General features: G+C 56.7%; 9 protein-coding genes, 3 long non-coding RNA genes and 1 other non-coding gene across 25 annotated transcripts; 7 read left to right on the top strand and 6 right to left on the bottom strand.

The window, feature by feature from the left end:
- The first annotated feature begins 1842 nt into the window (after positions 1-1842).
- On the top strand, positions 1843-17802 carry KDM6B (lysine demethylase 6B). Its single transcript, XM_053892812.1, is given in 26 exon segments — positions 1843-2819; positions 7715-7834; positions 8097-8239; positions 8330-8471; positions 8655-8753; positions 8856-9075; positions 9159-9251; positions 9338-9499; positions 9599-9805; positions 9893-9952; positions 9955-10236; positions 10328-11695; positions 11697-12493; positions 12610-12736; positions 12877-12982; positions 14003-14208; positions 14306-14370; positions 14458-14529; positions 14615-14745; positions 14748-14762; positions 14898-15012; positions 15110-15297; positions 15455-15596; positions 15900-16026; positions 16113-16283; positions 16417-17802. Coding segments are annotated over 23 exon segments (4914 nt in total). The 5' UTR covers positions 1843-2819; positions 7715-7834; positions 8097-8239; positions 8330-8334; the 3' UTR covers positions 16441-17802.
- A 247-nt stretch (positions 17803-18049) lies between these two features.
- TMEM88 (transmembrane protein 88) lies at positions 18050-19082 on the top strand. Its single transcript, XM_019413562.2, has 2 exons — positions 18050-18299; positions 18416-19082. The coding sequence occupies exons 1-2, from the start codon at positions 18087-18089 to the stop codon at positions 18683-18685; spliced, it is 483 nt and encodes a 160-aa protein (XP_019269107.1). The 5' UTR covers positions 18050-18086; the 3' UTR covers positions 18686-19082.
- A 128-nt stretch (positions 19083-19210) lies between these two features.
- Positions 19211-24838, top strand: LOC109245927 (cytochrome b5 domain-containing protein 1). 2 transcript variants are annotated; one of them, XM_053892813.1, is made up of 5 exons: positions 19211-19645; positions 20740-21187; positions 21289-21365; positions 21508-21726; positions 22293-24838. In XM_053892813.1, exons 2-5 carry the CDS (start codon positions 21004-21006, stop codon positions 22521-22523), a joined length of 711 nt encoding a protein of 236 aa, XP_053748788.1. In that variant the 5' UTR covers positions 19211-19645; positions 20740-21003; the 3' UTR covers positions 22524-24838. The 2 variants fall into 2 exon arrangements, with proteins under 2 accessions (XP_053748788.1, XP_053748789.1); XM_053892814.1 differs by lacking the exon at positions 19211-19645 and having other exon boundaries at positions 20750-20836; positions 20934-21187.
- On the bottom strand, positions 19635-20404 carry NAA38 (N-alpha-acetyltransferase 38, NatC auxiliary subunit). The gene is made up of 3 exons (XM_019413563.2): positions 20296-20404; positions 19933-20116; positions 19635-19791 (listed from the first exon to the last, which is right to left on the bottom strand). Exons 1-3 carry the CDS (start codon positions 20374-20376, stop codon positions 19679-19681), a joined length of 378 nt encoding a protein of 125 aa, XP_019269108.1. The 5' UTR covers positions 20377-20404; the 3' UTR covers positions 19635-19678.
- On the bottom strand, positions 22535-26039 carry LOC128774228 (uncharacterized). Its single transcript, XR_008418737.1, has 2 exons — positions 23309-26039; positions 22535-22992 (listed from the first exon to the last, which is right to left on the bottom strand). It is a non-coding gene; the product is annotated as an uncharacterized LOC128774228 (long non-coding RNA).
- Positions 26040-26050: 11 nt separating this feature from the next.
- On the bottom strand, positions 26051-47214 carry LOC109245928 (uncharacterized). 4 transcript variants are annotated; one of them, XR_008418735.1, is made up of 3 exons: positions 47105-47214; positions 45077-45173; positions 26051-27457 (listed from the first exon to the last, which is right to left on the bottom strand). It is a non-coding gene; the product is annotated as an uncharacterized LOC109245928 (long non-coding RNA). The 4 variants fall into 4 exon arrangements; XR_008418736.1 differs by lacking the exon at positions 26051-27457 and adding an exon at positions 31107-31837; XR_008418733.1 differs by lacking the exon at positions 26051-27457 and adding an exon at positions 32868-33122.
- On the top strand, positions 46713-71527 carry CHD3 (chromodomain helicase DNA binding protein 3). The gene is given in 41 exon segments (XM_053892811.1): positions 46713-46970; positions 46972-47008; positions 51656-51768; positions 52289-52459; positions 52654-52778; positions 54785-55068; positions 55286-55416; positions 55585-55735; positions 55900-56093; positions 56407-56640; positions 56840-57043; positions 57544-57755; positions 58657-58788; positions 59156-59255; positions 59668-59859; positions 59999-60199; positions 60548-60685; positions 60916-61037; positions 61194-61367; positions 61495-61636; positions 61832-61963; positions 62581-62698; positions 62905-63029; positions 63226-63457; positions 63760-63926; positions 64412-64589; positions 64994-65059; positions 65487-65572; positions 65721-65854; positions 66414-66558; positions 66738-66900; positions 67000-67112; positions 67201-67336; positions 67450-67551; positions 67735-67863; positions 68026-68134; positions 68579-68711; positions 68972-69167; positions 70278-70441; positions 70704-70830; positions 71282-71527. Coding segments are annotated over 41 exon segments (6177 nt in total). The 5' UTR covers positions 46713-46727; the 3' UTR covers positions 71404-71527.
- Positions 65988-66127, top strand: LOC128774380 (small Cajal body-specific RNA 21). Its single transcript, XR_008418958.1, has one exon. It is a non-coding gene; the product is annotated as a small Cajal body-specific RNA 21 (non-coding RNA).
- A 1651-nt stretch (positions 71528-73178) lies between the features above and the next one.
- RNF227 (ring finger protein 227) lies at positions 73179-75785 on the bottom strand. Its single transcript, XM_019413552.2, has 2 exons — positions 75296-75785; positions 73179-75165 (listed from the first exon to the last, which is right to left on the bottom strand). The coding sequence occupies exons 1-2, from the start codon at positions 75783-75785 to the stop codon at positions 75110-75112; spliced, it is 546 nt and encodes a 181-aa protein (XP_019269097.2). The 3' UTR covers positions 73179-75109.
- Positions 75786-75913: 128 nt separating this feature from the next.
- Positions 75914-78906, top strand: LOC109245920 (uncharacterized). The gene is made up of 3 exons (XR_002071152.2): positions 75914-76026; positions 76431-76610; positions 78132-78906. It is a non-coding gene; the product is annotated as an uncharacterized LOC109245920 (long non-coding RNA).
- A 1264-nt stretch (positions 78907-80170) lies between these two features.
- Positions 80171-87153, bottom strand: KCNAB3 (potassium voltage-gated channel subfamily A regulatory beta subunit 3). Of its 3 annotated transcripts, none has more exons than XM_019413549.2 (14): positions 86477-87153; positions 85140-85183; positions 85029-85066; positions 84719-84798; positions 83343-83387; positions 83215-83259; positions 82972-83015; positions 82687-82773; positions 82326-82411; positions 82083-82166; positions 81870-81961; positions 81654-81774; positions 81396-81484; positions 80171-81131 (listed from the first exon to the last, which is right to left on the bottom strand). In XM_019413549.2, exons 1-13 carry the CDS (start codon positions 86716-86718, stop codon positions 81419-81421), a joined length of 1074 nt encoding a protein of 357 aa, XP_019269094.2. In that variant the 5' UTR covers positions 86719-87153; the 3' UTR covers positions 80171-81131; positions 81396-81418. The 3 variants fall into 3 exon arrangements, with proteins under 3 accessions (XP_019269094.2, XP_019269093.2, XP_019269095.2); XM_019413548.2 differs by having other exon boundaries at positions 82046-82166; positions 86477-87152; XM_019413550.2 differs by having other exon boundaries at positions 82046-82166; positions 85140-85493; positions 86477-86586.
- A 1163-nt stretch (positions 87154-88316) lies between these two features.
- TRAPPC1 (trafficking protein particle complex subunit 1) lies at positions 88317-89939 on the bottom strand. The gene is made up of 4 exons (XM_019413553.2): positions 89741-89939; positions 89515-89585; positions 89020-89158; positions 88317-88719 (listed from the first exon to the last, which is right to left on the bottom strand). The coding sequence occupies exons 1-4, from the start codon at positions 89837-89839 to the stop codon at positions 88591-88593; spliced, it is 438 nt and encodes a 145-aa protein (XP_019269098.1). The 5' UTR covers positions 89840-89939; the 3' UTR covers positions 88317-88590.
- Positions 89940-90128: 189 nt separating this feature from the next.
- On the top strand, positions 90129-114771 carry CNTROB (centrobin, centriole duplication and spindle assembly protein). Of its 7 annotated transcripts, none has more exons than XM_053892183.1 (19): positions 90129-91350; positions 92093-92177; positions 92401-92482; positions 92955-93111; positions 94002-94118; positions 94327-94443; positions 95006-95104; positions 96293-96529; positions 96862-97002; positions 109368-109501; positions 110014-110139; positions 110282-110444; positions 111555-111813; positions 113039-113193; positions 113446-113509; positions 113625-113810; positions 113894-114026; positions 114306-114378; positions 114595-114771. In XM_053892183.1, the coding sequence occupies exons 1-19, from the start codon at positions 91069-91071 to the stop codon at positions 114721-114723; spliced, it is 2739 nt and encodes a 912-aa protein (XP_053748158.1). In that variant the 5' UTR covers positions 90129-91068; the 3' UTR covers positions 114724-114771. The 7 variants fall into 7 exon arrangements, 5 of the variants coding, with proteins under 5 accessions (XP_053748158.1, XP_053748161.1, XP_053748160.1 ...); XM_053892185.1 differs by having other exon boundaries at positions 90132-91350; positions 96862-97008; positions 114306-114358; XM_053892182.1 differs by having other exon boundaries at positions 90132-91350; positions 96862-97008.
- The last annotated feature ends 7125 nt before the right edge of the window (positions 114772-121896 follow it).

Raw genomic sequence — 121896 nt, 5'->3', positions numbered from 1 at the left:
TCCCCCCCTCCCTACCCGGACTCCGGGGGCACCGCCGGGGGACAGACACCCAGCAGGTAACCCCGGCCTGGCTCGCCCTCCCTCCTCGGATTTTCCTCCACACCCTCCCGGATGACCCCTTTCCCCGATTCTGTCTCCCCGTTTTCCTCCGGCCTTGCCTCTTTTCCCTGGCCCTCCCTGTTCCATCTCCCCCACTTGGGCTTGTCGCCCGCTGGCCGCGCCGCCGTCTCGTGCAGCCCGACTCCCTTCCACTCGCCCGACAGCCTGTGCGCCCCAGGTCTGCCCGCGGCACCTTTCGGGGCTCTGTCTCGCCGCTTCTCCTGGCTTTGCTTTCCTTCCGACCTGTCCCCTGGGGCTCTGAGTAAGGAGGCAGCCCCTGTCTTTTCCTCGCTCCCCCAGCTCCCCGCCCCCCCCCCCCCAACTCTGGCCCCCTTTCTCCTTCTACCAGTCTCTAGGGGTGGGGAGAGAACCGGAATTTGGGGGGCCCTCCGGAGGGGCAAGGGGCTGTGTGTCGCTGGGGAAAGGGGCTGTGAGTGTGTGTGTGGGGTGGGGGTGGGGGCGGCTAGAGACCTGGCTGTCTCTCCGTTGTCCCTTTAAATGGCCCTCACATTTCTGGGGACTCATGGGGGGGAGGTGGCAAGCCGCCTGCCTGGGGGGCAGGGCCCTCGGTTTGTCCACACAATCAGGGGTGGTAATGATTTAAAGGGACAGCCTCGGTGTGGCCGCTGCCACCCTGCGCCGGCGGGAGGGGGAGCCGGCAGGCCGTGTCTGGGGAGGCTTGGCTGGTGAGCAGGGCATTTGAGGCTGAATCTGTCGAGGGGCCTGCCAGGTCTGGGACGGTGCTGCGGCTGGGACCTACAAGGAGGGGTGACAGCTCGCCGGGGCAGGGTTGGGGGCACTCAGCCTGGGCCTTCTCCCAGGCCCCACCTTTGGGTTCTCGGACTCCTCGGCCAAGAGTACTTGAGGCCATACTACGGAGTCTGTTGGCCATCAGGTGGAGACCACCGGCCGGTGTGCAGGTCAGCTGCCCGGCTTGGGCACATTGGAGCTGGCCCTTCGGCTTCCCTTTTGTTGTTTGGCTCTGTGCACAAGAAAGCCCCAGCCCCTCCCCCAGCTCCCCCTTCCCGTCCACATGCCCCCCCCCCCCCAACACACACACACCCACCCCAGCTGTTGGACAGATGAATTACAGCCTCCGGCTTGGGGCCAGGGCTGGTGAGGGATTAAAGCTCTGGGGCTGGCCCTTTAAATGGCTGTGGGCCCCTCCCCCACTCTGGTGTCCAGACACCCCATACACACCCTGGTGACCCCCTTGGCTGCCCCTCACTCCTTCTTTGGTCTGTCGTGAGGCCTGCCACTCCCCTCTCTCTAGGCTAGACCCTTCCCAGCACATCCCCTTCCCCTACAACACAGCTACATACACAAACACTACAGACTGCACTCGTGTGCCCGCACGCGCGCGAGCGCGCACACACACACACACACACACACACACACACACACACACAGAGGCAAGCACACGCACACCCTCTGGTCCCACGTTCTCAACATCCCTGTCCTGGAAGGTTCCAGCCTCAAGCTTCCTTTCTGTAGCACAAGAACTTTGCCTGCCCGGCCTCCCTGGCCTGCAGCTGGCCACTACCTGGCCTATGGGGGGCGGTGGGGGGGGCCCTGCCTGGGTCAGGAGTGGCTCCTCCCTGGGGGCAGTGTCATCAGCAGCCCAGGCAGCTTGCAGCACATTGCGTCATGGAGGCTGGGGGCTGGAGGCCTGAGTCTCTGGGGCAGGGGGAAGGATGCGGGCCGGCCGGCCGGGGAATGGGGGGACTAGACTGGGAACCCCAATGTCTGGGACCTCAAGGGCAGACAGCTGTGACTAAGGAAGCAGAAACCATAGGTCTCTGAGGAGCGAGTCTGAGATAAGGGCCAGACTTAGGTCTGACCCTAGATGGACACCTGATTCTTGACCCTGGACTTAGAAGGCCTAGCTTTTTGTTTCGGAGGGGAGGGAAGGGACTGGGCCTCTGTCACCTTCTTGGGCCACAGAGAGGAAGGAGGTGATGGGGAAACAGGATATGGCCTTGAGGGGTGGGATGCAAGGGAGGCTTGCAGCAGAGGCCACTTTCAGACCCAGGCCCAGAGTCAGTCGTTGTGGAGGAAGGCTCCTCCCTGCTGGGCCCGTTCATCTAGTCTGGCCACCTGTGCTGCTCGCCAAGACCTGCCCGCACCCGCCTGGGGGAAGAGGAGGGGGCAGAGTCCAGAGGGTGGGGTTGACTGGTGTCTTGATAAGGTTAGGGGTAGGGAGGAGGCTGAGCTGAAGGCAGAAGATTGCAGGCCTGGGGCCAGGATTGAGGCCGACTTGGGTGCCGACTTGGGTGCCGACGTCAGGGGCTATCGGGGCTAGTCTGGGCCCAGGGACTGTCAGCAGGAGAGTTCGGGCCGAAGGGGACTCATGGGTTGGGTGTCCACTGTGGACGTTCCCAGATGCCGTAGCACGCTCCCCTTACCCTCTGGTCCAAGGCTGCTTCCTAAAGGGGAAGGCTGGAGGACCACCTTGGGGATGGCTTTTTCTGGTTGCCATGGAAACGGGTTCTCTCATCCCATCTGACCACCAGCACCAGGCTTCTCCTCAGTAAGAAGACAGGGAGCACAGGGAAATTCTCCAGCCTGGGAGACCCCACTTCTAACTGGCTTTTTTCTTTCAGGTTCCCCCAGGCACCATGCCAGCCCCGTAGTACCACCCACCCCACCCACCGTGGTCTGCTGCACCCCACCACTGGGGCACTGGTTCCAATGAGACAGGGCACATCAAATTCCATCTGGTAAGTTCTGCTCCTGAGCAACAACCCCCACTCCCACCCCCACCAGTCCAGCTCTGGACCACATGCTTGAAGAAGAGCGGTATGATCTGGACCGTGCCCACTCCTCAGAATGGTCCAGTCCAGCTCTGAGCATCCCCCCACCATGTGGTGCTGGAGTGGTTCAGCCTTCCTGGTTTATGGAGCGCCCCTCTGTTGCCCCTGAATGGTTCAGCCCTGTATTTCACCAGCCTCTCCACTACCACCAAAAAGTCTCCCCCCAGTGCTACAACTCAGTTACTTCTGGAGTTGAATTAAACTAGAGTTTGCAAGGCTGGAAGGTAGAGGTGAGATAACCTGGGGGGACTTTTCTTGGGGTGAGGGTGCCCTATTAAGAGTTGGTGAACAGTGTGGTTCATGCATGGTGATTGGAAATTGATTTGGAGATACCGGAGGCCATTGCCACAACAGCCTGCTGCTGTTGCCATGGCAATCATGGCGTCTCACCTTTCCTTCCAGCTCCCTTTCTGTTCCATTCTGTCCCCACTGTGCTACAGCATTTGCCTCCTCCCCGCCACCCCCCCCCCCCCCAAGTCTACTTCTCTTCTGCTGCCCTCTCTCTTTGGGCCAGTTCTCTGCCTGAGGCTCTGTAGGAGAGGAGAGGATACTTAAGCCAGGGACTTAAGTTCTCTGAGTGTGTGTCGCACTGAATTTTTGAGTGGGACTGTTTTCTTCTGTGTATCTGGATTTGGCAAGATGGTTTGCACATTGGGGTGCCTCAGTGGAATTGTGTTGAATGAATGTGTTAACTGAAGGAGCTTCACTGCCAAGAAAGCAATGGCTTCTGAGATCTGCTACAAATGTCCTGCCCACACCTGCTGTAGAGGACAGGAGACGTTTGCGATGCTAGAGATGCTGGGGGTAGGACGGGGTGGGGGCGCAGGCAGGCTGGGCCAGGAGATGGCCTGTGACGAGAAAACCAAGGGAGGGAGAACAGGACAGAGGCAGATAGAAGAGTGGAAAGAATGAGGCCCTGGGAAGAAGCCCAGTTCTTCCACTCTCTTGCAGAGTGAACTTGACCAAGTTACCTAACCTCCGTGAGCCTCAATTTCCTCATCTGTAAAATGGGTTTAAAAAAAAAAAAAGTACTTCCTAACTCAGATTTGCGGTGGGGGGAGTTTTAAAAAGGTACTTAAAGTGCTTAGGACGGTGCCTGGTGCCTACTAGTAAGTATTCACTAAATGCTAGCAATTATCATCATAATGGGAGCTGCAGGGAGCCTTGAGGATCAGCAAGGACGTTGAGGAATAGGACGGAACTTGATTGAAGGCAGACAGACGCCCAAATATCTGACTCAAACAGAAGGATCACTGATCCGGCAACAAGACGTCAGGATTCGGGAGGGGGTGGGGGGTGAGGCGAGGAGTCTGCAGGGTCAGCCCGCTCCAGTGTTTCCCAGACCCTGTTCGGGAACATGAAGGCAAACACAGAAGGGCATGTGCAGAGACACACGTGATCACGCAAGTGATGCAGAGGCAGACCCAGACAAAAGACCGAGACAGGAGCCAGGCAGACACACAGACAGAGACAGCCCCTCAGAGTCATGTAGACAGGCATAATGACAGGAACGCGTCAGACGCAGGCACTGAAGGAGACGAGATGAGCAGATATGCAGGTGCACACAGAGACAGACACCGGGACGACCCACACACAGCCGACCTTGTCAGACACACTGGTGAACACAGCGGTCCAGTCAGAGGCAGACACAAGGCTCGCAGTGACACATAGCGGGCCGGGGCCGGCACTGTCACTCCTCGGTGGGGGGCGGGGAGGGGCCGGCAGCGGGGGAAGGCTGGGGAAGGGAATCCCGAGCGGGCGGCCTGCCCGGGTGGCTGAGTCACAGCGGCGCCCCAGCCGGCGGCCCTCCCCTCCGCCTCCCCCCTCCCCCAGGTAAGAAGCGAGCCTGTAACCCCTCGCTTCCACCGGGCGGAACGAGGCCTGGCGGGGAGCGGGACGCGGCGGGTGCCGGCCCCGGCCCCGCCTCGGCGCGTCCGCGGACCGCGTGCGGGGTGTGTGTGTGTGGGGGGAAGACCGTGTGTGCGGGGTCTGGTCTTTGGCCGGCATGTGAGTCTGCGTGCGCACGTCTGGCCCCTTCCCCCGCGTCCCGCGCGGCCGCAGCGGTGCGCGCCGGGGGCTCCTCAGGCCTCGAGCCGGGAGAGGGTTAAGTGGGTGTGATTGATGGAGTGGGTCTCTCTCGGGGCTCCGGGGGAGGGGGTCGGTTAAAGTCCCCGAGTCCAGAGCCCGGATGGAAGGGGCGGAGCTGGGCCTAACCGGGAGTGCCCGGATGGAGAGGGCGTGGCCTCGGCGGGAGAAGAATTAACCCTTTCTGGGCGGCCGGCCCCGGGGACCGTGGGTCGGGCGGGAGAGGCTGGGAAGGAATGTCTGCCCCAGAAGTATACCGTCCTCCCCGCCTGGCTGAGGCCGCGTGCGTCTTCCTCTCACCTGCCCGCGGGGAGTCTGTGGGTGTCTGTCTTTGTGACTGCTGCCCGTGGCCGTCCCCTCCCCTTGGTTAGTACGGACACCGGGAGTCGGGGAGGGCTATTCCTGCCCCCAAGCGAGAGTGGAGGTGAGAGTGGACCGCGAGCCGGCGCCGGGGAACAGGTGTGAGCGCGGCGTCGAGGCTGGCGGGCGCGGGGAGGGGCCGTCGTGGGGGAAGACGAGAGGGGAAATTCCGCGGGACCGGTGGTGAGCGGTGTGTGGGCTGAGTTGTGTCTGCCTCTGACTGTGTGTCTGTGTGTGTTCAGGGAGGCGAGGGCTGAGTCAGTGGGAATAGGGGAAGGTTTTGTGGGTGACTCACGCTCTCCCACCCCGAGCCTGAATCAGACCCCGAGGGAGGGCTTTGTACGGGGGGCGGATGAGGAGTCAGGCGCCCGGGTCCCGGTGAATCCGAGGTGGTTGGCGAGAGTGAATGTGTATTTAGTGCACAGGAAGTTTTTGTTCTCCAGTGAGGGCTGCTGTACTCTGAGTACCGGCGTGGGGGGTTGTGGACGAAGGTGGAAAGGGGCTGGAGGGACGGGACTCAGTGCTTTAGGGAAAGCTGAGTCAGTTCCCCGTGGGAAAGGGGAAGTGGTGGAGGGGAAGTGTCATCATCGCAGAAGGGGAAGCTGCATTTCCTGGTAGCTGGCAGCGCCCTCGGCACCGCTTCGCAAACGGGGATCTGATCCTGCGGTGCCTGAACCCCCGCCCCCCCTCCGCCGTTAGCCCATGCGTGGTCCCGGACTTGGGTGGGGGAATGTGGCCCGGGCTACCCTTAGACCGCAGTCAAGCGCTCTGCTCGTCCCAGGGCTTTGGCAACTGACCGAAAGTCAGTGTGGTGAGCAGAGAGAGTTCGGGCAGAAACTCCGCTAGAGTCGCGGACGCCGGCCGCAGAGCCCAAGCGTTCGCAGGGCTCGGCGGGGAGTGGCGCGCCGCGACCTGTAGGGTCCGGAGCTTAGCACGTAAACAGACCACCTTGTCCTGCGGAGAGAGGACTGTTTTCACCAGAAACCCGCCTGCCCTTGCGGGCTGGGTGGAAATTTCCCCACCGCGCAGACTTCTCTCGGCGAAGGCGAACTTTCCAGCCGCCCCCAGCCCCTCGTCGCGCGCGCTCCCCCGGCTTCCTGCCCGGCGCTCGCTCCAGCTGGAGCGCTGGCCCCGCCCCCGCCGCTTTGTACTCTACGCTCGCCTCTCGCAGCTCTTTGTACTCTAGACTCTCAATGGACCGATCCCGGGAGCGGAGCCGGCTCCCTACCTGCGGGGACGCCGGGTAGGCGAGGAAGAGGCGCGGGGATGGGGATCCTGGGCTCGGGCGACAAGGAAGAACTGGGGCCGAAGGGGAGGTGCCCAGAAGGGGGGCGCTGCGCCCGTCGTGGGTCGAGGCGGCACCGACGGGAAAGGGCGGGGGGGGGGGGGGCGGCGCGAAGGAGGAAGTGAAACGGGTTCTGGGTTCTTTAAGGGAGTGGGCGGTGAGAGTGGGACAAGGGTGATGTCACCGCCTGTTGGGCCCCGCCCTCCTCCCTCCCGAAGGACCCCCCCCCCCTTACACTTACACACGCCGCTTCCGCTGCGCAAGTAGCCACGTCACGGGCAACCCCCGAAATCCCCCCTCCCTTGGGGGGCGGGGGCCACGTGGGCCGTGGGGAACCGCGTGGCCCCGACGGGGAAGGGCATAGAGGATACGGGAGCCACGCGAGAGGGGCCACTCGGGACCGCTGTGCGCGTCTTCTCAGAAGTTGGGGGATTAAAGGGAGATTTTGGTTTTGGGGGTCGGTTGGAACTGAAGACCTAGAGAGCCAGGGGAAGTGGAGGAGCTCCGGGAACTAGGTAGGCTGGGGGCCCCGACCGTAGTTTGGGATCGGGTCAGGCGTGGGGGGGGGGGGGGTGGTGGTGGTGGTGGAGCGCTCGGGTCTCGGCGCGGGCGGGTTTGGGTACCGAAGTCGCCGTGACCGGCCAGCTCTCAGCAGTCACAGGGGGCACCCGGGGTGGGAGGTGAGGCACGGGGCGAGGTGAAGTGAGGAAAGGCAGCGACGCCTTTGTCTGCGTTGTGCCTCCGTTTGCCGTCGGCCGGTCTTAGGGCGCCGGGGCCGGGGGCGTTTCGGGCGGTCCTGCCGGGAATACCGGCGACTCTATGGGTGCGTGGGACTCGCGGGTGGCGCCGTCCCCCAGGCCGGCCCGAGCGTGCGACGTGCCGCCTTCACCCGCGGGGGTCCCGGGCCCTGCCTGCGCCGCCGGCCCGGGTGTCAGGTCCGGGATGGAGACCCTAGGTGGGAGCCGCGGGGTCACCCCGGGGTCACCCCGGGCCGAGCCCGTCTGACCGGCTCCGCCGCCCCTCCTCCCCCGGCCGCGGCCGGGCTAACCTCGCTCTCATTGGTCCCGGCCAGGCTGTTACTGAGGCGGAGACACGGGTGATGATTGGCTTGCTGGCGAGGGAGGAAGTCCTGTGATTGGCCGGATCTCAGGAGCTCGCCGACGCCGTGCGAGGACGCTCCCACGGAGGCCGGGTAAGCCGCCGCGGCGCTGCCCGTCCGCCCCAGTGGCTCCCGGCAGCAGCGAGCCGCCGCTGACCGGCCGTCCCGCTCCCTGCCGCTCGTCCCGGCGCCTCGCCGCTCTCCCGGGCCTCCGGGGGCTCCTTGGGCGGCGTGGGCCTCCCCTCGGGGAAAGCCGAGGCCCGACTCCCGGTGCAGATGACTGCCCGGCAGGCCCCTGGGCCTCAGCTGTGCGCTGGCCGGCTCACGGCACTCCTCCTCCTCCTCCCCTCCGCAGAATTGGCTGTGAAGGGCCCTGGGTGGCCGTCTGGGGGCAGTGGGCACTCCTGTCAGAGCGGCTGGAGCGGGACCGTCGCCCCAGAGAGCTGGGGCAGGGGGCCGTGCCCGATCTCCAGGGCTCCTGGGGCCACTGCTGACCTGGTAAGGGAAAGACCAGGGCTGGGTCGGCCGTGTGCGTGCTGCTGGCTCAGCCTGTGCCCCCATGAAGGTCTTGATCTCTCCTTGACTCAGGCTGGATGCATCGGGCAGTGGACCCTCCAGGGGCCCGCGCTGCACGGGAAGCCTTTGCCCTCGGGGGCTTGAGCTGTGCTGGGGCCTGGAGCTCCTGCCCGCCCCATCCCCCTCCTCGAAGCGCATGGCTGCCTGGAGGCAGGTGAGAACACGGGGCACCCCTCTCCCCATCTCCTCTCTCTGGTCACTCTCTGGGTTTCTGCTGATCTGTGGACCCCAGTGGGGTCCTCAGCTGCTTTCCCTTAGTCTCTCAGTCCCCTCATTTCTAAGTAGGGACGGGACCACTTCACCTTGCTGCACGTTCACAGACCCCTTCCGTCTCTAGGTGCTCTGCCAGCATCGGGCAGCCCCCACTCTCTGCTCCCCCACCCCCTTCACATGGCAGTAGCTCTGGACACCCCAACAAACCGTATTATGCTCCAGGGTGAGTACGGAATCAAAGGTGCTATAGACGGGACGTAAGCCTGGGGCCTCAGAAGAGGCCCCCCGGGCCTGACCAGCCCCCACAACCCCTTCTGCCCGGTAGGACCCCCGCCCCGAGACCCCTCCACGGGAAGCTGGAATCCCTGCACGGCTGTGTGCAGGCACTGCTCCGAGAGCCAGCCCAGCCGGGGCTGTGGGAGCAGCTGGGGCAGCTATACGAGTCCGAGCACGACAGCGAGGAGGCCGTTCGCTGCTATCACAGCGCCCTTCGATACGGAGGAAGCTTGGCTGAGTTGGGGCCCCGCATCGGCCGACTGCAGCAGGTGGGATGAGGCAGAGCCCCGGGGGGCTGGGCTTGTGCCTTCTGGCTAGGCGCCCTCGTCCTAACGTGTGCTTCTGTCCCCAGGCCCAGTTCTGGAACTTTCACGCCGGCTCCTGCCAGCACCGAGCCAAGGTCCTGCCCCCCCTGGAGCAAGTGTGGAACTTGCTGCACCTTGAGGTGAGACGGGGGCCGGTGGGCTGGGGAGGAGGCCCCTGGCTGGATCTGCACGTGGGTCATTCTCTCTCCTTCCTTTTTGTCTTCAGCACAAGCGGAACTATGGGGCCAAGCGGGGCGGTCCCCCCGTGAAGCGAGCCGCTGAGCCCCCAGTGGTGCAGCCCGTGCCTCCTGCGGCGCTCTCAGGCCCCTCCGGGGACGAGGGCCTCAGCCCCGGGGGCAAGCGCAGGAGAGGCTGCGGCTCTGAGCAGGTATGGTCGCATGTAGGCCACGGGCCGCCGTGGGCAGGACTGGGCCGCCGTGGGCAGGACTGGGCCGCGGTGCCGTTCTCACGCTCTCTCTTCTTCCAGACTGGCCTTCCCCCGGGGCTGCCGCTGCCCCCCGCCGCCACTGCCCCCCGCCGCCCCCGCCGCCCCCCGCCGCCGCCGCCGCCCCCACCCCTGCCTGGCCTCGCCACTAGCCCTCCATTTCAGCTGAGCAAGCCGGGGCTGTGGAGCGCCCTGCATGGAGATGTCTGGGGCCCCGAGCGCAAGGGTTCGGCACCCCCGGAGCGCCAGGTGAGCCCCAATCGATTGCCCCTCGTCTCTTAACCGCAAGTCCCCCGTCCCCCACGTGTCACTCGTGGCCCTTTGCCTCTCCCGCAGGAGCAGCGGCACTCGCTGCCTCACCCGTATCCGTACCCGGCTCCGGCCTACGCCGCGCACCACCCCCTGGCCACCGGCTGGTCCCGGCCGCACCCCCAGGCCCAGGCCCCCGCCCCCCAGGAGCAGAGAGCCATGGCTGCCCGCCTGCCACCCGTCCCCCCGGAAGTGACCTTAGAGAGAGCAGAGTTCAGAGGTCGCGGATGGACTCCAGCGTTTCACCAGCAGCAACCACCGCCTGCGTGCCTTACGCCCCTTCCCGGCCCCCTGGCCTCCCCGGCCCCACCAGCAGCAGCAGTAGCAGCAGCAACACCGGTCTCCGGGCCGCGGAGCCGAGCCCAGGCATTGTGAGTTCCGGACTGCGGGTGGACTGCGGGTGGAGCGGGCGGTGCCACCCCCACCCCCGGCAGCCGCCGACCGCCTGTCCCCTGCTTGCAGCCCGGCGCTGATCATTACCAAACTCCCGCGCTGGACGTCTCCTCTCCCCAAGGCCGCCTGGGGCCCTCGGCACACAGCAGTCGGAAACCGTTCCTGGCGGCTCCCGCTGCCACGCCTCACCTGTCCCTGCCGCCCGGCCCCCCCTCGCCGCCCCCGCCGCCCTGTCCCCGCCTCTTACGCCCTCCGCCCCCCCCTGCCTGGCTGAAGGGCCCGGCCTGCCGGGCAGCCCGCGAGGATGGGGAGATCTTCGAGGAGCTCTTCTTTGGGTCTGAGGGACGCCCCCGCCCTCCCCCACCACCCCTCCCCCACCGCGAGGGCTTCTTGGGGCCTCCGGCTCCCCGCTTTTCTGTGGGCACTCAGGATTCGCACACCCCTCCGACTCCCCCAGCCACCAGCAGCAGCAACCATGGCAGCCACGGCAGCAGCCCCACGGGGCCCGTGTCCTTCCCCCCGCCTCCCTACCTGGCCAGAAGTTTGGACCCCCTTCCCCGGCCCCCCAGCCCCAATCTGAGCCCCCAGGACCCACCCCTTGCGCCCTTGACTCTCGCCCTGCCTCCAGCTCCTCCCTCCTCCTGCCACCAAAATACCTCAGGAAGCTTCAGGCGCCCGGAGAGCCCTCGGCCCAGGGTCTCCTTCCCAAAGACCCCCGAGGTGGGGCCGGGCCCCCCCCCAGGCCCCTTGAATAAAGCCCCCCAGCCCGTGCCGCCCAGGGTTGGGGAGCTGCCTGCCCGAGGCCCGCGGCTCTTCGATTTTCCCCCTACCCCGCTGGAGGACCAGTTTGAGGAGCCGGCTGAGTTCAAGATCCTCCCCGATGGGCTGGCCAACATCATGAAGATGCTGGACGAATCCATTCGCAAGGAGGAGGAACAGCAACAGGAGGCGGGCGCAGCCCCCCCGCCCCCGCTGAAGGAGCCCTTTTCGTCTCTGCAGCCTCCGTTCCCTAGTGACACAACCCCGGCCGCCACTGCCACCGCCGCCCAGGAAGAGGAGAAGAAGCCACCACCAGCCCTGCCGCCACCGCCGCCTCTAGCCAAGTTTCCTCCGCCGCCCCCGCTCCCCCCACCGGCCGGCCCGGCCAGCCTGCTCAAGTCCTTGGCCTCCGTGCTGGAGGGACAGAAGTACTGTTACCGGGGGGCTGGAGCCGCCCTCGCCACCCGGCCCGGGCCCTTGCCCGCCACTCAGTATTCGCCAGGCCCCCCATCAGGTGCTACCGCCCCGCCGCCCGCCTCGGCGGCCCCTAGCGCCCAGGGCTCCCCGCAGCCCTCCGCTCCCTCGGCATCTCACTTCTCTACCTCAGGCGGGCCCTGGGCCCGGGAGCGCGGGGCGGGCGAAGAGCCGGCCCCGGGCCCCATGACCCCCGCCCCGCCGCCCCCCACCCCTGCCTCTGCCCCCTGCTCGGTCTGAGTCTGAGGTGCTAGAAGAGATCAGTCGGGCTTGTGAGACCCTTGTGGAGCGGGTGGGCCGGAGCGCCACGGACCCGGCAGGCCCGGTGGACACGGCGGGCCCGGTGGACACGGCGGGCCCGGTGGACAGCGGGACCGAGCGGCTGCTGCCTCCCGCCCAGGCCCGCGAGGAGAGTGGCGGGGTGGCGGCGGCGGCGGCGGCAGGACCAGGCGGCAGCAGCAGCAGCAAGCGGCGGCAGAAAGAGCACCAGAAGGAGCACCAGAAGGAACACCGGCGGCACAGGCGGGCCTGTAAGGACAGCGTGGGTCGGCGGCCCCGAGAGGGCAGGGCAAAGACCAAGGCCAAGGCCCCCAAAGAAAAGAGCCGCCGGGTGCTGGGCAACCTGGACCTGCAGAGCGAGGAGATCCAGGGTCGCGAGAAGGCCCGGCCCGATCTCGGCGGGGCCTCCAAGGCCAAGCCACCCACGGCTCCCGCCCCTCCGCCGGCCCCCGCGCCCCCTGCCCAGCCCACAGCGCCCTCGGCTCCCGTTCCCGGGAAGAAGGCTCGCGAGGAAGCACCAGGGCCACCAGGTGTCAGCCGGGCTGACATGTTAAAGCTGCGCTCACTCAGCGAAGGGCCCCCCAAGGAGCTGAAGATCCGCCTCATCAAGGTGGAGAGTGGGGACAAGGAGACCTTCATCGCCTCCGAGGTGGAGGAGCGGAGGCTGCGCATGGCGGACCTCACCATCAGCCACTGCGCTGCTGACGTCGTGCGTGCCAGCAAGTAAGTGCCGGGAGGTGGCCCCCCCCCCCCCCCCCGGCCGCTGGCCCGGCCCAGTGGGGGGCTCCCTTCCCCATCACCCTGATATTCCTGCCCTCATGTCCCTATCTTCCCCACAGGAATGCCAAGGTGAAAGGGAAGTTTCGAGAGTCCTACCTTTCCCCTGCCCAGTCTGTGAAACCGAAGATCAACACTGAGGAGAAGCTGCCCCGGGAAAAACTCAACCCGCCCACACCCAGCATCTATGTACGTATGACCCCCCCCCCCCCCCCCCCCCCCGCCATGGGTTCTGAGACCGCGTCTGGGCCGTCGGGGGCAGTGGGGGACGGGGCTCAGAGCCCGGGGCAGGGCTCTCACCCTGGCCCTGTCTCCTTGTCATCTCTCAGCTGGAGAGCAAACGGGACGCCTTCTCACCTGTGCTGCTGCAGTTCTGCACAGACCCTCGGAATCCCATCACCGTGATCCGGGGCCTGGCGGGCTCCCTGCGGCTCAGTGAGTATGGAGGGGCAGGAGGGTGAGGGGAGGCCTCGGAGGGCCCCCATGCTTGCAGGCCCCGGACCGCAGCTCTCACGCGCTATTCTCAGTCCTCCGCAGGCCCTACTTGAGGCCTTGGGCTTTCTTCCCATCACTGTGTCCCCAGCACTGGATAGAGGGGCAGGGGATGGAACCCAGGACCTGGTTAGGGTCACTTTTGGCTTTCTTGATCGATGAGGATGAGAATACAGAGCATACAAAACCCCTGCCGGCCCATGGTTTGGGGATTTTTTTTTTAAAGTTTATTTATTTTGAGAGAGAGAGAGCGGGAAGGAGCAGAGAGAGGAGGGAGAAGAGAGTGAGAGTGGGGAAAGGCAGAGAGGGAGAGAGAGAATCCCAAGCAGGCTCCACAGTCAGCACACAGCCTAATGAGGGGCTCGATCCTACGACTGTGAGATCATGACTCAAGCTGAAATCACGAGTCCCAAAGTTGGTTACTTAGCCCATCGAGCCACCCAGGTGTCCAGGGCTCTCTTTTTCAGCGCTTTATCGTGCAAAAAATTTTTTATCGGGCAAAATTCCAAACAAAGGTACCTACGTACAAACGGAAACCACACAGAAACATAAAACGCAATCGTCTCTCCTCTATGTCCGTAGTGTTCTCTATACCCGTATATCCTTCCTTCCCACCACTGTTAGCGTGAGGCGCGTTCTAGGCTTGTACTTAAGTAAATCTCTGGTTGGATCCAACGGTAACTTAAGGAAACTGCCATTCATTGAGCACCTATTAAGTGCCAGGTGCAGTGCACCTGTGGCCTCACGCACACCTGAGGACTCTCCTGGAGGTGCCCCGGCTCAGAGCAGCAGCAGGAGAAAAGGGGGTCGCCCTGGGAGGGCCAACCTTCCCAGCTGCCTGTGGGGCTGGGCTGGGCTGAGCTTCGTGAAGCTGGGGGGCGGGGAGAGGCTTGGGGAGGAAGAAGGCCCTCGCTCCCTGCCCTCCGCCCTTGCCCCGACGCCCTGCTCGGTCCTGCCTTGCAGACTTGGGCCTCTTCTCCACCAAGACGCTGGTGGAGGCGAGCGGCGAGCACACGGTGGAGGTGCGCACCCAGGTACAGCAGCCTTCGGACGAGAACTGGGACCTGACGGGCACGCGGCAGATCTGGCCTTGTGAGAGCTCCCGTTCGCACACCACCATCGCCAAGTACGCGCAGTACCAGGCCTCGTCCTTCCAGGAGTCCCTGCAGGTGCGAGGGGCTGCCTGGGCCGGGGGTGGGGATGGGGGGTTGGGTTCCCCGGGGGGTGGCACTGACCCCAGCCCGCCTCCCCGCTGTGGCCCAGCAGGAGGAGAAGGAAAGCGAGGATGAGGAGTCAGAGGAGCCCGACAGCACCACGGGGACCCCTCCTAGGTAGGTCCCGGTCGCCCGCCGCCTTCGTGTCCTTCCCCTTCCCTTGGCCGGCGGGTCTCCGTCAACCCGTGCTCTTTGCCCCGGCAGCAGCGCGCCAGACCCGAAGAACCATCACATCATTAAGTTCGGCACCAACATCGACCTGTCTGATGCCAAGCGGTTAGTGCGGCTGGGGGCAGGGGCGCTGCCGGACCGGCAGGGGTCGGGGCGGCCTCTCACTTCTGTGGCACCTTCGCCACCGCAGGTGGAAACCCCAGCTACAGGAGCTGCTGAAGCTGCCCGCCTTCATGCGGGTCACCTCCACGGGCAACATGCTGAGCCACGTGGGCCACACCATCCTGGGCATGAACACCGTGCAGCTGTACATGAAGGTTCCCGCAGCCGAACGCCAGGTGCGCTCCTCACCCGGGCGCGCGCGAGGGGGCGGGGCTGCCGCTCCGCCAGCCAACGGGCGCCCGGGGGCGGACCGGGCGCGGAGCGCAGGCCGGGCTGCCGCCTGCCATGCCGTTCTCTGTCGCCCCCTGCAGGCCACCAGGAGAACAACAACTTCTGCTCCGTCAACATCAACATCGGCCCTGGCGACTGCGAGTGGTTTGCGGTGCACGAGCACTACTGGGAGACTATCAGCGCCTTCTGCGACCGGTGCGCGCCACCCTGGCCCCGCCAGATACACCTCCTCCCACCCCCCAGTCCCGCCCCGTCCCTGTGGCTTCCGTCTGACCCTGTGGCCACCGCGCAGGCACGGCGTCGACTACCTGACCGGTTCCTGGTGGCCAATCCTGGATGACCTCTATGCTTCCAATATCCCCGTGTACCGCTTCGTGCAGCGCCCCGGAGACCTGGTGTGGATTAACGCGGGCACCGTGCACTGGGTGCAGGCCACCGGCTGGTGCAACAACATTGCCTGGAACGTGGGGCCCCTCACCGGTGAGAGGGCGGGGCCCGTGGGGGGTGAGCCCCGTGGAGGGTGAGCCCTGTGGGTGGCCGGGCTGGACGGCAGCCAGCTGCCAGGGAAGGGAGGGCCTGGGGGCCGGCGTGGCCGCGGCTGCTTGAGATGCCTCCGTTTCCCCCTCTGGCCCCGCAGCCTATCAGTACCAGCTGGCCCTGGAACGATACGAGTGGAACGAGGTGAAGAACGTCAAGTCCATCGTGCCCATGATTCACGTGTCCTGGAACGTGGCTCGCACGGTCAAAATCAGCGACCCGGACCTGTTCAAGATGATCAAGTGAGCGCCCCACTCGGGAAGGAGCCCATCTCCACCCAACTTGGCCCCGCTCTTGTCCTTTCTGTCGGATTCCACCCCGTCTTCCTTCTTCTCTGCCCCAGACCACGTGCCCTGCACTGTACCCGCTCCCGCTCCGCTGAGCTTTATTTTCCTGCGGCCCAAATAGACCAGAGCCACATGTCCACTGTGAGCCATGCCCAGGTCAGGGGCCGTGACCCCAGCCTGGAGCCGGGAGGCCCCGCCCCGCCCCGCCCCGTCGGCCTCACGGCCCCCCTCGCCTCCCCTCCCTCTGCTCGCGCGCAGGTTCTGCCTCCTGCAGTCCATGAAGCACTGCCAGGTGCAGCGCGAGAGCCTGGTGCGGGCCGGGAAGAAGATCGCCTACCAGGGCCGGGTCAAGGACGAGCCCGCCTACTACTGCAACGAGTGCGACGTGAGTGGGCCCGCCGCGCCCTGGAGGGAGGCGCCCCGCCGCCCCCGCTCCCCGTGACCGCCCCCCTCCCCTGCGCCCCGTCCCAGGTGGAGGTGTTCAACATCCTGTTCGTGACCAGCGAGAACGGCAGCCGCAACACGTACCTGGTGCACTGCGAGGCGTGCGCGCGGCGGCGCAGCGCGGGCCTGCAGGGCGTGGTGGTGCTGGAGCAATACCGCACCGAGGAGCTGGCGCAGGCCTACGACGCCTTCACGCTGGTGAGGGCCCGGCGGGCGCGCCCCGGGGCCGGGGGCGGGGCCGCGGGGGGGGGGGGGCAGGGGGCGGGGCGCGGGCGGAGCGCGGCGCCCGCCCCCGCGCCTGAGCCCGCCGCCGCCGGTTTTCTCCCCGCAGGCCCCCGCCGGCGCGTCGCGATGAGGCCGGACGCCCCGCCCGCCCGCCTGCAGGGCGCCGCGGGGCCACCAGCACACGCCTGGGCTGGACCTAGGTCCCGCCTCTGGCCGGGAAGGGGGTGTCGGGCCCGGCCCTTCCGCCCCATTGGCAGCTCCCCCTCACTTAATTTATTAAGAAAAAGTTTTTTTTTTTAACAAATAAGAGGAAAAAAGGAAAAAAAATGGGAGACGGGGGAGGGGGCTGGCAGCCCCTCGCCCGCCAGCGCCTCCCCTCACCGACTTTGGCCTTTCTAGCAACAGACACAAGGACCAGGCTCCGGCGGCGGCGGGGGTCACATACGGGTTCCCTCACGCCTGCCGCCCCCGCCCGCCCGCCCGGCGCAGACGCTCGCGGCTCGTGTTTGTACATAGACGTTACGGCAGCCGAGGTTTTTAATGAGATTCTTTCTATGGGCTTTACCCCTCCCCCAGAACCTCCTTTTTTACTTCCAATGCTAGCTGTGACCCCCCTGTACATGTCTCTGTTTATTCACTTGGTTATGATTTTTGTATTTTCTGGGTTTTTTTTCTTTTTTTGTTTGTTCGTTCTTGGTTGTTTTTGGTTTTTCTTTTTTTGTTCGTTTTGTTTTTTAATTTATAACAGTCCCACTCACCTCTATTTATTCATTTTTGGGAAAACCCGACCTCCCGCACCCCCCAAGCCATCCCGCCTGCCCCTCCAGGGACTGCCCGCCGCCGGGCTCTCCCCGCGCCCCAGTGTGTGTCCGGGCCCGGCCCGTCCGTCTCCGCCCGTCCGCCCGCGGCTCCAGCCGGGTTCTCATGGTGCTCAAACCCGCTCCCCTCCCCGACGTCCTGCACTTTCTCGGACCAGGCCCCCACTCCCGACCCGACCCCGACCCCGCCTGAGGGTGAGCGACTCCTGTACTGTAGGGGAAGAAGTGGGAACTGAAATGGTATTTTGTAAAAAAATAATAATAATAAATAAATAAAAAAATTTAAAGTTTTAAAGAAAGAACTATGAGGAAAAGGAACCCCGTCCTTCCCAGCCCCGGCCAACTTTAAAAACGTGGACCTTCCCCTCACACCCCTCCCCCCCCCCCCCCCCCCCACCCCACTTTTCTTTTTAAGCGTGAACCAGCCCAGGGCCAGGGCCTCACTGGGGCAGGGACACCCCGGGATGAGTTTCTCTGGGGCTTTATTTTCCTTCCGTCGGTGGTTTTTTTCTCCCACGCTGGGGCTGCGGAGGGGTGGGGGGTTTACAGTCCCGCCCCCTCGCACTGCACTGTCTCTCTGCCCCAGGGGCAGAGGGGTCTTCCCAACCCTCCCCCTATTTTCGGTGATTTTTGTGTGAGAATATTAATATTAAAAATAAAATCCGAGAAAAACATCCGGTTTGGATACGGTGCTGGGGCTAGCGGGGCGCGCACTTGGGGGGAGGGCTGCCCGGCGGGGCCTCCCGCGCAGACCCCGGCGGGGCGAGCCCCTCCCCGAGGCGCCTGTGGAATGTCCAGCGCGCCGGTCCGCTCCTCGGTCTGGGGGGGGGGGGGGGGGTGCCCGATCCCGGAGCCGCATTCCAGGATAAGGGGGGGGTGGGGAGAGGCCGGGCCGGGGGAGGGGCAGGAAAGAGGGCTATAAGGGCCGCGGCCCAGGCGGGCGGGAGCCAGGCCGACCATGGCGGATGTCCCCGGGGCGCAGCGAGCGGCTCCGGGCGGCGGCGGCCCGGAGCCCCGGGACCCCCTGGACTGCTGGGCCTGCGCCGTGCTGGTCACGGCCCAGAATCTGCTGGTAGCGGCCTTCAACCTCCTCCTGCTGGCGCTCGTGCTGGGGACCATCCTGCTGCCCGCTGTCACCATGCTGGGCTTCGGCTTCCTCTGCCACTCCCAGGTGAGCGTGCGCCCCGAGGTGCGCGGGTGACCGCGGACCCCGGTGCTGGAGGCGGCGGTGGGGTCCGTGGGCCCGGGCCGCTCGGCTCGGGCCCGACGCCGGTTCTGCTCCCACAGTTCCTGCGCTCCCAGGCGCCGCCTTGCACGGCGCACCTGCGGGACCCGGGCTTCACGGCCCTGCTGGTCACCGGATTCCTGCTCCTCGTGCCGCTGCTCGTGCTCGCCCTGGCCAGCTACCGCCGCCTTTGCCTGCGCCTCCGCCTGGCCGACTGCCTCGTGCCCTACAGCCGAGCCCTTTACCGGCGCCGGCGCGCCCCGCAGCCGCGGCCAACCCGGGCCTCACCAGGGTCCCAGGCCGGCTCCACATCAGGGAAGGTCTGGGTCTGAGGACCCTCGAGTCGGGAAGTACCTTCACGACCGCGCCCGCTTCCAGTCGCCCCAAGGACTTGAAGCCCGCGGGTCTCCCGACCTTCCCCGTCCCCGCCCCTGCCCCAGCCGGGTCCCAGCATCCCCTTGGGCGAACCGGAGCATCTGTGGACCCAAAGCTGGCGGAAATCCGCCACGCCCCGGAAAACCCACTTTCTTACTACCTACATCTGAATCCTGGACATCTGGGCTGGGCCCTGTGCACATCACCACTCCACCCCCAGCCCTCCCCGCCTCCCACCATTCGGACGAACCTCGCGTCCTTTCCCGGTGCAGCTCCTCTAGTACTTACGGGCTGGGGGGCGAGGTTCGAGGGGTAAGGAGTGACCCCACATCAATAAAGAATTGATGAACTGAATGCGTTGCTTGGGATCCTGGGAACAGTGAGACGGCACAGATTCTATCACCCCCGCGCGATGCCCAGGAGCAGGAAACATGGGGCGGGGGGAGGGGGAGGGGGGGGGGCTCAACAGCGCATCCTTCAGCCTCCTGGCCTTCCCTTATCGCATTAGCCCGTTCTTCCTGGCCAGACCCCAGAGCTCTCTCTGTCCCTGACCCTGAAGTCACCTCTCCATCAATAGAGAGGAGAGGGCCCAGCCTCTGTCGCCTGCCCTGCTCCCCTTGGGGACCCGAGCCCGTTCTCTGACCCCAGCTTGGAGGAACTCGGTGTTGCCAGGCCGGGGAGGGAAACAATGGGCCTTCCGGAGCAGGATGACACCCCCTCCAGTCACAATTCTGGAGCAGCAGCGTGGGAGGGAAGATGGAGGGGCCCACCCTGGGGCCTGTTAGTCCTTAGCTCATCCCCACCCCCCGAACCCCGGGGAACCTTTGGCACCCCCGGACGCCCAGGCTGGGTGAAGGAGGGCTGAGAGCGCTCCCGACGTCCCAGCTACACTCGGACACGAGCCACTTCGTTTACAGGTTTAATGGTCTGAAAAGCCTGCGCGATCGCGGTCAGAGATAGGGAGGCCCTGCCAGGCTCTCTCTTTGCACCTCAATAGAAACGATGTGGTGGCCGGGTACCATGGCCAGGCCCAGCACACGGGGTTCTCCCGCAGAGAAGGAATCTGGAAAGAAGGGTCAGAGCATCAGGGAGGCAGGCCAGCGTCGGTCCCGCCCCTTCTAGTCCCAGAAAACTGGGGTGCAGCGGGGGGGGGGGGGGGGGGTGCCTCGCGGTGAGGGCTCCGCCGCATTCCCCGGGCACTGACCCGACGGTTTGAGGAACTCCTGCGCCGAGCCCAGGATGACATTGCAGTCGCGGTCGGTGCACAAGAAGCAGCCGACCAGGGTCCGTCCATCTGTCATGCGAATGCGCATAGTCTTGTTGAGCAGCGCCTCCAGCTGCTGCCGGGCCCGCGCAGCCGGCGAGTCCTCGCGCTCCCCGTCTGAGTCCTGCGCGGGGCGGGACACGCGCTGAGACTGCGCCGCCCACCCACGGAACCACAGCTCCCGACAGCCCGCGGGGCGCTCACACCAAGCCCAGAGGCTGCCGGGAGCTGCAGTTCCCCCTTCCGTCCCCCCATCTTGCTCCCCGGCTGCCCCTCAATCCCGGCACTCGAGCCCGCGCTAACCCCGGCGCTGGAGCTGCTTTGACGCCGGCTGCAACAACCGTTCTCCTCGCGTAGCAGCATGGTTGGTCCGGCTCCGGCCATTTGCCCCCGGGCCTCCTGAGGGCCCTTCAACTTCTTAAGAACCTTTCGGGTCCGGTGGTCTGAGATCTCGCGAGTGCTCCCGGCCTCTCTTCTTTCGCGAGATCACCTCTCCTCCTCTTAGTCTCCTGGGCAACTGCAGAGATCTCGCGAGCTTCTCTTCTCCGACGCTGAGGCTCGCCGAGGTCTATGGCGCCGGATGTCTTAACATATCGCGAGAAGTTTTGCCTCTTTAGTTTTAGACCTAGCCGTTAGGGACCCTGGAATTAGCGAGAATACCTTTTTTCGTAATCGCACTCCACCCCACCCTCCCTTGCTTTTGCCGCCTCGCGAGACAGTCAGTCAGTCCTAAATATCCCTTTGTAGCCCAGACCACTCTGAAAACGGAAGGTGTTCGCTTTCGCCCGGAACCCTTGAGCACGCAGCCCGATCCCTTGAAAGCCAGATTCGGACTACGTTTCCCGTGAGCACGCGCAGCCCACGCTCCGCCTCCTTACCCGCGCAGTGTTTGATCTCGGTGGCCGGTGGCCGGAGAGGGACAATGGTTTCCATGTCAGCAGATAAACGCGCTCGCGAGGGGGAAGAGATGCAGTGAGTGAGAGCGTGCCGAGAGCGACGAAGCAACGGGAGATGGTGGCCGATAGTGCAAGAGCCATGCCGCGCCGAGGCCTAGTGGCCGGGCCAGACTTTGAGTTTTTCCTGCGTCGGTATTTCACGCCGGCCGAGGTGGCCCAACACAACCGGCCGGAAGACCTTTGGGTATCTTACCTGGGATCCGTGTACGACCTGACACCGTTGGCTCAGGAGTATAAGGGTAGGGGCCGTGCTCTGGGTCAAGGCCAGGGCGTACGTTGGGGGGGGGGGCGGTGCCCCGTTCTTGGGTGGCTAGCATTGACTGCGGCTGCTCCTTCCCAGGAGACCTGCTGCTAAAACCCATCATAGAAGTCGCAGGCCAGGACATCAGCCACTGGTTCGATCCGAAGACCAGAGACGTGAGTTCTGCTGGAACCCGGGGTTGGGGGCGGGGGGGGGGGGGTAGGGACACCGGAGAGCGGGGTGGGGAGGAGAAGCCGGGGCGGGCCGGGGCGGAGATGGTGACTGCTCCGAGGCCCCTCCCCGAACTCCGCTTTAAAGATCCGCAAGCACATAGACCCGCTGACCGGCACCCTGAGATACCGCACCCCCTGGGGCCGCTTTCTGCACGTCCCGCCGCAGCTGCCCCGTTCCGACTGGGCCAATGATTTCGGGAAGCCCTGGTGGCAGGGGTCGCGTTATGAGGTGGGGAGGCTGTCCGCCAAGACCCGGAACATCCGCATCATTAACACGCTCACATCACAGGAGCACATGCTGGAGGTGAGAACCGGTGCCTGAGGGCAGGTCGCAGGGGACCGGGGAAGCCCAGCAAATCGCCAAGGAGATCTTCGGGCCCTTAGATCTCCATGGCCAGTGGGAGCAGCGTTTTCTCCCCCTCCAGGGGCAGACGGGGGAGAGCAGACCACCTAGGTCTCCAGGGTGGGGAATCGGAGGCGTGGCCGGATCACGGGGTACATAAGCCCTGGGCACAGTTCAGGCACCTCAGTGACGACGGTCCCGAGAAGCTCTTACGGTGCTGTGTTTGGGATAGTGACTGTAAGCAGACTCTCTTATTAGTGTCCTCGATTGTAGGGGTGAGGGGAGGCAGCAGTGACTGTGACCCTTTAAGGCTGTTTGTTAGAAGTGGCTGCCATAAGGACCGTAACGCTTGGCGGCCGTTCACCGCATGCTTCCTCTCGGGGACCGTGAAGTGCCTAAAAATACGGTCTACCAAGGGAGGCTCTCTGATCCCGGCTCCGTCATCTTTTGGGCTCCTGGCCTTTGTTTGGGGGCGTGTGCGTTCATTCCAGAATTCCGGGGGTGGGGGGTGCTTTCATGTTCTGCAGGTGGGGGCCCTGGAGTCGATGTGGGAAATCCTACACCGCTATCTCCCCTATAACGCACATGCTGCCAGCTATACGTGGAAATATGAGGGGAAGAACCTGAACATGGATCATACCCTGGAACAGAACGGGATCCGGGATGAGGACGACGAATTTGACTATCTCAGTATGGACGGTGCACCTTATACACCCGCGATACTGCTGTACTTCAACGACGACCTCACAGAACTCTAGGAGGGGAGATATATGCTCATGTAGACTTAAGATATATTCTGAGTTTGGCTGCTTCTGTGTCCTGTAGGAAAAGAGGTGGGTGTGGCGGTGCTGGAGCCAGACCCCCTTTCTGTTCCGGCCGCTGGCCTGTGGTTCCCCATGTGTCTCTGAGGTGTACGAGTCCCGTTTCCCAGGCCCACTACACTTTGCTCTGAGAGAGTCGGAGAGCACGCGAGAAGCGCATGAATTGATTCCCAGGAACGACCCAGAAGGTGCGGGATCTCGGATTAGGGAGACGTAGAAGGGGTCAGTCAGAGCTCAGGCAGAACTGTCCGACGGTCAGAGAGAGAGAGGTCCCCCACGGGGATGAGCGACGGAAGAACCTCGTGGCAGCGATGGAGACGGGCCGGGCCGCAGGGAGACAGGACCTTCCCCAGGCGGGAGCAGGAAGTGTCGGTCACTGGCCAAACCAAACTGCCTTATTTCCCTTCTGAAGAGCAGTTGGCAGTCGCAACCCAAAGGGAAGAAAGGAAGCGAGCGGTTAGCAGGTAATTCAGGCTAGATCTTACGCTACGGGCTTCGTTTGCCCTGCTTAATACGACGACCCTGTAAGAGGGACACCATCACCGTAAGGCTTTGGAAGCTTAGAAAGACTTTTTGTCCCCGTTCGGCTTTGTTAAGCGATTGATGAACCTGGCGGCATCCCAGCTAGCGAGTGGAGGGGAGCTCCCTAGGCTCGGCAAGGTTTAGTGGCACGAAGGCACACTACTTCGTGGCTGGGGGACAAACTCGAGAGAGCATCTCACCGTCGAGGCTTGCTGGAGGGGCAGGACGCCGGAGCCCTATTGTGTGGTTTGGTTGGTTTCTGCGGTTACGGTCTTTGGAAGGGAGTCAGCAGAGTTCTGCAGGGGCCGAGCGGAGGCAGGGGGGAGGCAGGGAGGGCTGCCAGCTGAGCAGGAGCTATTGAGGCTGCTTCCTGGTTGATCCCACAGCAAAATTTTCTTCTTTTTTAGAGGAGAAGAGGTAGATGCGGACCGGCCGCAGGGAAAACGAGTGGAGGAAGGGCCTGTAGATGGGGGACAAAAAGCAGGCAATCATGACGGGCCTGGGCCCCTCAGGGAAGGAAAGAATGTCTGCCTTGCAAGATGGCAAGCCTTACAACAGTAATCTAGAGAGGAGCTAATGAGGTCAGGAAACTCATGTGACCAAGGGACAGCCAGCGTGGCGGGGGAGCAGTGGCCAGATGTGTCCCCTTCAACCTCAGCAGGGGCGGGGAACGAGAATGACAGACCGGTGGGCTTCCTGATGGTCACAGGCCCAAAAGAACTGGGGAGAGGTGCGTGCACCTGCTGGCCAGGGGTGCCGGGGCCCGAGCAGGGGACCGTGAGGCGCTGGGCGGGCCGCCGAGGTGCTTTCTGAGGGGCTGGCTGGGAAAGGCACGGACGCAGGCAGAGACAGGTGCTGGCCTCGGCCCTTTCTGAGCTCCCCGTGAGACCGAGGGCCTCCGCTCAGTCCCACGTAACGCGAGAGGGGCCGTGAAGTATCCGATCCGGGTCTTTCTGATGTTTGGTCCACTCTGGGGTTGTTTCACATGCGTCCAGTTAAACCGACGCCTCGAGAACCCGAGCCAAGCGGCTGCCCAGGGGCCTGTGCCTCCGGGAGGGGCCCACACCTGCCCCCCTTCCAGAGTCCCCTACCTCAGTGTCTCCTGCCAGAAGCACACGCCTCTCCTCGCACCCTGGTCACTCTGCAAGTCATTCCCAGCTCCTAAATGTCCCTGGAATCCATCCTCTTTCCGCTTCTGCCCCCACACACCACAGTCTGAGTGAGCTCTGGAAACCAGACCGAGGCCTCTGGCTTTCCCCCTTCAGATTCTTCAGCGGCTTCCGGTTGCTTTGGGAATAAAGCCCTCTAAGTGCAAAGATGCTGTGTAAGCCGGCTTCTGGCCACCTGGCAAGTCTCACCTTTGTTCCGTGTTCCAGCTGCACGGCTGTCTCGCGGTCCGTGAAACGTGCGCCTGCCCCAGAACCTTCACGCATGCCGTTCCCTCTGCCTGCACACCCTTCCATCTCCCACCTAGCTGAATCCTCAGTGGTTCTTCCTCAGGAGAGCTTCTGGGGTTTCTTGGTGTTGAAAGCAAGACTCTGCCCGATCATTTCTTAACGCCACACACATTTCAGAGTACTTCCTACAGTTTAAACATTGAAATTATGGATGCAGTTGGCTGGCTGGCAGCTAGAGAGTAGGGACCATGTATGTCCACCCTGTTCACCGCTGTGTTCCCGGTGCTGGGCACACAGTTGCTGCTCAATAAATTTTGATGGTATGACCTCAAATGTTGAGTGAATTCATCCGTCTGGAATAACTAGTGGATGGGATGTTGTGTCCTGGGAGGCAAGTGAGGCCACCTCCAGCCACAGGCTTCTGTCCTGGTTCCCTTGGAACCAAGCCCAAGCCCTAGGGGCCGCCTTCTCACCAGATTTGGGGGGAAACCTGTCATTCCCGCGGACGGCCACCAGGTGGCCGTACTCGCCTACGGAGTCGGCGGCGGGGGCGGGCGGCTAAGGGAGGGAAAACCCTCGCAAGTTCTAAAAAGGTTACAATGAAAGGCGGCCCCGCCGGAATTTATAGGTGGGAGGGAGGGATCAGAAAAGAAGTTAAAACCACATGGCTACTATTTTATTAGCTTTGGGTTTACTCCTGTTCTAGATTTTTTCCACAAGCTCATGCCAGGAAAGGAGGGACAGCCCAAGGTGGGGGTCTGATTACAGGGGTGGGTGTGCTCGGTAGATCGCAGAGCTGCGGAAGGGATCGACACCCCACGTTTCAGAGAGAATACGGCACACGGGTTTATTAACACGTATGGGCTTTAGCGCGGACGCGAGTAAAGTTTTTCACGAGGCACCACTTGGTTCTCTAAATACCCAAGGCTGGGTATTTGCGGGAGGAGGACGTAAATAACGCCTGGGCCTAAAATCTAGAAAGTAAATAGCACTGAGTGTAGGGTCCAAGTCCTCTCCTGGCGACCTCTTTGGTTGTGGAGGGAGGCGGGGGGGGGGGGGAAGGGGGGTGAAGGCAGAATACCAAAAGGAAAGCTGCCTGTCCTCAGGAAACCACAACAGACTCAAAGGACTCAATGGGCAAGTTTCCCCTGAGCCCTGCTCCCTAAGCGCATAGCACCAAGGATAATAAAGACCCGGGTGTCCCCGCAGGGAGCCTGCCCGCTCAGTGGGAAAAAAGACACACACGTGCACACACACACACACACACACACACACGGAAAGATAAATGAAAACAGTATATGATAAAGGACCAAATTATGGCATAGAAAAAGTTTCCACCCTCCTGGCAAATCGCACGTGGATTCTTAACCTGGATCTCCAGAAGGGCAGAGGTAGTTTCTAAATATGGTGGGGTGGGTGTGTGTGCGTGCGTGTGTTTGCACGTGCGTGCAAGCTCAGATACGTATTATTTTGGAGAAGGGTGGGTGCTATAACTTCCATCGGTCTCAAAACGGCCCGACCCCCGCCCCTGAAATAGTACCCCCCCCCCCCCCAATTGAAAGACCTCCTGAAGCGAAATAGCAGAGGCGGCGATAACCACGTGGTCCCGGGATTCCGGCCACCTGTCTCCACGCTCATCTGTTACACCTGTGTTGCCACGGCCGCCAAGCCCAACGCCGTAACCCCTCGGGGGCTAAGTTTATGGCCAGTCCGAAACATCTTCCTACCGTCCCGAATTCTGATCTGGACGGACCTCGGGGCTGAGTGGGGGGGATCTACCCTTCAGGCTTGAGCCTAACGCCCAGTCATGACGTCAGAACGAGTTCAATGCTCCCAGCCCGCCCAGCGAGTTTAGGTCAACCACACGGAGGTGTTGATACTGGGAGAACGGCCGCTTGCCGACAGAGCAGCGAGCGCGCGTGGAGGGGTTGGTGGTAGAGAAGCAGAGTTTGAAGCCTGGACCATCCTGAAAGTCGAAGGCTAGGCATTCCAAATACGAACAGGTACGCCGCCCGAGCACCGGGTCCTCTAGGCATAAGGGAAACACTCAAAACGACAACAACCGTAAAGCTGTGCGTGAGTATGTGAAGGGAGGTCGCCTAAGAGGGGTCAGGGGGAAAGAAGGCCGAGATGAGGAGCAAGGCGGTGGAGAGAGTGCTGGAATGAAGGCCCCCTCCCCCTGGGAATGGCTCAGTGGCCGCCTTTTGGAAGCTTGCGGCTTGGTGGGAACTCGGGTGTCCAGCGTCCGTCTGACCGAGTCACCCCTGTCTGTATCCGCCACGGCCACGTCGTGCCTGGCACAGAGGGGTAATGCCTACCTGCTCCAGGAATTAACCGTACACGTGATCCCTGCTATCTGACATGTGTGAACCCAGGACCCGAACAGACCCACATGATGTGATGTCCCCTGCCACTTGCCGGCTCCGTGTGGGGGGAGCCTGCGAGCCGTGGACAGTAACACCTGTGCTCGTCAATGGCGCCCGCCCTCCTGTAGAGCAGTAAGGAGGCTGACATATCCCCCTTGTCCTTTATCTATGTCTTTTTAGGTTTTATTTTGTATTTGAGAGAGAGAGAGAGAGCAAGCAAGCAGGGGAGGGACAGAGAGACGGAGACAGAATCCCAAGCAGGCTCCAGGCTCTGAGCTGTCAGCACAGAGCCCCACGTGAGGTTAGAACCCGTGAGCAGTGAGGTCATGACCCGAGCCGAAGTCAGTAGCTTAACCATCTGAGCCACCCAGGCGCCCCATCCCCTTGACCTTAGAGGACAGCCTGGAGAGAACGTATTTGGCTGCGTATCACAGGAGGTCGACAGCCGGGGCCTAACTACAAAGAGTGAGTTTCTCTCAAACGCTGAGTCTGTGGTGTCGTAATTCTGCGGGCCGGGTCATCGGGGTCTCCGGGAGCTCTTCTGTCGTTCTCGGGGTCCTCACCTTTCTGCCGCTCTACCGCTAGCCTGCGCGGTGGGCAGGAAGGAGGAAAAGGGAAGGAAGATCGCGTCTCTATCGAAGCAAACATCTGACCTTTGGCCGCAGCTCACGGGTAGGAAGCGCACTCCACAGGGGACCCTTGGCTGCAAGGGAGCCGGGACGCCGTGTTTTCTACTGACGTCCACGACACGGGCGGGGAGCACCACCCTGGACAGAGGGCACGGATACCGGGTAGGAACCAGTGATCCTCCCGCAGTCACGCTCAGGCGCTGTATTCATCCATTCGTTAGCCAAAAACCAATGTCGTTGTGCCAGGTACTGTCTGGGGTCTTGGGGACACAGAAGGGAACGAGGCAGGCGAGGCTCCTGCTTCACTGGGACTTAACGATCTGGCGGGATAAACGGTGAACAAAGGACAAGATCGTCTCAGATGGTACTAAGAGCTATATGCTAGGTACGCCTGTGCTCACACACGCACAAACATATATAAATACACACACGCACACGTGTGCTAAAAGTACTATAAGAACAGAGACGCCAGGGGCAGCTGGGTGGCTCAGTCGGTTCAGCGTCCGACTTGGGCTCAGGTCACGATCTCAGGGATCGTGGGTTCGGGCCCCGCGTCGGGCTCTGCGCTGACAGCTCGGAGCCTGGAGCCTTTCTCAGATTCTGTCTCCCTCTCCCTCTGCCCCTCCCCTGCTGATGCTCTGTCTCTCTCGAAAAAATAAACATTAAAAAAAAAAATTGAAAGCCCTCGCCTCAAATCCAAGGGCAGGGCACCGGCCTCACTCCTCAGAGGGAAGAGGGGCAAAGTTACATGGTAGTAAAAGCATGTTGGGTGTGGGACATTACAGTGGCCATTTTGGGGGTAACCCTTACCCTTGTCCGGGAGGCCCTGCAGGCCCAGGCTCTTGTGTCCCGAGTTGGCCTTTCACTTTCGGGCCCCCCCCCCAACCCCCACGCAAGCTCTCTCCTGTCAGGGCCTCCATGTTTGTTGTCCTCAGCATGGAACATTCCACCCACCGCTCAATGTCTGGCCAGCTCCCGCCCCTCAGAGTCTCTGCCTAAGTGTCACTTTCTCAGGGAAGTCTTTCCCGATCCCTTCAAATACGGCAAATATTTCATCGCACCGTCTCGGGTTGCCTCGCAATGAAAGTACTCAGTGTTTCATTCACTGTTTAACGTCCGTTCCCCCTCCCTTCTTAGACTCTAAGCTCCGGGAGGGCAGGCATCCCGTCTCTTATCTGCCGCTAAACACGCAGCTCCTCGCTCAGTGCTCAGCCCAGGGCAGTTACTCAAAGTTCAGAAAATGAACAAATGGGTGAAAAATGCTACACGCGGGCTATGAAATGCCTCGGGGGACGTCGCAGCCCAGTCTGGGGAGGTCAGTGGAGGCTTTCTGGAGACGCGTCTCCTCCGGCCGAGACCTGAAGGACCAGGACGAGGGAGCCGAGGGAGGAGGCAGGGGAGGGTAAGGAGAGTGGGGAGGACAGGCTCCCCGTGAGGAATAAATAGCAGAAACACCGCAGAGGTGGGGGTGGGGGGTGCAGAGAGCTCAGGAACAGAAGGCAAAGCTAAGAGACAGGAGGCGGGGGAGGGTGGGCGACGAGGGGTGTCGAGGCCAGACCAGGTCGAGGGAGGCTTTGTGCACCTGGCTGTTTGTGTGCTGCGATATAGTTCACACACGATACAGTTGCACGCCTTTCCGAGCGTGCAAGTCAGGGTTCAGGGTTTTCCAGGGAGAACGGCACGATCAGACTTGCATTTTAAAGACGTGACTTGCCTACAACGTCCAGAGAATGGACTGGAGGGGAAAGAGGGAGGGGAGAAGAGGGGAGACGGGAGCCCACGCCACTGCCGCGGTCCAGGAGGGACATGGGGGTGGCTGGGACGGAGTGGCGCTGGAGGTCGGAGAAGACAGACTGAAGACAGAATTGTGCGGCTCAATAATTTCCCGGGAGCACGTCTGGGGCAGAGGGAGGAGACAGGGGAGGATGATGAGTGTGCGGGTGGACAAGGGGCTCCGACTGGGGAAGAAGGGGGTGTGTGGTGAGCCGGTGTCGGGGGGTAGCTCTGGGGCGCAGATGCAGATGTCCCGATCTCCCTGGCTGCGTGGCTCTGGGCTAGACTCATCGGTGTGGGGACTGTCAGCTGAGTCACTGTTGCCAGATTCAGGGGTGAAGCCACCTTGAGGAATGACGGCGAGGGGCCGGGGGCGGGGGAGGAAGAGACTCAGAAGGAAGAGCCAGAGCGGCGAGAGTGACCGGGGAAAATGGCGCCATGGAAGCCAAAGAGAGTATCTGATGGGGGGTTGGGGTAAACAGTGTGAAACGTTCCACGGAGATCAAGGCGAGGACTTGATTGTCCGTGGAGGGAACAAGCAGCAAAATAGGAGTCCGGCTACGGTTGGATGAGGCGTGAACGGCCCAGGGGCAGAAGGAAGCCGACCACGGAAGGCTCTGTGACCATGCACAAAATGCGTTCCTGTCTTGAGATTACGTTTCTTTAACTGTAAACTATGAACAGTAGAAATAAGGTTTCGCCAAGGATAACAGGCATGCGCCAGGGCGCGGTCCCTCCGAGCGGGAGATCAGAGAAGGTAAGGTATGGAAATGTGCCCAGCAGCACGAAAGGCCCTTTGAACAGGCACCCCAAAATGTGAGTCGTCTCTTCCTTTCCTTGTGCCAGCCGCTATATATTTAGTAACACACGCTTCCTGTGGGATTTCCTGAGACTCGGCATTATTCAGCATCCAGGTGACCTCTGTCAAGTTCAGGGCATGGGTCGACCGTATCTGCGACTCACATTTGGCTGCCAGCCCAACAAAAGTGCGCCTCCATTAGGAGAACTGGGTCCAATGACCCGTGGATTGTCTCCTATGGTTCCCGAGCGGGGCTTATGTCTGGGAAGCGGGACAGAGCCCGGATGGGGGCCAGCTGTCGGGCGCAAGAGAACTAGAACCAGCCCTTTGCTCCCTCAGTTTAAGGGAGGTGCCGTTCATACCTCAGGTCGCCCACGCTGTCACCTTCAGTCACCTCCAGTGAACCTCTTAGAAGTGAGAAAGGGCCAACAATGTGACTGTTTAGAATACTAGCTCCCAACTATCGAGTGTCTTTGAGTCAGCACTTTCTTAAGTGAGCTCACGGAATCCTCACCACGACCAGGTGAGGGAGGCAGGGGTACCCTGCCTCACAGATGCGGGGCTGAGACCTGAGGGCTAAGGAGTTTGCCCGAGGTCACGTAGTGAATGGAAGAACTCGGGACACCAGGTGCTACCTGACCCCAAAGCTCAAATTCTCACGGGGTTAGGGGTGGACAACTTCATTCCTTGGCTCTGGAGTACATTTTTGGAGTTACACAGTTTGGGGATGTAGAATCTTTAAAAAAAACAAAAAACAAGTGATTTTAAGTTGCCAATCGTATCTAATTTAGTCTAAAATTAAAATGACCCTCATTCAGAGAGCTAGATGGCGAGAAGGCCCACGAACGGGCCGAGGGGCGGGAAAAAGCCGGCTTGGGGTCAGCATATACCATGGCAAATCTAGAATCTGAGAGACAGTCAGCCAGGAAAGGTGTCAGGGCAATTCTGCTCCAACAGCCAGGGCTTGACATGACATGGCATTCGCAGCCGGCCAGCCAAGGCACAAGCGTTAAGAAATTGTTAAAAGGGAAGCGTCAAAAGGGAAGAAAGGTTTGGTTTTTGTCGTTTCATACAGGACCATTCCGTTTCCACCACGGTGGTCAACCAAAGCAGGTCTAAAGGAAGCAGAGAAGAGAAAGACAATGATTTGTGGGAAAGACAAAGAGCAAGGGAGAGGATTTAGCTAAAAAGCCAGCAATTGGGGCGCCTGGGTGTCTCAGTCGGTTGGGCGTCCGACTTCGGCTCAGGTCATGATATCTCACAGCCCGTGAGTTCGAGCCCCGCGTCGGGCTCTGTGCTGACACCTCGGAGCCTGGAGGCTGCTTCGGATTCTGTGTCTTCCTCTCTCTCTGATGCTCCCCTACTCACACACTCTCTCTCTCTCAAAAATAAACACTAAAGAAAAATTGTTTTTAAAAAAGCCAGCAATCGAAGTAGAGGCAGATGTGAGAACACAGAAGGCAAGCAAAGATCATTTCCAGAAGGGCATACGTAGCAAGTTAAGAACTCAGAAACAGCCTCTCTGTCGGCAACCAGGAGGCTGTGGATAGTCTGGTGGCAGTGGCTTCAGAGGACCTGGAAAGCGAGAGTGGTCAAGTAGGACAAAGAGGATGCAGCGAAATACACAGGCTTTGTGCCCGTGTCTCCGGGGAGCCCTCTCTGATGTTCTGTCTCCGGGAGAGAGCTGATAAGTTCTCCTGCCAGAGCGGAAGGTGGAGGAGATGTGGCAAATGTGAGGAGGCTTTGGAAAAGTGGCCACGGAGACCTGAAAGAAAGCGGACTAGGGAAAAGGATTTCTGAGCCGGGACGCCGGTGGGCACGGTCGTGGTGTTCTCTTCAGCAGCACTCTGCACGCTGGGTGTGAGGGTCACAGTTGGAGGTGCGCGGGCAGAGGCTCAGGAGAGGACACGACACTGGCTGAGATGACAGACCACAGACTCTACGTTGGACAGGGAAGGAGGTGAGGACCCGGTAGAGCCCGATGAGGGAGGGACTAGAGTGTCTTATGGGTCCAAGAACAACAGAGAAATGAGCTAGAGGGACAGAAAGTTGTGGGCAATGCGGGGGCTTGAACCCCGTTATTTCAGAAGATGTAAGTCCTGAGCCACCTCCACCGGTGTGGAATGGACAGAAAGGCCTCTGGTCAGGGAGTCAGGGGCAGGACTGAGCCCGTGTGAGTCTGTAGTGAGTGAGGGGAAGGATGAGGGCAAGCAGATGCAGCCTGAGAGTGAAGTTCAGGGCTATACAGCCCATAGGAGCCTTGGACGGGGGCCTGTCACCTGACATGGGGGAAGCTGGGATCAACCGCTGGTGAAAAGAAATAGATTCCTTTACGTATGTGGTTTCCAGACTTATCTGCCACGTCACCAAACTTTGTGACCAAATATTTGATCCATTCTCCTATCTTCTCTCTTTCCATATACTTTTAATTTTTTTTAAGCTTAGTTTTCTTTTTCATTGCAGAACATGTGTTCTTTACAGAAAATTCCAGGTAGGCAAGCATAAAGATGTCAAAACAAAAGCACTCTTATTCCTATCACTCAGCAGAAACCAGTGTGAACATCTCAACCACTTCCTCCTAGTACTTTCCTATCTGGCTGCGATTATACTACACGTATGACTTTATATTGCTTTATGCAACTAACATTAGATCTTAAGTTGTTAAAAAGGAATCAGGATAGAAGAACGGTGGTTTTCTCTAGAAGGGGCACAGACTGGGAAGACGCTGGAAACTTCTACGGTGGTAGACATATATATTAAACAAATTTTTTTAATGTTTGTTTCTGAGAGAGAGAGAGAGGGAGAGAGAGACAGAGCACGAGTGGGGGAGGGGCCGAGAGAGAGGGAGACACAGAATCGGAAGCAGGCTCCAGGCTCCGAGCTGTCAGCACAGAGTCTGATGCGGGGCTCGAACTCACAAACCATGAGATCATGACCTGAGCTGAAGTTGGACACTTAACCGACTGGTGCTGGCGCTTGACGTATTTTACATCTTTACCTGGCTGGTGTTCATACAAGAGTACGCGTATGTAAAAACTCAAAATGTACACCTCAAAAAAAACCCAACCAAACAAAAAACAAAAAGAAATTAGATCATAAGCATTTGCTCGTGCCATTTCGTCAATGTGGAAAAAGGTTAACAATCACCAAATCTAGAAGAGTATACAGGTATCAACAACACAAGAAATGACGGGTATTGGCGAGGGTCTGGAAAAAGGGGAACCCTCATGTACTGTTGGTGGGTGTGCACACTGATTCAGCCACTCTGGAAAACAGTATGAAGGTTCCTCAGAAAGTTAAAAATAGAACTACCCTACCATCCAGCAATTGCACTGCTAGGTATTTACCCGAAGAATACAAAAATGCTAATTCAAAGGAATCCAATAAATCCAATACCCCGAAGTTTAGAGCAGCATTATCTACAATAGCCAAACTATGGAAGCAACCCAAGTGTCCATCGACTGATGAATGGGTAAAGAAGATGTGGTACAGGGGCGCCTGGGTGGCTCAGTCGGTTAAGCGTCCGACTTCAGCTCAGGTCACGATCTCGCGGTCCGTGAGTTCGAGCCCCGGGTCAGGCTCTGTGCTGACAGCTCAGAGCCTGGAGCCCATTTCAGATTCTGTGTCTCCCTCTCTCTGACCCTTCCCCGTTCATGCTCTGTCTCTCTCTGTCTCAAAAATAAATAAACGTTAAAAAAAAATTTAAAAAGAAGATGTGGTACGTTGTAGATACAATGGAATATTACTCAGCCATAAAAAAGAAGGAAATCTTCCCACTGGCAATGAAATGGATGGGGCTAGAGAGTATTATGCTAAGCAAAATAAGTCAGTCAGAGAAAGACAAATACCGTATGATTTCACTCCTATGTGGAATTAAAAAACAAAAACAAATGAGCAAAGGGGAAAAAGAGAGGCAAACCGGGAACCACACGCTCAACTGTGGAGAACACACTGGTGGTTCCCACAGGGGAGGGGGATGGGGGTGTGTGTGAAAGGGGTGATGGGGGTTAAGGAACGCAATTGTGACGAGCACAGGGTGATGTACGGAAGTGTTGAACGACTATACCGCACACCTGAAGTTAATATCACACTATCCTGGAATTTAAATTAAAACTTAAAAAACAAAAAAGAGTACACGGGGGTCCACAGCACTCCTTCGATTTTTCTGTTGGTTTCCTTCCCACCTCGACTCACCCGGTATCCTGAATTTTATGTCATTATTTCCTTGCTTTTTCTTTGCGATTAGTTCCCTTCCACCTAATTGGAAAAATTGGAAAATTTTCAAACCTACAGAAAAGTTGAAGGAGGGCTGTGGACACCTGCATACTCTCTTTGTTCGTTTCATAAGTTCAAAAGGTTGATGTAACATAACATCAACCACGAAGAATATTACAATGAACACGTGTGTCCATCATCTGGTTTAGTAAATATAACAATAGTCATATTTTTTAAAGCCTTGTCTGATCTTCTTTTGAACTTATGAAATAGTTCTCAATAATAGGTAAAAATTTCAAAAACCTCCATAACATTTTAATGGTTTCTAAAAATTCACCCATAAAATTCATGATTTCTTTTGAAAAACACTTTTTAATGTTTTTGAGAGAGACAGAATCCGAAGCAGGCTCCAGGCTCCGAGCTGTCAGCACAGAGCTCGATGTGGGGCTCGAACTCACGAACTGTGACGTCGTGACCTGAGCTGAAGTTGGACACTTAACCAACTGAGCCACCCAGGCTCCCCTAAAATTCATGATTTCAAAGTGTAAAGGTCAGAAGCTCTCAGTATAAGGTTTACAAGATTGCAGGGTTGTCACCACTACCTAATTCCAGAACATTTTCATCATATGCAAAAAGAAATCTCATACCCACTGGCAGTCATTTCCCCATTTCTTCTCCCCTCAAATTCTGGTCAATCACTAATCTGTTTCCTGTCTCTGTGAATTGATCTAATTCTGGGCATTTCATATAAGTAGAATCATACAGTAAGTGGCCTTTCGTATCTAGTTTCTTGCACTCAGCATGATGTCGGCTAAGTTCTTCCATGTTGTCGTGTTTATCCCTACCTCACTCCTTTTTATGGCTGAATAATATTCTACCGTATGGATATACTGCCCTTTGCTTATCCATTCATCGGCTGATGGGCATCTGGGTTGTTTCCACTTTGGGGTTATGATGAATAATGCTCCCACAAAGATTCACATGCAAGTTGTGGTGGGGACACACATTTCAATTCTCCTGGGTGTACACCTAAGATTGAAATTGCTGGGTCGTACGGTAACTCTGTAGTTCGTGTTTTGAGGATCGGTCGGCGATCTTCTTGCCCTCCAGGAAGCACCTGGTGATACTGGTCATGCTTCCTTCCAGAAACTGTCTCCTTTTTCCACGATAACACTATCTGGTGCACCTACCACTCTAACAACTTCTGTTTCTTCCTTTGGCTTCTCTTCTCCCCTGCTCATTCTTCAAAGTACCCCCAAGTTCTGGCCTCTACTCTTCACTTGATGTGCTAACCATTCTTACTGTTTAAAGAGGTACCAACACCTCCTAGAACTTTCTACCATGAACTTACCCCCCCCCCAGCCTGATGGGGTCAACATACTACTCGCTAAGTACTTTCTCAATCAACATAGACCGCCCTTCTTCCCTCTATCTGCTCCAAATTTTAGTGATCTTTTGGGGCCTTCTTCAAATACAACTACACACGAAAGTTCTTCAGTGATCCCCCTCTCCCTACCAAGATCTTTCTTCTCTGAATTCTCAGATTTTATAGCCCATAGCAATTATCACGACTGCATATTGTTGATTAGTGTTTCTGATCTCAAAGGTCTCTCTTCCCTCCACCCCGCTGATCCTTTGGTCACTAAAAAATTTCCAGGCTGCTTTAAAAGATGTACAGTGAAAAAATAAGCTTTCCAGTGTAACTACTACAGTTTCTCATATATTCTCCCAGGAATATTCCCCAGATATTTACATATTTTTTTCTTTCATCAATGCTATCATTATAAATATGTTCTTCTATACCTTTCCTTTCTTCTCTTTGTACCCCAATTAGTTTTTTTCTTAATTTTTTAATGTTTGTTTAGTTTTGAGAGAGAGAGAGAGAGAGAGAGCATGAAGAGGGGAGGGGCAGGGAGAGAGGGAAACATAGAATCTAAAGCAGGCTCCAGGCTCAGCTGTCAGCACACAGCCCGATGCGGGGCTCGAATTCACGGACCATGAGACCATGACCTGAGCCGAAGTCGGACGCTTAACTGACTGAGTCCCCCAGGCGCCTCTACCTCAGTTAGTTTTTAAACTAGAACTGCACTAATGTTTTCAAAAGTTTAATTTCCATTACATCCGCTGATTATACTTTGCTTATGTATTTTTCTCCTCAAAAAACTAGATTAGTGAAGAATAATTTCTTTACAGAAATCATACTACTTTTTAAGCCATTTGGTTTCATTTGCTAAGGTGATCACGAGGCTACTTAAATTTGTTTACACAAACAATAAATATTTTCTCATTGTAAAAGTTCAGAATTCTTTTTAAAAAATTTTTTTTCTTAAACATTTATTTATTATTGAGAGACAGAGAGACACAGAGCATGAGCAGGGGAGGGTCAGAGAGAGGGGGAGACACAGAATCTGAAGTAGGCTCCAGGCTCTGAGCTGTCAGCACAGAGCCCAAAGCAGGGCTCGAACTCATGAACTGTGAGATCATGACCTGAGCCGAAGTCAGTCACTTAACCCACTAAGCCACCCAGGCACCCCTAAAAATTCAGAATTCTAAATAGAGGTAAATATTCCCCTTGACTACTCTTTCCCAAAAGTGGCCACTATTCCCTATTTGATATGTCCAGAATTAAAAAAAATTTTTTTTTAACATTTATTTTTGAGAGACAGAGTGCAAGCAGGGGAGGGGCAGAGAGAGAGGGAGACACAGAATCTGAAGCAGGCTCCAGACTCTGAGCTGTCAGCACAGAGCCCGACGCGGAGCTCGAACCCACAAACAGTGAGATCATGACCTGAGCCGAAGTCAGATGCTCAACTGAATGAGCCACCCAGGTGTCCCTGTCCAGAATTTTTAAAGGCATTTATAGATAGGTTAGATAGATAGATGACAGATAGATAGAAACGTATCTGTAGAAACATACAGCATTTTGTTTCTTTGAACATAAACTAAATGATATGATAATGTATATATAGTTCTGCAGCTTGCTTTTTGCCATTCAGTAGTAAAGAATCTTACCACATAGATGTAAATCGTTTCCTTAATTTCTTTTTTTTAAATTTTTTTACATTTATTTATTTTTGATAGAGACAGAGCACAAGTGGGGGAGGGGCAGAGAGAGAAGGAGACAGAATCCGAAGCAGGCTGTCAGCACAGAGTCCGACGTGGGGCTTGAACTCACAAACTGCGAGATCATGATCTGAGCCGAAGTCGGACGCTTAACCGACTGAGCCACCCGGACACCCCGTTTTCTTAATTTCTTAATTGCTGTTTTCTCATATTTCTTAATTGACTTAGCTGGTCCTCACTGTTGGAGATCTGGGGCATCTCCAATGTTTTGCTATTCTAAGCGACGCTGTAATGAATATGTCTGCATGTTTGACCTTATATACACCCAAGTGCGAGGACTGTTTCTCAGGGTAGATGGTAGGAGGTGGAATTCTGTGTCAGAAAACATGTAACTTTGCAAGTGTCCTAGAGGGGCAGCTGGCTGGCTCAGTCAGGAGTCAGCGTCATGAGTTTGAGCCCCGCGTTGGGCAGACACATTATGAAGGAGGAGGAGGAGGAGGAGGAAAATGAGGAGGAGGAGGAGGGGGGGAGGGGGAGGGGGAGGGGGGGAGGAGGTGGGGGAAAGTAGCGGCGGCAGCAGCACAAAAGTGTACTAGATACAACTGAATGGACTATTGCCAGTTCTGGTACAGTTGTAACAGGTAGTAAGTCATATACGTGGCCATCACTTTCACGTATTAGCTCCTTTAAAACCCAAGGGCATCTCATTGGCCTTGACGTCGTCTCGTCTCGTATATAGTAGAAAGAACACCAGACTAGAAATTGGAAGATAGGCTCAAGTCCTGGTTCCGTCCCTACCAACCAACTTGATCCTAGGCACTCCTTTCAACATCTGGGCCCCCGTTTCTGCACCTACAAAATTAGATGGAAGCGATGTTTCCTAAAATATGGTACCTACACCATCGGTAGCGGGCAAGATGCTGTTATTTTCACTGATTTTTGTTTCAATAATGACTTGTATTTTAAACTAAGTTAGGAAGTGATTACCCCATCGAATCAAGGATCTTATAGATATTATTTCTCAGTAATATGAAATTTACTTTATTTTTTTTAACGTTTATTTATTTTTGAGACAGAGAGACAGATCATGAACAGGGAGGGGCAGAGAGAGAGGGAGACACAGAATCTGAAACAGGCTCCAGGCTCTGAGCTGTCAGCACAGAGCCCGACGCGGGGCTCGAACTCACGGACCGTGAGATCGTGACCTGAGCTGAAGTCGGACGCTTAACCGACCGAACCACCCAGGCGCCCCTGAAATTTACTTTTTAAAGGGTATTTGTTTGGGGCGCCTGGCTGGCTCGGTTGGAAAAGCACATGACTTGTGATCTTGGGGTTGCGAGTTGGGAGCCCCACGTTGGGTACAGAGATTACTAAAAAAAATAATAATAATAAATAATAGAAAAAATTTAAAGGACATCTGTTTAACTTAAAAGTGAACTGGCTTGAAGGAAAATAGCCTGCATCTAACAGTGTAGGCGGTCGGCAAGTAGGGCACATCATGAATAGGATACATTAAGAACTGAAGTTTCTTTCTTTGCCAAATCAAGAGGTTAGATTAAAGCTGTAGGTCCCAGGGGCGGCTGAGTGGCTCAGTCGGCTGAGCATCAGCTTCGGCTCAGGTCACCATCTCGTGGTTCGTGGGTTTGAGCCCCACATCGGGCTCTGCACTGACAGCTCGGGACCTGGAGCCTGCTTTGGATTCTGTGTCTCCTTCTCTCTCCGCCCCTCCCCAACTTGCGCGTGCCCTCTCTCTCCAAAAATAAATAAATGTTAAAAAAAAATTTTTAAAGCTATAGATCCCAGACTTTTGGATTTCAATAACCAGAAAAAATGTAAAAAGAAAAAGAAAAAGTTAGTGATCAACATGGAGTTGCTGACTTTTTATTGTCCTAAACACATCAATGACAACAACAAATATATGCCCATCACCATTATTTAAGACAGATATTTAAAATGTTTTGGATTATAAAACAAGTGCATGTTGAAAAATTCTCCAGTTGCACAGAAGTATGAAAAGTCATTCCCTTTCTCTGCCTTCATAACATCTATTGTGGACCTCCTTCCATTAGAAAGGACATTTTTAACAAATTTATAATTAAATACATAAGCATGCATATATGTAACATATTAATACATATGTTAGTATATGTATTAATAGTATATATATATGAAATGTATTATCTCAGGGCACCTGGATGGTTCAGTCAATTGAGTGTCCGACTCTTAGTTTCAGCTCAGGTCGTGATCTCACAGTTTGTGGGATCCAGCCCCATATTGGGCTCCCTGCTGATGGTGTGGAGCCTACTTGGGATTCTCTCCCCGCCTCCCTCTCTGTCCTTCCCCCAGTCGTGCTCTGTCGCTCTCAAAATAAATAAATAAACTTAAAAAAAATGTATAATCTCAAAACAAAGGACAGATCTTCTCAGCAAAGGGCAGGTGGCAACCTTACTTAGCCATTTGGAAGCCACTGGTTTAGATGATCTTCTCTCTAAAATTCCATGATTAAGTCTAGGATATCCTCAGTACTTCCATGACTTCCGTTATTATCACCAATCTATATATTTCAAAAGACAATTAGGACCCTCTTTAACATTTCCTTGACTGGGAAATCACAGATGGCAAAGCGCTTTTTCAGTCCTTTGACCTGCCTGTTCCACGAGCGCACGTCTGTGCTCTACCAATCACTGTCACTGGTTCCCTACGTCAGAGTTGTAACCTGGGGTCCACAGATCTCAGGGTGTTCGTAACACTGTGAAAACATATGTGGTGCTTTGCATACACCAGCTGATCCTGGAGCATGAAGGTCAGGGGCGCTGACCCTTCGTGCTGTAGGAAATCTGCGTACAATTTTTGCCTCCCCGTAACATAACTACCAATAGCCTACGGTTGACCAGAAGCCTTGCTGCTACCATTAACAGCTGATTAGCCATGTTTTGTCTGTGGGTTATATACCGTGTTCTTACTATAAGGTGGTGAGAAAATAAAATGGTATTAAGAAAACCATAAGGAAAATACGTTTACAGCCGCGTACTGCCTTGATAGGTACGGTAAGTTTACGTCGCCTGTTTACAAGATGAATCATCTGTCGGTCCCTGCGTCAATACCGTCCGACAGGGCACCGCACGCCGTCAATGCGCAGGACTAACACGGGGCATCAAAAATGAAAAGGTGACATATGGTCTCTCAGTGTTTTTGTGCATAAGTTTGAACTTTCAAAAATAGATTTGTGTAATATTTTAAGGTAGAAGATAAAATACACTAGTAGCTACGTGTATTTTGTGCATTCATCTAATGCCCTTTTCTTAATTTCGTCGACGTTTCTAGGCCATGCAGTGCATCCCCAAGTTTCCTCAAATGATCCCACATCTCCAAAATATCTTCGATATACTTATTGAAAAAATCCAGGGGCGCCTGGGTGGCTCAGTCAGTTAAGCGTCCGACTTCCGCTCAGGTCACGATCTCACAGTTCGTGGGTTTAAGCCCGCATCAGCTCTGTGCTCACAGCACAGACCCTGGAGCCTGCTTCGGAGTCTCTGTCTCCCTCTTTCTGACCTTCCCCCACTCGCCCTCTGTCTGTCTGTCTGTCTCTCTCTCTCTCAAAAATAAATATTAAAAAAAATAATAAAAAAATGTACATATAAGTGGACCCGCACAGTTCAAACCCACGTTGCCCAAGGGTCAGCTGTATACTGTTTTTCTGGGGGAAGGGCTGATAACTTTCTATGAACCAAAAAAAGAAAAACAGAAAACAAAAAACAAAACTGGAAACACTTGCATTGGGTAAGTTTCTTGCTTTGGCTTTAAAGAAATAATCTTCTTATGGCTTAGGAGTCCCTTACAATTTTCTTCTAGTTCTTTCTCGGGGAGGGGGCCCTCCAATTCCGGTTTGCATTGGACAGGCTGTGTGCCTAAGGTCCTTTTTCTCACCTCAGTGGTCTTCTCATTAAAAACAGGGACCCTTCTCCTCTGCCAATTAGTTAGTCATGTGGCACCTTAACTTTGTATTTGGTTTTTATTTTTTGAAGCACAGGAAGATAGGAAAAGGCAGGGAAGTGGTGTCCACTTTGAAAGCGACTAGCAGCCCAGAGACAGTGAGACCTACAGGCACAGAAAAGAGGCCTACAGACAGACAGAACAGACAGGTACAGACAGACAGAACAGACGGGTACGGACGGACAGAACAGACAGATAAGAGAAAGAGAGGAACCTGAAAATGCAGGAGAGACACGAGAGTGGTGTAGACAGACGATGGCAGACAGACAGGCTGGCAAGGACAGAAAGGAGAATGAGTGACAGACAGGCGGGAGAGAGCACCAGGCAGGCCGGCAGGCGTAGAAAGAGAGGGAGAAGGCCAAGCAAGAAAGGAAGAAAACAATAAGGAAAGCGGGAGAACGACGTGGGAAACGGCGTTCCGTGCCACACCGGGCTCTGTGGCTGAGAAAGTGCGGTCACATACATTACTGCAGGCAGACAGGGAGAACCCAGCAGACAGATGGGGTGATGGAGGGACGCAGGCCAATCAGACAGAAGAGAGGGAAGGTGGCCAATCAGAAGGAGGCTAGAAGGCAGCCCAAGACAGACACTTAGGAGGAAAGACAGAACCGAGAAAAGAGAGGTGAGACATGGAGGGAGGGGAAGAGGGGAGAGACGTGGACACGGAGGCCGAAAGAGTTAAAATCAGGAGTCCAGGCAGTGAAAAAGCAGACAGGGAAGAATAGTGCATTCTCAGTAAAAGTTTCACCACGGTCTTTCCGAAGCGGCCTGGACGGAGCCTGTGCCTTTGTTTCCACCCCCCACCCCCTTCCCAGGAGTTAGCGTCACCATCTCGGAGGTGGCGGGGGAGAGGAGCCCAAGGAAGGAAGAAGAGGGAGAAAAGTTTTCGTGAGAAGCAGTTTCTTAGACTAGAGGAAGACAGACTCCTTGGACGGGCCGAGGTCAACAGCCTGAGGGTGCTGCTGGGCCTAGAAGGATCTAGAGTCACATGCCTGTAAAGACTTGGCGGGAAGGCAGAGCAGGCCCCCATGCACAGGAGCCTGTGCTGACTAACCGGACCTGTGCTTGCACCTGTGGGCACTTCCCCGTTCTTTTCTCGCTTAATCCACAGTCGGTGATGAAGGGCCGGGGAGCCGTGCCCTCTCCCAGATAGCCTGGCGCGAAGACGAGGGCCCTTGGGGGGAGCGGGCCCTTCCAGAGCGTGCCGCACCGGCAGGAAAAGCGTGCTTCTAGCGACCGATCAAAAAGACAGGTGCCCGAGAGCAGACTCAAAAAGATAAGGAACAAGAGGTGGCAAGCCAGGTGAGGCAGGAAGGCCTATGGACAGACTGACAGAGAAGGAAACATCCAGCAGAACTGGGAGAGGAGGAGGAAGGAGTGCGGCCCAAAGCGAGGAGACTTGTAGACGTGTAGCCCCTTCTCTGGAACAACGTCCAAGAAATGAAGAGTAGTGAAGCCGGCCTCAGGGAGAGGAGCAGGGCCCCGGGGGAGAGGGCCCTCGAAAAATTCTGTACGTGTGTGTGCGTGCACGTGTGTATCACCTACTCAAAAGTGGGGGCGCCCGGGTGGCTCAGGTGGTTAAGTCTCCGACTCCTGATTTCAGCTCTGGTCATGATCTCCCCGTTCGTGGGTTCGAGCCCCGCGTCGGGCTCTGCGCTGACAGCGCGAAGCCTGCTTGGGATTCTCTCTCTCCCTCTGTCTCTGCTCCTCCCCCGCTCACTTAACTCTCTCAAAAGAAATAAATACACCTTAAAACTCGATAAAAATTTAAAAAGTTGAGTGACGAGAGAAGACGAGAAAAGAGAAAGTGAGCGGAGATGTGGACAGCAAGAGGCAGGCAGGCAGACAGCCGGGCCAAAAGGCAGGCAGGCTCTCTGAGGGACCAGAAATACACGAAGGGAAAGGGATGGCCGGCACGAGGGCGAGAAGTGAGAAAAGGTAGGGTTGGAGGGGGTGGGGTATGGCAAGAAGGCAGGTAAGGCTTTGGGGCCTGGGGGTCACTGACAGGTGCAGGCAAGAGCGACCTCCGCCATTGACAGGATGCTGATACTGCTGGTGTTGAGGAAGCCAAGGGGGAGGAAGCCGACGTGCAGTCAGACTGAAAAGATACAAGCATTAACCAGTGGGATGGCAGCAGGCGAGCGGGGTAGACAGGCAAGCAGACAGACATAAAGGGCGGCAAGGAAAAATCATGAACTTAACAGGCATAAATAAGACGGGAACAAGTAGGAGATAAGAGGCAAACCGAGATAGGGAGCCACGGCAGGGCCTGGAAGGTAGACAAACCAAGAGACGAGGGCTAAAAAAGTGACAGAGACAGGCAGGCGGGGAGACAGATGGCTAGAGAGAGAGAGAGAGAGAGAGAGAGAGAGAGAGGGGTGGGCAAACAGCCAGAGAAGCAGACAGACAACCAGAGAGAGGAAGAGGCTGCCAGCCAGTCGGGGAGGAGCAGACAGGCGGGCAGGCAGACACCAGAACAGGAGCAAGCAGGTAGAGGGGCAGGCGGAAGCAAGGAGAGCAGAGGGGAAATGGAGAGGTCGGCAGGAGAGGAAAGAGAACAGGGGAGGCGGGCAGGCAGAGGGGACACGGACAAGAGGGAGAACGGAGTGAATGAACAGATCTGTCTGCAAAGCACATGAGAGGGTGACGGACGTGTGGCCAGGGATCCACACCTGCAGCTCATGGGCACATGAGGGCAGGCAGAGGCGCTCGGCGCAAGGGGAGAGGGCACCGAGGCTGGGGGACTGTGGCGCACATGATGTGCAGGGCTGTCCACATACACGTGGGGACACTCTTCACACACACACATGCGCGCGCGCGCGCACACACACACACACACACACACACACACACACGGACCAGAAAGAGGAGGGAGGCAGGCACACGCGGGGAAGAGAGAAGTAAACAGAAACAAGACAGGGCTGGAAAGTCACTTCGAGGTAGAACAGCCTGAGCGGCCAAAGGGACGAGAGAATCAGTCTTGGAGAGAAAACACAGACACACACAGAGAGGCCCACACACAGAAAGAGGGGGACACCCACATGGGCTCGCACAAAGACACCGAGGGAAGGGAGGGAACAAAATGGAACAGAAGAGGGACAGTAGTCAGACCCGGGCGCGGGGATGATACAACAGCGGAGACGAGAGAATTCCAAAGGCCGGGTTCAGAGAAGGCTGGAAATCAATGCTCAGTCTAGTGCATTAGTGTGTGTGCGTCCGGGGAGGGGGGTGTACGTCAATAAAGAATGTGTCAGCCTCCCGAGCAAAAACTGGCAGGGTATTCCCTGTCCTGAATCCTGTCCCCCTTGCTGCCCACCTACCCCTCCCTCGTAAGGTGCTCCTGAACACTGGGGGGGGGGGGGGGGGGGGTGGCGCTGCTGGGTGGCTCCAGGAGGAGAGAAATAACCCAGGAGAGAGACTATCCCTCCGTGCCAGGGGCCTGGGGTGGGCCTCAAGGAAGGGGCAGAGTGTGACAGAAAGAACGGGAGGGAGGTGGAGTTCGGAAAGGTGACCAGAACAAACAAAAAAAGGGTAGAACGGAACCACTGTGCCTCCTTCCGCGAGCACTGCTCAACGGGCAAGTCCCAGGACTTCTCTGATCCAGTCTCTGGATGAGGCAGCTACTTTGGGGGACTCCTTTTCAGGCTCCCACCTGATCCCCCGAAGCCACGGGGGTACAGCGGGAAATCCTGGGCCAACCGAGTCAGAGGGAGACGTTGAGGGTAACCCCTACCTCTTTCTCTTGCTCAGTCCCAGTACTTTTCTGTGGCAGGGTACCTGAGTTCCTTCCACTCTACCAGTGTCGGAGATCACGGAGGAAGGGAGGTACACTGCAACGCGAGAAAAAGAGAAAACAATTTCACAATTCTCAGACTTGACTCTTTGCCCCCTTATTCTAAAAATCTGTTCTACCAACCCCTAAATTAATTTCCCAAGTCAGATGAATTTTAAGAGTCAAGCAGTTGGGGGAGGGGGAGGGGGAGGTAAAGCAGCAAAGAGTGAAGATAAAATTTACAACAATTATAAATCACCGAAAAGGCTGGGCAAAGGGGAGAATCAAACATGGACTCCTTTGAAAAAAAAACAAAAAACTCAATCATCGGATCTATTCATATCTCTCCCCCCCGCCCCCCAAAGTCACTGGGATTTCTATCACTTTTTTTAAAAGAAAGGGGGAAAAAATCCAGTACCGCTCCTCACTTGAAAGATACGTACACAATTAAATGCGTTTTGACTTCAGTGAGGTATGTAGAAACACAGTTATATATAAACATATATTTCATCTTTTCCTTTTCAATGCCTGAAGGGGAAAAAAAAAAAAAAAAAACCCTTCACATCAAACCACTCCCTTCTGAAGTATTCAGAAAAAAAAAAAAAAAAAAAAAAAGCTTTTCTTTAAGAGAAGGGAGGTGGGGAGGAAGAGACTAGTAAAGAAAAGAAAAATATTTAAATCTAGTTGGACTAGTATCTAACTAGTTAACCTTTAACAATTTATGCTGATGTCAGACTGAGCATGAGTACTGATTAATGCCCCCCCTCAAATATTTTTTATAGGGGGGGGAGTTAGAAAGAGCAGCCATTTTTGTTTTATGCAGAAATCCTTCATGCCCCCCCCAACGCGCGCGCGCGCGCGCACACACACACACACACACACACACACACACACGCGCGCGCGCGCACACACACACACACTCTCACACACACAGTACACAAGGAAAATATCTCTATTAATCTGTGCACTAATCAGTTATGAAAAAAGGGAGAAATTTGTGGGTTTCTGGGTAAGGGCTTGGAGATGGGGGTGTAACAGGGAGGAGAATGGGGGGGCGAAAAATGAAATATTAAGCCAGCCATTTTGTTTTAAAAGGGGATTTTTCCCCCCTCTCCCTTTCTTCATGGAGGGGGTGGCGGTGCTGGGGGGGGGGTTGTTTTAAAAATAATTTCAAGGCGGCCATCTTAGTGCCTCAGCTCTGAGAAATATTTCTGAGCGCCCCCCTCAGAATTTAAATATATTTAAAGCAACGGAGAGGGGGGCCGAGAGAAGTCGAAAACTTTTATATATATATATATATTTTTTTAATCCCCCTTTCTTGTTCTCTTGGGAGGAAGGGGAGGGGGGGGAAAGTCTCTCAATTTTTTCCAAGACAATTTTTGGGGGTGGTTCGGCCCCCCTCGTGAGCCGGCGGCCCCGAGGGGGGGTCTGGAGGGGGGTGGCCCGGGGGTTTGGGGGGCTGGGGGAGGCGGTGGGGAGGAGGAGGAGGACGCCGCCGCCGAGGAGGAGGAGGAGGAGGAGGAGGAGGAGGAGGAGGAGGTGGTGGTGGTAGCGGTGGGGGAGGCGGGCGGGCGGTGGGTGGGGGGGGTGGTGGGGGGGCCAGAGCCACAGGATGGCTTCCCCTCTGAGGGACGAGGAGGAGGAGGAGGAGGAGATGGTGGTGTCGGAGGAGGAAGAAGAGGAGGAAGAAGAGGGCGACGAGGAGGAGGAGGAGGTGGAGGCGGCCGACGAGGACTACGAGGAGGACGACGACGAGGGAGTGCTCGGGCGCGGGCCGGGCCACGACCGGGGCCGCGACCGCCACAGCCCCCCCGGCTGCCACCTCTTCCCGCCGCCGCCGCCGCCGCCGCCGCTGCCCCCCGCCGCCGCCGCCGCCGCCGCCCCCGCCGCCAGGTAAGCGGCCGCCCCGACTCCCGCCTCCCCCCACCCGCCCCCCAGCCCGAGCGGGAGCCGCGGGCGCGCGAGGCCGGGCGGGGGCGAGGCACCCACCGCGCGGCCGAGCCGAGGCGAATCCGGGGCGCCGTGTCGGGCCCGTGGCCCCGCGGCGGGCCGGGCGGGCCGGGGCGGCGGCGGCGGCGGCGGCGGCGGCGGCGGGCGGCGGCGGGCGGCCGCGGGGCCAGGCCTCTTCCCCTCCCCCGCCGCACCCCTCCCCCGCCGCCGCCGCCGCCGCCGGCGCCGCCGCCGCCCGCCGCCGCCGCCGTCTCCGCCGCCGCCCCGGCTGGAGAGCGCTGGGCGCGAGCTGCGCGCGCGGACCGGGCCACTCGGTCGCGGCTTTCGGGGGAGGAGGAGGAGGAGATTTTTTTTTTTTTTACCCTCGGCGGGGAGGGGGTAGGCAGGAAACGGCCGCGGCGAAGCCAGGGCCCCCTCCCTGGCCGAGCGAGGGACCGCGGAGACCCTGGCGGCCGGACGGCGGCGTGGAGGAGGGGCGCGTGGGGGAGGGGCGGCCGCGCGGGCGCCCCCCGAGCTCCGGCCGGAGTGGGGTGGCACTGAGGTAACCGGGGCTCTCCGCGTGTGGAGCGGACCGTGGTGCCAACCTCCCCCCCCCCGCCAGGAGTTGGGGAGACGGGGATTGGGGGGGGGGGTCGGTGTCCGTCGGACCCCCACCTGCGGGGACCTCAGCGCCCGCCAACTCCGGGGCGTGCGGTGGCACGTGGGGGAGGGGTCGTGTGAATGTTTGTGGGCGGCTGGCGACCAGGGGCAGGTGGTGGCCACACTCCAGGCGGACCACTTCCTGGAGTCAGACCTGAGCCTACCGCCTCTCCCGCTCCCCCCCCCTCCCCCCCCAGCTCGCCGTAGGGAGAGCACTCCTTTAAGATTGGGGAGTGAGGGGAGAGTGCCTGAGAAACCAGATGCCCCCAACTCCACCCCCTCTATCTCCAGTCTGCTCCGGGCTCTTTTGTGTCAAGTGCGGGGGGTGGGGGGGGGGTGCCCAGCGTGACCCCGGCAGTCTGGGGTGGCCGAGCTGCCCAGCTGTGACTCTCACGTGGCTGCCATTCACTGTCACTCACTCTCTCGCGGAAGCCACCCGCACCTTGATCACGCTGGGGGGCGTGAACTGCCCACCCAGCTGTGCTGCAGCTTGACCGTCGCTCAGCACCCCTCCCCCGGGATAAGTCCCCCGGCTCGCTCTGGGCATTTCCACCGGTGGTGGAAGGGACAGACCGCCGCGTCGCATGGAGGGGGGGCGGGGGGGGAAGACAGCAGTGGCCCCACTCAGACCACCCTCCTAGTGGACTGATTTTTAATCTTCTTGTGGATAGGGGAGCATCCTCAGGGTGTTCACATTTTCTGCTTGGGGATGAAAGGGGACATCCACACCCCCAGGCCCCTGGGTGACATGAAGCACAAATGCACCAAACTTCAAGACGTCTCACATCACGCTCTTTGTAAAACTGTCATATTGATCTGTGTGGTTTATGCAGCAAATGCTCCCCTTGGGTTGAGACAAGCTTTGAGGGAGGGTGGGGTGCCTTCTTGGCGGGGGGGGGGGGGCAGGAGAATGCGTGTCTGATGGAAACAGGACCCTCCCCCACCCCAGGCTTGTCTGAAAAAGGGAAAAGTTTTTAGAAAGTTATCCCAGAGAACCCAGGGATCTGCAAGAGGGGAAAGGAATAAAGGATCGTGGGGAGGGGGGCGCCTGGGACACAGCAGACGAGCTAAGAAGAGGGAAAGGAAGGATGTCAGGTTGTGTTAGGGCACTGGCGGCTCTCACCTATTTGTACTGCGAACTTAGAATGTGGCATTTGGGTGTCTTTGATCCCGGATTTGGGTACGGGAGGGAGAGAGGAGCATGAAAGAATCTGAGGTCGAGGTGGGTCTTTGTGTCAGTTCTCCCTCCCCCTTTCCCCCCTGCTCTCCGAATAGCCGGGGAGAAACGTCAAAAAAAATTTTTTTTTAAATTTGTATTTGCAGTGAAAACCCACCTCCCCGCTCTCCCAGGGCTGTGTTACCCTCCCCGCCCCAGCCCTCCGAGTCAAAGGAGTGACCCAGATGCACCCCCCAGATGACTTTCTGAGGCAAAACTTTGGGGAAAATATTTTTAGTTCGCTCGTTATTTCTGTCTGCCTGAAGTGTGGGCAAAATAAGCCTCCTCGAAGGAAATTTGTGCGGGCCGCCCCCCCTTAGCCTTCTCCAGAATATGACTTTGGACGTATCCGAGGTCTATTGTTTTTCATTCTGCTTTGATTCTCACCATTTTGTTTTACATTCTTACCCAAGACCAGTTTGATCCCTTCCCCCCTCTCAGCTCCTTACATTGTTAAACGTCTAAAATAATAGCGCTCGTGTTGGTGGGGGAAGGGAGCAGGAAGCCCAAAAACTCATTTCTTCTCCCTCCCCCTTCTGGCAAGTCTCGAGAAATAATATAACATAATATATAGATGTGATTCCGTGGGGGTGGGGGTGGGGAATGATTGTGGGTGGTGCGGAAAATTCTGGTAGTTTCTTTGCAAAAGGTCTGAAAATACAAACCCACCCCCTGCGTGCAGTACGCATGTGCAACAGACCTATTATGGTGGTGCGTTGTGGGGGAGGGAGGGGAATTTGAGAAAAAATAAATATATGTGTGAGAGATTGATGGCGAGATTAGGAGGGGAGCGGGGCGGGCGGGAGGCGCGGCCCGGGGCCTGGCTCCTCCCGCCTCCCCCCTCCCGCCTCCCTGGCGCGCCTGGCCCCGCCCCCGCCGCGCGCCGCCCTCCGCCCCCGCCCGCTCCGGGCTCGGAGCCGGGGTGTGGGAGAGTCTGGGCGCCCGGCCAGCATTGAGTGGCTGCTGAGACCGAGGTTGGGACTTGGATTTGCTTTATTGCCCTCCCTTTCCTTTCCTCGCCGTTGCTCCCCGCCTCTCCCCGCCGCCGCCGTCCTCCCCCCCCCCCCCCCACCCCGAGTCCGGGAGCCTCCTGCCGGGGCGGGAGTGCGGTGAACTGGCGGCGAGGTCCCGGGGCAGGTGCCCCCATCCCCGGCGGGGCGGGTGGCGGCCCGGGGCTTCTTCCCTGATGCGGAGCCAGTTGGCCTGCCCTCGCCACCGCCCCGGCGGCCTCCCGTTTCCATGTTCACATTAACCCACGTCTGGGGGGGTTAGGGCGAGCTGGCCACGGGGCAGGGCGGCTCGGTGACTTCCTACTCCAGCCCGCAAGCCGACTTCACGGCCCCGGGGCCCTTTGCCGGCTCCCCCCGCCCCCAGCCCCGTCCTAGAATGCCTCCTTGCACCAGGGGGACGCGGGATGTCTTGAGGACGAGTGACATTGAGGAAGGAGGTGCTGGGATCCTGAGGCAGTGGAAGCCCTGTTAATTGTGGCTAATTTCCCCTTGGCCCTTGTGCCACGAAGGATTGTGTGTCCTAGAGCAAGGGGCTGGGCCAGGCCCAGGCCCAGGCCCAGGCTTTCCTCCTGCATGGCTGCCTGGGCCCAGCTGGGACAGGTCTGGCTGGTTAGGCTGGTGCTTGCTGGAGGGGGGAGGGAGGCCATCAGTGTCTTCCCCAGACTGGCAGGGGTCATGGAGAAACGGGGGTGGGGGGGGCATCAGGGAAGCACCCCCCCCCCCCCCGCCCCTGCCTGGGGAGAAAGCCAGGGACCTAGCCCTTTGCAGGTACAGGCTGACCTCTGGATTTGCGCTCACCAGTATGTTCAAGTGCTGGTGCCTTGGAGGACGCACGTGCAGGGTGTGTCTTTGTCTCGTATCTTTGTTTGGGTCTCCCTCGCGGCTTCTGTGTGAATGGGACTAAATTTGGAGACGAAGGGTGAGAGCAGGGGACAAAGGGTGGGGCCCCTGAGCTCTCTAAGAGAGCAGGGGTATGGAAATAGATCTGAGGGAGGGTTCCAGGCTACTTGGGAAGAGGAGGAATGTTCAGGGAGTTGTGGAGACTTTCGTAGGGTCAGGGTGTGACGAAGGAGCCAGACACTGCGGTCCTGTGGGCAAGACGTGAAAATGACTGGCGAGGACTGCTTTTCCTCCAAGGCCGTGTTGGGGTGACAGGAGGCTTGGCGATCGTCTGCGGAAACATAAATAGAGGCCTCCCTCGTGGCAAAAAGGATGTGAGGGCCCCGGGGTGTTAGTGTGAGAACCCAGGTGTCCACCTTTGGCTCTCCCCTCTCAGCATCTGGCTTAGGGAGCTGCCAGCTTGTGTCTCCCCACTCCAAGTGCTGGGGTCAGGCCAGGCCAGCAGCTGGGCATGGCTTCCCCGGTTCCTGGGCAGGATGCCAGCTGGCTGAGCGAGGGGGAACGCAGGAGGGGCCCTGGCGGCGTCTGAAAGGACCTGCCACAGTCAGAGCCCATGGCCTAGAGCCTGCTCCCTTGTTAGTAGGAGGGGAGAGGAGGGAGTGGTTTGGCTGCTCTTCCCTCCTGACCCCTGACCTCCCATTCAGAACCCAAGCGCCCCAGAGTACTCGAAGCACTCTCTGTGCGCATGCAGCGAAGGGAGGCAAGGTTTGGAGGAGTTCGTGGCCGAGTTCCTGGAGAGTTGGGAACAGAAGAGGTGAGGGAGGGTGAGGTCTAGGGGCCGCCGAGACCGGAGGCTCAGGGTTTCTGGTGCTCTCCGCTCCAAAGATAAGGACGACCTTCGGCTGCTGCCTTCGGCCTTGGGCGTGAAGAAGAGAAAACGAGGACCCAAGAAGCAGAAGGAGAACAAGCCAGGGAAGCCCCGAAAACGCAAGAAGCTCGTGAGTGTCGAGGACTCCCGTCTCCACAGCGAGGCTCGGCAGACCTGTTCTCGGAGACCCGCGTTACCTCTGGTCCCCATTACCGAGGGTGGGGGGATCCTGAACTCAGGGAGGTCTGACGTCCCTCCCTGCTCTTGCTGGCCTGGAGCTCGTGGATGGTGGGGGCAGGGGGCGGCGGCGGGGGGGGGGGTGCTGACTAGCCTCACTCCCCACAACCCAGTAAGAGCCCAGCTGCCCCCGGGACTTGCCTTAGCAGCAGGGAGTAGCAGTTGAGAGCAGAGGCTGCGGAGGCCAACGGGAGCCTGGTAGTTCTGTGCCTTCTTGGCGGCTTGTTTAGTTGTCCGTGCCTCAGTTTCCTCATCTGCCAAAAAAAAAAAAAAGTGGATAAAAATAGACGAGTTACTATCTCCAGGGATCTGTCGGGAAGACGAAAAGAGAGACGGTGCACGTTGTGTGCTAAGAACAGTTCCTGGCACGTGGTGGGACTGGAGAAATGTTATTTTTACTTCCCCTCCCTTAGGACAGTGAGGAGGAATTTGGCTCTGAGCGAGATGAGTACCGGGAGAAGTCAGAGAGCGGAGGCAGTGAATATGGAACCGGACCAGGTCGGAAACGGAGACGGAAGCACAGAGAAAAAAAGGAGAAGAAGACAAAGCGGCGGAAAAAGGGGGAGGGCGACGGGGCGCAAAAGGTAAGTGGGATTCGGGAACCAGGGGGACAGGCCCCGGGGAGCGAGGGAGGGCCGCAAGGAGGGGTGCGCCGTGGAGGGGCTGTACGGGGATGGGCTGGAGAGCCGGTGGGTCAGTGGGATGGTGGGGGCGGGGGAGGGGGGCCAGCGTGGGGGCTGCAGAAGCACCTGCCTCCCTGAAGCTTCGTGTCTCCCAGCAGGTAGAACAGAAGTCGTCAGCGACTCTGCTGCTGACCTGGGGCCTGGAGGATGTGGAGCACGTGTTCTCCGAGGAGGATTACCACACGCTCACCAACTACAAAGCCTTCAGCCAGTTCATGAGGTGCGGGAGGGCTGGCGCGTCCTGGTGACCAGACGCGTTCACTTAGGGAGGCCCTGAACCCCTCTAGAGTCGAGATAAAGGCTAAGAGACTGCTCCCCAGAGAAATGCACAGCGCAGACACACAAAACCGCGCACAGAACTCCAGAGATGTCCCAGACTCCTACAGACCCAGGGACCCCAGGCAGGACCCCTGCACGGGGTGGGGCGGCGGAGGGGGGGGGTTGGGTGTCATTCCTGTGCTAGGTGAGAAAACTCTCTAGCGACAGAGCACAGCAAGGGCCGACAGACCCAGTTTTCCCGAGTCACTTCTCTCTAGACTGAGGCTCAGAGAGAATATCAGTGTGGCCCGATTGCCTGGTTATCCAGGCCTCCGGCCCTTCCTCAGGACCCCGCGAGCATGGAGAACGCATCGCTGGCTGGGGAAACTGAGCTTCAGTGACTCCCCAAGTAGAACAGGCCAGAGTGGACAGGCCTTCCGGGGAGCAGGCGCTTTAAATAGTGCAGTCCTCTGCGGGTACAGGTCCTGGCTCCGTCTGGGGCCCAGTTTCTTCTTTAATGTTCAGTTTCTGAGTCTGTAAAATCAGCCCCGTCACACCATGTCCCTCATAGGGGGTCTTGCGGGGAGTTGCTGGGGTAAAGAAAGCCCAGGGCACTCTCAGGGTCTTCCCAGGCCCCGCCGGCCCCGGCCCCTCCGGGGAGTGTGCCATACTGGGTAGCTGTCCTCGGTACTGTGTCTCCCCTGCCTCACTGCTTAGGACAGTGCTTTTGTGATCACCGAGGTCACCTGTGTCGTCATGAGACTTTTAACACCCCACCACAGAGCTCCACCTGCCACCCTTTGGGCTCCACCTGCTGGCACCCATTCATCAGGGCCCCTGGAGCTTACTAGAAAAATGCAGAGGATGTTGGCAACATGCAGTATTAATTAAAAAATAGTTTTTCCTTAATGTTTATTTGCTTTTGAGAGAGAGTGTGAGCTGGGGAAGGGCTGAGAGAGAGGGAGACCCAGAATCAAGCTCCAGGCTCTGAGCTGTCAGCACAGAGCCTAAGGCAGGGCTCGAACTCACAAGTTGTGAGATCATGACCTGAGCCGAGGTCAGACACTTAACCGACTGAGCCACCCAGGTGCCCCTACATGCAATGCAGTATTATCTTGAGTATGAAAGGCATGATGCATGAGAAAGTGTTCTATGAACTGTCAGATAGTCTAAGTATCTTTACTGATACCTTTTTTTGTTTGTTTCATCCTTTGTTATTTTCTGAGAATTTGTTTTCTTTTTCCCTTTTTTTATATTTTTTGTTTATTTTTTTTTTCTTTTAAGCTTCTTATTTACTTAAAAAAAATTTTTTTTAACGTTTATTTATTTTTGAGACAGAGAGAGAGAGACAGAGCATGAACGGGGGAGGGGCAGAGAGAGAGGGAGACACAGAATCCAAAGCAGGCTCCAGGCTCTGAGCCATCAGCCCAGAGCCCGACGCGGGGCTCGAACTCACGGACCGCAAGATCGTGACCTGAGCTGAAGTCGGACGCTTAACCGACTGAGCCACCCAGGCGCCCCTTCTTTTTTTTTTTTTTTTTTTTTAATTTTTTTTTTAACGGCTTCTTCTTTACTTTTAAAGTGACCTCATTCCTGGGGCACCTGGGTGGCTCAGTCGGGTGGTTAAGTGTCAGACTTCGGCTCAGGTCATGATCTCACGGTTCGTGGGTTCGAGTCCCGCATCAGGCTCTGTACCGAACACTTGCTCAGAGCCTGGAGCCTGCTTCGGATTCTGTGTCTCCTTCTCTCTCTGCTCCTCCTCCGCTTGTGCTCCGTTTCACTCTGTCTCTCAAAAATAAGTAAATGTAAAAAGAAAAACAAAAAACTTAAAGTGACCTCATTCCTAACAGGCCGTATTTTCGCCACCCAGGAACTCTAGCTCGTTCACAGACTTGGTTGCTGAGGGGAAATGGCAGTGTTCCCGGACCATCTGGGAAGGTTCCGAGTCTTCTGCTTCTATGTTTCCAGGCCCCTGATTGCGAAGAAGAATCCTAAGATCCCGATGTCTAAGATGATGACCATCCTTGGGGCCAAGTGGAGAGAGTTCAGTGCCAACAACCCCTTCAAGGGGTCGGCAGCTGCCGTGGCGGCGGCCGCGGCGGCGGCGGCCGCAGCTGTGGCTGAGCAGGTGTCAGCTGCCGTCTCATCGACCACCCCCGTAGCACCTTCCGGACCCCCCACCCTTCCAGCACCTCCTTCTGCTGATACCCAGCCCCCACCCATCCGAAGAGCCAAAACCAAAGAGGGCAAAGGTGAGGAACTCTTCCCTCAGAACAACGGCCACCCCGCTGTCCCGACTGCGCAGCCTCAGATTAGAGCATACGACTGTCTTGTCTCCTTGGCCCTGACTGTCACCGCAGAGACGCTTTCCAGGAAGAGGCTGCAGGGAGACCAGAGGCCCCCGTGACCTCCGTCATTCCAGGGTGTCGTGACCTCTGCTCTTTCTCCCTCACCCCACTCCTCGTTCAGGTCCAGGCCATAAAAGGCGGAGTAAGAGCCCCCGAGTGCCCGACGGACGCAAGAAGCTTCGGGGAAAGAAGATGGCGCCACTCAAAATCAAACTAGGGCTGCTGGGTGGCAAGCGGAAGAAGGGAGGCTCGGTGAGCGGCCCCTGAAGTCTGCTGAGCACTGGGGAGGAGGGGGGGGTGTGTCCAGGGCTGGGGGTCCGGACGCAGGGGTCCACGAGGGAAGCCGGAACAGGAGCCAGAGGCCTGGGGCGGGCAGCGGCGTGAAGCCGGCCTCCCTGACCACCACGGGGCTATGGGCAGTATGTCTTTCAGAGCGACGAGGGCCCTGAACCCGAGGCTGAGGAGTCAGACCTGGACAGCGGCAGCGTCCACAGCGCCTCGGGCCGGCCTGATGGCCCTGTCCGCACCAAGAAGCTAAAGAGAGGCCGGCCAGGGAGGAAGAAGAAGAAGGGTGAGGGGTGCTCGCTGTGTGTGGTTTTGACAGCCTGCCTTCCTGCCGTTCGTCCGTGATCTTCGTTTTTCCACGCTGTCTCCTTTATTCAACCCTTCTCTCTCCCCGTCCTCCCTCTCTCCTTCTCTCTCCGTGCCCCGTGCCTCCCCTGGTGCGCGCAGCAGTCCTGGGCTGTCCCGCAGTGGCCGGGGAGGACGAGGTTGACGGCTACGAGACGGACCACCAGGATTACTGTGAGGTGTGCCAGCAGGGCGGGGAAATCATTCTGTGCGACACCTGCCCTCGTGCCTACCACCTCGTCTGCCTTGATCCTGAGCTTGACCGGGCTCCTGAGGGCAAATGGAGCTGCCCCCACTGCGTGAGTACGCGGTGCCCTCGGGGACCCCAGCCCCACCCCCCATCTTCTTCCTGCCCGCCACCCGCCCCTCCCCCCCATGCTTGGGTTGTTCGGTGCCAGACGTGTGAGGTCCCGGCATCCTGGTTCCTCGCCCCCTCCGCCTCCACCACCCGAATCCACGGCCTCGGAAACTGAGGTGTCCCGCCCCTTCGTTCGCACCCACCTCCTCCGCGCCTCTAGGGTTTAGGTGGCCCGTCTTGGCCTCTGGCTTCCGGTCTCGCCGCTCACGTCCTTCCTTCCTTCCACCTGTCTCTGTCTGTCCCTGGCCTCCCAGGAGAAGGAGGGGGTCCAGTGGGAGGCCAAGGAGGAGGAGGAGGAGTACGAGGAGGAGGGAGAGGAGGAAGGGGAGAAGGAGGAGGAGGACGACCACATGGAGTACTGTCGCGTGTGCAAGGATGGCGGCGAGCTCCTGTGCTGTGACGCTTGCATTTCTTCCTACCACATCCACTGTCTGAACCCGCCCCTGCCTGACATCCCCAACGGTGAATGGCTGTGTCCCCGATGCACAGTGAGTGCGCCCGCCCCACAGCGTCTACTGGCGGCCTGACTCCTCTCCCCTCTCTGGGATCCAGACACCCAGCGCTCTCCTCTCCCCTCCCCTCCCCTCCCTTGCCCTTTGACTCCCCCGTGGGGCCCCTGTTCTCCTGCTCTAACGCTGGGCCGTGTTTGCCTCTGTGTCTCCTCCTCGCGCGTGTCTCCCCCCCAAGTGCCCCGTGCTGAAAGGCCGCGTGCAGAAGATCCTGCATTGGCGGTGGGGGGAGCCACCCGTGTCGGTGCCGGCGCCCCAACAGGCGGATGGGAACCCGGATGCCCCGCCCCCCCGCCCCCTTCAAGGCCGATCCGAGCGAGAGTTCTTTGTCAAGTGGGTGGGACTGTCCTACTGGCACTGCTCCTGGGCCAAGGAGCTTCAGGTACGAGGCCCCTCCTCTCCCCCTCCTGTCACCCCCTTGGCCGCTGCTGTCACTCGCTCGCCCCTCGGGCGCCGCGGTCCCACACCCCTCGCTCGCCCTCACGCTAGGCCTCTGGCCCTCCTCCTGCCGTTGTCTCCACGTGTGGTTCTCTGGCTCTCCAATCCTGTCCACGTCGGCCTCCCTTAGCTTTCCTCCTTCGAGAAAACCTAGCCTTCCTTAGCTCACTGTCCTTCTGTGTCTGTAAGCATGTGTTACCAGCACGCTCAATCTTGCTGATCTCTTCCCTGCGTCCTTTTGCTCGTTAGGCCCTCGCCAGGCCCTGCCTGTTCTGCCTCGCGCACTGTCCGTTCTCCCGCTTTGGCTTTCCGCGTGTCTCGCCCCCTTTCACAGCCCCTTCCCCGGGGCCGCTCCCCCCCCGGGGCCCTTCCCTGACCCCCCACCCCACTGTGTCCTCTTCGGATGCCGGGACCATCTCTCCCCCGTCCTCTGCGTCCCATCAGTTGGAAATCTTCCACTTGGTGATGTACCGGAACTACCAGCGGAAGAACGACATGGACGAGCCCCCGCCGCTGGACTATGGCTCTGGCGAGGACGACGGGAAGAGCGACAAGCGCAAGGTGAAGGACCCACACTACGCGGAGATGGAGGAAAAGTACTATCGCTTTGGTATCAAGCCGGAGTGGATGACCGTCCACCGCATCATCAACCACAGGTGAGCCTGTGGCCCGTGGGCAGGCCTGCCGGGCTGGGCCGCTCGTGGTGGCGGCCATGGCCCCGCGTTCATATTTGTCCAGAACCAAACGCCTGCTCCCGCTGGATGACTCCCTTTGGGCCTGTGTCCTCAATGGGACAGACCAGGAGGAGAGTCCGGGCGGGCGCGACTCTTCTGTCGTCGCCTCTAATCTAATGACACGCGAGTCTGGGTGTCGGGGCACGAAAGCAAACGTGGAAAGCGTGGTTTAGCCAGGCCACTGTTTGTGGTAGCAGTCCTTCCTTCGCGGGACTTGTTACCGCCCGGCGTTATTCTAGGTGTTCACCCATTTCGTTGCTGCCTTCCACGGCAGAATGTGAGCTTCGTGAGAACAGGGTCACTTGTCTGTTTTGTTCACTGCTGGATCACCCCTGCCCGGGACGGTGCCTCACCCCTCATAGGTGTTCAGTCGATACTGATGAGACGAACAAACGATATAGGAGCCCAGGGATGTTTTCTGATAGTTGATTTTTAAATTTTTTTGAAGTCTTTATTTTGAGAGCGAGCACAAATGGGAAGGGGCAGAGTGGGGGGGTGGGAGGACAGAGAGAATCCCAAGCAGACCCCAGCGTGGGGTCTGAACTCACGAACCACGAGATCATGACCCGAGCCGCGACCAAGTGTCAGGCATTTAACCGACCGAGCCACCCAGACGGCCCTGATAGTTGATCGTTAAGAAGCCATCCGGAAAAAGTTAGGGCGGTCTTCGGCCATCCTGCGTTCCCCTGCAGTGTCCCGCCGTTGAGGATGAAGTGACAGATGCTACGTGTTTGCTGCTGACCGCGTTTGTTAACGATTTCCGTCTATTTGGTCCGTGTTCTTTTTCTCCTCCTGCTCCCCCTCTTGGCCTTCCGCCCCACAGTGTGGATAAGAAGGGGAATTACCACTATCTGGTGAAATGGAGAGACCTGCCGTACGACCAGTCCACGTGGGAGGAAGATGAAATGAACATCCCTGAATACGAGGAGCACAAGCAAAGCTACTGGCGACACCGGTGAGGGAGGCAGGTCGTGGGCCAGAGGGGGTCTGGGGCCGGGGCGTGAACGCTGACCCTCAGGCTGAGCGGAGGTACAGTAGGGACAGGCGCCCCACCTGGCGCGAGGGCGGGGTCGTCCGCGGTGGGGCCGGTAAAGAGGCGGCGTGAGGAACAGAGGGAAGATCCTGAGTGACGGGGAAGAGGGTGCTGGGGCCGGGGGAGGGTCAGCTCCGGAGGTGAAATCGAAGGGGCAATGGCGAGGAGCCTGGGGGAAAGGAAGCGGGAGGAAGTCAGGTTGAGGGGAAGCGGGATGTAGGTCTGGAGGGGTTCAGAAGAGGGCGAACACTCGAGGAGCAGGCCCCGCTCAGACCCGCTCTGTCCCCAGAGAACTAATTATGGGGGAGGACCCGGCCCAGCCCCGCAAGTACAAGAAGAAGAAGAAGGAGCTGCAGGGCGACGGGCCTCCCAGCTCTCCTACGAACGACGTGAGTCCTCCCACTTGGCCCGTCTCCCGTCTCTAGAACCACGCTGATGGACAGTTTCTCAGGGGCTGTGGACAGGACTGCCCAGTTTCTGCGAGCTCTCTGAGCGGTAGCCCCTCCCTGCTGTGTCCAGCCTTGTCCCGGGAGTGGCTGGGAATTCTGGCAGTTTGCGAGGAAGCCGCTGGAAGCAGCAGCACGCAGGGCTCTCCCGCCGCCAGCCACCTCTGTCGTGCTGCCGGGGCTGGCTTTCAGGAACGAGGGGGAGGTCCTGGAGACTAGAACGTTCACAGGCTCAGGCCTAGTGGAGGCAGTCGTCGTCCACCTCCGCATCGGTGCCAGGGCGAGGGCGGAGGAGACCAAGGACCCGAGGGGCCCCGACCGTCCCCTTGAGCGTCCGGACTCCTTGCCTCCACAGCCCACGGTGAAATACGAGACTCAGCCACGGTTTATCACGGCCACGGGAGGCACGCTGCACATGTATCAGCTGGAGGGCTTGAACTGGCTGCGCTTCTCGTGGGCTCAGGGCACCGACACCATCCTGGCCGATGAGATGGGGCTGGGCAAGACCATACAGACCATTGTCTTCCTCTACTCGCTCTATAAGGAGGTGCTGGATGCTGGGGCCCCCGAGGGGAAGAGCGGGGAGTGGAGGGCCCTCGAGGGCAGAGGATGGCAGGGAGGAGCGTGGCAGCCAGAGGACTGGGGTCACATCCGAACTGATGGTCCCCCCTACCCTCGACCCCCAGGGCCACACGAAGGGTCCCTTCTTGGTGAGCGCCCCACTCTCCACCATCATTAACTGGGAGCGGGAGTTCCAGATGTGGGCACCCAAGTTCTACGTGGTGACCTACACGGGGGACAAGGACAGCCGGGCCATCATTCGGGAGAACGAGTTTTCCTTCGAAGACAACGCCATCAAAGGTGGCAAGAAAGCTTTTAAGATGAAGGTAGGCCCCTCGACCTCGTCTTCTCTAAGACCCTCAGCTCTGTTATTTCTCTGCCCCAACCCCGATTTTAGTTTCTCGGCGCTCTCCCTCCTTTCCTCCACCTACTCTCACGCTTCTGCTCTCCGGTCCTGGAGACGTAGGGCGTCCGTTCTGTCCTCACTGGCCGTGTGTTGGTGGTTCGGGGGCCACGTTCAGGAATCCCGGCGTGGAGTCAAAGTTGGAGGACAGGCCGTCTGGCTCCTCTTTGGCAATCACGGCCAGGATGGGGTGTCTGGTAAAGAACAGGGGTGGAGGTCTAGGCGCCTGGGTGCCGGGTGGCAGCCGAACGGACAATGGCTGTGTTGGCAGAGGGAGGCCCAGGTGAAGTTCCATGTGCTCCTGACATCGTACGAGCTGATCACCATTGATCAGGCAGCACTCGGTTCCATCCGCTGGGCCTGCCTTGTGGTGGACGAAGCCCATCGGCTCAAGAATAACCAGTCCAAGGTGAGCGAGATACCCAGAGCTCAGAGTTCTGCTCTACTTCTAAAAAGGAAAGTTCTGGACTTCCTGTGGTCCGGAAGGCAAGATGCCTGGGGACCTCCGGTGGGGAGAGAGGGACAGACTAGGGATTCGGGGCCTCTCATCCTAAAGGGAACCGGAAAAGTGGATACCGTGGTCCACCCACTTGCCAGTAACGGGCCCGTTCTCCCGCCTTTCCTTGCCCCCCTTTCTAGTTTTTCAGGGTCCTCAATGGCTACAAGATAGATCATAAGTTGCTGCTGACAGGGACTCCATTGCAGAATAATCTGGAGGAGCTTTTCCATCTGCTTAACTTCCTCACCCCCGAGAGGTTTAAGTAAGTGACTCAGCAGGGTGGTCTGCAGAGATGAGAAGTGGAGGGACGGGGAACCTGAGTGGGCAGAGGATTCATCTAAGTGAAGAATGGAGCCTGAGGTCAGGGGCAAAGAACCTGATGGGCTTTTTCAGTTCCTTATCTTCTTCTGGCTGCTAGCAATCTGGAAGGCTTCTTGGAGGAGTTTGCTGACATATCCAAAGAAGACCAGATTAAGAAACTGCATGATTTGCTCGGGCCGCACATGCTGCGGAGGCTCAAGGCTGACGTCTTTAAGAACATGCCAGCCAAGACGGAGCTCATCGTTCGGGTGGAGCTGAGCCCCATGCAGAAGTGAGTTGAGAGCCGGGTGACCTGGACCCGGGGCTGGGGTTTGGTGGCAGCTTTCCAGGACGTGGCGACCCAGGGCGCCCTCATCACTGCCTCCTTTATTGTGTGTCTTCCGCGCCCTGGTCTTTAGGAAATACTACAAGTACATCCTGACTCGGAACTTTGAGGCCTTGAATTCACGAGGTGGTGGGAACCAGGTGTCGCTGCTCAACATCATGATGGACCTTAAGAAGTGCTGCAACCATCCCTACCTCTTTCCTGTGGCTGCTATGGTGACGCACGCACTGGGGGCTGATGGCGCGCTAGCTCTCTGAAAACGGGGCGGCGGGGGGCGTGGCACGGAGTTTCTGGGAGGAGTGGGAATGTGCAAGGCGTGGACGCTGAATTTGGGCTTTGGGCATTCTGGGCACAGTCAGAACATGGGAACGGGTTTCCTGATCTTCCCCTCCCTTCTCCTCCCTTTGCAGGAGTCCCCCAAACTGCCCAGTGGGGCTTATGAGGGTGGGGCACTTATTAAGGCATCTGGGAAGCTTATGCTGCTGCAGAAGATGCTGCGAAAGCTGAAGGAGCAAGGACACCGAGTGCTCATCTTCTCGCAGGTGAGCCGGTCTGTGGCTGTGTTGACCTCGGGCCGGTCCCTTACCTCGGTCCTGTGGCCACCACGGTATGAGAGGCTAGGAGATCACACCCTGGAGGGCGTCTGGTCTGGCTGCATTCATCTTGGCCTCTGATCCCTGTTCTTAACTAAGGTTGTGGAAAGTCGTCGGCCGGCTTCTTTTAAGCCAAATGGGGAAAGGGGGAGGGTGGGTCATCTGTCTGCTCAGGGTCGTCCCTGGGACTGGAACTGTTTCTTAACCAGGAGCGGGACAGGAGAGCCCAGAGCTCTTACAAATCCGATGAAAGCGATAGGTCCGCTCTCTGGAAATCTGCACGGACAGACAGTTATGTACAGATTTTCTGGGCATTCGTAGGTTTCCCCGAAACCTTTTGGTGGGTCTCAGAGGAGAATCTCTGCCTCAGGAGACACAATCCTGAGCCCAGCAAGTCTGACCAGCACGTGGGGCTTGAAGAACACGGAGAGGGAGCGGGCGGGGAGGCAGCACCAGTGGAGCACGGGACGGGGCTGGCGGAAAGTGGAGGGATCGTGGTTGGGGTAAAGACGGGGCCCATCCTGCTGCTCCGTCATTCCAGACTCCATCCTCTTCTCTTGGCATAGATGACCAAGATGTTGGACCTGCTAGAGGACTTCTTAGACTACGAAGGCTACAAGTATGAGCGCATCGACGGCGGCATCACTGGGGCCCTGAGGCAGGAGGCCATCGATCGGTTCAATGGTGAGTGGGAGAGGCCTAGGCCCCACTGTGCGGGCAAGGCCCATGCCTCCTGTGCCTAGGTTCCCAGCATGGCGGGCACTTATTTGCCACCCCGCTTCCGAGCTGGGGGTGCGGTTGTCTGCAGTCAAGGAGTGTCTAGTTAGCAGGGGCACAGAACTCTAGCAGGTGCTAGTTAGCAGGTGCCTAGCCTCTTTCTCTGCCCCCAGCTCCTGGCGCCCAGCAGTTCTGCTTCCTACTGTCCACCCGGGCCGGGGGCCTGGGCATCAATCTGGCCACTGCCGACACTGTCATCATCTTCGATTCCGACTGGAACCCTCATAACGACATCCAGGTGGGAACTCGCCTCCTGGAGCCTCTGCCCCAGTTAGCAAGGAAATGTGGGCTCTGGGCGGAGAGTGTTGTGTCCTGGGGTCAGAAAGGAAGCTCTCGGGAATAGATGAGCCTCCGTTCCCAGGCACGTGAGCTGCGTCGCAGGCCCTGCCACCCCCCCACCCCAGTTCATCCCCACTGTCTCCTTGCCCCTGCAGGCCTTCAGCCGTGCTCACCGGATCGGCCAGGCCAACAAAGTGATGATTTACCGGTTTGTGACTCGAGCGTCCGTGGAGGAGCGCATCACACAGGTGGCCAAGAGGAAGATGATGCTCACCCACCTGGTGGTGCGGCCTGGGCTGGGCTCCAAGGCGGGCTCCATGTCCAAGCAGGAGCTGGACGACATCCTCAAGTTCGGCACCGAGGAGCTGTTCAAGGATGAGAACGAGGGTGAGAACCTTTCCCTGTGGCTTCTGGAAAGCAGCCCCCTGCCCTCACGGGAGCACTTCTCTTCTGAAACCCTTCCAGAAACGCTCCCCTGTGCAGCCTGGGGAGGAAGGTCGGCCTCTCTTCTTACACGGAGGGTTGAAAACAACCACAAATCTCTAGACTCCCGGGGAAAGGGTCTTCTCCCCTTTGACCTCCTGGGAAAAGGAAGCAGATTGGAGGGCTTTTCACTGACCCTTTGCTAAAGTTCTGCCCGAGGTTCTGGTTGGAACTCAGGGTCCCCCCTCGTTCCCGGTCTCCACCAGGGGAGAACAAGGAGGAGGACAGCAGCGTGATTCACTACGACAATGAGGCCATCGCGCGGCTGTTGGACCGGAACCAGGATGCGACAGAGGACACCGACGTGCAGAACATGAACGAGTATCTGAGCTCCTTCAAGGTGGCGCAGTACGTGGTGCGGGAGGAGGACAAGGTGAGAGGCTTGGGGTCACAACGCTGTGTAGCCCGGGGCCACCTCTGAAGGGTAGAGTCCCTTATTGGACCTCGAAGTAGGAGGCTCCCCTTCCGCTCTTGTCTTTTATGTGCTCTCTTCCCGTTGCACCACCCGGCAAAGGGCGGTAGTGGACCTCAGACAGGTTGTCTCCCTAACGGGCGAGAGCAGACTTTGCGGAAGACTTAGGCGAAGAAAGTACCGATAGACACAGAAGGCGGTGCCGCGGTGGCTCTGGGTGAGAGCGAGAGGGACGCAGAGGGCGCTGGAGGAGAGGTTTAGGAGACAGGCAGGTGGGAGCAGAGGAGAAGCACGTCGCGGGTAAGAAGGAAGGAAGGTGTGCGATGCCCGGGAAATTCACGCAGAGTCCAGGAAACCGGGCGGCAGGGGAGCAGGGGCTTTGTCGCGGCGCAAGCCCCGGGCGGGCGAAGAGGGAGGCTGCCAGCGTGCGTTCTGCTGCCCTTCAGATTGAGGAGATCGAACGAGAGATCATCAAGCAGGAGGAGAACGTGGACCCCGACTACTGGGAGAAGCTGCTGAGGCATCACTACGAGCAACAGCAGGAAGACCTGGCCCGGAATCTCGGCAAGGGCAAGCGGGTTCGCAAGCAGGTCAACTACAACGACGCCGCTCAGGAGGACCAAGGTGAGGACCGCCCCCGAGGGAGGAGCTGGAGAGGGCCGAGGAGGAGTCTGGAGGCCGGGGTGCATTTAGAGGGCCGTGGAGGGGCAAGAGGCTGGGAGGGGTCCGCGGGACCTGCCAGGAGGCCAGGCGGCTTCGTGCGCGGCCTCAGCCAGCTGGTGGCTGCAGAGGCCCCCCGTGTGGGCACCCGGGGTCCTCGCCTGGTGCAGGACCCGCGGGAGTCAGAGGTGAGCAGGGACGAGGCGAGCGGCGATCGGACACCACGCTGTTCGGGACGTGGCCCCCGAGTCAGACTGCGGCAGTCACCTGGCGTCACCAGGGGGCCCGGGGCCGGAGAAGGGGAGGCCTCCAGGCAGAAAGGGCTTATCGCGGGAGCCGTCGCCAACCACTGTGCTGCCTCCCCACAGACAACCAGTCCGAATACTCCGTGGGATCGGAGGAGGAAGATGAAGACTTTGATGAGCGTCCGGAAGGTGGCACCTGTTTTCCTGATTTTCCACCTTAACCCTTCCTGTTTCCCTCCCGGAGCCCTTAAGTCCCCTGCTTTTGTGCAAACAAGTGCTTTTCTGGAGACGCACTAAAAGGACGAGATAGCCACGATCTCTCCACTGTTAAAACTGGGAGTATGTGATCACACGGGCTTAGGTGGCTCGATGAAAAATCGAGAAAGCTTTACATTCCCACGGGTAACCTGGCTCGCATCGAGTGTCTGTTGCCAGGGTGTTAACGTGACTGGCTTCTTCCGGGCCCGCTGGGTTGGTAGGGCTGAAAGTGCCACGTGACCCAGGCCTTGCCTGGGTTCTGCGTCTTGTGGGCCTGGGGTGCTGAGAAGGACCGAGGGGTGGAGGAGGTGGGGGCCCCACTAACCAGGTCACCCTCCCCCTCCACACACACGCCCAGGGCGTCGACAGTCAAAGAGGCAGCTCCGGAACGAAAAGGACAAGCCGCTGCCTCCCCTGCTGGCTCGAGTTGGGGGCAACATTGAGGTGAGAGCCGGGCCCAGGCCCCCGCGTGTTCCTTAAGGAGAGGATGAAGCCGGGAGCGGGGGACCGAGGCCGAGTCGCTGAGGGGAAGGACCAAGAAGCGAGATGCCGGGACGCTCACGGCCCGCTGCCCGCTCGCCCCGACCCTCAGGTGCTGGGATTCAACACCCGGCAGCGGAAGGCCTTCCTCAACGCCGTGATGCGCTGGGGGATGCCACCACAGGACGCCTTCACCACGCAGTGGCTGGTGCGGGACCTCAGGGGCAAGACCGAGAAGGAGTTCAAGTGAGTGCGGGCACCCGGGGTGGAGCTGCACGCGAGGGTACGAGCCGTGCGTGTCCACTCCTTCCTCTTGGCCGCCACGTGATGTGACCTTACTCAACTGATTCGTCACGCTCCCCTGCCACGCGGCGTTTTCTGGCTCGGTTTCCTGGGGCGTGGACTCAGCCTGCCCACCTCCCCTCAGCCGAGCCTAGAGCAGAGAGGCCTGGCTTCCTCCCCCACAGGGCAGGTGGTTAAGACAGGAACCTTGCCCCGGGCTGGCCTCGCCTCACATTTACTTGGTAGGGGAGCTGGTGGACGGGACGAAGAGCTGACTGATGGGGCCTAGGAAGGACGCACCAAGGCCACGGAGACCGTGGAGACACAAGGGGAGGGGCGGAGGCGGGAGATGGGGTTTGGAGGGCTGGTTGCGGTGCGATTGAGCGGCCCTGGGAGGACCCCTGGGGGCACCCTGGAGGCACCGTGGGAGTTCAGGGTTCAGGGGATGAGGGTGACATCCTCGCTGGCTGCTCGGGCCCCTCCTGAAGCTCTCCTAACCTGCGTCCCTCCCCACGCTCCCCAGGGCCTATGTGTCTCTGTTCATGCGCCATCTGTGTGAGCCCGGGGCAGACGGTTCTGAAACCTTTGCTGACGGGGTCCCTCGGGAGGGCCTGAGTCGCCAGCAAGTGTTGACCCGAATTGGAGTCATGTCTCTCGTCAAGAAGAAGGTACTCGTCTCCTTGGCCAGAGTCAAGCTGGCCACCTAGGCTCCATGACCCCTCTGCCTGGCGACCCCGAGTTCTGGATTCAGGCTGGCGGGAGAGGAGACCCGGACGGGGCTGAGCTTCCTGTGTGTCCAGCGCCCGCGGCTGACCCCTGTCCCCCACGCTCCCGGTGCCCCTCTCAGGTGCAGGAGTTTGAGCACATCAATGGGCGCTGGTCGATGCCCGAGCTGATGCCCGACCCCAGTGCCGACTCTAAGCGCTCCTCCAGGGCCTCCTCTCCTACCAAAACGTCTCCCACCACCCCGGAGGCTTCTGCCACAAACAGCCCTTGCACTTCTAAACCTGGTAATGGGGGTCGGGACGCAGGAGGGGTGGGCAGGGAGCCAGCGCCCCGCGGGCAGAGGAGTGGGAAGACAGCGTGGGGTCTCTGCCTCCCCCCTGCAGCTACTCCGGCTCCAAGTGAGAAGGGAGATGGCGTCAGGACACCTCTTGAAAAGGATGAAGCGGAAAACCAGGAGGAGAAGCCCGAGAGGAAGATCGAGAAGATGGAAACAGAGGTGTGTGGCTGCCTGGCTCCCCTAGAGAAGGAGACAGTCAAGGTCTCCGGAATCCCTGCTTCATCCTGACCCCATGGTCGTCTTCTAGGCCGACGCCCCTAGCCCAGCCCCGTCGCTTGGGGAGCGGCTGGAGCCAAGGAAGATTCCTCTAGAGGAAGAGGTGTCTGGAATACCAGGAGAAATGGAGCCTGAACCTGGGTACCGGGGGGACAGAGAGAAGTCAGGTGGGTTCATGGGCTTAGGGCTGATGAGGGGCCTCGAATGTGGGAGTTCCCTCTTCCGGGGTCAGGGGATGAGGGTGACATCCTCCCTTCGTGTCCCCTTCCCCCTCCCACAGCCACAGAGTCAACGCCAGGAGAGAGGGGGGAGGAGAAGCCATTGGATGGACAGGAACACAGGGAGAGGCCGGAGGGGGAGACAGGGGATTTGGGCAAGAGAGGTAATGGGTGGAAGGACTGGACACCTGCGTCCCTGGGGAATCGGGCGGTGGAGTCTGGGGGCCAAATGCCTGGGTCCTGGGGGCGGGGGTACCGTTCCAGGGCCTGTCTGGTGCAGAGCGGGGTCTTCGGGGCTGGGAGGAGCCCCTGCCGAGGTGCGAGCTCTGCCCCGTCTGCCCCAGCAGAGGATGTGAAAGGGGACCGGGAGCTGCGACCGGGGCCTCCTCGGGACGAGCCACGGTCCAACGGGCGGCGCGAGGAGAAGGCGGAGAAGCCTCGGTTCATGTTCAACATCGCAGACGGCGGCTTCACAGGTGGGGGGCTGTCCCTGCCGCCTGCTCCTCACTGGGATGCGCTCATCCTCATGGGCACTGTCCCCTCCCGCCGTCCACACCCCTCACCTCCGCCCGGCTGCCGAGCTGGCTGTGGTTCCCCGAGTCCTGACGCCCCGTCTCTGTCTTCTGCCCGCTTCTCAGAGCTTCACACGCTGTGGCAGAATGAGGAACGGGCAGCTATTTCCTCGGGGAGACTCAACGAGATCTGGCACCGAAGACACGACTACTGGCTTCTGGCTGGGATTGTCCTGTATCCTTTGATAAGAACGCAAGAAAAAAAATAGTTCTCCCAGCCCGGAGAGGGGAGTTACAGAGAAAGAAGAGTTCGCACCCAGGGAAGGGGGGCCGTGCCACACTTTGGGGGAGATCAGGTCAAAGGGAAGGAGTGATTTTTGGTCTTTAAAAAATTTTCTTAATGTTTGTTTAAATTTTTGAGAGGGAGAGAGACAGAGCACGAGTGGGGGAGGGGCAGAGAGAGAGAGGGAGACACAGAATCGGAAGCAGGCTCCGGGCTCTGAGCTGTCAGCACAGAGCCCAATGCGGGGCTCGAACTCCCAGACCGCGAGATCATGACCTGAGCTGAAGTCAGACGCTTAACCGCTTAACCGACTGAGCCACCCAGGCATCTCGAAAGAAGCGTTCGTAGCGCAGCCCATCCCTGTTAAATTCCTTGACGGCCCCTCCCTCGTCGCAGCCACGGCTATGCACGGTGGCAGGACATCCAGAATGATGCTCAGTTTGCCATTATCAATGAGCCGTTTAAAACCGAAGCCAATAAGGGGAACTTCCTGGAGATGAAAAATAAGTTCCTGGCCCGGAGGTTCAAGGTGGGGATCAGAGAGAGAAGGAACAGCGTTGAGGAGGGGGTTGGGTCAGAGGTGGGACCAGGTCTGTGGGGAAGGTTGACACCGTGAGGGTGGCAGCGACGCCGGGGGCCCAGAGCGGAGCGTGACCTCGTGGCCGTGCTGGGTTGTCACGGTCCATCCCGGTGTGAGGCTGGGGTGCTCTGGGCCGGCAGCGAGGGCAGCGTGGGGCCGCAGCGCTGCCCCCCCACCGGCCCACGTTCACCCTCCCGCCGGGTCCCCAGCTCCTGGAGCAGGCGCTGGTGATCGAGGAGCAGCTTCGGCGGGCGGCCTACCTGAACCTATCGCAGGAGCCGGCGCACCCCGCCATGGCCCTCCACGCCCGCTTCGCCGAGGCCGAGTGCCTGGCCGAGAGCCACCAGCACCTCTCCAAGGAGTCGCTGGCGGGGAACAAGCCGGCCAACGCCGTCCTGCACAAGGGTAAGGGCCGCGGCGGCCCCGCGCGGGGGAGGGCCCACAACGCTGCGTAAGTCTTCACCCCGCACCCCTCAAAATCTTCCCACCCCTCTGACCCCTTTCCCCTCTGAACCACCCCCCTCTGACCTCTAACCCCACCCTGACCCACCCGGCCACCCCCTGGTTCTAGCCTCTAGGGTTTGTGCGAGCCAGCCCTCGTCCGCGCCCACTAGCGGTCACACCAGTGCCCAGTGGAGGGACCCTCCCCCCTTCCCCAAACTCCGTGAGACTGTGCCGCGTCCCCTCCACAGGGCGGAACTTCTTCGTTGACCCACACGCCTGCCATACCGCTAATAGCACCCTCTCCGGGGCCTTGGCCTGTGTGTAGCCCCCAAAAATCCTTCCCGCCCCCGGTCCCAGAAATCACGTTCCTCACGTCTCGCTCGCCCCACAAGACAGAAACTGCCACCGTCCCACCCTCTGACCCTGCCCCACGAAGCTTCCCGTTGACCTTCACCCCTTTCTCCCCAACCCTCTCACCCTACTGATAATAGATTAAGTTCCAAAGCCCTCTAACCATCTAATCCTGTCTGACGTAGTGACTGACTCCTGGCCCCCTTGATTCCTGTTCTAATTCCTTGAATCTGTAATGCTGATCCTCTAACCTCCCTCCCCCTTACATATTAAAACCCTGATTCCTCGAATCTTCGACACCACTTACCACCTCCCACACCTCCTGACTATTTCCTCCCCGTCCTCCCCACCCCCAAAACCTCACTCTTGCAGTATGGGATGTTCTGACAACTCCCCGCCCCGTGTCTTCCAATGTCCGCCCCCCCCCCCCATCTCCCTTTTCTCCGTATTCCCGTTTCCTTTCCTCTCTCTCCATCTGTGTTCTGGTCTCTCTGATTCTTCACCTGATGCCTTTTCTCCCCCCCCCCCCCCCCCCCCCGAGTCACTCTTTCTGTCTACTCTGTCATTTTCTTGACCTCTGGTTCTTTGGTATCTCTGACCTCCTCCTCTCTCTGTCTTTCTGACTGTGTCTGTCCATCTGACTCCTCGTCTTTTCCTGGCTCCACCTCTCCCTTTCCCTGTCTTTCTCTTGCCCCTCTTTCTCCGTGGCCCGGGCCCCAGTTCTGAACCAGCTGGAGGAGTTGCTGAGCGACATGAAGGCGGACGTGACCCGCCTGCCCGCCACGCTGTCCCGAATACCCCCCATCGCAGCCCGCCTTCAGATGTCCGAGCGCAGCATCCTCAGCCGGCTGGCCAGCAAGGGCACGGAGCCTCACCCCACACCGGTAACCCTCGTTGTCCCAACTCCACTCTTCCCCGTGGGCACTCTCCTGCCCACGTTCCCGTCGTGGGCACTCTCCTGCCCACGTTCCCGTCGACTCTAGACCGTGCGGAAAACCGCCTTGCTCCAACACGCTCCCCACCCTCGAGGCTCCCTGCGTCTATGCCACGCGCTCAGTAGTTCTGGAGTTGACCCGTGTTCACCCTACGGCGTCTTTTCTCTCTCAGGCTTTGGCGCCTCTAACGTGGGCTTGCTCTCTCTTGCAGGCCTTCCCCCCGGGTCCGTACGCTACTCCTCCGGGGTACGGGGCGGCCTTCAGCGCCGCACCCGTAGGGGCCCTGGCCGCCGCAGGCGCCAATTACAGCCAGATGCCTGCAGGGTCCTTCATCACAGGTCAGCCGGGGACTCCTCCCCGCTCTTCCCAGTTCTCCTCTCCGAGCTTCAGCCCCGCTCAGCTGCCCGTTTACTGCTCCGGCCCATCCCGCTTACGGGCACGTGTCCACTGTTCCACGGAGTGGAGTCGTGCTGGGCTCTGGCCTTCCCACCCTTTAATTTCCCTTCCAATGCCGTTGCCAAAAACCTAAGGCTTTCAGTGGTTCTGTGGCTGGGTCCTGCTTACCCAAGCCTCCCCCGTCTGGGTTACTTCTGGGGAAGAGAAGCTGAAGTCAGGAGGGTGGGTAATGGAGTTGGAACATGAGAGGGGTTCGCCCTCGTCTTCCCCCCCCCCGTCACCCTGGAAAATCACAAGGGGCACGAGGTAACCTAGCAGTGAAGTGCTCTGGCCGGGAAGCCATGTCTGGGAGCGGAGTCAGGATTGACCCTTCCTCACCCCCTTCCCACACAGCCGCCACCAACGGCCCTCCGGTGCTGGTGAAGAAGGAGAAGGAAATGGTGGGGGCACTGGTGTCAGACGGGCTGGATCGGAAGGAGCCCCGAGCCGGGGAGGTGATCTGTATAGACGACTGACCGGACCCCAGGCCTGCCCATCACCCAGGCCTCGTGCCCGGGGCCGCCCCCCAGCTCAGGCTCTGGGACCTGCGGCCAATTCTCCACCTTCCCCGCCCCTGGGGCCACCTCTGGGCTAGGAGCCCCCCCACCCCTCTCCACGACTCCTCTCTTCAAGAAGGGCCCTTTGTCTCTCCCTCCTCCCGTGCACCTTTCCCACCACGCTTTGAAGGCCGTGCTGGTGCGAAGAGGTCTGGGTGGGAGGCGGTTAGCGGGGTCTTCTGAGTCCCTTTCTCCCCCCGCCCCCCCCCCCGCCCAACACACAGCTTCTGGATATGTGGTTGTGGGGAGGAAAGAGGTGGAGCCTCCCCAGTCTTTACTCCTGCAGTACGAGCGCCATCCCCTGCGGAGGTGGGGGTTAGCCTTGCCTGGCCTTTAGGAACTTTGTGGGGGGCGGGGGGGGGGGACAGCTCTGAAGAGAGGAGGGGGACTTGAGAGAGGGAGGAAGGGAAGAGGAGGGGTGGCTGCATGTTTCCTTCCCTACCTCCCCCCCCCCCCCCCACCATGCTGAGGGCGAGCAGTTAAAGGGAGGGAGCCCACTCCCGGTCAGCCTCGGAATAAAGCCTCAGAATCACTGGCTGTTACCTCCTGCGCACCGGCATCTTGTGTTGGGAATCTGCCCCTCTTCCTAGGGACCAAGGACCACCCCCCCACAGAGAGAGTAACGGTTGGGCGATACTCCCTCAAGCCAAAGAGGAGCTCCCCAATCTGTTCTAGGGATCCGGGTAACCTAGAAAGGGTGGGAGAAAATACTACAGGCCAGACATGGGGGAGCCCCTGGCTCTTGGGTTCAGGTTCTCGGAGGACTTCTGCCCTCCCTCCTGAAGGCCTGAACACGGACTACATTTGAGTGGGTCAGGCAGGGGGCCTCGTCAGGGGGACGACCTTGCCTTTGGGACCAGAACGAAACAGCGGGGGGCAGGCTGGGGAGACACGGGCATACCCTCCCCCCCAGGAGGGGCCGGGGAGGGGGGCAGTTTGCATGGCGAACCCCTACTTCCTCTTCGCTGCCCCTCACTTTCTTGCTGCCCCCTTCCCAGTCTCTTCACTCCCCACTCCTGGGCTGTCCCCATCCCCTCTTCTGTATCAGGTGTATTGGTTGTACATATAAATTATACTTTCCTTTCTGTGTGCTCTGTTATTTTTGAGTGGGGGACTTCTTTGGTGGGGGGGAGAATAAGGAAAGAAAGGGTACTGCTTTCTGCCATTTCGTGTTACCCATCTTTCTTTTCCTTTCTTTTTTTTTTAATCTCCTGACTTCCTGTTTCTTATTTTTCCTTGGATCACCAACTAAAACTCCGAGGCTCTTTCTCCCACCCCAACCCTGGTGTGATGAACTCAGTGTAGAGATGGAGGGTGAGGGAGCAGCAGGCTACCACGCAGCCCTCAGGCTGAGATCAGAGACCAGGTAGGGCTTCCTGGGCAGGGGCGAAGTGGGCGGAGGGGACCGGGCACGATTCTGAACTGCCTCCCATCCTTCCTTTTCATCACGCTTTCCACCTTCAAGTTGCTGAGTTCCTGCAGGAGTCAGTAGAGTTCAGTCCAGCCCCGCAGGCTCAGTTCCAAGTGGGGGGCAGAGCACCTTTTTTTTAAAAGGAGTTGGGGGGGGATCATACTTGCCAAAGATCTGAACTGCTAGATACTTCCTTGACACGTACTGTTCATGACCAGCGCCGCTCAGAGGTTGAGACCAGACACTTAGGTTTTGAGGCTAATGTGTTAAAAAATAAAAGATCTACCCAACAAGCATTTATTGAGCACATACTATACATTAAACACTGCTTTTCACCCTGGGGGATACAAGTCACAAGTCAGCCATTGCTCTCCTGGAGCTCACACCCACGAAAGGCACACGCTATCTGAAAACAAAATAAGTTGTGCAACAGAGCACCTGTGAAGGAAGGGACCACATTAGGTGGCTGAGAAAGGCCTCCCCAAACAGGGAACATTCAGGCTAAGACAAGGACAGGAAGACGCTAAGATAGTTATAAAAACTGAGGTTTGATATTTCATAAATTCACATTTTTAACTCAGGAAAAGTGCAACATAATAAGTGCGCACGTGAAAGATTTCTTCCGTGACAGAAGGTCCCTTTACGACCTCCAATAAAATGCAGATCGCTTATCCCAACTGTTTTCAATACTCCACCGCAGATGGTGATAGCCTCGCAAGTCTAGGATGTGGACCGCCGTTCTTAAATGTTTCTATGCGTGCAGATCACCTAGGATTCCTGTTAAAACTCAAGAGTCTTGGGGCACCTGGGTGGCTCAGTCAGTTGAACGTATGACTTCGGCTCAGGTCATGATCTCGCGGTCCGTGAGTTCAAGCCCCGCGTCGGGCTCTGTGCTGACAGCTCAGAGCCTGGAAGCTGTTTCAGATTCTGTGTCTCCCTCTCTCTCTGACCCTCCCCCATTCATGCTCTGCCTCTCTCTGTCTCAAAAATAAATAAATGTTAAAAAAGAAATTAAAAAAAACAAACAAACACAACTCAAGAGTCTGAAGTGTGGATCCTGAGATTTTGTAATGCCACTGATGCTGCTGTTTCTAAACTATAATTATACTCTCCTAACGTAACTTACAGGATTTTAAAATAGAATCCTGGCATAGGATAGAAGCTGTCCAATTATGGGGCACTAGTTTAAAATTCTGTGATGAGCATCTTTTTTATTTTTTCAGTAGCGACCGTGTTTTCCCTGTGACTGTGACAATGACAGATAATATCACAAGATTAAAATGTGATGCCTTCACCAAATGGCTTTCCTACCCTTGATAGGCCCTAATTAGGTGCCTCAGATAAAAAACGCCCTCTGGACCTTCTGATACCTGCCCTAACTGGTTGAAGGGAGATTGTGAAATGAAGCAGACAGGCATCTCAATAATTTTACCAACACACCACTGGGAATGGGGAGACAAGCATACCAGCACTGGGGGGGGGGGGGGGGGAGGGAGGGGAGGGGAGGGAACCAATACGTCTTATTTTTCTCAGCTTTCTAAGGTGCCAGAGAAGCGGGATTATTAACAGCACACAAAAACCGGCCTCCCCTCTTCCATTATGTCTTAAAAAAACTTTTTTTTTCAACCCCATGGGGCACCTGGGTGGCTGAGGCAGTTAAGTGACCAACTTCAGGTTGAGCGCCTCCAGCTGCAGCTCAGGCCGGTTCTTGGGTTGGAGCCCGGAGTCGGGCTCTGTGATGACAGCTCAGAGCCTGGAGCCTGCTTCGGACGCTGTGTCTCCCTCTTTCTCTGCCTCTCCCCTGCTCATGCTGTGTCTGTGTGTCACTCTCTCAAAAATAAATAAACATTAAAAAAAATTTTTTTTCAACCACTGGACACGGAATCGCTAAAATAGGACCTACTGTGCCTCCACGCTTCCCTGGACAAAAGCCAAAGTCACAGCTAAGGAAACAATGTCTCCTTCCCCCGGGGATGTAGATTTTGTTTCCACCTTCCTGGGAGCGAGGCGGGCGCAGTCCGCAGAGAGAGGGGCGATTTGCTACAAGCCTCCCAGCTCGGCGTCCACACGCCTCGATGCGGTCCCTCCTGCCCTGGGCTCAGCCCCGGGAAGGGGGGCCGGGGTAGCCTTGGCATCCCCTCCATCCCCGCTCTAGAGCGTGTCCCGAGAATGCAGCTCCCACCTTTCTTCTGCCGCAGCTTCCAGGCTCCGCCGCTACAGCGTGCAGCGGGTCATGCGGGCCAGGTCCTTAATCTCCGGGCAGTACAGCACTAGGGGGGACAGACGGAGGGTCAGTGGCGGCAGGGGGACGCGACCGAGGCCCTACGAACCCGGGCGCAACCCCCCTCCCCGCAGCCAACCCCCCCCTCCCCCCACACACACACTCAGGCGGCCCCTCACCGTTGCTAGGCAGCGGACGCCGCCAGCGGCGCGCGGGCGCCAGCACCCGATGCCACAGCCGCCGGAGCGCGCGCCAGCCCGCGCTCCCGGGTCCCGTCCCCTCCTCGCTCTCCTCCTCGTCGTCGGCGTCGCCGCCTCCCCGCACCGGCCCGCCCGCCTCGTCCGGCTTGCGCTCGGCCCGTGCCTTTTCCTCCAGCCGCGACCACAAGTCCGGGTCCACCGCGACCTCCGCGGCCCCGCCGCGCGGCAGCGGCGTGGGCGCGCGGCAGAAGGGGCACGTGACGACGCGGCGCAGGCGCACCACGCCGCCGTCGCCGCGCGCCGCCAGCTCGCGCAGGCACGCGGTGCAGAGCGTGTGGCCGCAGCGGGCGCGCGCCGTGCCGGGCAGGCGGCGGGGCGCGCGGCCCGCGAGGTTGAAGGGCCGGTAGCAGATGCTGCAGTCCAGCTCGCCCCGCTCCGGAAGGGACGGCACCCTCGCCAGGAGCTGCATGGTGTCCGCCGCGGACTCGAGGGCTTCGCAGGCTCGGCCGGCTCCGTGGGCTGGACGAACAGGCCCTCCTAGTGGCCTGGGTCGACTCCTGGGGCGGGCGCCGCGGCCTCTCGCCGGTTTTAATAGCGACACCCCGCCCCTCGAGGCGTCACCCCGGTGGTTGGGTCGCTCCCCGCTGCGGCACGCGTGGGGGCGGTGGAGGCGCGAAGCCGGGAATGCAGGTGACGGCCGAGCGGGGTAGGTAGGTGACGCCCCGGGTGGCGCGGGGGACTGGGCCGGCGGGAGGCACACCACCCCGCTCTCCCCGCGCCTTCCTTCGTCCCCCAACACTAAGCCAGCGCCCCCTCAATTCTGTGTGCAGATCTCTAGGCCCCTTGCGGCGCTGGCCCTCAGCCGCTGGCCCAGGGCGCTGCCCAGGTCTCTGCTGCCCGCTGGGCCTGTTGGTTCAGTTGCTCAGGCTCGTTCACAACCCCACCCGGACTTCTGCCTAAGTCCATGACACTGCCCATTCTGCCCAGTCTTTAGGGGGCTCCTGGGCAATCTGCACGGATGGCGCCCTCAACTCACTTTATTAGGCACGTCCTGCCTGTGTTCTTGTAAGGCTGGCCTCCCAAACTCATTCTCTTCAAACTGCTCACCTCTCAGCTGACATCTCAACTTAAGGAGGCACCTAGATGCCGGGACCATGGATGGCCTTCCTCCTAGGAATGCTGGGAATCCTTTCCTTCCTGAGGAGCCAGGCCTGGACACCCACACACCGTGATGGTTTCAGCAAAGCAGCCCAGCATGAGTTCTGACTCAGGGGTCTGACATCCCCCCCCACAGGTAAACAAGACCGAACACAGCCCACATTCCCTCCTGGGACCACACCCACCCCAGCTGCCTCCTGGCCCTCCTCTCCTGGCCCTACCGTTCAGGTTTTGCTTGGAAGGTAATAGCACAGACGCTACGGCCAGCTGGCTTGAGTTCAGATCCTACCTTGCAGCACTTAGGAGTTGTGACACTTTGAGCAAGTTACTTAACGTCTCTGGGCTGATTGCTCTCCTCGTCTGTAAGATGTGGATAATAATAGTGATGAGTTTGTATATGTAAGGTGCTTTAGAACCCGGCCTGGCCCACAGGAAACACCATGTGTTAGCTATTTTTATCCCGTGCCCCCAGCCTATGTTGTGTTGGCTTCTCAATACCCAACATCTTCAACACCCATCTCTTTTGGTCAATACAGGTGTTGGGGCGGGGGGGGGGGGGGGGGCTGCTATACGCCCATGACATTTGCTAGTTTTGACAGGCAATGTAGAGCTGCTTTTTTTTTTTTTAATTTTTTTAATGTTTTATATTTGAGAGAGAGAGAGACAGGGCATGAGCAGGGGAAGGACAGAGAGAGAGGGAGACACAGAATCCGAAGCAGGCTTCAGGCTCCGAGCTGTCCGCACAGAGCCCAACACGGGGCTCCCACCCACGAGCAGTGAGATCATGACCTGAGCCCAAGTGGGACGCTCAACCGACTGAGCCCCCCCAGGCGCCCCAAGCTGGTTTTGTTTTTTAAGTAGACTGTTAAAGCTCTAAAGGATACTCTTTTTGCGAGGAGGTATATTATTACTTGTAAGCAAATATTTGAGAACTTCTGAGTTGTAGTGTCTTCGTGGTCACTTGGGGGAAACTATCTACTTACGCCAACGATGCTGTCATAATTCAAAACTTTTTTCGGAACTTCTCCTTGGACTGTGGCTCAGAGGCCTCCTCACATCCTTTCTTATTTTCAGTTGGTGATTACGTGTTAACCATTTCGGGCAGATGTGATTATATAAATGATTCCGAAGTGTTTGATAGCCAAAGCCTCAGACTCTAAGCTCCCAGACCTTTCCTTTCTCATTTGTCTTCAAAAACCCAAAGTGGTGCTTTCCTTGTCCAAATCACCTCTTCCAGTGTTTCCCACCTCTTTCTTTGCCCAGCTCCAGAAACCCAGGTGTCTTCCTTGACCCCACCCACTTCCTTTCACCTTCCTTGGGCAACTTCTCAGCAAGCCCTATAGCCCTGTTAGTCTTGCCTCCTAAATGTCTCCCTGACCCACCTACTTTTTCCCCACCGATAGAACACCGCAGCAGTCCCAGCTGCCCTCGTCTCTTGCCCAGACCCTGGGAGGAGCCTCTTGGCCAGTCTGTCCACAGCCATTCTGGCCTTCTCCAGGCTTCTCCCTACATGGCTTACAGTGACCTTCCCAGATCTCAAGCCCAACCAGGTCCTAACCACGCACCACTTCCATTCCTTCTCAAAACCTGTTAATGTCGTGATAACTTAGTGGCCTCACGTTCCTATGTCACGTGACTCTGCTGCTTCTCCCGGCAGGAACGGGAGTCTGTTCCCCTAGCCCTTGGATCTGGGCTCACCTTGTGACTCACTTTGACCGACAGAACATGGCAGAAGTGATGTCGTGGTCCTTCAGAGGCCTTGAGCCTCTGCCTTCATCCCCTCGCGCTGCCCTGAGTCTGTTACGTAAGGGAATTTACCAGCAGATGAGGCCGCGTGGAGAACCGAGGAGTTCCAGCCAATAGCCATCTGATTTCCCCACTCAGCAGACCTGCCAGCCGGATCCAGCCACGTGAGTGAGCCCAGGTGAAAACAGCAGAGAAAACAGCCAAGCTAATTTTGGGGGTGAATTGTGTGTGTCAATGGATACCTGATAGGGTTTCCTATTGCCCTTTGGAGGAAAAGAATATTCCAAAGTGCCCTATAAGGTCCTGTATGCCCTGAACCCACCCACGTCTCTCAGTTGGCTTCCATTCTCTCTAGTTTTGACCTTTGGCATGCATGTTTCTTTCTGCCAGAAAGCTCCTATTCCCCTAACCCTCTTACTTTCATGTGAGTAACCCGCACTCCTCCTCCAGCGCCCCGTAAGCCCCCTCACCTCGTCAAATACCACTGTAGCCTCAGGTAACACCACATGCTTGCCTCTGGACTTTGGCCAACAGACATTTGTGTTTTTGGAGGGGGGTGCCTGGTTTGCCTCTCCCATCTGTAAACTCCATGCAGGCTGTTCTGGGTCTGATTTTGTTTACCGCTGTATCCCTGTGCATACCACGGTGGGACTCGATAAATAAATACTTGTTAAATTAGTGAACAAGGTACGTGATGAATATAGTAAATGAGGTGTGACTACAAAGGAGGATTTCTTATGACCGCTTTACAGACAGCCTCTGGAGGGAATTCCTAACAGGTTTGTTGTTTTTTTTTTTAATGTTTTGACCAAGGGTTGGGGGAGACGTTATTAAAGTAAATGGATAATCCTCCGAGGTAACCATTTAAAGAGAATACTATTTTGAATTTAGAAATCCTTGCATGTTTGTTACGGAATAAATAATCATCACGGTTTAGTCACACGGTTTACCTCCTTGTTTCCGCCAGCCTTCCAAAATGAGTGGGAGATGTTAGGCGTGGATGTAAGTATTCATTAGTGGATCCGGTTGGTTGCTAGCCAGCAAAGGGGAGGCTGCTGACTCTTCTCTTTTTGGAAATGGGTTTTACTCCGCTCCCTTCGCTTCAGGATCGGGAAAGGGCGAGGATGGGTAGAGAGGAGATGGTGAGGTTGTATTTTAAGGCAGGCAAAGCTCATCCTCCTCCCCTGTCTTGTGATCTGTGGAACTTTCCGCCCACTTTGTGTCCCAGGGAAATCAGAGTCCTGGGGGGGAGGGGAAGATTAAGGGGTAGTGTCTGACATAATCCCATCTGAGTCTTTGCTTTTCTGCCACCCTCGTGCCTGATCTTTCACTGGTTTTCTCTTTTCCTTTATGATGCCTCCTTCCCTCCCTTTCTCGGCATCATGTCAACCATAGACCGGTCTCCACTGCACCGTTTCTTCACCAAATCCCACAGCTTCAACCTCAGAGGAGCCCCTGCCGTTCAGCCACAAGAAAACCGCCCAGGTAGTTCCTTGGCACACGTGTGTGTATCAGGAAAAGGGAAATGAGATACACAAGAGGTGTGGCTAATGTTAGCTTGAAACACAAAGGCATGGGTGTCAGAGGGAGCGGGCGACAGAACGGTGAAGCCAGAAGGCTGGGTTCTGAGGCATGCAGAGACCGAAGGAAGGAAGGAAACGGGGGCCTGGGGTGTCGGGGCCTGGGTCCCCGGTGAGGGCAGTGACTGGAAGTGACTAGCAACATGACGTCTCGGTCAGTGGAGAGAAAGCTAATATTGGAGTTTCTAAAGGCAGGGAGCTAGGTGAAGGCCTGATATCTGAGACTGAGACCCCTTGCAATTTCAGACACCGTGAGCGGGGATCGAGCTGAGATTTTACTTACAAGTTCCCTGGGAAGTCTTACAGATGAGGGGCCATCATTATTGCTTTAAGATTATTGCCAGAAGGAGGACTGCAGGCCTCCACTGCCGGGTAGGAAATCCTGCTCAAGGCTCAAAAGTCTACCCCCGGACATTTTTATGTCAGCCCCACGTCTTTGCCGTGACCTAAAGGCTGTCGCTATGTCCCCCTCCCCCCGCAAAGCACAGCCCAACTTTTCGGAGAGGCCCCCCCCCCCAACCACTTTGGCCAGCACATGCTATATGTATACATCTGCCATCGAATTTCCTTTGATCTGCGTCAGTGCCATGTCACAGTATTTCCCCCCAGACCCCCTCTCGCCAAGAGCAAAGTACTGACACTAGTGCTAATTTTGAGCCTCCCCCCCCCCCCCCATCTTCTGCTGGGAAGCAGCGTCCTCAAAGATGATCATTTCCTTCCCGCCAGGACCAGCCTGGCTGCCTTTGTACCAGATACGGTCACAGCCCCATTTCCTTTGTCCCAGATGACATCACAACCCACTTCTTATTAGGTTATTACCCCTTGATGACATATGAAGGGCCACTTTTGAGGTAATTTGCACGTCTCCGGGATCTGCCCTGTTTTTGTGTCTCCCCCTCCCCCGGGCCTCGGCGGCGACTAGGAGAAGAGAGAAGGGAGCGAGACCAAGTGGCAGAGAGGGGATGGCTCGGTAACTCATGCCCGGGGTCAGCAGGAAGGCCTAGAAGGACGCAGCGGGCGGCGGCGCACTACTTGCCCTGGCGAGCCCCGCCGCGGAAGGATATGGCTTTGTTCATGCGCAGCGCTACTCGAAGCCGGGACTCGTTAGTGGGCGGGCCTCATTAGTGGGCGGGGCCTCCCGGTTCCGGCCGGCCGCGGCGTGGAGGGATCGGGGCGGTAGGGGGGCGGCTGCTGGGAGGCGCTCGTCGGCGGGGGTGGCGTCCCCGCCGTGGGTGCCTGCGCCCCTCGACGGACTATTTCTTGGAATGCGGTTTGTTCCCCAGAAGCCCGTCTATCTCCGTCACCGTCTGCGGCGTCAGCTGGCTCAGCACCTGTAGGGAGGCAGTGGCGGAGAGGGCGCTGAAGGGCGTCCGGTTCGGTTCGAGGGCCAGAGGAGCAGCACAGCGGGGCCAGGTGGCGAGAAGAGAGTCTCAGCCGCGCCCCTGCCTCGCCCTGTGTCCCTCCGGGGCCTCTCCTCTGCAAAGTGGGGCCTCTGTAGTGGTTGAGCTGCCAGGCCCATAACGGGTTGGACAGCGAGGCCCTGACTGTTGGGGAAGGGGACAGAGATGGGCTCTGCCTCTGAGTCCCCGGCTCACCTGTACGGCTCCCAGGTGTTCTATCAGCTGCTCTGCACTTGACACCCCCAGCAAGACCGAGCTGACACCCTCGCTGCGGAGACACCACGCTGGGGCCAGAGGAGACAAGAAAGAGAACTGATGGAGAACAGCGGGCGTACACACCTCAGAAGTGTCTCTGGGGAAGAGGGTCCTCCTTAGGGACAGACCAGTCTGGGGTTTGGGGGTTTCCCCGCAGGAGGTGAGGCCCTGCGGGGTCCAGGGCTGGCAGCGTCTCACCGATAGCAAGCTGTGCCACAGTGCAGCCCAGCTGGTGGGCGATGGGAAGAAGGTCCCTGACTTTGGCTTGTTGCTTCTTGCCGTCCTCACTCTGCGCTTTGTCCTTGAGCCACTGGTAGCCCTGGGGGCCAGGGACAATGGGCAAAAGGCCACTCCCCCACCACCCAGAGCGGCCCAGATAGCCCAGTCCTGCCGTCCCGAGCCCCCAGATCTCACCTTGATGGCCCTGCAGGTATCTGGGACTCGCCCATCATACTTGCTCGTGATGAGGCCACAGGCCAAAGGGGACAAGGTGACAGAGCCAACACCTAGGAGGAAGAGGACTGGATGTGGGGAAAGGGATCTAGGTGACGGTTAGGCCAAGGGACAGGCAGGGATGGGGGGCTGCGAACCGATCTTGTGGTAGAGCTCTGGCAGTTGCACCTGCACCTTCTCTCTCTGAAACAGACGGTGCTCCGCTTGCTCACACACTGGAGGGATCAGATTGAACTGTCTGGCCACGGAGTAGGCCTCCTGGGTTGGGGTGGGGAAGAGATGGAGATCAGAGCACTCTTTTCCCTGGCTTTCCACTCCCCCTCCCCCGGTGGAGTGGGGTTCGGAGCAGCCGCGTGAAAGGTGGGAACCAGTCGTGGGACGGGGTGGGGGAGGGGGTAAGCGGGGCGGCATGCTCACCATGATTTCTGCAGCTCCCCATCGGGATGTCCCCCAGTACAGGGCAAGGCCCTGGTCAATGACATAGGTCATGGCCCGCACGATCTCTAGGCACACGGGAGAGAGGGCATCTCGCTGTCACACCCCTGGCATCCAGGACTCCATATCTGTAGCCCTCTGCCTACCCCACCGAGACCCCCAGGCATCTCTGTGTAATCAGAGAGGTTGGTAACTGCACTTCACCTCCCTCCCCATCTAAGACCTGGGGTCTGAGCCTCCACTGTGCAGATTGGGAGGCCTCCTGAGCAGGGGCTGGCTTCCTGCTGAGAGTTTGAGGCAGTGCTGCTTTGGGGGACCGTCAGGGCTGGGGTGCTGGTTTTACCCTCCATGGGACTATTGGGGTCTGAGCGGTTGGCAAAGACGATGTCCACGTATCCCAACTGGAGGCGCTCCAGGGATCCTTGCAGGCCTGGGGAAGGGGTGGGGAGAGGAAGGTAAGCACTTCAGCCTCAGTTTCCCCGAAGGATTTAGACAGTACCCCCTTGCCATGGCCACCTAGCTCCCCACTCCCCTACTCAAAGCCTCCAACTCAGAGTCTCAGAAGACGTTCCCAACTCCTCTGGCTTCTGTACCCAGCCCCGGCAGATTCCCAGCCCCTAACTCTCACCCTCAATGATGTGTTTGCGGCTCAGGCCTCGCTCGGTCTCTGCCCTGCAGAAAAAGATAAGTCAAAGATGAGGTGTGACAAAGATAGGGGACCGGGGCTGGCCTGGTGCCATGAGAAACTGGGATGGCGTGGGTCCTCACGGGCAGGACGCAGACCTGGGGTGGCAGCTGTACCCACACCTCTCCCATGCACCTGCACGCATTCTCTGTAGATCTCCCCACATAGAGTGTGGCGGCCACTTACTGTCCTCCCCAGAAAATCTTGGTGGTGACGACATAGCTTGATCTCCTGGAAAAAGCGAAAGAGAGACAAGCAAGAGAAGGGATGTTGGATGGTCATTTCCCCAGCAACCCCTCAAAACACGGTCTCACCTCCATCCTTTGCTCTTGAGGATGTTGCCTAGGGTTCTTTCAGCCCTAGAAGAAAGACAATGCAGAAGCACTGATCCCGCCAGCGTGGGTCAGTTCCTTCCCCTCCTCCCGACCTTTCCCTTCAATGGATTTCCTCTCTCGTAAAGTGGACCATAAGCCAGGAGCCCATTAGGCTGTCAGACCATCCTGGACAAAATAAGAGGGGCTCCCAGAAGGAGGGGTATAGTCCTTTAGCCTTCATTCACACCACAAATCTCAGTTGTACACCAACTGTGTACCAAGTTCTGTTCCAGGCGCCAAAGGGATAGAATAAGATGATGAGAGAAGAACAGAGTAGTAAAGTGGGGGGTGGGTGGAGACGCTGCATCTTCTGGTCTGGTTCCAATCATCTGCGTTGCCCCCTCCCTTCTTCGATCCTCTGCAAAATCCCCCACAGCGTCCAAGGCTCAGCTTGGATTCCACTTCATTCTACTGAAAGTGTTCTCTGATTGCCACAGTCTACGGTCAGCCCTTCTTGTCACTTTCCATAACTTTTACTGACCCAATTGTTTGGCACTTCATTAGGAGCTAACTAACACGTGACAAGTCTTAAATGGTCTCGGCGGACTATTACTTTAGTTTTCCTGTTATTTAACCTTGCGTATCTCCCTGTGTCTTGGGTTTGTTTAACCATTCCGACCGTGAGCCTTAGGAGGGTGTGTTGTCATCCCACAAGCAGTGACTGCTCTGTGCTAGGCTCTGCGTAGCTACGGAGGTGACATGAGGAAGAGGAAGACAAATTTCACGGAAGGAGGAGCCTCCCAGTTGGGCAGCAAATACGGCTACATAAACCAGTAATTGACAGATTGTGCATCAGAGGGCAGTATAAAGGGCTTTGGGACCTGAGGTGAGTGGTGACCAGTTTGGGGAGCTGGACAATGGCTTCTCGGAGGAGCTGACGTTTGGGCCAAGTCTTGAAGATAAGCTGAAGAGTTTGCCAGATGGAGAAGAGGCCAGGGGGATGGGGGGGGGGGGGGTTGGTGAGGGAGCTCATCTAGGGTTTAGCTACTCCCAGCGTGAAGCCATGGGTATGTGACGCGTGGCCTGGCATGTTTGAAAATTCAGCTTTGTAATCCTCACATCGTTGCACATAACGGATGCCCAGGATATAGGTGTTGGTTTTATTTCAGTTTTATTGCACAGGACGCCCTTCGCCCCCTAAGCTGAAGATGAACTTGTTGGGACTACAATTCCCATAGTGCTTTGGGGGCCCCTTGGCTGAAAGGTCGGAAGTTCGTGTTAACAGAATTCCCAAGGTCCCCCAGAGGGAAAACAAGAAGCCCCGAGGTTCTCTTAGCCTTTCAAGGGTAACTTGGCTTTTTCACCCCAGTCCTTACTTTCCCGCTGCATACACTTCAGCCGTGTCAAACAGGTTTACACCATGCTCATAGGCTACTGTCAGCACGTCCTCTGCTGTCTAGGGAGGTGAGAGAAAGAGATGAAGACCAACCACTGGCCCTCAGGGACCCCCCTCACTGCACTCCCGCCCATGGCAGCTCAGCCCTGGCCTCCACATTCTCCCCCCGTCCCCGGCCTCAGGTCCGCCATTCTCCCTGTTTGTTGTCCAAACCGCTCTCCACGTCCACATCCCTCTTTTCTGGCTCCCTCACAGCCCCTGGCCCTGCTTCCAGGTCCCATCACTGATACCTCATCCGAGATTTGAGAACCGAATGTGACCCAGGTGCCTGCAAGAGAGAAGTCAGGTGGGAGCCAAGCCACGAAGGCCCCCTCCCTTCATTCCTCTTCTTTCGAACTCACCTAGGCCAAGACAGGATACTCGAAGACCAGACTTTCCCAGGTTCCTGCAGGATACAGAAGCGGCAGGAAGGGGTGGAGCCTCCATTAAGGGCATATATTCTCAGCCCCCAGCTCCTCTCCTTCCAGAATCAGAAGCCCTCAGGGTATCTCAGTCCAAAGGAACTAGATCCAGTGGGCCTACCGCATTGGGCAGTGCTATGCCCAAAGCCCAAGTGGACAAATAAAGGACTCTGGAGCCGATGTCCAGTGCCCCTGTCCCTCCTAGCACATGGGAGGTGTGCTGCCCGGTTTGTATTTCTTCTGCTGGGGTCTTGTCTGCGTTCCAGGCATCTCTGGGATGTGTGGAGTTCAAGGCTGGGAGGAATGTGACAGGCTGATTGTGGTCAGTTGGTGAAATCAGACCCTTAGATAGAGGGTGCTATACCACAGGGCAGACACTGAGGCGGAAGGGGGTAAACCAAGTCAAGTTCAGGCACTCAGGCAGGCAAGGGTCCTTGGACAGGCTAGGCTGATGGGCCCCCAAAACGCAGCTGGGACCACCTGACTATGACAGGAAAGGCCAGCTCTGTCTCTTCCTCCGTCCACTGCTGTTGGCTTGTGGAGTCTGTCTCTGAACCAGAGAGCCCCCTCCTCCCAAGGCCTCCTCACTCAAAGCCAACACATGGAGGAGATCAGATTGCTCAAGTGACAAAGTCAGGTCAGATCAGTGACCTCTGCTCACTCCCAGGCAGGAGCCCCTCCCTTCTGCCCTAATGCAAGTTCTGAGAGCCCAGTGGGTCTCCGAGAAAGTCCCTTATGATTCTGTCCACCTTCTCCACCAAGCCCCTGTCCCTCAGCAGGGGGTTGAGAGATGTGCCCCATGCTTCCAAGAGCCCCACTCCCCTCCCCACCAAGAAAGGTGGCAGGAGACCCAGCCCTTGGGGCAGGGAGGGGGGGTAGTATCTGGGTCAGGCATCCTGAGCAGGCCAGAGTGTGAAGCCGTTTCCTTCCCCCCTCTTCCCAGGACACGGACCCAAGGACACTCCATCCCAGAGGGGGCCCAGCCTGGAGATCTGTGCATCCCTGGACTTCCTGGGGGTATGGAGGGAAGTTCAGGGGCATCCCTTGGCTCTGACAGGACCGGTCAGCCTTGGTAAAGTTGGTTTTCTCCTACTCAGGGGATCGACGAAGACAAAGAGAGAGGGACCGAGTAAGGGAGAGCCCCGGTGAAGGGAAGAAGAGGTGGAGTGAACTGGGATCTTCTTAGCGAAGATTGACGGGTCCTGGAGGCATCCCAGGAAACCTCAGGGGTCAGGAAAGGGGAGCAGATGGGGTGGGCTGCTCGGCCACCACCATACCTGTATTTCATGCCAGTGCCTCGGCCGGTGCTCTCTCGGAGGGCCCCCGCGGGCGCTGGGGGTCGGGGCACCAGTGCGGCCCGGGCCTTAGGGACCGACCCTCCTCCCCCTGGAGGATTCCCATGCCCCCCGCCGACCGGCCCGCCGTTACCGCCCCCGGGGCCCGGCCGGGGTCCACACAGACGGTCCTCACTGCTCCGGCTGCGAAGGTTCTGCTCGGTACAAGCGATAGACACCTGCATGTCTGCTGGCCAGGGCGGGGGAGGGGGCTCCGAGGGGGCGGGAGGAGGAGGGAACAGGGAAGCCCGCGCGCGGACGGCCGGCGGGGGGTGTAGTGGCGCGAGCCCTGGGAGAGCGGGAAGGCGGAGGAGGCTGCGGCGGGAGCCGCGGGGCGGGATCGGGCCCACGGGGGCGGGCTGCTGGAGGTCGCGGGGTTTGCGGCGGGAGGGGAGAGACGCGGGGGGCGGCACGAGTGCAGATACTCAGATACGGGGGCCCTGGTGCGGGGAGGAGGGGGAAATGGGTGAGGGTAAAGGTCGAGGGCGGTCCTCGGAGGATGGGGACCCAGGGACGAGGGGTGGCGGTGTAAGAGAGATGCCACCCCAGCCCAAACCGCAGCGGGACCGCTAGGCTCCCAGTAGCGTCGGCAGCGGGCCCAGATGATCAACATGCAGGCACCGCCCCCTCATCTGCATAAAGCCGCCCGCCTCCCAGCCAAGCCCGCCGCTCATCTGCATAAGCCCCTCCTCCGGAGGCTCCGCAGCTTGAATATTCTGTATGCTTAGCGAAGCCGGGAGGAGGGTGGAAGCCCGGAGGAGGGAGGCTGGTTATCGGAGCCCCTGGGATCCGCGGCAGGTCGGCCTTCCTCGGCACAGTGGGTCTCAGTTGGGGGCGATTTTACCCCTAGGGATCGTGTGGCAAGGTCTGGCGACAGTTTTGACTGTCGCCCCTGGGGTTGGGGGGTGGGGATGTGCTATCAGCAGCTAGTGAGTGGCGGCCAGGACAAAACGCAGGACAGCCCCTTTGCCCCTGACAAGGGTTTATCCAGTCCAAAATGTCAACGCATATGGTCCCCACTTCTGGTTTGACTTACATTTTTTTAAATTTGTGATGGTGCAAAAGCAATAGGCATTCGGTAGAAATCATACTCTGAATTTTGATCTTTCTGGGCTAGTAATATACTGTATGATACCTCTCTCCTGATGCAGGGCTGTGGCAGGAAGCCTCAGCTCCCAGTCAGCCACTGGATCACAAGGGTAAACCACTGATACACTTACATCGTACTGTTTTTTACTTTCAGTATAGTATTCAGAAAATCACATGAGAGGCACCTGGGTGGTTCAGTCTGTTGAGCGGCAGTCCAACTCTCGATTTCACCTCGGGTCATGGTCCCAGGGTCGTGGGATTGAGCTCCGTGCCAAGCTCCACGCTCTGCGTGGAGCCTGCTTAAGAGTCTCTCTTTCTCTCCCTCTGCCCCCTCTCCCCCACACTCTCTCTCTAAAATAAAAACATAAATAAAAAAATAAAATAAAAACATAAATAAATCACATGACCTACTCGACACTATTATAAAATAGGCTCTGTGTTAGATAATTTTGCCCAACCATAGACTAATGTAAGTGTTCTGAGCACATGTGAGGTAGGCTAGGCTATGTTATGATGTTTGGTAGGTGTATTACATGCATTTTCGACTTACGACATTTTAAACTCACAACGGGTTTATCTGGACATAACCCATGACAAAGCCCCTTTACAGGCTCAGGGGATGTGGCCATCCTGGTTAATGCCTTCGTGAGTGGGGCAGGACCCCAATCAACCACTCAAACTGACACGCTTAGGCTGCAAACGGTTACCAAAAGTTTATTCTGTACTTTTGCAGCATCAGGTAGGAGATAAAACTGGAGAGGGCCTGGTTTGGAGGTGTGAAGATTCCTGCGGGCTTCCTGCCTGGGCCGGGAGGGCACCAGGGAGGGCTTTAGGCTGTTGTCCTGGGAGGGCTGCTGGGGAGCTTGAGGGGGTAGAGGGGCATGCAGTGGGAGCCCTCACGTCAAACAGGTTAGGCAGCGCCCCAGGCAGACAGCGATTCTCCTGGCGGGTGAGGTAGAGTGCTTCCTTCAGCCAGCCCGGGCAGAGAAGAAAGGCAGAGAGCGGACGTAGGAGTCCAGTCGGGAGCGGAAGAGCTCACTTTGCACAGTCTGGCCCAGCGGGCACAGGGGATTCTTCACCACCAGCTCCACGTACAGCTATGGAGGGGAAGGGTGTTAGAGCCAGGCTTTGTAACTTCTTATTTTCAACCCCAAACCTAGTATATAACCTCAGGGGTGTGTGACTGCAAAAGGATTAAGGGCTGGGAGTCAAGCCCTTCCTGAGGAGAAAGCAGTGGTGTTTAAGGACATAAAGGGTCCCCAGGAAACTCCTGACTTCAACAGAGCCATGATACAGTAAGATTAGGGCAGGGAAGCGGAAGGAGTCTTGAGGCTCTAAGTGGCCCTGGCTGTTGAGGAGCTTTAGGGGAAGGAAGGGTCCCAGGGGCTGGCACTGACCGCACTGTAGATGTGATGCAGTACATCTCGGATGGGTCCGACGCCCAAGTCAGTATTCATGACAACCTTGATCCCAGTGGGTGTCTCGTAGTAATGAAGTTTGTAACGGCTAGTTTGGAAGGCCAGGAAGCCGTCCTTCCTGCAGAGATGATGAGGACGTTAAGGAACGGGAGCATAATCTCTCCCAAAGAGATACTTTAGATCCCGTCTAGGTGGACTCCCTAAACACCTCATTTGTAGGAGCCTCATTTGGTAGAGACACCTCCCATTTTCACCCCTCAATTCGGCCCCTGCACGCAACCTCTCTACCTTCAGATCTTCCCCACCCCCGTTCTGGCCAGCCCCAGCACTCTCGCTCCAGACTCAGCCCCTCTCTCTCTGTCTCCTTCCCCTCTCTTGGGGTCCAATGTCTCTTCCACTCCACAAAGTCTCCCGCACTCCCAAATTTCCAAGACTGGCCCTCCTTCCCTCAACATCCCTTTTGACTCAGCGTACATGTCTAGCGGGGACATCTTGCTGACAAAGGAGCGGATAGAGAAGAGCATGCCGTACATCAGCTTGTACTCCTAGGGGAGAGGGACAGAGTTAGTTAGCTCTCGGTTGTTGAAGGAGACGGCGTAGGGGTGGGAACCAGCCGGGGTTTGGAGAGAAAGGGCTGGGCCGGGACTGTGTGCGTTTGGAGATGCGAGGTCACCCGGATTGCGCGGGGCCCTCTCGTCACCTCCTCTTTGGGGATCCCCGCTTGCTTCTTGCGGTGCCACTCGCTGTAGTGCAGACACACTCCATTCCGGTCAAACAGGTACAGGTTGTGAACAGTCATCTGCAGGGCAGGGAATGTAAGCCTCGCTCCGAGACCGCCCACAGCCCCGGTGCTCCAGCTTTCGGCCCCTGACTCCCCCAGCTGGCGGGAACCCCTCCCCCGGACTCACCGGAACTGCTCCCCGTGCCCGTCACTAGATACTTCCGGTTTTTTGCGGCGCCCCGCCCAACCCGCTCCCCAACAGCAGTGGCGGGGCGCTAACTCCGCCCCATACCTCCCCCAGCCAATCCGTGCCGCGGGAGCCGCGCACGCGCGTCTTGGGCTCCCGGGCTCCAGAAGCCGTCCGAGCCGCTGCGAGGAAGAGCTCTGGGCTGGTGACGTCATCAAGCCGTGCGAGGCGGGGCTGCGGACGGTGGGCGGGAGGCTGCCAACGGTTTTGAGCGCAGGGAGGGCGGTGAGGGTGCGTGTGGAGGCGTCCTAGGTCTCCCGGACCGGGGCTCAGGGGAGGGGGACAGCCCCTTGTCGGCACCGTGGCAAACTGAGGGGGCTGAGGTCCGGCGGTGTGGCGAGGAGTCGCGAGGGGTGGTCGGGGTAGAGGATCGCAGGCTAGGCTTGAGGGCGGCGTGCCTTTTAGAGACGTCTGAGGAGGTGACCGAGTGTTTACGAAGTTTCTCTCGGGAGAGCGAGGAGGGAGGGAGTCTAGGGAAACTTACTATGGTTTTCTTGCCGGAAGGGGTCGGAGGGGATATACAAGAGGGTTGACCGTGGGTGGAACAGGTGCATGGCGGAGGGGTGTGAGCCGGTGGGGAGCCTGAGGTTCCTGCCTCTCCGAGACCGGGACCAGGTGAGGGGCACATAAGGCGGCTGGAGGGAAGTTAGGCCCTTACTGGGTTTGCGCCCGTTTCAGTTTGCACGTTGAGTTCAGTTGACCGGTGATGGCCGGTGCCAGAAGTTGATCCACAGCTTTCAGCCCTCCAGGGAACTGCAGGGGTGCTGTCGCTCCTCCGTCTTCTGTCCCCACCCACTCCTTGCTGCACCCTCCTTTTCCACCGTTCCCAGGAGCTGTGGAAGGAAATGCTTTTGCCCTCTCCCATGGCCTCGGAAACCGCCAGAAACCTTTCCTCTAACCAGAAAGCCTCCATACCGTTAGTCACCAAGGATCCTTGGCTTGGAGCCTTCCTCCTTTCTCCCAAATCTTCTTCTTCCGTGTACTTTCCCCCCTGGCCTGTCCTACAGCAGGACCAGAAGTTCCCAGCCGTACCGTCTGCAGTCGTCTCTTCCTTGTACCCATGGCGACATCAGCTACGGTTCCCAGTTCACCCCTCCGGGCTGAGGATCTCCTGAGTGATTCATCAGAAGCCCCTGGGCTGAACCAAATGTCCTCTGAGGTGACCTCCCAGCTCTATGCTTCTTTGCACCTCAGTCGCCAGGCAGAGGCCACAGCCCGAGCCCAGCTGTATCTGCCCTCCTCCTCCCCACCTCCTCATGAGATGTTAGATGGCTTGGCCCAAGAGCTGAGTCGCAGCTTGTCAGTTGGATTGGAGAACAACTTGAAGAAAAAGGTGAGAGAGGTGTGTCTTGGGGACCTCCAGGGTCTTGGAATTGGAGGTGGTTAAAAAAAAATAGCTTTGCTGAGATTTGAACCGCTCTTGTTGGATTTCACATTGCTTTTAACTAGAGTCCTTTAGGCTCGTTCCTGGGAGCAAATGTTTATGAGGCAGAGAGTGGCCCGGGGACACCATACTTGGGGAAATTGTGAAACTTAACTCGTGTTTTTTGGTCAGAGACACCTGCACTGTGCTTTTGATTGGCCCCCCCGGGCACTAAGAGTGAGGATAAGGACAGCAAAACGTGCTAAGCTCCTCCCAGCTCAAAGCTATTTTGATTGTATGGTGTCAAGTTCGGCATCTAAATCATTAAAACACAGCCTGATCAATCACACGTGCTACAGAAAGGGTAGTTACGCGTGTGGGCTAGAAAAAGTGTCGTAAACAATTTGCAGACCAGTTGGGTCTCTCGCCACGGACTGTACGGTCTTCGGAGAAGAGGTTTGCTCTCTAGCTGACAAGCGTCCTCCCCAGTCTTGTCTTAATGTGCCTGGTTAATTCATTCCCACTACTTGTCTGGCTTCTGCAGACGTTTGAGTTGAGTCCGTTCTGTTTTTCTTAGCTCTCCCAGGTGCCGGAGTAAAAATTCTTGGGTTGGCGGGGCGGGGGGTACCGGATGCCATCTGCCCTGGCGGTAGGTCGGACATAGGTTTTTCAGTGCGCATCTGATTTTCATGTTGCTTTTTCTTTTTTTTTTTCCCCCTAGGATGGTTCGAAGCATATCTTTGAGATGGAAAGTGTTCGGGGTCAACTTCAGAGCTTGCTCCAGACCTCCCGTGATACAGCCCATCGTGAGTAAACCCCTTGACCATGAAGAAGTGCACAGACGTAAGGGGCGGGAGAAGGTGGAGAAAGGAAGACTCAGGTTTCAGGAGAGGCTCCGGTTCTTTGGGAGAGGGGCCAGAGGAGAGGGTGCAGTAGAAAGGAAGGCCCTCTCCTCTCTTCTCCTTCAAGTGGTCCCCGTTCCAAAGTCTTACCTGACCCTGGCTCTGGGGTCCCTCTGGCTGCCTGCAGGGGACCCCCTCACTCCAGGTGCTGGCTCAGAGAGACGAGAAGAGGACTCCTTTGACAGTGACAGCACAGCCACCTTGCTGAAGTGAGTCCCCCTTGGGTTCTGCTCACTTGCTTGCCTGGAAAGCCAAGTGTTCCGTTCCATAATTCTCTCCTTCCTGCTTCTGAACCTCTTAAGGACCTAAGATGCTTGTCCCTCACCTTTCAGTTTTCATCCTTTCTCTCCTGGCTTCTAACTCCTTTACTTCAGGAATGTGGGCATCTCCTGCCTGGTACCTGGCTTTCTCCCAGCCTCTAGTCCTTCTTCCCCCGGAAGAGTCAGCTTCTTTCTGCTAAGACTGCTACTGCAGGGAGCGTGGTGTGCAGGAAGGAGCGCTAGAGAGTGAATCACAGGACCTAAGTGCTGTTGAGGGCCCTGTCACTGTCTAGCTCCGTGACTTTGGGCAAGTCTCTTGCCCTTTCTGAGTTCCAGTTTCCACGTTTGTAAAACGTCACAGTTGGACTAGGGGATCTCAAAAGCTTTCCCCACCCTGACATTCTCCACCTGGTTTGCTCAGCACCCGGCCCCTGCAAGACTTATCTCCGTCCAGCTCGGCCCAAGCCCTGGAGGAGCTGTTTCCCCGCTATGCCAGTCTTCGGCCAGGACCCCCGCTCAATCCCCCGGATTTCCAGGGCCTGAGGGATGCCCTGGATTCAGAGCATACCCGTCGCAAGGTGAGTTACCGAGGCTTCCTTTTGAAAGCAGCAACGATTAGAAATAGGCCGGGTGCTGAACAGGGCTGAGGGTTAAGGGCCTGCAAGCCGAGACTTTGCTCAAATGGCCCTTCAGGATGGTCGTCTTTGACCATCTGACCTAAAATGGCACATTCCTCCTCCTGGCGTTCAGTCGGGTTGCTCTGTTCTTTCCTTCATGTAGCTGCTTACCACAGCCCGATATATCTCATTCCTCCCCTCTGAAATCTAAGCTCCGTGAGGGCCATACCCTATCTCGTTCCGCCCTGTCTTCCTAAGGTCTAGAACATGCCTGACGCAAAGCAAAGCAATGTCGCATAAGCGCGTGGTGAATGCACAAGCCTCGCTAGCTTGTGCGAAGCCTTTACAGGTATTGGTGACCTAGCAAGCTTTATCTTCAGCCTCTCTGAGGTGGGCAGAGAGAGGGACTAGGCAGAGGAAGCGTCAGAATCACTGGTTGTGTTGTCTCTTCCTTGATCTTAAGTCACCTGGGCATGGATGAAAGGCTTTCTCCTGTCTTTGCCGTGTTTCATCACTGTGCCCGATGAACTTCTTGAGGCAGGAGTGACCTCCCGCTCTTTGCCGTGTGGGCTGTCGCGCTGCTGCCAGAGGGTTCATGGGAATTCTTCTCGGGAGGGCCAGGAAAGGGAAGAGCCTGGAAGCTAAGCCCTTGTCTCCTGAGATGGTAGGGGAAGGCATTGGAGGCTTCAGGTTTCCTGCTCCAGAATTCCTGATTCTTCTTCTCCAAACCTCCTCTGTTCTGGGGACCCAAGCTCCCTGTGTCCAGCCCGTGTTCACCGAGAAGACCTGGGAAGTTTGATGCTTTGGTCAGCTTAGGGACGGTCACCCCCACTTGTCACCCTTCTTCCCAGCATTGCGAGCGCCATATTCAGAGCCTCCAGACCCGAGTGCTGGAGCTTCAGCAACAGTTAGCTGTGGCTGTGACTGCCGACCGCAAGAAAGATGTTATGATCGAGCAGTTGGACAAGGTGCCAGGGGAGCAGAATGCGGGCGGGGCGCTCCATGGGGGGAAGAGTAAACGGGGTGGCCGGCCGGCATTTCTGTGCTCACTCTGGGAGCTGGGGCCCGGTGTGGGTTTCCCGATCCTGGGAGAAGGTGGCTGTTGACCCCGCTCCTGCGGGCAGAAAGAGGGCAAAACAATGATTTTGAAATGCCATCTGACTCTCCTCTCCTGAGACCCTGGCCCGCGTGGTGGAGGGCTGGAACCGGCACGAAGCCGAGCGGGCAGAGGTCCTTCGGGGGCTCCAGGAGGAACGCCAGGCAGCCGAACTCACCAGAAGCAAGCAGCAGGAGGTGGGCAACCTGGATCAGAAGGCATTAGAACCGGGGTCACAGATTGGCAGGTGGAAGGGGGTTGAAGTAGCTCCGAAGCAGGGTTCCCGACCGATTGAGCCAGGGTTGCAGAAACCGATCTGCTCTCTTTTCACCATTTTTACTGTCAGAATTGCCTCATCTGTGTCTTCCCGGCTTTCCCCACACCCTGTGGTCTTCTCTTTGGCCCCCAAGTCATTTAGTTAGGTCTTCATTTTCTTTTTTTTATTAAAAAAATTTTTTTAATGTTTATTCATTTTTTAAGAGAGAGAGAGAGAGAGAGCATGCGCAAGTGGGGGGAGGGGCAGAGAGAGAGGGAGACACAGAATCTGAAGCAGGCTCCAGGCTCTGAGCTGTCAGCACAGAACCCGACACAGGGCTCGAACCCATGAACCGCGAGATCGTGACCCAAGCCGAAGTCGGATGCCCAACCGACTGGGCCACCCAGGTGCCCCAGGTCTTACTTTTAAAGTCTATCTCATTGACGCTTTTTGAACTATGAGTTCGTCAGTTCCCCTGTCTTGTGTCCCCCTGTCCCTGAAAGACAGTAACCCACCTGGAGCAAAGCCTTTCTGAGGCCATGGAGGCCCTGAGTCGTGAGCAGGAAGGCGCCAGGCTGCAGCAACGGGAAAGAGAGACGCTGGTGAGAATGCTGGACTGGGTTGACTCCGGTGGAAGCCGCTAATTACTTCTGGAGGGGTGCTTGCCGTTGGCGGGTTGTGGGAGCTGCACTGGGGGAGTGTTTCCCAAAGACCGATCTTAGAACACTTGTTCTGCAAACAGGGCTCTGCCACCAAGTCAGCTTAAGAGACTCGGCAAATTATTTCCTCGTTAGAATCACCTGGGGGATTACTTTAAAATGTAGATTTCTGGGACCCACTGCCAGGGGTTTTGACTCAGTAGGCATATGGTGGGGCTGGGAGCCTAGATGTTTTCAGCAGTTTCCTAGCTGATTTTGTTCAGCCAGGCTTGGGAACTGTAGCGTAGGGCATGGCGAAGCCGGGTGTGGGACGAGACTCCGTCAGGTTTCTTACTGCTGGAGTGACAAGAGGATTACCCACGTGAACGAGCAGCCAGGTTTGGAACTCACTGTGTGCATGACATGTGCCTGCTACGTGCAGGCTGGTACTTGTCATCTTTTAGTTTTTTTATTACTTTTTTTAATGTTTTATTTGTGAGAGAGACAGAGAGAACACGGGTGGGGGAGGGACAGAGAGAGGGAGACAAAGAATCCAAAACAGGCTCCAGGCTCTGAGCTCCCAGCTGTCAGCCCAGAGCCCGACGCGGGCTCGAACTCTTGGACCGCGAGATCATGACCTGAGCCGAAGTCGGCCGCTTAACCGACCGAGCCACCCAGGCGCCCTTGGTACTTCTCATCTTAACAGGCTTTGTCCAACAGTATGGGTGATGGGTGCTGGTTGGCTAGGACGTGACTTTGCGGGCTGGATTTTCTGGTCTCCGTGGAGCTTCTCTTGATGATGATAGCGATGGCTGTTGTGTACGGAGTGCTCACCGTGTGCCGGGCCCCCGTGCTAATTACTTCCTGTGCGCTTTGCACCGTAATCCTCATGAGGTAGACCCTGGCATGATGCCGTTTTGCAGATTGAGACGCGTGCCTCAGAACGCATAGGAAGGGACAGATTTGAACCCAGATGTACCTAGTTCCGGAACAGAAGCTCTTATTTACTATATCCTAATCCCGTGGGCTGGCCAACTGCTGTGTTTCTCGTGGACGTAATTCTCAGGGCGCTGGTCCTCTGTGTGGGGTGAGGGGACAGATTGCTGGCGTCGGGCGGGCTCGTAAGGACCTTGGTTTCCCCTGGGGCCATAGGAGGAGGAGAGGCAGGCTCTGACCCTGAGCTTGGAGCTGGAACAGCAGCGGTGCCGGGCTCTGCAGGAGGAGCGGGACGAGGCCCGGGCCGGGCAGCTCAGTGAGCACCGGCAGCTGGAGACACTGAAGGTGGCCCTGGAAGGGGAACGGCAGGCGTGGGCCGAGCAGGAGCGCCAGCTGGAGGAGCGCCACCGGGCGCTGCGGGACGACGTGCAGGCCCAGCTGGAGCAGGAGAAGGTAAGAGTGGCAGGCGGGGAAGAGGGACCGGGTGCGGGGCCAGATAGCGGAATGAGGCGCGATGTCGGAATGTGGCGTGTCGGGGACTGGCGCGGAGAGCGCAGGGCTGTCGCCGCGGGACAAGGCTGAGGGTGTTAGGGGCGCGAAGGGCTGGGGGGCGGCCACCACACGGACGGACGGCAGAAGGGTGAGCTGGGACAGATGAGGAAGCAGTCACACGTGAAAGGGAGAGAAGCAGCTTGGGTTTTAGGGTGGGGGAGGCTGACGCGGGGCCAGGGGCAACGGGGCGCGGGGACACGCGGTGCGTCCTTAGGTTTGATGTCCTCCCGCAGGGGAACACACAGAGGGAGGCCCAGGCAGCGCGGGAGGCCCAGCAGCAGCTGGCGCTGGCGCAGTCCGAGGTGCGGCGCTTGGAGGGCGAGCTGGACACGGCCCGGAGGGAGAGGGACGCGCTGCAGCTGGAGATGAGCCTGGTACAGGTCAGGGGGCGGGGCGTCTGGGGCGGGTTTCCTGCTTAGGGGAGGAGGGTCTGAGGCACAGGGACTCACGACTCCCAAGAGGAGTCCTGGCGAACGCTCCTCCCGGTTTTAACTAGAATCTTGACCTCGGCTTCTGCTTTTACAGCAGCTCCCCCCACCCCCAATCACAGGATGCAGTGCCTGGAACCCCAGGTGGGACTAAAGCCCGTGTGTGCCCCGGGTTTCTTGCCCACACGCACCTGCGACGGGGGTTCCTTTACGGAGTAGCCACAGTAAGAGACGAACAGCAGTAGCTCGTTATAAAGTTGAACGCTCATGGGGCGCCCGGGCGGCTCAGTCGGGTGAGCGTCTGACTCTCGATTTTGGCTCAGGTCAGGATCTCGGGGTTCGGGGAGTTCGAGCCCCGACTCGGGCTCTGGCTGACAGTGTGGAGCCTGCTTGGGATTCTCTCTCTCTGCCCCTCCAAAATAAAAAAAATTTTTTAAAATTGAACACTTCTAAGTACGTACTGTAATAAAGTCATGTGAATGTCGTCTCTCACTTTCTCAAAGTATCTTAATGTCCTGCACTCACCCTTCTTCTTTTTTTTTTTTTAATTTTTTCTTTTTTAAAAAAAAATTTTTTTTTTTAACGTTTATTTATTTTTGAGACAGAGAGAGACACAGCATGAATGGCGGAGGGGCAGAGAGAGAGGGAGACACAGAATCGGAAGCAAGCTCCAGGCTCTGAGCCATCAGCCCAGAGCCTGACACGGGGCTCGAACTCGCGGACCGCGAGATCGTGACCTGAGCTGAAGTCGGACGCTTAACCGACTGAGCCACCCAGGCGCCCCTTTTTTAAATTTTTTAAAAAAGTTTGTTTACTTTTGAGAGAGCATAAGCAGGGGAGGAGCAGAGAGAGAGGGAGACACAGAATCCAAAACAGGCTCCAGGCTCTGAGCTGTCAGCACAGAGCCCGACGCGGGGCTCGAACCCATGAACTGCGAGATCGTGACCTGAGCCAAAGTTGGTGCTTACCCAACTGAGCCACGCAGGCGCCCCTCACCCTTCTTGTGAGGATGGGGGAATGACAAAATGCCCCGGGATGGGGTGAAGGAGGTGGATGGCACAGGCGTTGTGACACAGTGTGAGGCCTCTGTTGACCTGACGATACCGTCCGAAGGGGGATCACCTGCTTCCCGACCGCGGGTGACTGAAACCGCCGAAAGGGAAACCATGGATGAGAGGGGACCACTGTGTGTGTAAAATGTGTGTTAGGGGAAGATTAATGAGGATCTGAGACCAGGTCAGTCTGCGAGGTTTTCCTTATTAACGGTTGACCTAAGGGGATACACCCAGTTTCTCGGTCAGCGAGACCTGTGTTTGGAAAAACAAACTCCTTTCACTTTGCACCCAGCCGCTTGAGTTGGCGGGCCGACCGCATGGAAACCAATGTCCTGAATGACCAAGGGTGTTAGTTCCGTTCTGTAGCTGTTTGTAAGCTGCTGTCACCTTCTGACCTGGCGGGTGTGTGTTCACTGAGCCTGCCGAACGGCCCCTGCGCAAGCTCCGTGCTGGGAGCTGGGAGCAGTCCGGGCCCGCAGGAGCTCGCCGGCTAGAGCGGGAGTCTGTCTGGCACACGATTCTCGAAGTAGCATGCTAAGTGATAGTTGGGGGACAGGAGAACTACTCTTCACTCGGATGTCGTCTCGTTAGTGAGGTCCCCAACCACGCTGAGTGAAACGTGCAACCTCTCACCGTCCTGTTCCCCTTCCCTGCTTGATCTTTCTCCTGATACACTACATACTGTACTTTAAAATCTTGTGTATTTTTTGAAGGCAAGGGTTTTTGTCTCTTTGTTGTTGAATCCCAGAATAGTGCCTGGCTCTAGTACTATTCAAGCCCTTGATTTCATATTCTTCTATCCATTTTTTTTAGGTTTATTTATTTGTTTTGAGAGAGAGAGACAGAGAGAAGGAGAGACAGAATCCCAAGCAGGCTCCACGCAGAGCCTGGTGTGGGGCTCAATCCCACAAACCATGAGATCATGACCTGAGCCAAAATCAAGAGTTGGATTCTTTTTTTTTTTTTTTAATGTTTGTTTATTTATTTTTATGTGAGAGAGATCCAGCAAGCACAAGCAGGGGAGGGGCAGAGAGAGAGGGAGGGAGACACAGAATCCGAAGCAGGCTCTGGGCTCCGAGCCACCAGTGCAGAGCTTGGTGTGGGGCTCGAACGCACAGACCGCGAGATCATGACCTGAGCCGAAGTTGGACACTTAACCAACTGAACCACCCAGGAGCCCCGAGAGTTGGATTCTTAATTGACTAAGCCACCCACGTGCCTCTGTTCTATCCATTATCGAAAGGGAGGTGTTGACGTTTCTAGCTATTACTGTAGAACTGTCCATGTTTTCCATCAAGTCTGTCCATTTTTTCTTTATATAATCTGGGGTTCTGTTAAGTGCATATATGTTTATATGGTTATGTCTTCCTGATGTAACTTTTTTGGCTTAAATTTTTGTCTAATGATAACATAGCCCCCACCCTAGCTCGCTTGGTTGCTATTTGCATGGACTGTCTTTTTTCATCTTTTTATTTACAACCTCTTTGTGTCTTTGTATCTAAAGTGAGTTTGTAATCCAGACAACATATGGGTGGATTACGTTTTGTTTTTTAATCCATTCTGCCAGTTTCTGCTTTTTAATGGGAAAGTTTAATCCATTTCCATTTGAAGTAATTACTGGAAAAGAATCACTTATTTCTCCCATTTAACTATTTGTTTTCTGTGTGTCCTGCTTGGTTTTTGTTTTTTGTTTTTTCAATTCCTCCATTACTGCCTTTCTAAGGTACATTGATATTTTGTGTACCATTTTGATTCTCTTCATTTTTCCTTTTCTGTACATTTTAGAAGTTTTCTTAATGATTACCTTGGGATTACAGTTACCATCTTAACAGTAACCCAGTTTGAATAATACTAGCCTTAGTTTCCATAGTCAGTGATCACTGTTGCTACACATCTGTGTCCCTCTGCTTTCATGGTGTTATTGACACAGATTTGTAATTACTGTTTTATGCATCCGCCTTTTCTATCATATAGGGGAAAAAAGTTCCAAACTGAAAGTACAGTAATACACGGGGCGCCTGGATGGCTCAGTCGGTTAAGTGTCTGACTTTGGCTCAGGTCATGATCTCACCGTTCATGGTTCTGTGCTGACAGCTCGGAGCCTGGAGCCGGCTTCAGATTCTGTGTCTCCCCCCTTCTCTCTGCCCCTCCCCCCCGCTCAAAAATAAACATTAAAAAAACATTTTTTTTTTCAAAGAAAGTACAGTAATACAGACTTTTGCATTTACCTATGTAGTAACCTTTACCACTTTTCTTTATTTATTCATAGAGCTTCAAGTTACTGTTGAATTTCATTTCATTTTAGTCTACAGGACTCCCTTCAGCATGTTTCTATAGGTCAGGTTTGCTAGTAATGAGTGCTCTTAGCTTTTGTTTATCTGAGAATGCCTTAATTTCTCCTTCATTCTTGAAGGATTTTTTTAAATGTTTACTTAGGAGAGAGAGGGAGAGAGAGCATGTGAGCGAGCAGGGATAAGGGGGCAGAGGGAGAGAGAGAGAATCCCAAGCAGGCTCCACACTCAGTGTGGAGCCTGACACCGGGCTTGATCCCACAACCCTGGGATCGTGACCTGAGCCGATAGCAAGAGTCAAGATGCTCAACTGACTGAGCCCCCCAGGAGCCCCTTGAAGGATTTTTTTTAGTTGACGGTTGATGTGATTTTCTTTCAGCATTTTAAATATGTCATTCCACTACCGTCTGGGCTCTCTCACTTCTTACAAGACATCAGCTGTGTTACTGAAGTGCTGTTGTAAGTGACAAGGTCCTTCTCGCACTTTCTCCGTTTGACTCTTGACAGTATGAGTGTGACGTGTGGTAGTGCAGATCTCTTTGAGTTCATTGTGCTTAGAGACTGTTGAGTTTCTGGACTGGGTGGATTTACGTCTGTTACCAAATTTGGGAAGTTTTTGGCCATTTCTTCAAAAAAATGTTTTTCTGTTCCCTTTTCTCTCTCTCTCTCATCATTCTGGGACGTCACTGTTGCAGGTGTTGGTATGATGTCCCTCAGGTCCCTCAGGCTCTGTTCATTTTTCTCAGTTGTTTTTTCGTTCTGCTCATTAGTTTGGGTAACTTCAACTGCTTATCCTCAAGTTCAATGGCCCTTTCTTCTTCTTGTTGAGATCGGCCATTGAGCCCCTTCAGTGAATTTTTAATAGCTTTTATTTTTGAGAGCGGTTTTATGTTCCGGGCAATGTTGAGCAGAAGGCACAGAGACTTCCCACATCCCCCCTACCTCCGCAGGGACATGGCTGTGTCTGTACATGGTCAACATCCCCACTAGCGTAGCGCGTTTGTTACAATCCGTGAATCTACACTGACACGTCACTATCACACAGAGTCCATAGTTTACGTTAGGGTTTTCTCTTGGTCTTGTACATTTTATAGGTTTGGACAAATTTATAATGACACGTATCCACCTTTACAGTTCTGTACTTGGTAGTTTCACTGCCTTAAAAATCCTTTGTGCGCTGCCTGTTCATCCCGTCTTCCGTCCGACCCCTGGCAACCACTGACCTATTTACTGTCTCCATAGTTTTGCCTTTCCCAGAATGCTATACGGTTGGAATCAAATGGCTTGTAGCCTTTTCGGACTGGCTTCACTTAGTGCTACGCATTGAAGTTTCCTCTGCGTCTCTTCAAGGCTTGAGAGCTCGTTCTTTTTTAGTGCTGGATAATATTCCTCTGTCTGGCTGGACCACAGCTCATTTATCCATGCACCTGCTGGAGGACATCTGACCGCCTCTGACTTCTGGCAGTTATAAATAAAGCTGCTGTAGGGGCGCCTGGGTGGCTCAGTCGGTTAAGCGTCCGACTTCGGCTCGGGTTGTGATCTCACGGTTCGTGAGTTCGAGCCCCGCGTCGGGCTCTGGGCTGACCGCTCGGAGCCTGGAGCCTGCTTCGGATTCTGTGACTCCCTCTCTCTCTGCCCCTCCCCCTGCTCGCACTCTGTCTCTGTCTCTCTCAAAAATAAATAAAACGCTAAAAAAAAAAATTAAAAAAAAAATAAATAAAGCTGCTGTAAACATCCGTGTGCAGGCTTGGGCACGGACCTAAGTTTTTAGCTCCTCTGGGTAAATCCCAAGGACCGTGGTTGCTACATCATATGCTAAGAGTATGTAAGAGACCACCGCACTGTCTCCGGAGGGGCGGTACCCTTTTGCCCTCGCACTGAGTGAGCGTTCCCGCTGCTCACACTCTCTCCGACGTAGGTTGTGCTCAGTGGGTTTTGGTCATTTCAGTAAGCGTATGTGGTGGCATCTAAGGAAATTTTCGTATCATCAGTTGTACTTCGCAGCTCCCCGGGTTTCTGTTTGGTTCTTTTTCATAACTTACGTCTTTTTAGTGAGGTTTTCTATTTGCTCCTATATCATTCCGATTTCAGTTTGCCATCCAAATAGTTCACGGAGCATATTTAAGACTGTTGACTTAATGTCTTTGATTAATAATTCCAGTGTCTGGGCTTCTCCAGGAAATGTTCCTGTCAGAGTCTCTTCTTCCTTTGTGTTTTATTTTTAAGCAATCTCCACACCCAACATGGGGCTCAAACTCACAACCCTGAGATCAAGAGTCGCATGCTCAGGGTACCTTGGGTGGCTCAGTCGGTTAAGCGCCTGACTTTGGCTCGGGTCATGATCTCATTGTTCGTGGGTTTGAGCCCTGCATTGGGCTCTGCACTGACAGCATGGAGCCTGCTTGAGATTCTCTCTCTCTCTCTCTCTCTCTCTCTCTCTCTTTTGCCCTTGTCCCACCTGTGTGCACTCTCCCTCTCTCTCAAAATAAATAAAAAGTTACCTCCTCTACCAACTGAGCAGTCAGGTGCCTCTAATTCTATTTTTCCTTTGAATGAGTCATATTTTCCTGTTTCTTTTTACATCTTGTAATTTGTTGTTGAGAACTAGACTTTTTTTTTAAATGTTTTTATTTATTTTTGAAGGAGAGAGACAGAGCATGAGCGGGGGAGGGGCAGAGAGAGAGGGAGACACAGAAGCTGAAGCAGGCTCCAGGCTCCGAGCTGTCAGGACAGAGCCCGACGCGGGGCTCGAATCCACAGACCGTGAGATCATGACCTGAGCCGAAGTCGGACGCTCGACCGACTGAGCCACCCAGGTGCCCCAAGAACTAGACATTTTGAATATTATAATGTAATTATGGAAATCTTATTCTCTCTCTCCCTGGATTTCTTTTGATGGCTATAGCCATTCATTTGTTTAGTGACTTTTTCAAATTATTTTTGCAAAGTCTGTATTTCTTGTTATGTGTGGTGACTGACAATTCTGTTATCTGTGTGATTAGCCTGTGACTTGACAGGTTTTCTTAAATGTCTGGATTCCTCTCCCAAATAAGTATATATGTCTCTTTAAATCTTTTTTTTTTTTTAATTTTTAACGTTTATTTATTGGGGGGGCGGGGAGGGGCAGAGAGGGAGACACAGAATCTGAAGCAGGCTCCGGGCTCCAGCTGTCAGCACAGAGCCTGACATGGGGCTCAAACTCATGAACTATGAGATCACTGAGCCGAAGTTGGACGCTTAACTGACTGAGCCACCCAGGCGCCCCTCTTTGAGTCTTCTAATTGATGCCACCAGGGAGGCCTCTGCAGCCCAAGGCACGCAAAAGAAAGGTGTTTGTTTGGTCTGGTTCCTCAGGGAGCCGTCAAACTGATCAAGACACCCAACCCCACGTCTTTGGAGGGCAGGGTCCTTACTCCCCCCTGCTTCAGCCAGCCACTCTAGTTTCCCGGACTACAGTTTCCATGGCTGCGGAGGGGCTGAGCGCTGGGGGATATCAGCGCTGGTACCAGAGTTCAGCAGCCTCTGCTTTCGGCAAGCACTCTCCTGGTTGCTTAAGTGTCTGATCTGGTTCCAGAATTCCCAAATAGTGGATTTTGATCATGTTTTTCTCAGCTTATTGAAGATGTTTCAGCAGAAGGACCGACCCCTGCATTTTCCTACCCTGCTGTTTTCTGGGACATCGCTGTTTTTAAATTCTGTTTCAAGTAAAAAAAAAAAAAAAACACACCATACAACATTATTAATGTTTTCTCTAAAGTCAACACTCATTTAGAGGGGTCCATGTTATTTACTATTTTCTTTGCTGTTCTAACTTTCTCTGACCTCGGACCTCCTATCTGGATCTTTTTCTTGGTGGAAAAAATCTCTCGTGTGTATGTGTATGTGTGTGTTTTCGGTTAGTTATTTTAGTTTGAAAACGTCTTTATTTCACATTCATTTTCGAAGGAATTCCTGGATGTAGAATTCTAGGTTGGTAGTTATTTCAACATATAGAAAATACCATCCTGACTTTCATTATTGCTGTTGAGAAGTCAGCTACCAGTTGACCACTGTTACTTTTAAAATTTTCTCCTTGTAGTTTTTATGTTTTACCTGGGTGCATGCATATATCTATATCTATATCTATATCTATATCTATATCTATATCTATATCTATATCTACACACACATATATGCACATCTTTTTAGGGATTCATTTGGCTTCTTGAATCAGTATGGTGTCTTTCATCAGTTCTGGAAAATTCTCAGTCATTATCTTTGCATTGCCTCTGCTCCATTGTCTCTGCCATCTGTTTCTGGAACCTGATTAAAGCGAATGTACCTTAGCTCTCCTCCTAGATCTTGTTGTTCGGTTTATATTTCACATCTTTTGTGTTTCATGCTCACTCTGGATAATTTCCTATCTTCCAGTTCACTAAATCTCTGTTCAACGTTGTCTAATTTACTGACTGAGGTTTTAATTTTATGTATCGTACTTTTTCATTTTACAAAGTTCTCTTTTTATCTTCAAATTTTACTGTTTCATAGTTTCTTGGTTTCTGATATTTTCACATTTGTCTTCGATTACTTTAAATAGTTGTATTATCTGTAGATAATAATTTCAATATCTGAAATGTTTGAGGATCCTTTTCTGTTGTTTCTTGTTCTTGCTGGTTCCCATGGAATTTCCTCGGGTCCTTTTTCTTTTTCTCCTTCCTTCCTTCCTTCCATTTTTGGTTTAATTTTAAGTAGGCTCCACACCCAGTGTGGGGCTTGAACTCATGACCCTGAGATCAAGAGATGGACCCTCTACCGACTGAGCCATCCAGGTGCCCTGGGTTCTCTTTATTTCTGATCGTATGTTGGAACTTTGTATTTGAAAGATTGTGGGGATAAATTGAGGCCTGCAGTGAAGATTTGCATTTGCTTCTACCTGAAAGACACTACAAAACCAGGATTTAAACCACATTTTAAAGGTTGGGATCGCTCTATGATTAAAGCTGAGCTTTACTTTCATATAGGCTGTTCCACTTCTGTTCACCTTCATCCTGAGGATGAAACATACTAGAGTCTCAATTTATTGTGGGGAGGGTCTCCACTTAGATATCAACTTATATGGGCCTTGGCTTTTGATTTCTGTTCATGTGCTCTTGAAAGACAGTCCAGACAGGATAGGCAGATACCTCCAGGGCAAAAGTGACTGTCTACCCTGCTGGCTAACCTGGCTAGGTGCCCATTTCCCTTTGCTTTGGCCTAGTAATTCCATGCTGGTACATCTTTGGTGCTTTTTAGGGAGATATATATATATATGTATGTATATATATATACACATATACGTATACACACGCACATACATACATATACATACACACATATATATACACACATGTATACGTATATATATGTATACATGTACCCATATACCCATATACATATATATGTATACATGTGAATATGTATATACATATATATGTATATATATGTATATGTATATCTGTGTGTGTGTGTGTGTGTGTATATATATATATATATATATATATACACACACACTCTCCTGAACAACTTCCCCTGCCAGTATTAGGAATGTGAAGATCTCATGCCAGTCTTGTACTCTAAAGTAGCTTGTAAGGTTGGATTTCATATGTGTTTCTTTTCTTCTTTTTTTTTAATGTTTATTTACTTTTGAGAGAGAGACAGAGCGTGTTTGGGGGAGGGGCAGAGAGAGAGGGAGACATAGAATCCAAAGCATGTTCTAGGCTCTGAGCTGTCAGCACAGAGCCCCACATAGGGCTCAAATCCACGAACCATGAGATCATGACCTGAGCTGAAGTTGGATGTTCAACTGACTGAGCCACCCAGGCGCTGCTGTTTCTAAATTCTTACACATTAAAAAAAAATTTTTTTTTAATGCTTATTTTTGAGAGACAGAGACAGACAGAGTGCAAGCAGGGGAGGGGCAGAGAGAGGGAGAGACACAGAATCTGAAGCAGGCTCCAGGCTCTGAGCTGTCCACACAGAGCCCAACATGGGGCTCGAACTCACGGACCGTGAGATCGTGACCTGAGCTGAAGTCAGGTGCCCAACCAACTGAGCCAGCCGGCTGCCCTCATATGTGTTTCCTGAATATTTGATATTTGATGGCCAATGTCGTTTCTTTAACGTTTATGGAAATATTTAGGCTTTCTGTTTCTTGAATTATTTTTGGCTCTCTCTTTCTGTATATCCATCTAGTCTAAACTTTCTAATTTATCGACTTAAAGTTGTACTTAATTTTATTTTTTTAACGTCCTTGGCATCTTTTCTACTCTTTCTTTCCTGATAGTGTTCTCTTGTGTCATTTCTCTCATCCTTTCTTTTTAAAATCATCTTTGTTGTAGTTGAATGAGTTTTCAGAGAATTAACTTTTTTCTTTGGTTTTATTCTGTTGTTGTTTTAAAAATCTTGTTAAGATGGATGCTTGCTTATTCTTTTCCAGTCTTTTCTAAGTTTCTCTATGAGTATTCATTTAAGTGCATCCTACAACTTATCCTATATGGTATTTTCCTTACTGTTTGGTTCTGAATAATATGCAGATTTTTAAATACGATTTATTTTTGACCTCCTGGGTTATTTCCAAACATACAGGCTTTTTCTTTTTATATTTTATTGTTGATTTATAGCTTAACTTTGTGATCAGAGAGCGTGGTCTTTTTAAAAAATTACGTATGTGTATTCCACACAGCTTTTTGTTTTGAAATATTTCTGTCTCAACGAAATGTTGCATGAATGGTATAACGAATGGCTCTTAGATTCACCCATTGACATTTTACGATGTTTGTTGTCTGGTTCACTGTCCCTCTCTCTCCCTTCCTCCACCCCCAGCACTGGAGAGTTTGTTATAGACATGAGGGAATATGTTAGTACAGATAGATATACACTGTGATTGTTAAGAGTTGTATAATGTCTCAATGAATGGGTGAATCATAGTTTTCTTAAGCATTTTCCTTTCTATGAGAAGTCTACATTGACTCCGGTTTTTTCACTCTTAAGAGCAGCACTGCAGTGAACATTATTGCAAGTGGATGTTTGGCACCCCTTCTGTAGGATAGATTCCTTAAAGTGGAATTGTCGGCCCACAGGGAGTATATATCAAATTGTCCAATAGAAGAATTTAGGGGGGCACCTGGGTGGCTCGGTCGCTTGGGCGTCCGACTCTTGATTTTGGCTCAGGTCATGGTCTCAGGGTTGTGGGATCGAGCCCTGAGTCAGGCTCCGCGCTGAGCGTGAAGCCTGCTCAAGATTCTGTCGCTCTCCCCTTCTTGCACTCGCTTTGTCTCTCTCTAAAACAAAAATAAAAATCAGCTTGTAAGAAGGTAAGTTTTATACGATGTGGGGCTTTCTTCCCCACAATTTTTTTTTTTAATTTTTTTTTCCACGTTTTTAATTTATTTTTGGGACAGAGAGAGACAGAGCATGAACGGGGGAGGGGCAGAGAGAGAGGGAGACACAGAATCGGAAACAGGCTCCAGGTTCCGAGCCATCAGCCCAGAGCCTGACGCGGGGCTCGAACTCACAGACCGCGAGATCGTGGCCTGGCTGAAGTCAGACGCTTAACCGACTGCGCCACCCAGGCGCCCTCTTCCCCACAATTTTTAAAAACTAAACACAGAAAAGAACGTGTGTTGTTGCGAAGGGTTGATGCAGGATTGGAAACTGTCTGGGAGAGGGGAGGGGGGTGGGCGGCAGGAAGACACGAAGGGCCGTGTAAGCCATTTCAAGCAGCCAGAACTTTATTCTTCAGGCCGGGGGGGGGGGGTGGTGCATTTGGACGGTTTCAAACAAGGAGATAAGTTGAGCCCATCTGTATTCTAGAATATTCACTCAGGCACAAAGTGCGAGATCTGCTGGGGCCGACGTGACTGAGGGTGGAGGGTAGAATAGACGTGAGGAGATCAGCGAGACGTGAACTCATACTGAATTACTGTAGTAGCGAGTGAGGAGTAAATTTGCTAGCGTTTAGGAAGTGGAATGGAACGAGCCGGTTGGAGGCGGAAAGAAGCAGGATGGGGTCCGGGATGACTCTGGGTTCAGATGGCTTGGTGGTTTCGGTGGAGAGCCGTGCCACGAACTAAGGCACGAAATACATCCTAGGAGGGAAAGGACTGAGAGTGGAAAACCAAACGAGCTACACTTCGAATGTTTTATTTGGGGTGTATCCAAATACACATATTCAGTAGGCCTCTGTGTGAGTGGGCTTAAAGCCTGGAAGAAAGGCCCAACTAAAGACAGATTAGGAAGTGTTTTAGGGTAGAAACAGTAGCAAAAAATATGGCCTAGAGGCCACGTGTTTATTATTGACGTGACCCGGAGCGTCAGCTGCTGTGTGGTCAGGAAGAAGACTGAGGACCTTTCTGGGCAGCTGGGGCCGAGGAGCAGTCAGAACGGGGTCACGGAGCTGTGGCGTCGGGAGCGTGGCTTCGGAAGGAAAGGTGGACGTGGGTGGTAGGTGTTCCAGAGACATCACCGGATGGGCTGAGACCCAGCCTCTGTGGGACTTCGGAATTAGGGTCCTCGTCGTGAACGGCTGTGAGCGGAAACGCGGTTTCAGCGAGCGGGAGGAGGACTGTGAGGTGACAAACCGGAGACCGTGCCGCAGCCTGATTGTGCTTTAGGAGGAGGGGACGGTGCCTCCTGCCGGGCGCCCGCCGAGCGTCAGGCCCTGGGCCGCCTCGGACACACGAGAGGTCTCGTCATCCTGCCCGACCTTTCTTTTCGCTACGTGTAGATTTTTCTGCCCACGGCCCTCTTGACTTGTGTGTGCCACGTGCGTGGTGTGGGAGGACCTCGTGGCCCCGGGAGGAAAGGGGTCCTCTTTGAGTCCTCGTGACAGAAGTCTTGTTCTTCGGCCCTCAGGCCTGTGAGGGGGGTGCCGGTCGGTGGGCTTTCTGTCGCCTGGCGCCCTCCGTCCCGGGAACCGAGCCCTCGCCTCACCCTCCTTCACCACCAGGCCCGGTACGAGAGCCAGCGGGTCCAGCTGGAGTCGGACCTGGCCGTGCGGCTGGAGCAGCGGGTGACAGAGCGGCTGGCTCAGGCCCAGGAGAGCGGCCTGCGGCAGGTGGCCTCGCTGCGGGAACGTCACAGGTGCGCGGCCCGCACCGGGGCCCCTGGCGGGCGACGTCACACGTCCATATCCCCTGCGGTCCCTCTGCTGGCTCCCAGCCTGCTGGCTGCCGTCGGGCCCGGACCGCGTGTGTCCGGGGCAGGGCCGCCGTCGACCGTGTGGGGAGGGCGCGGGGGCCCATACCTGGCGGGTGCGACAGATCTCCAGCCCCCTGGCCTTGGTGGGGACGGTGCCGAGCTGTGACCTGTGCCGTCTCCAGAGCTGCCCCGAGGCCTCGAACCTCCTCCTGTGCCAGATCCCTTCTCCCCTCCTGGATTTTTCTGGAAAAATGCCTCTTCAGTGAATCACCGTCCCATAAATCTTCGCCGCGGCGACTGCTCCCGGGGTCCCCGTCCCAACACGCCAGCTCTGTCCTTCCCCCTTTCCCGAACCCACCACGCCTCGGCCTGTCACATGCACGCCTTCCGCCTTTTCTCCCTTGATGGCGTTCGTCTCCGGACTCGGTCCTCCTTCCTCCCCCTCGTCCCCCCAGGAAGCAGCTGCAGGACCTGAGCGGACAGCACCAGCAGGAGCTGTCCGCCCAGCTGGCTCAGTTCAAGGTGGAAATGGCGGAGCGCGAGGAGAGGCAGCAGCAGGTGGCGCAGGACTACGAGCTCAGGTACCGTCCCGCCGGGTCCCTGCCAGCCCGGAGCCCGCTCCCCCCGCCCCGCCCCTGCGGGCCTGTGCGCGCCGCCACCGGACCCCCGCCGCCTGGCCCGCCGTCTCAGAGGCCGCGCGCCCCCTGCCCCGTCTCTCGTCAGGCTGGCCCGGGAGCAGGCGCGGGTGCGGGAGCTGCAGAGCGGCCAGCGGCGGCTGGAGGAGCGGCGCGCTGAACTGGTGGAGCGGCTCCAGGCCATGCTGCAGGCCCACTGGGCAGAGGCCAGCCAGCTGCTCGGCGCCACCACCCTGCCCCCGGACCTCCCGGTACGCACCGCCCGCTCTCCCGCTGCTAAGTTCTGTCCTAGGGCCTGCCCGGGGGGAGGGGGGCCCGCCTGTGTACCTTCTCGAAGAGGAACTGCCCCCTCAGAGGTCTTTTTGCCACGGTCACGGCTCGCCTCCACTGACCCCTCGCCTTGGGCACGGCTGTCTCCCCCCAGCCCGGGGGGGCGGGGGGGGGTGAGTGGTACCTGCTACCAGTCCTGCCGGGTGGCCGCTGAGTTATGACGCGAAGGGCCGAGAATTGTCGCCCAGTCTTGCCCCAGAGTAGGGGAGGGGGGGTCTCACCCCAGCCCTTCTTTCTTTTCTTTTTTTTTTTAATTTTTTTTTAATGTTTATTTATTTTTGAGAGAGAGAGTGTGAGCAGGGGAGGGGGGCAGAGAGAGGGAGAATCCGAAGCAGGCTCCAGGCTCCGAGCTGTCAGCACAGAGCCTGACGTGGGGCTCGAACTCACAAACCGTGAGATCGTGACCTGAGCCGAAATCAGACGCTTAACCGACGGAGCCACCCAGGCGCCCCTCACCCCAACCCTTCTTATGTTGGCATCTCCTACTTCCTTCTCATAATTACGAGATTTTTATCTTTAAGTGAAAATATTTTTTGGGATAGACAATAATATGCACGTGGTAAAAACAGAAATCCAAACAGTTCAAGGAGGTGCACGGTGAAACGTAATCTCCATCCTGCCCTGCACCGCGGTCTCTGGGCACGCTCCGCTCTCCCCAGAAGCAGCCTCTGCTCCTGACTTGCGTGCACACCCCGCCCTCAGTGGGGGGCCTTCCCCACGTGGCTGTGCGACTTTTCATTTGACCACGTGTTTGTCGTGAACATCAAAGTCGTTTCCTGTATTCTGTTTCTACTCAGCAGTTCTCAAATACCGTTCAACCATGCCTTCGTGCAGGCATCTCCCTAAAGTCTCTAGAAATGGAAGTTTAAGGTCGAAAATACACATTTTTAACTTTGGTAGAAATTTGATAGACGTTACCAAACCTCCTCTTATTTGGAATCTTAAGTTTGTAATCAAAGCGTCTGGGCCACATCTTGTCTCCTTAAATGCACAGGGCGTTGATCCTTGTTCTGTGTCTGTCTTGTGCCCAGGTCCCCACCACCAGCCCCTCCAGCCCTGGGCCTCAGGAGCCAGAGAAGGGCGAGAGGAGGCTCTGGACTCGGCCTCCCGTGGCCGTGGCCCTGAAGCCCGTGTTGCAGCAGAGCCGGGAAGCTGGGGCAGAACAGCCACCGCGGGTTCTCCGCAGCCCCTCCCCAGACCTGAGCCCCCTGCTGGGCCCCCCTTTCCAGAGCCAGCATTCCTTCCAGCCCCTGGAGCCAAAGCCGGGCCTCACTTCGTCTGTTACCTCTGGTAACGGGGGACAGAGTCACTGGGGTGCCCCCTGTACATGCACTGCCTGACTGGCTCCTCTGACCCAGCTCCCTGTCTGTCTGGGCGGGGCTTGAGTGCTTGGTTCCCCAGATGTCTCGGGGACCATAAGGTGCAAGGAGCCGAAATCCACTCAAGTTGGCTCAAGTAAAGGGAGTGGGAACTCACGGGGATCGGATGTCACTGGACTTCAGGAGAGCTGGCGTCGGGACCAGGGGCGTTCTCCAGGCTGATTTGGGGCCATCCGGGCCCTTGACTCTGCCTCTCCCCGCACATCTTCCGCTGGTAGACCAGCACTCTCTCTCAGGTCTTGCTCTCATGACGTTGGTTCGCATGTGGGTTTGACCAGCTGTGACACTCCAGCCGATACTCTAGACCATCTTTTTTTTTTTTTTTTAATTTTTAAATGTTTATTTATTTGGAGATAGAGTGTGTGCGTATGCGTGTGAGTGAGTGGGGGGGGGGGTCAGAGAGAGCGAGAGAGAGAATCCGAAGCAGGCTCTGCACTGTCAGCACAGATCCTGACGTGGGGGTCGAACCCACAAACTATGAGGTCATGACCTGAGCCAATATCAGGAGTCAGGCACAACCAACTGAGCCCCCCGGGGGGCCTTAGACAACCTTCTAGAGACCTCGGTGTCTCTGTTTCTTGGGTCCAGTTCAAGGAGAGGCGATGTGATGGGTTGGTGACCACTTCTTGGACTGGCTGACCTTGAATGTGGCTCTCCCTGGCTCAGTCAGCTGCGACTTGGGTGGATGGGGACGCTCTGCGTGGTGCAAACATGACCACCAGGTCGAGTGAAGAATGAGGGCTGAGTTCCATCAGGATTTTAAATCCAAAAGTTGTGTAACCATAATTAAAAAGAATGAGGGCGTGTTCTGGTGAGGGGGACCAGAACATGTCTGTTCATCGTGAGCCATTCTGAGTATTGGTTTCTCTACTTCGAGGAGTTGATGGTGGGGTTAATTTATTTAGAGCCTGAGCCCCACAGCTCTCTCCTGGTCCACACTTTGTGGAACTCAGCTGTGCCACCTGCCAGTCGCCCCCCAACCTTCTCTCTCCAGCTGTTCTAAACGTTGGTTGTCCTCCCCCAGCTGTGATGCCCTCTTACGTTACTGGGCCTCTTTCCTTGGGGGCATTTGGAGGGTTGATTTGTGGAGGAGTCCCCTCCCCGCACAACACACGCTGGGCCGGTTCGCTTTCCAGCCGGGGCTTTCTCTACCGCTGGCGCCTTCCACCCTGATCACCGCCCAGAGCGGCCGTTCCCTGAGGAAGATCCTGGATCCGACGGGGACGGCTTCCTAAAGCCGGGGCTGCAGCCCCCTTCCCAGCTGGACGGCCTCAAACATTTTTTGCACCAGGTAAGCGAGGGCCCACCCATCCTACCTCGTTTCCTTCTCCCCTTCCTCATTCTCTCTCCCCTCCAGGAGTCCAGGACTGTGGCTGCAGCCGCCTTTCGGGACTGACAGCTTCTCTCGCGGTCTGTCTAGATTCCCATCGCCTAAGTTCTGGAAGGCGGCCATCCCTGGCCCTTTCTTCCCTCTGCCTCCCTCACATTCCCAGGGCTCTTTCTTCACTGGTTCTCAGGGAGCCTCACTGTCTTGTCCCCCCAGCTGCTGGAGATAGTACCGCAGAGCAGCGAGGCCCCCTCTGTTGAGCTTTTGCCCCCGAAGTCTGGTGAGTGGGGAAGGTGGGAGCCGCGGAGGTGCGAGAGCCTAACGGAGGCGAGGCGATAGGGCTTTCTCGGCTCCTGCTCTGTTTCCCGAGCCCTGCGCCTCTTGCCTTTCACTAGGCCCCCTGACTGTCCCATCTTGGGAGGAGGCCCCGCAGGTGCCACACCTCCCGCCCCCTGTTCATAAGACTAAAGTGCCCCTGGCCATGGCGTCCAGTCTCTTCCGGGCTCACGAGCTTCCCTCAAGCCATTCACAGAGCAGCGGCCTCCGGGCGGGCTCCCCAGAGCGAGATGAGCGGCCGGGAGGTGAGGAGGGAAGGTGCCGGCTGCGGGGCCCGGGGAGGCGGAGCGAGGGCCCTGGCGTGACGAGCGTCACCGATGCGCCTCAGGTGGGGACGGGCTCGCACCCGCGCGGCAGCTGATGGACGTGTCGCAGCTGCTACGACTGTACCAAGCTCGGGGCTGGGGGGCTCTGCCCGCTGAGGACCTGCTGCTCTACCTGAAGAGGCAGGAACACGGCAGGTACCAGCCTGGAGCGAGGGCAGGAGGGTTAGATGGATGGAGCCTGGACCCGCGGGAGACGGCCCAGGCAGGGGAGGGAGGGTTGGGTGCTGTCCACCGAGAGGCGTCTGTTCTCTTCCGGGGCAGCCGGTGCGGGCAAGCGGAGGCCCAGCCGTCCCCTCTCTTCCTCTGCGACTTGCTGCTCCCACCACTGTTTGTTCTTCTTCCCGAGAGACTGGGGAATAGCTTTCCCTCCGCCGTCGGGGAGCCCCCCGTCCTCACCCTCCATTTGTGTGGCAGGACGGACAGCCGAGGGGATAATGTCCCCAGAAGGAACACGGACTCCCGCTTGGGTGAGATCCCCCGGAAAGAGGTGAGGGAAAGTGAGGCGGGGGCGAGGGGCGTGCGAGGGCCCTCACCGACTGGTTCCTCCCAGGCCGGCTCCTTGTCTGTTGCCTCACCTCTGTTTCCTGTCTGTCTTCTGTAGCGTGGTCTCCCCTTGGCTGGCTGACTGTGGCCCTCTCCATGCACGGTGCCCTTCTGGGGTGGTGGGGAGGCTGACCCCCTTCTCTCCTCCCTCCCCTCCCGGATCCCCTCCCAGGCTCTCCCTCGCCGCCTGGCTGCTGCAGCCCCTAGGACGGACAAGCCTCCCACACGCAGGAAGGGCGGGCACCAGGCCCCCAGCAGCACGAGGAGTCGGGGGGGCATCTGGAGATGAGCCCCTCGCCCTGTCTGCTCTTCTCCTAATAAACGTTCCAGAGTCTGTGTTCGGGTCTCTGACTCCTCGGAATTTGACAAAATGGAGATTTTATAAGAAGCTACTTTGTAAAGGAACCTCATTCTATTTGAGTATGTTTTTTACATGTTACATACACGTTTGTTTTCTCTTCGGGGGAAAAGACACGAATGCTTCGAAGACAGCCCGCCTCTGGCTGGCTTTGAGAACACTCCGTGAGCTTAGGCCCCGCGTGTCACGAGCGGAGCATACGGAGTGATTGGCTGTGGTTGGGCGTGGAATTATGGATGATTCTAATTTTCTTCTTCAGACATTTCTATATTTTCCACATTTTCTAAAGCAAGTTTGTATTGATCATCAGAACAGACAAACTTTTAATAAAAGAGTAAGTTAATTGTATGAAGAGTCTGAGTAAAAACTTGATTCGTGGGGAGGTTTTTGGCTTTGAGGAGCAGTGACCCTTGCGGACCGCGTTAGCAGGGTGCAGCCTGACCGTGCGCTCCGGCTCCAGGAGGCGGGTTACGGACTAGACCGCGGGCCAGAAGGAAAAGCCACTATTGCAAGACCTGCCGCCTCGAACTCCCCAAAGCGAGCAAAGAAACAATATTGAAGAAAAAAACACGACAGGTACGTGCACCTGGGAGGCCCTGGCCTCACAGCACAAACCCTTAAGGGCGCGGAGTAGAGTTGAGCTCAAACTGCAGGACGACACCCAGGGACCCGGCTGAGGGCAGCAGTTGCGGCCCTGCGGGGCTGGCCGTGCCCCTGCGTGTGGAGGGCGGCGCTCACCAGGCTGAGGGGGCGAGGCCCTTCCCTCGGCCCCCGCGTCACTTGGTTGGCCGCAGAACCGACGTGAGCGCACACGATTCACGGTGTCGGTGAACGTGTGGGTCTTGTCCCCGCCGCCACCACGAAGTCACTGTAGCCCCCAGGGGAGGGGAAAGGAAGACAGGCGGTGGTCCTCGCCTCGCCCTTCCCAAGCCCCGTCTCTGCCCCCCGGGGGATTGTTTGCCCCGCTGTTTTTTTACCCCAAGTGCATAAAACCAATTTGAACAAACTGTGATTTGTGGCACACCGTCGCCACTGGGAGGAGATGGTTCTGTGCCATTTTTCAAAGCTGGTAGAATGAATGCCGAGCCTCACCTCGTTATCTCCTGGGTTCTGACCTGCCGCCATCAGCCGACGTGCCCCACATTTTTCTTGACGCGAGGGACGGTGTGGAGAATGTTGCCCAGCTCTCCGGAACAAAATTAAGTCAGCACAGTGCTGACTTAACCATTTTGTGAGCTAAATCTAGGAAAGACCACTTCCGTTTTTAAAAAGCTATATCGGACCCACATTAAAAGCCTATTCCTTCACTGAAGGCCAGCAAGGAGGCCGGGGAGGAGAAGACCCACAGACAGGCAGCCCCCCACCTTTTCCTTCCATGATCGTCTCGGGAATATTCCGAGACGCGGAAAATGAGAGACTCGGCAAGTTCTAGAAAAGCCCACGTGCAGGGGAGGCGGGTGCAGCCTCTCACTCGGGTTTCGCTTAGTGTGGACGGCGTGTGACGGGGGACTTTGTCTCCTGAGAACTCCCACAGCCCCGTGAGGGTGGGGCGGGGCTTCTGGTGGTGGAACAGGCCGGGGTGAAGACTGAGCTACCCCGACAGCCCCAGCGGTGCACTGGCTCTGGGGCAAAGCGTCTCTGCCTGGTAACCGCCGGGAGCAGCGGGGTGGTCCTGCTCCTTGTGGTCACCCGGGGTCGCCGGTTCTTTGGTCTCCTCGCTCTCACCAGGTCAGCGTCCACGGTTGTGTGCTTGAAGCCGGATCGTGGTCCCGTGGGACTCCCAGCTGCCGAGGAGGGCGGAGCGCCACGCCCGGTGTTTTAAGTCGCGTACTTGGAAACGCCACACATCGGTATCGCTTCTAGGTCACTGGAGACAATTGCTGAGACAGCCCGTGTCAGCCCTCGGCGCTGACCCCGCGCGCGGATCAGGAAACCACTCACCCCGTGGGTAAATGACCAAGGAGCTCGAGCGTCGCGGGGGCCTCGGGGCAACAGAAACTCCGCCCGCGCTCCGCCGGTGGAGGACCCAGGAGAGACTTGGCAGACCCCTCCGGGAAACAGTCTGGCATCAGCTAGCAAAGGCGGGGACGTCCGCGCTCTAGGACACGGTGACTCTGTCCCCGGAGACGTGCCCGTACGCACCAGGACAGCAGCACGAGCCTGTGGTGGCAGAAACCCGCCAACTGCCGGGTGTCCGGCCGCAGCGGTGGCCCCCACGGTGGGGGCCCCCACGCAGCAGCCCAGACGGACGAGCTACAGTCACGCGCATCGGCGTGGATGAATCTTGCAAACGCGGAGCGGGAAAAGCCGGTTGCGGAAGACAGTGCACAGTACGCTGTTCACGTCACGTTTGAGAGCAAGCGGTCCAATCCGGCGTGGGGGTGTTGGAGCCCACGGGGGTGAGTGGGGGCCCTGGCGGGGGGCGGGGGGCGGCCCGGCTCGGTGCTGGAGGTGAGGGGCCGGCAGGCGTGGGAGCGCGGCTGGGAGACGCAGGGCATCTGCCAGAGAGGATGTGCTGGCGGATCGTCACATACAGCAGGGGGATCAAGTCTGGGATTGCGCCGTGGACGGGCGGGGGGCTGGGATTTTCACTACGGGACAAAGGGTTTACAAACGCGGAAAGGGAGAAAACTGGAATTCTGTGGTGTTGGATTGGAACTCAGTGCGTCGGTGTGGACTCCCGGCCTCACACGTGTACGGATGGTTCTGGAAATTCAGAGAGGTAGATTGGTGTGTTATATACGCATTCACATATTCCCCAGCACACCCCACCCCTGCTTAGTTTCCCAAGAGTGTTCTAATTATCACCAAACCGTGGCATCACGGAATAGAAATTCGTTCTCACGGCTCTGGAGGCGTCGGCAGGACGTGCTGCCCGCAGACACTCGGGGAGGGTCCTTCCTCACCTCCTTCTGGTTTCCACTGCTGCTTGTGAGCGATCCTCGGCATCCCTTGGCTTGTAGACACACGATGCCACTCTCTGTTGTCACGTAGGGTTCCCTGTCCCCCTGTGTCTTCACCTGGCCTTCTTATAAGGCCACCAGTCATTGGATTTAGGGCCCGCCCTAATCCCGAATGACTTCACCTTAACTGATCACATCCACCTTCTTTCCAAATAAGGTCACGTTCAGAGGTATTGGGGTTTAGGATGTAAACATATCTTTTGGGGGGATACGATTCAACCCATAAAAAGCCCGTTAACCATGAACACGCCTAGCATCCGGCCCTTGCCCTTTAAACGCCATTCTGTACTAAAAAGGAAGGGATCCTTGCGGAAATGACCGGTGCCGGGTCTGCATCAGGGAGAGGACGAGGTGAATCGGGACACTCTCTGTCCGGAGATACTGTCCGATCCCACAGGCTGAGGGCTCAGTCCCACATGACTGCCCCCCAGTTCAGAACCAATTGTGAGTAAGTGGGTGCCCGGGTTACCCACAGCTGCCGTCTGATTTGGCTGCAAGTAGGAGGTGCCCATGACCCCCTCGTCGGGTTCCATCAATTTGCTAAGCTCCCAGTCGTTGCCTGGTCTTCCCGGTGAGCGGCCCCCACCGGGAGCCCGCCCAGGGTCACCTCAACAGAACCCATATCCCCCTCCCCCCCCCCGCCACCCAAGAGCTTACAAGGGTTCCAGAGCCCTGTGTCGGGAACTAGGGGGCTGAGACCCACATATATTTGTCTCTGATTTCACAATAGTGCTCTTTGGCATTGTTTTTTCTTTTGCTGTCTCAGAAGCCTCAAAAAAAAAAAAATTTTTTTTTTTTTTTTTTAAAGGAGGTGTCCTGGGTTTCTCCCTGTCTTCTGAGATGCTCTCACTAGGAGAATTTTCACTCGGTACTGCTTTTTACCATTTGAACTCTGTTTTGACCACGTACGTGGATTTTCTTTTAAAATTCGAATATAATATCTAATAGTTGAGCGTCAGGGAACAAAACGTCTCATTGTGTCTGCGCTGAAATGATTTAAGGCTGGCTCTGGGCTCTAAAGCCAGGATGACTAACTGCATGGTTTAACCACACGGTGCGGACCCAGCGCTGGTGGCTGTGGCCGGGCCACATCAGTGCAGGAAGGCGGTGCTGCCGACGTTGATAATCATTTATCACCCCTGCCTTTTGGGTTGACTGAGGAAGAAAGACCAACAGCCACAAATTAAGTGTTTGTGTGCAGCATAATATTAAGGCTCCTTTTGCACTGGGAGGTCTTTGGTGAGGGTTAAACATGGAACATGAATATTTATAGGTTGTATTAGCCCAGGTTCTCCAGAGAAATAGAACCCACAGGATGTGTGTGTGTATGTAACTAAATACGTGTGTATGTATATAAAGAGAGAGATTTATTTGAAGGAATTGGCTCATGCAGTGGCAGAGGCTTGGCAAGTCCCATTCTGCAGGGCAGGACAGGGCAGGGCAGGGCAGCAGGCTGGAGACAGGAGCCAGTCACCATTCGAGCACAGAGGCTGCCGACCGACAAAGCTCCTCCTGGCCCGAAGAGGCAGCCTTTCTGTTCCGGCCTCCGTCTGATAGGATGAGCCCCCCTACTGTATGGAAGGCCCTTTACTCAAAGCGTACAGACTTTAAATGTGTTATTTATTTATTTTGAGATATTTTGAGAGAGAGAGAGAGAGAGAACAGCGGAGGCCAGAGGGAGAGAGGAAGAGAGAGAATCCCAAGCAGGCCCTGAGCAGAGCCCGACTCGGGGCTCGATCCCACTGACTGAACCGTGAGATCATGATGAAATCAAGAGTCGGATGCTTAACCAACTGAGCCACCCAGGCGCCCCTCAAAGTCTACAGACTTTAATTTTTTTTTTTTGTAACATTTATTCATTTTTCAGAGACAGGGAGAGACAGAGCGTTAGCAGGGGAGGGGCAGAGAGAGAGGGAGACACAGAATCCGAAGCAGGCTCCGGGCTCCGAGCTGTCAGCACAGAGCCCGACCCGGGGCTCGAACCTACGAACCGCGAGATCACGACCCGAGCCGAAGTCGGAGGCCCAACGACTGAGCCACCCAGGCGCCTCTGAAACTCTACAGACTTTAAATGTTAATCTCAAAAATGCCTTCACCGCAACATCTAGAATAACGTTTGACCCACTGTCTGGGTTCTGTGGCCTAGCCTTGTTGACACATCAAATTAACCTTCACGTCGATTCTGGACCAAAAGATGGTTTTCATTCACGACCGTAGAAAATCTCCCAGCATTTCAGGTTGTCCTACAGCAGTCATGCAGAGGCGTGTGTATATTCGAATAACCTATCACCTTTTGTTTAAAAAGGGTAGATGGGGCGCCTGGGTGGCGCAGTCGGTTAAGCGTCCGACTTCAGCCAGGTCACGATCTCGCGGTCCGTGAGTTCAAGCCCCGCGTCAGGCTCTGGGCTGACGGCTCGGAGCCTGGAGCCTGTTTCCGATTCTGTGTCTCCCTCTCTCTCTGCCCCTCCCCCGTTCATGCTCTGTCTCTCTCTGTCCCAAAAATAAATTAAAAAAGTTGAAAAAAAATATTAAAAAAAAAAAAAAAAAAGGGTAGAAAATAGAGAAGCACAGCTGGGGATCTTACCGCGGAGATAACTGAGACCCGCGTGGAAAGCATTCAGTGGGCCCAAAGAAGCAAACGCGTCGCTTTACATGGGCTCCCACCGGGCTGACGCGTAAGAGGGCGCGTCTGTGGGCACACAGTTCAGAACATAACGGTTTTTATGTCTATTGCTCTCCATCTGAAGCCACTTGAGAACAGAGCCTGTGTCCTTCAGCTTTGTAAAGATTTCCGGGCTTAGAGCACATGGCCCGGCAGAGAGTATTTATGTGCTCCCTTGAGGTTTGTTGACTGAAGTTTAAAAATTTTTATATTGAGCGTCCGGCTTCGGCTCGGGTCATGATCTCGCGGTTCGTGGGTTCGAGCCCCGGGTCGGGCTCTGTGCTGACAGCTCGGAGCCTGACTCAGATTCTGTGTCTCCCTCTCTCCCTGCCCCTCCCCTGCTTGCACTCTGTCTCTCTCTGTCTCTCCAAAATAAATAAACGTTAAAAATTTTTGTTTTCTCTTATAAAGCTCGCCCTTTGCAGAAGGTATACGAAACAAAATTATAAGAAAATACAAATTGCCTGAAAGTCTATCGCCCGGACAATCACATGTTCACAACATCTAGAATATAACGTTTGACATTTTCTTTCCATTTTTAACGCACATCCCAGGGGCTTCTTTGAAGCTGATGATTGTGGTGGGAATCTCCGCGTCCTTCTCTGGGGCCAGGGGATTCAGTCAGCTGCTCCTGGGGCCCTCTGGGCTGAGGGAAGCTGGGGGAGGGAGGGTCCTAAGACGTTTGTCTCTCTGTCACAGGCAAGGCCTCCGCCCCAGGTTCCTGGGCCTCAGCAAGTCATTCCACCGTTTCTGCTCTGGGTTTCTCCACCTTGGGCTCCACCCCAGGTGTCCCCCAGACTTCTCTGGGATTTCGGATTCTGTCCCCCCCCCCCCACCTTGAGGTTGAGCCTGGTGTTGGGGTGAGGGCCGGGTGCATTCAGCACACACTCACGGCCTCTCTTCTCCCCTCCGCCTTCCTGTCTTGGGAGAGAAGAGCTCAGCTGCACCCCATTTGCCAGAATCCTCCCTGATTCCCTGCAGGGCCCTGACTTTGGAAGGTTACGAGCCAGCAGACTTTTTCCCTTTCTGCGTTCACACAGTGCCACTCTTTCCCTGAGGCAGTAAATGCAGATACTACACGGGAGAATGAATGAGGAAAGGGCTAGTGTTTAACAGGGAAGATGGGGAAAAGGTGGGTAATATTTCAAAATATTATCCATCTATGCAAGAGAACGGGTCCAACTTATACCGCGGTGCCATAAAACTTATTTTGAGCCAAAGACATTTGAGAATTAACAGATGCGGGACGGGGCTTCATCTGAACCCTCCCTTATCTGACTAAAAGCAGACTATCTGGGAGGCGATGCTGTCATAAACCCCCTCTTTGGGGTGGCTTCCTTCCCGAGAAGGAGATCAAGCATGAAACTATCATAAATCCCCTCTGGGGAGGAGTTTCATGGCTTTGGAGGAGATAAAGAAGACCACTGAACCTACATACACAAGCATCATCACAAACTATCTTATCTCCCGCTTTGTTTC

This window comes from Panthera pardus, unplaced genomic scaffold, assembly GCF_024362965.1.
Source record: "Panthera pardus isolate Hobbes unplaced genomic scaffold, ASM2436296v1 HiC_scaffold_3, whole genome shotgun sequence".
Classification (NCBI taxonomy): domain Eukaryota; kingdom Metazoa; phylum Chordata; class Mammalia; order Carnivora; family Felidae; genus Panthera; species Panthera pardus.
The sequence above is the reverse complement of the archived record's forward strand: the minus strand, read 5'-3'. Positions and strand labels throughout refer to the sequence as shown.

Excerpts from the sequence above, each read along its gene's own strand:
- TMEM88 (XM_019413562.2), top strand. The coding sequence starts at position 18,087 with ATGGCGGATGTCCCCGGGGCGCAGCGAGCGGCTCCGGGCGGCGGCGGC. Across the intron at positions 18,300-18,415 it reads GCTTCCTCTGCCACTCCCAG|TTCCTGCGCTCCCAGGCGCC; the intron begins GTGAGCGTGCGC and ends CTGCTCCCACAG.
- NAA38 (XM_019413563.2), bottom strand. The coding sequence starts at position 20,376 with ATGGCCGGAGCCGGACCAACCATGCTGCTACGCGAGGAGAACGGTTGT. Across the intron at positions 20,117-20,295 it reads AAAGCAGCTCCAGCGCCGGG|GACTCAGACGGGGAGCGCGA; the intron begins GTTAGCGCGGGC and ends CGCCCCGCGCAG. Across the intron at positions 19,792-19,932 it reads GGAGTTCCTCAAACCGTCGG|ATTCCTTCTCTGCGGGAGAA; the intron begins GTCAGTGCCCGG and ends CCTTCTTTCCAG.
- LOC109245927 (XM_053892813.1), top strand. The coding sequence starts at position 21,004 with ATGGTGGCCGATAGTGCAAGAGCCATGCCGCGCCGAGGCCTAGTGGCC. Across the intron at positions 21,188-21,288 it reads GTTGGCTCAGGAGTATAAGG|GAGACCTGCTGCTAAAACCC; the intron begins GTAGGGGCCGTG and ends GCTCCTTCCCAG. Across the intron at positions 21,366-21,507 it reads TCGATCCGAAGACCAGAGAC|ATCCGCAAGCACATAGACCC; the intron begins GTGAGTTCTGCT and ends TCCGCTTTAAAG.
- RNF227 (XM_019413552.2), bottom strand. The coding sequence starts at position 75,785 with ATGCAGCTCCTGGCGAGGGTGCCGTCCCTTCCGGAGCGGGGCGAGCTG. Across the intron at positions 75,166-75,295 it reads GCGTCCGCTGCCTAGCAACG|TGCTGTACTGCCCGGAGATT; the intron begins GTGAGGGGCCGC and ends TGTCCCCCCTAG.
- KCNAB3 (XM_019413548.2), bottom strand. The coding sequence starts at position 86,718 with ATGCAGGTGTCTATCGCTTGTACCGAGCAGAACCTTCGCAGCCGGAGC. Across the intron at positions 82,774-82,971 it reads CCGCAAACACATCATTGAGG|GCCTGCAAGGATCCCTGGAG; the intron begins GTGAGAGTTAGG and ends CCCCTTCCCCAG. Across the intron at positions 81,485-81,653 it reads TGTGGCACAGCTTGCTATCG|CGTGGTGTCTCCGCAGCGAG; the intron begins GTGAGACGCTGC and ends CTCTGGCCCCAG.
- TRAPPC1 (XM_019413553.2), bottom strand. The coding sequence starts at position 89,839 with ATGACTGTTCACAACCTGTACCTGTTTGACCGGAATGGAGTGTGTCTG. Across the intron at positions 89,159-89,514 it reads AAGATGTCCCCGCTAGACAT|GAAGGACGGCTTCCTGGCCT; the intron begins GTACGCTGAGTC and ends TCATCTCTGCAG. Across the intron at positions 88,720-89,019 it reads TGCATCACATCTACAGTGCG|CTGTACGTGGAGCTGGTGGT; the intron begins GTCAGTGCCAGC and ends TCCCCTCCATAG.
- CNTROB (XM_053892182.1), top strand. The coding sequence starts at position 91,069 with ATGGCGACATCAGCTACGGTTCCCAGTTCACCCCTCCGGGCTGAGGAT. Across the intron at positions 92,483-92,954 it reads AGCACAGCCACCTTGCTGAA|CACCCGGCCCCTGCAAGACT; the intron begins GTGAGTCCCCCT and ends TGGTTTGCTCAG. Across the intron at positions 96,530-96,861 it reads CCCAGCTGGAGCAGGAGAAG|GGGAACACACAGAGGGAGGC; the intron begins GTAAGAGTGGCA and ends GTCCTCCCGCAG.